At 38.1% G+C, this 128,432-nt stretch overlaps 8 protein-coding genes across 11 annotated transcripts; 4 read left to right on the forward strand and 4 right to left on the reverse strand.

Annotated features, from left to right (window-relative positions):
- Window positions 1-2,272: 2,272 nt before the first annotated feature.
- Window positions 2,273-4,821, reverse strand: LOC148850801 (peroxidase 72-like). The gene is made up of 4 exons (XM_088942955.1): window positions 4,367-4,821; window positions 3,930-4,121; window positions 3,643-3,808; window positions 2,273-3,032 (listed from the first exon to the last, which is right to left on the reverse strand). The coding sequence occupies exons 1-4, from the start codon at window positions 4,583-4,585 to the stop codon at window positions 2,623-2,625; spliced, it is 987 nt and encodes a 328-aa protein (XP_088799081.1). The 5' UTR covers window positions 4,586-4,821; the 3' UTR covers window positions 2,273-2,622.
- Window positions 4,822-24,036: 19,215 nt separating this feature from the next.
- On the forward strand, window positions 24,037-47,082 carry LOC148850802 (uncharacterized). The gene is made up of 7 exons (XM_088942956.1): window positions 24,037-24,908; window positions 28,208-28,350; window positions 32,938-33,209; window positions 38,746-38,900; window positions 39,286-39,548; window positions 41,171-41,233; window positions 46,585-47,082. Exons 1-7 carry the CDS (start codon window positions 24,662-24,664, stop codon window positions 46,834-46,836), a joined length of 1,395 nt encoding a protein of 464 aa, XP_088799082.1. The 5' UTR covers window positions 24,037-24,661; the 3' UTR covers window positions 46,837-47,082.
- A 3,546-nt stretch (window positions 47,083-50,628) lies between these two features.
- Window positions 50,629-58,282, forward strand: LOC148850803 (26S proteasome regulatory subunit 10B homolog A-like). The gene is made up of 10 exons (XM_088945277.1): window positions 50,629-50,939; window positions 52,009-52,128; window positions 52,469-52,605; window positions 52,794-52,955; window positions 53,095-53,181; window positions 53,272-53,358; window positions 53,552-53,689; window positions 55,292-55,483; window positions 55,594-55,692; window positions 57,657-58,282. Exons 1-10 carry the CDS (start codon window positions 50,846-50,848, stop codon window positions 57,729-57,731), a joined length of 1,191 nt encoding a protein of 396 aa, XP_088801403.1. The 5' UTR covers window positions 50,629-50,845; the 3' UTR covers window positions 57,732-58,282.
- Window positions 58,283-61,498: 3,216 nt separating this feature from the next.
- Window positions 61,499-62,850, forward strand: LOC148850804 (peroxidase 5-like). Its single transcript, XM_088943547.1, has 4 exons — window positions 61,499-61,771; window positions 61,845-62,036; window positions 62,164-62,329; window positions 62,411-62,850. The coding sequence occupies exons 1-4, from the start codon at window positions 61,499-61,501 to the stop codon at window positions 62,815-62,817; spliced, it is 1,038 nt and encodes a 345-aa protein (XP_088799673.1). The 3' UTR covers window positions 62,818-62,850.
- A 1,459-nt stretch (window positions 62,851-64,309) lies between these two features.
- LOC148850805 (NAD(P)-binding Rossmann-fold superfamily protein) lies at window positions 64,310-78,979 on the forward strand. Its single transcript, XM_088947886.1, has 8 exons — window positions 64,310-64,828; window positions 68,878-68,970; window positions 69,872-69,950; window positions 70,060-70,141; window positions 72,522-72,561; window positions 74,405-74,539; window positions 76,315-76,452; window positions 78,124-78,979. The coding sequence occupies exons 1-8, from the start codon at window positions 64,593-64,595 to the stop codon at window positions 78,422-78,424; spliced, it is 1,104 nt and encodes a 367-aa protein (XP_088804012.1). The 5' UTR covers window positions 64,310-64,592; the 3' UTR covers window positions 78,425-78,979.
- A 6,292-nt stretch (window positions 78,980-85,271) lies between these two features.
- IMPL2 (inositol monophosphatase family protein) lies at window positions 85,272-98,466 on the reverse strand. The gene is made up of 9 exons (XM_088946201.1): window positions 98,003-98,466; window positions 97,809-97,887; window positions 97,635-97,729; window positions 97,477-97,526; window positions 86,663-86,787; window positions 86,462-86,528; window positions 86,215-86,304; window positions 85,681-85,792; window positions 85,272-85,539 (listed from the first exon to the last, which is right to left on the reverse strand). The coding sequence occupies exons 1-9, from the start codon at window positions 98,337-98,339 to the stop codon at window positions 85,469-85,471; spliced, it is 1,026 nt and encodes a 341-aa protein (XP_088802327.1). The 5' UTR covers window positions 98,340-98,466; the 3' UTR covers window positions 85,272-85,468.
- Window positions 98,467-100,833: 2,367 nt separating this feature from the next.
- On the reverse strand, window positions 100,834-101,809 carry LOC148850807 (dehydrin DHN4-like). Its single transcript, XM_088946203.1, has 2 exons — window positions 101,483-101,809; window positions 100,834-101,377 (listed from the first exon to the last, which is right to left on the reverse strand). The coding sequence occupies exons 1-2, from the start codon at window positions 101,669-101,671 to the stop codon at window positions 101,198-101,200; spliced, it is 369 nt and encodes a 122-aa protein (XP_088802329.1). The 5' UTR covers window positions 101,672-101,809; the 3' UTR covers window positions 100,834-101,197.
- Window positions 101,810-112,138: 10,329 nt separating this feature from the next.
- LOC148850808 (uncharacterized) lies at window positions 112,139-119,592 on the reverse strand. 4 transcript variants are annotated; one of them, XM_088946205.1, is made up of 5 exons: window positions 119,132-119,307; window positions 118,480-118,518; window positions 117,380-117,856; window positions 113,321-113,352; window positions 112,139-113,213 (listed from the first exon to the last, which is right to left on the reverse strand). In XM_088946205.1, exons 3-5 carry the CDS (start codon window positions 117,708-117,710, stop codon window positions 112,260-112,262), a joined length of 1,317 nt encoding a protein of 438 aa, XP_088802331.1. In that variant the 5' UTR covers window positions 117,711-117,856; window positions 118,480-118,518; window positions 119,132-119,307; the 3' UTR covers window positions 112,139-112,259. The 4 variants fall into 4 exon arrangements, with proteins under 4 accessions (XP_088802331.1, XP_088802332.1, XP_088802330.1 ...); XM_088946206.1 differs by lacking the exon at window positions 119,132-119,307 and adding an exon at window positions 118,719-119,047; XM_088946204.1 differs by lacking the exon at window positions 118,480-118,518 and having other exon boundaries at window positions 119,132-119,592.
- Between the last annotated feature and the right edge of the window lie 8,840 nt (window positions 119,593-128,432).

Raw genomic sequence — 128,432 nt, forward strand, 5'->3', positions numbered from 1 at the left:
AAAGAGTTTTGATTAATCAAAACTCACTCATAAATTTGATAAATACATCTGAATGATTACACGTTTATGATAGATTGATTAGTCACTAAGTTTTTTAGATATCATGTCTTTCCAATATTATAGTCGAACCCATTTTTTTCTAGGTTAAAAAAAAAAAAAAAAAAAACTACTCTACTCTCAAATATTTTAAATATATTTTCACCCCTTTATATCAAAACAAATGCAACGAGTGACACTCTCAACTGTCCAAATTTATGCAACAAAACACTGGTAACAGTAGCCATTTCAATTTGATATTTTCCCATTTAATACCCAACTTTGAGAGCACTCAACAATTTAAAAAAAAAGTCAACTCAACAAAGCATTACCGAGGATCGAGCTCATCTGGAGACTTGACTGAGCTTGATCGTTACCGCAGGGGCGTCCGCTGGACCGAGGATAAGGAATTGAAATAAGGAAATTTGGCCTCTGGTTCGTTGACAAGCCCATTGTCCCGTAATTGGCTTCCACTGAAACCTTGGTTTCCTTGGTAATAAATGACAGTGCCTTGATTTAGAAGGTAGGTACTAATGGGTTCAATGCAAATATCATGCAATTAAACATACCCAAACCCATGAAATGAGTTCAATCCGAAACGAGAAGCAATATTGCAACTAAAGGTGTCGATGGACTGGTTTTGGATTGAATCCTCTCCAGTCCAAAATCAATTTAGATGAATTTGATGGACTAATAAGATATATTGGATTGGATTAATTCAGTCCAAAATATTTATTAGATTGGATTGGACTTGGTATGTTCATAATAAATTTATATTGGGTTGGGTTGGATTAAGCTAATATCTGATTCATTGATATAAGATAAGAATACAGGTATTAATGGATCAGGTTTGGATTGAAACCAACTTAAATCAAAACGAATTTGAACAGATTGGATAGTAAAGACATTGAATTGGACCAGTCCAAAATGTCTAAAATATTCATTAACTGGATTGGACCTGGTCCATTTATAATGGATTCACATTGGACTGGATCAAATTAGACCAAATCCAGTCCAATTGACACCCCTAATTGCAACTTGAGAATTAGTGCATTAGTTTAGTTAGGCTGGCTGGGCATGTCAGATAAGACTAGGCCATGGCCCATGGTTAGGTGCCTCCCTTCCGAGATCCGAGTCCTACGACCATTTCAAAGCTTTAAATGACAGCAACTAAAATTGTCATTAGCCCCTTGATGCTCTTTATCATGCTTCAGTCTATTGAGATAATGACAGAACCACGGCTTCGTTTTTAATGGTCCATGAATGAAAAAAGGTGAAAGGCGCAATGTCACTTTTTTTTTTTGGGGGGGGGGGGGGGATAAGTTGCAATCCACCTAAGAAATTTGAAATTGCAGCCCCCTCTTAGTTTACTAGTAGCCCCCCTATAAATCGCATCCTATCCATGAATTTGCCATCAATTCACTGACAGGATTCAGTCCACCCCTAGAAATTTTAACTCCATCTTAGAGGTGGACTGAACTATTAAAACCCCTTTTTTACTGTAAGTTGTGTTTTGTTTGAAGTAAAAGGTAGGAAAAGCTATAATGCAAGGGTTGTATAAGGTTTCTCTACCCTTTCCTTCAAACCAAACACTATTAAGTGAAAGAGGTAAAACAGGTGATCGAATAAATCAAAATAGTAACTCCAAACAATGTTTTATTATGTTCAAATATATAATCGATCTGATCTAATCGAGGACCAGTATTTAACATAAAACCAATCATATACTTAGCAATATGAGATTTGTGGTTGGAAGTAGATGCGCTGACTTCCCTGTTTGATGCTAGAAGTTATGCAGTCTTTGAAGCTAATTCAAATCTTCTGACTGGCCTTAGAAAGCTCATGCAAGAGGGTTATATTAATATCTTTCTTTTGCATATTGACAAGATCTCTTTCATTTTATAATGTGATTTGCTTGCTTGCTTTGGATGGGCTTAAAGAGGGTTAAGGTGAGAACTTTTTTGTTTTGGGCTTGGGGCAAGTGGACATCTTTAATCTTTGAAGATGGCGGCCCCTCCATTTGTAAAAAAAAAAATCGAGTTTAAATAAAGTATTTAACGAAGGTTAAAAATTAGGATCACAATATTGACTTACTTACAATTGCAATGACAAGGGAAAAAGAATGTTATTAATAATTTAGTACTACCACCACCTATCACGCTCTCTCCAGTAGTCCAGTACTTTATAAGTGGTTAGTGGTTAGTGATCAGTGGTCAGTGGTCAGTAGAAGGAGATGGGCGAGAACCACATAATATTGAATGAAATTTACGAATTACAACGGCTGAAACGCACTACTTTTACTTCCATTGACGGAAGTAAAATCCGCAAACTTACAATGACAAAAAGGCCATCCTTTTTTCGATGGATTAACATTCAACAAATAACAACACAGCTAGCAGACCATCATCTACGAAATAGGAATCACAGACTTGAAATTTGAAGAGTGAAAACAAAATGGCGCACGTACATGGAGTACGTGAATATTATTATTGTCTAATGTCTATGAGCCACAATCAATCCCGAAGGCCAAAGTTGTTGACCTAAGTTGAGCCTAGCTAAGCTAAGCTAAGCTAATTAATCAGACTGTTAATTCACCTTCCTGCAGTTCTTCCTGATCTCCCCTTGGGATCCCGTAAAGGGGGAGATGTTACCCATCTTAACCATGGATTTAGCGAATTGCTCGAAGAAAATTTGGCTATTCTCTGCGTATTTCTTCACCAAATCCATGGAGGCTTCGTTCTTTGTTAAGAGAACCTGATCCGAATTTAGCAGCCCTTTCGAAGCTAAAATGTTCTTGTAGTAATTGTTGTCAAATTTGGTCGGGCTAACAAAGTCCAAGAAGAAGAGGTTCTGGTCACCACCGGATCTCGGGCAACGGGTCTTCAGTTGGGCCGCATATGACTGGTCCAGCGAGTAATCGGGCTGTCCATTGCCTGTCTGGTTGTACAGCCTTTGCCTAAAGCTGGTGCATCTAGCATTTCCAATGGTGTGACTCCCTGCAACCCATTAATGAATAATAATACAGTACGTCGTTAAAACCATGGCAGTGTAGAAGTGGAAAACCAAACGAAATTTTTACTTGTTTCAGGGTCATAAATAATAAGTCCATATTCTAGAGGCCCAACCCGATCCACTTGAATCCCATCCCACCCTTTCCGGGGTTTGGGTTGACTATCTCAACCCAGTTTAATTCCTGGTTCACGTTTGTCACTCTCCAATCAACCTGGCGAATTCTTAATTTCTCATCACGAGACCTGATGAATCCAAGACTGATCCACCATTAATTTATTCCCTGTTTCAACTTGACTTAAACTTTCACCACACCTGGGCCCCGGAGCCATAACCCAATTCTCCAATGGAGCTCAACGGAGTTCGGTGGCTTTTATTCAAAGTCCCCCCTCACCTCACCTGTCAAGTTACCCCAACCTGATCACTACTATTCCACGGATGCTTGTGTTTCACAGTTCACCCGGCATTCAGGCCCAGACGGTCAATCAACATTCTTAATTGAAGATTTCATTAAGACACTTCACTCTGCAGTGTAACTAAGGAAAACAGAGGACTGAAACGATAAGGCAAAGACGAAGAAAAGGTGAGTAAATTTACCAGAGAGGGCAACGAGATCGACGATGTCCAGCCCCTTCAACTTGAACTTAGTGAGAATGGTCTGGAATGTATTGTTTGGTGCGGGAATGTTGTTGTTAGAGCCACTTAAGCTAGCACTTCTGGCGTCTCTTCTTCCCAAGGGAACCTCCCAGCTAGGACCCCCAGCCTACTCGCACATTATAAGGATCAAACCTGTTAAGAATTGAGTCTCACCTAGAAGCTAGCTAGCATTCAACTCATTTTTTGAAGTTAATTAGCTCGACCGAACAAGGGTAGTTACCACTTACCAGAACGGTAGAGTCTCTAGCAGCAAGAGTCAGGATATCAGCGCAAGAAACGGTTTGTGGGCATTCCTTCTCCACTGCAGATTTTATCTCGTCAATGACTTCGAATCCTCGTGCTGAATTGCGGTTTGGGTTCGCTCGCTTCTCGCTGATTATGCCTCCGCTGCTGTCTAACAGTATTGATGCATCACAGCCCTGTAATGGGGCAAGTCTTTTGAGTACTGAAAAGTCTGAAATCCAGTGAATTAATTTTGTTTTAATTATAAAAAATAAAATAAAAGGGTACTTGAGTCAAGCTCAAAAGATGAAATCATGAAAAACCCATATTGCTGGGATGATTCTCAGGTTTTGTGGCACCATAACCATAGAAAAAGTTCTTATATGACCAAACTACCCCCTAGTATATATCTTACATAGGCCATAAGCGAGCATTAACGAACCTTGACAAAGCAATCATGGAAATGGAGCCTCAGCAATGAAGCAGCCATTCGAGCTTCTTTGGCGACTGCTTTTGCGACAACCGACTTGACGATCTCTTGAACTTTCGGGCAGGAGTGATCGTAGAATTGCGGGGAGAGGCCGCCATTGCTTTGCTGACAGAAGCACAGCGGAGACAGGGCAAGAAGTGAAAGAAGGAGAATGCTCTTGGAGAGAGCCATTATTTCTTTTTTCAAACCAAACGAGATATAGATAGCTAGGATTTCTCAAGGCTGTTTGTGATGAAGATTTCTTTTGGGTATTTATAGAGACTCATGTGTGAGCCAAGAGTTAAAACTTTGTGAAGAAAATGGGAAAAAAAAATAAATAATAAATGATGGAAAGAAGAAAAGCATAGAATATAAAAAGAAAACGTAAAAACTAATCATCAAATGAAGAAAGTATGGAAGGATTCGGTAGCTTTAGGGAGACTCGTACAGATTATCTAGACAGCTTGATTGATTTCAACAACGTGGACTATAGAAATTTGGGTTCCCTAGTAGGAAATGACTTCATGGTCCTTAATACTTATCCACCAAACTGACAAAGTAATTGCATGGGAGCAAAATTGGAATCAAAGCATTGTGCCGCGCGCTTGTAAAATCCCTTCAGATCCAAGGGTCCATTTGGTGGCAGCCCAAAATTGAAATTGAAATGAGAATTAAAATTCTATAATATGTTTGGTTCAGATGGAAATCAGAATCGAAATTGGAACCATCTAATATGAAATATCATTCCAAGGGGAAGGGGAGGGCATGACTGACTATTCACTCAAACCTCTAGGAATAGAGATAGAATTCTCTACCCAATCAAACAGTTGGAGAATGGAGACCCCTAGTCCCACGAACCAAACGGACTCTAAAATTAGGGTTAATACGAGCATTGCAAGTAATACCCACAATTAGGAATGGCAATGGGTAGGGTATCCATGCAAATTGCCCTATTCATTCTCAAATTCGCTTATGTATCGCTGATTCTAAATCCATCCTAAAATTTCTCAAATATATCATGTCCTATACCCATACCCCCGTCCCACTCGTTAAACCCCTGGACCAAATATTTTCTACTAAAAACCACTTCTTAATGCTTATAGTGTGACATTGAACCTAGATCAAATAATGATAGCGTCAAATCTCTTAACACTACTTTAAACCACTAAGCCATCTCACCTTTTGTGTTATTTAATGAAATAAAATAGATTTTATTAACTTTTGTGTTTATCAAACCAATCAACCCATATATATGATTAACAATTTTAACTAAAAATTAAAAGAAATAATATTTAAATTTATCATTTTATAACAAAATGAAATAAACAACCTATCAAATCCAAATTTATATCAAATGATGATTTTAATCCCAAAATATATATATATATATATATATATATATATATATATATTAATAATAGAATAATTATTTCAACATTTAAAATTTATAAATTTATACATGATATGTAATATAATAGATGCATATTTATGCATCCTAGGTATCAGATCCCTTAAAATCAAAACCCAAACCTTATAAGATTTTTAATTTAAAATACCAAACCATGTAAGGCTTTCACAAACGAATCTTATTAGGGTCAAAACGGGTCGAATACCCGAAAATTCCCGTGAAACTGCCATCTCTACTCACAATGATTTGATCTAATGCAAGGTCAAATTGTGCGGTTCAAGACCAAATGGGTAAATTGTACCCATCAAAAAGATCAAATGGGTAATTCAAATAAAAGGGTATTTTGATAAATTCCTGCCTAGACAAAGTGACAAACCTGGAGTCAGTCAACAGGATTTGCTTTTAATTGTTGCATCACGCAGTAAGTAAATAAATGCATGAAAGTAGTCGCGGAGTAGGAACGGAAAATGACAAATGTCCTTTCGACAAAAGTTGGGTCAGAGACACAAAGTTTTATTTTAAAGAAAAGAAAAGAAAAGAAAAAAAAAAAGAACTATCCTTCGTCTCCGTCTTCTCTTTCGATTTGATAGTACAGCATGCACAGAGGTTAGGGTTTCTGTGGGTGATAGCTCCTTATTTGTCGGTTGTCACCTCCAGAAGCCACAATAAACGACGCAGCGAACGGTGTCAAATGGGATGGTTTGTGTTTTGAATAGTGAAAAGTGAAAAGTAATCAAGACCTACCCGAATTTATATCGGGTCGAGACCCTATTATCATAAACCCGTGAGGACAAAGGCCGTGTTTGCCTTCTTTGCCGTTTTGAACTAAATTTGTCTTAAATTTTGAAAAGAAGCAAGTAAACGTTTGATAAGCTTAAAAAAAAAAACTGAGAAAATGTTTTGTCATTTCAACAATGCCATTTTGATAAATGCTTTTCATATAATCAAAGACAAATGCTTTTCTGATAAATAGCTAAAGCAAATAAAGTTGGTGTTTAGCGTCGGTGCTGGGAACATCACACATTTTTTTTCGTAAAAACAGTGTTAGGCATGTAGAGTTTTTAGCACAATTTTCTCTTCTTTTTTGTTTGGAACCGATGCTGCAGCATAAATTGTTTTTTGAAAAAAAAAATAGTATTGGTTTTGTTTGGTACGCAGCAATGTTTTCAACATTGTCTATATTATCCTACATCCAACCAAAATGATGCCACACCATTGTACCATTGGCAACAATGCATTGTTTTCTCAGAAAACATTGAATTTGGGAGACTGGGTCTGCTCTTCACACCTGGCGCCTCACACGCACATCCTGTCATGCATTGGGAACATCTCCCATACTTATTAGTTATAATTTGTGGGAAATGTTCCCAATGCACAGTGGATGTGCTTGTGAGGTGCCCATTTGCGAGGAGCATATCCCATCATTGAATTTGGCATTGCTCCAAATCACACTTTCCCAATTTTCTAGGCATGGTCTAGAGCAACATTTTTCTGAAAAAATGGTATCAAACAAGGGGTTACTATTTGAAGCACAACTTTCTTTGATGTGGCACCTACATGGCGTTGTTTTCTCGAAAAATGGCATCAATGCCAAACACCGCAAAAAAGTATGGTTATGTTTGGTTTCAAGGGTATTTTTTGCCACATCAACACCACATGGTTTTTAGTGTTTATTGTGCATGAAACCACTATTTAGTTTCAACACATTAAATAAACACTGAAAACATAAATGCTTGGATTTGTATGCATGAGGCATTGGGGGAACTTCAAATTCTCATTTCCCCAACCCCCCAACTTTTGTTGAAATGAAAAGCTTATGTGGCATATTTTATGAGATGTTAATATGAGGTGAAAAGTAACCTTATGGGGTGTTACATGAAACATTCATGAATTATCCAACCAAATAACAAAAGCAATATGCGTTTAAAGTAGCAATTTTCAAATAAACATTTAAAGCAATAAACACACCATCTATAAATGCCCACGAAATCAAACACATACTAAATCTCCACTGCAAAAAGGCCTATTTGATGCTGACTTGGCAGCAATTTTTTGATGAATGGCAATGGTTTGGTACGTAGTTGTTTCTCCAAGTCATTTCTTCCATGTCAGTGTCATATAGATATATTGTAACGAAAACAGCATTTTCTCCCTTTTCTTTTACCTATGTTTAATTATCACTAAGGCCCTGTTTGGTTCATGGGAATAAGAATTACTAGACTATGGGAATAGACCATTATGATTCGAATTCTGAAGGATTCTGATTCCAATTCCAACTGTAAATCAAATGGACTCTAAATACATAACAATATAAAATATATAAAAAAACATATAATTACTCCCCTGAATTTCAAAATATGATCGTTGTCCAAAAAAACAACAATAATGCCAAACACCATCAAAGTGGTTTCATGGTTTAGCCAAAAAAGCGGCTTTTATCGACTAGAAGAACACCCATACACAAACAATAACTCAATGAGACCGTGATCTCTCAGGTAAGTTGGTGGGTCGGGCCGGCAAATTATTTTGCTACATCAAGTTAGAGATGGGAGGAGGGGGAATTTTGATGGATGTATTGTGTATTGTGTACCATGGTTTTAAAAAATGACCTGAAAATGAAATCATTCTAGCCACTGATTTTCAGGTTGACAGTTCAATCATTCGATTCGAATGATTGGCATGTTCTAATAAAAATTAAAATAATAAAAAAATAAAAAATAAAATATCGACAGGTTGATGGTTCAACCACCTGGGTCAATAAATCATTAATTAATTCAACGGTTTTTAACCAAAAAATAGGTTTGAAATAAAATGGAACCAATTACTTGAACGATTCCCGAGCCAAATGATCTCACCATCCTGGTCAACAGAAATTTGAAAACCAAAAACTGTGCATGTGGGGTTCTTGATCGTTAGCATTGTTGAAATAAATGAGGCTAAATTTATTTAAATATTATAAAACATGGAACAAATATGATATTATGATATATTGATATGGTTGATAGATCTAATGGGTCCTACCTTAAAATTTCATGTGGTAAATTAACGTCAAGACTAGACAACAGACCACGCATAATCCTACACCTTTTATTGAAGGAGAAATCTTTTCCGGGAACCGTTGGAAGATCCTTTTCATCTGTGTCATGTGTTGTTGTTAAGCTTAATAGACAGTCATTCCCATCCATCTATCAGACCTTTAAGCCAGAGAACATCATTGAACCGGAAAGGCGGGGATGGAACCCGGTCCTGGTTCCACCAGCAGCAATCCAGCGTGCATCCAATATAATGTATGTAAGAGACACCGGTTAACCCGGGTTTCAAGCTAACCCCAACCTCACGTTGGGCCTATTATGAAGTGAGTATGTTGGGATTTATTTGGGACTAAGCTTGTCTAATTTGCGTGTCGGCGAGATGCCACTTCAATCTCTAATAATGTAGGAACATTATAAAGTGAATATTATATGATATCGTTTGGTGAAATGGTTTGTAAAGAAAATATAGGTAGGGTTGGAGAGCTAGTGAGCTACTCCCTTCGTTTTGTCAAACATTAAATTGCAAAAATAACTCAAAAAAGAGGCGTCATTCAATGAGGGAGCAAATTAGTCAAGTTGCTTTTTTGACTTTTATACATTCTTCTCGATTCTAAATTTGACACGAGGAGTCATCTGAGCCGAAAAAATCAATTTGATGAGATCTTCATTTTGAACGTACACGTGGCACGAAAAACCTACTGAAAATAGGACAAAATGAAGGCTAATTTTTTACTCACTTCATTCGTATGCTGATTTGGATACCTCTTATTCACATGCATCTCATGCTTGCTTGGGCAAGGTGGGCCTTGCACAGTTGCGCACCGAACTTTCTAAAAATCCAAGCTGAAATCCTGCAACAGACCATGTGACTAAGGTTGTGTTTGGTGGTGCAATTGTGTTCTTTGGTGGAACGTTTTGGGATTCATCAATACAAATTGGTATGAAATATAAATTGTCATGTACCCATGTCACATAGTAAGAAACATTTTGAATTGATCAGTACACGTGCATTTTGCCTGGAGCGACCTCTTTATGTGACATGACAACTCATATTTCTCACCAATGCCCCAAATATGTCATGAAGGAGCTACAATGATATCAAACACAACTTGAACAGAATAAATGAATAATTGCTTGAACTGTATTTGGTATTCAATGTTATCCAAAACTTTTTGGGTTGATCGATACAAAATGGTGATCAGAAATATGTGTTGTCACATTAGATATGAGAGTTTCTCTAACTAGAAAAAGAGTGTGTGACTCGCATTTGATGTATGTTTCAAGTTAAAATACCAATAATGTTAATGAAAAACATAATTGAGAGATTAAATTGTTTAGTTTAATTCAGCCCAACAGCTTAAACCACTTACTAGGGACCATGTCTAATTAACAAGGGACAACTTAATTGAGAGATTAAATTGTTTAGTTTTGTATCATAGGGCCGAAAACAAGTGTCCAAATTCAAATACAAATTTGATCCCATTTAGGGTCGGTTCATCTATTATTTGATCAAATATGGATCAAACCCTATACAATCTAATACAATCCAATTCAATTTAATTTAGATACATTAGTGTAGGGACATATGTTATGTATACCTAAAAATAAAGATAAAAGTGTAAATATATAAGTATTAACCTTATATAGTATGATACTTTCATTTAACTTTATGACGTGCACTGAAATCAAAGCAAGTGTGTTATTAGTATTGATAAGATATACTTAAAATTTACATTGAACCTAAGTTGGTTTATAAATTTTGTGTCTTTACTAAATCGTCATAGGTTTAGGTCTTATACAAGTAAATTTCAATTGATTTTGAACAAGGTGCCAATTAGCTCTTTAGTAAGGTCTTCTGCAGGTTGTAATAGAGATTTGGGAATGGATCCTGCTTGCATTTGGTTGAGGGGTTCACGGGTTTGGAGGATGGACTACCCTAACCCTATTGTGTTAACCCCTTGAAGGAGAGAGAAAAAAAGAGACGGTTTTGTTCTTAAATTATATTATAAGTTATTTTTTATTCATTGTATTAATAATATATAGCATTTTGATCATTTTTAATTTAACTTATCTTTAACATTCAATATCCAATTGTGATCTGAATTCGATTCCAATCCAATATATATATGATCTCATAAAAAATGAATATAAAAAATTCAAATTTGGATCCACCAATATCATTCCATTTGATCCGTTTGCACTTTGCTGCCCTACTGCTCATCCTGTTTGAATCGCTATAAATACGAACCCAACGACCTTTTTGAAATTAGGTGTTCCATGCTGATTAATTAAAAATGCATCTTGATTAATTCTAGCCGAAGGTTGGAAAACTTCAATCAACTCAACAAGGTCTAATAATGATTCCCATGTTGACCCTTAACAAATTTGGGGCTCATGAAAGCTACATTTTAACTATAACGATAGTTGGTGTTACTTAATCTAGTAACTTAATTAATCACCAACGTAGAAGATATCTAATCATCAATTAGTTTAACTTATATCATTACTGGGTATTGCAAAGGTGGACCAAGGTTTTAAACATGTCATTAATCTGGTCAGTCAAACTAGTTTGGATCAACCTTTGACTTGTTATATTTAGGGGTGGCAATTTTTAACATAATCCACTCATTTACTTGGCGGGTTGTGCGGCCAATCCATCACCTAATTCATCCATTTAAATGGGTTGGATTGAGCTAGATTGTGGATAATCATTGGATCAATTATTATAGATATAAGTACTATTTTTCTTAGCCTTTTTTTTTTTTAATTTTCTTCATTTGAATTAAATAATTTATAATTAATACATTATTTTTCTCTTAATTATTGGCTAAAATTAGTTTTGTTTTATCTTGAGTCAATACACTTCACCCAACATAAATCCAAATCAATTTGACCCGAGTCCGAACCAGTTCAATGCGGTTTAACCGATCCAGCATATACTGATTTGGGTGACCCAAATCCGACATAGACCCAATTTGGGCCATCCAGTCTGGAACGTTTTAGGCGGGATGATTTGGCATACGTTTGATTTGCACGATCTGGATTGTTCGTCCAACCAATATCCACACAATCTGACCCGAATTCGGACCTACCCGATTTACTTACGTTGACCTGGTTTGGTTCAGCAGGCCCGGTCCCAAACCCATGCACAAACCTAATATGGTCCGGTCCAAGTCAATCCACCATTGCCTGGACCGGTCTGATCGAATTGATCTAGATCTAAATGGTTAAACCACCTTTGAACCTAAGTGGTTTAAGTTGGTCTGACCGGTTTGAACCTAAGTGGTTCAATAAAACCCGAAATCCGAACATAGTCAAATGGCTTCACCGCTTGTGTAAAAATTACACACATATAATGTGATTTGAACCTTCACCACTTGTGTAAATAATAACTACAAGTCTACAATTACTACCAAGCTATGACCAACTTATTTGTTAAGAGAGAGTTAGTTTGATTTTAAGTCCATAAATATAAGATTAATGGGTTTGGGCGGGTATGATTGCGTTAAAGCGGGTTTGGGTTGAACCTAACCCATTTAATTTTATATAACTAGGTCATTAATGGGTTGATGGGTTAGATGGGTTGGGTTGAAGCTCAACCCAAACCAAACCCAACCCAACCCAACCCACCCAATTGCCACCCCTAGCTATATTACTAAAAAATGTTAGATTAGGTTTACTTGTTTGGCCGGTTGAATGGGTTTGCATTTTCACATTTTTCCTTGACACTATGTGGATCTATGTATATGTCAATGACTCAATGTGGACAAATGCACCACTAATATTTGAAAAAAAATACATAGTAATAAAAAATTTAATTTTTTTTCACAATTGCCCTCACTCAAATAAAATACTAGGGATCATATTTGTGAGCAAGGTTTGGCTAAATGTTTTTGATGTTCATTGGGCTGTGGAACCAATGATAAGGTTCTACGCCAGTATTAAATACATGGGGCCCAGCATCTTTTACAGTAGGGCCCATGAATTTATTACTAGAGTGGAACCTCATCATTGGTTCCACGGTCCGTTGAACAACTAAAGCATTCAGCTAATCCGAATTCCATATTCGTTGGTGAGAATTAAAAGGTCAAATAATGACATCCATGTTTGAAGGCCTATTTAAAATCTAAAACTGAAATATTAAGAAGTGAAGCGATTCGTACCCTTGTGTTTTTCAATATGACAACTGACAAGTAGAGTTGGAGGCTTGGAGCATATTGTTGGACTGTAAAGGAGGAAATAATAAGGGAGATGAACCAAGTAGAGTCCTTCCTTTTTATTTCTTTTCATTCTAACATTCTTGAAGGACGACAAAACACTGTGGTAGATATTTATTTTTAGTGTTTTACGAATTACAACCCTTAATCTTTTATCCAAAATAGTTCTAACTGTTTAGAAACAGTATTTTCTTTCCTCTCTTTTACTTTTAGATCCTTGTATGCTTGAAAATATTAGAAAAATCTATAAAAAAAAGGTGATTTCATTTGTGAGATATCTTAAAATGTTTAGAATAAAAATATTTTAATCATACTTTTTAATTTAATTACTCAAATGTAATAACTAAACTAATGTTATGATAATGCCTACCTCACTAATCAAAGGTCTTGTATTGGGTCTTAAAACATTAGGTGGAACAATATATAGCATCTTTTACATCAAGTGATTGCTTTCACATTTGATCCCATTTTCTCATAATTGTTAGCCTAAGATATTATTTATTGCACAAGTAATGATCCCTAATTGATTTAACTTAAAAACTTAGGTAGTACTAAATAAGTCAGCACCATGGGCCAATTTAGAATGTGGAGTGGTTAAAAGAGTACATATCGAGGCACGGGAGTGCAAAAGCACTGAGTGTAAATTCTGGTTCGCTTTTACTTTCAGATATGACTTTTATTATTTGTTTGTGTTAAGTAGCATAAGAAGTATATAGTGAAGTGACCTCCACTTTAAATGAAAAAGAAAGCGGAGGTAGGAGGAGATAAACCTATTCATCGGCCAGGTAATGGGCCGGTCCAGCCTGACCCATTTTAAGTTGGGTTTGGACATTATTTTAGACTCACGGGTTCAGTCACAGGTCTAAAACACCAAGCCCAACCTTTTCAGATTAGGCTCGGGCTTTCTCAAAAAAAGCCCGGTTCAAACCCAAGCCTGGCTTGATAATATATATTATATAATAAAAATATACTTTATTTAATAAATATGTATACAATATTTTTTCTTTGTCTCTCTTCTCTTTTTTCAAGTAACAATGAGACATTTTATTATTTTTGAGTTTTGAGGGTTTTTAATTTATAAAACACTTTTTATTGAATAAAAAAGAAAATAATTATTTTCAAATTTCTGATTGGGCTCAGGCTCGGGCCTAAATGTACTATATGTTGATACAGAGACAAAGCCTGGCCTGTGAACAGGTCTAAGAGAAGAATTATCTATCTGGTCTAGGAGTAATATAGGAAGCAAAGATGACATTTAGGCCCGGGCCTAAATGTACTATATGTTGATACAGAGACAAAGCCTGGCCTGTGAACAGGTCTAAGAGAAGAATTATCTATCTGGTCTAGGAGTAATATAGGAAGCAAAGATGACATGGTCCCCCACTTTTATGTAAAAAGGATTAAGGTAGAAGGAAGGTAGTGCAAATTTTGCATTTGTTTTTGTGATAAGAAATTTGTACCAATGTTTTCAAAAACCAGATAGAACATGAAACTGTTTTGGCCACTAATTCCCATGTCAAACGGTCCGACCATCTGATTCAAATGGATGGTACATTTTAATTTAAAAAATAAAATAAAAAATAATTAAAATAAAAACAGCCAAATGCCATTGTCCAGATCAATCGGTCTAACATCCAATCCGATCTAGTTTTCAAAACCATGATTTGCACTACTAATGAATGCAAATGAGATTAAAAAAAGAAAAAAAAACACAAATTTTGTATCATGTATGAATATAAATCATAATTTTCAAATAAATGAAAGAAAAATTGAATGATACCAATTTTGCACACAAACTGGAGTGTTGGTAAATAGACTGAAAGTCTGAAGTATTTTAGTTGCTTATGAAGCTGTTCATTTCTTGCAAAAGCAAGCACAAGGGTGGATGATATGATCATATGAGAATGAGATGGCTATTACGCTTGATCTGTTATCATATTACCATACCGAATGACATTTTATAGAATACTAGCGAGGACCCATGCGATGTATGAGATTTTTCAAAAAAAGTGAAACAATGGAAACTAAAAACTAAAACAATTAATCTTTATTTTGGTAATTTGTTACAAAAATAATTTCGTAATTTAGATTAATTATATTAATAAATTTTAATGAACATAATAAATTACTGCTAACTACTTAATAAAATAATTATGTGCCCATATTATCCATTAGTGTTCTATTTTATTTATTTTACTTTATTAATGATTAAATGTTATAATTTTTGTAAATGTTACTTAAATATTAATAAATATATAAAGTTAGGTTGTAGGCATAATTAAATTAATCTATGATAATTAATCTAAACCTGAACTTGAGGTTTAAGACTTCGATTTTGGCTTTGGTTGATCCTTAACTTGATCCAACCCCTAAGTTGTACCCTTAAGAGTAATTTGACATTCATAATTAGATTGAATGAAACTAAGTACAGCCCATTATTCTTAGGTTTTTAACTATTTTTAGATAAAAAGTATTAATATTGAACCCAAAAGAACATTGGGGTGATGGGCTAATGTGTAGCCTAATGAATCAAACACATTAAAGATCTTGGGCCAAATTTTGATAGTGTATTAATAATTTTATAAGTTGCCTAGCTTAGCTCGGCCCACACCCCAAGCATAATAATATTTGTCTTGGCTTGGGGCAATGACACTTTAAATACATATATAAATACAAGGTTTAGAAATACCATATACAAGATTTTGCATCCAATATAATATTTGTTTAGGCTTGGGACAACTAGAGGTGCAAGTCAAGCAGATTAAGTCAGGTTTATGATCAATCCAGGCCTAACCCTAAGATTTGGGCCAAAGGCATGAGACAACCTATATAGTAAATTTTATGTAGTTGGGGTAGGCTAGACCCCAATCGGGCTCAAATTAGTCAAAGAAGCCACTCTAAAATTACACATGTACCTGTACATTTATATAAATGTGTAGTATATATATGCATGAATATGTATTGGTTGGTAAGGTCTCCTTTTGGTCATAGTGGAGATTTGGGATCAAATCCCGCCTACATCCAGGTTGGGGGGTGGGCTACCCCCCCATTGTGTAGCCCTTCAAAAATAAATAAAAACATTACAGTGTTTTACAAAAAAAAAGTGTATAGTTAGGCTGAATTTGGATTAGCTAAGGGCTAGGCTTAGACCCAATTTGTCTAAAATTTCGGACTAAATTGGTCCAGGCTAGGATCAGCTTTGGTCAAGGCAAGCTTGTGCTCACACCGTCCCAACAGCCTCTTGCAACCTTGCATTAGGAATAGGGAAAATTTCTTTAACTACCCCTAAGGTTTACGAAATTGACTAACTATACCCCTACTATTTCAATATTGTCTTAAAGTACCCCTATTGTTTCTGACAGATGACTAGTTGTACCCTTACCATCAGTGTTCATTAACAGAAAGATTAAAAAGACTATTTTTCCCATCACTCAGAAAACTTACACTCCTGGTTCAATACAATATATCAGATATAGATATAGGGCATATCGTATCGATATCGGTTCTAACGATTTGAGATACGCTACGAATACAAGCGTATCCTGTCAATCGTTCGTATCAAACAAATACAGATGTGTATTGGCCTGTATCATATTACATTAGTCAATATGCATTGATATGGGCTGATACACATGATACAAAGTGAAATAAAATAAATTTTATTAACTTTTTGTGTTCACGTGCAATTTAAAGTGAGGTGATCACTTTATTATTAATACATATGTGTTTTTTTTTTATATAAAGTGAACACACTAGTCAATTTATATGCGAATGAGGTGATCGCTTAAAACTCTCCAAACCACACTTCAATTCTTGATATAAAGTGAAATAAAATAAATTTTATTAACTTTTTGTGTTTACATGCAATTTAAATAAAAAACACATATTTATATTTAACAACTCTAAATAAAAATTAAAAAAGATATATATATATATATATATATATATAAATTAAAAATAGTATTTTATAAACTAATAGAATAAATAGTATCAAATCCACATTTATATAAAAAAGATGATTTGTAATATCAAAATTTTATACAAATAGAGTAATTATTTTAATACTTAAAATTTATAAATTTTCACATGATATCAATCTTAAAATTTTTATATACTTTCATTAGTTATTAACTAATATTTTAATTTACATTAATAAGTAATAACAACATATTTATTATTTACAAAAAATAAAAAATTATATACAAAAAATTGAAGAATATAATATTAAATTCAATATATCAAATCCACTAATCTACATTTATTTCAAAAAATGAATTTCATTTCATAAAATTTATACAAATAAAAATACTAATAATGGATTAATTATTTTAGTAATTAATAACTAAGAATTTGTATATGATATGTATCTTACAAATTTTAACAAATTTGATATACTTTAAGTTAAGATTATATTTTTTATAAATTATTAATTCATATTTTAATTTGCACGTGAAAATTTAATATTTACTTGACTTTTTCTTAATCTTAAAAAATTAAAATAGTAAAATAAAAAATAATTGATATAATAATTAAAATATAATTAGTGCATATTTTTAGTGTATTGGACTCTTGATCGATGCGTTCTAAATAAAATTATGCATCTCGTTTAATTAACCATAATATATTTCTTCATATATATCTTTAATATTTACATTTTCTATGTATTTATATATACTATTTTGTGATCGTTTTGATCTTAAATTTAGTGTTATTAATATATTTATGAAATTTGTATGCACTTCTCTAGTGTATCCATGCGTTCCCAAAGTGTATTTGTATCCGTATTCGTATTTGAGTTGTCCGATACGATACCCAATACCGATACTTTAATCTGTGCCTGGGATATTGTTGACTTGCTAGTTGGGAAGGAACTTGTTGGGTGCAAGTGAGTTCTTACTATCAAGTGTTGTGCAGATGAGTCAATTAAGAGGTATAAGGCTCAACTTGTTGCCAAGGGATATAGCTAGGTATATGGGATAGATTACACTAAAACATTTTCTCTAGTTGCTAAGATGACTGGTGAGAGTTTTTTTATCCTTAGAAGTGAGCTATGATTTGCCTCTGTATCAATTTGATGTTAAGAATGCATTGTTGAATGGTGATCTTAATGAAGATGTATATATGTCCCTTCCTCCTAGTATATATGGCAAGGAAATGCAGGGTAAGGTGTGTAGATTGAAGAAATTAATTTATGGTCTGAAATAATCTCCACATGGTTGGTTTGGCAGGTTTGGGGCTGCTTTTGTTCAATTCGGCTATATTCAGACTCAATCAGAACATACCCTCTTTGTTGAGAGAAAAGGCACTTTAGTGACATTTCTTATAGTTTATGTAGATGATATTGTGATTACTAGAAATGATACAGAAGAAGTTAGTGCTCTCAAGAAGCTTATGAGTTCTAAATTTGAAATTAAAGATTTAGGGGAGTTTCGGTATTTTCTGGGCATTAAGGTTGCTAGGTCCAAGGAAGGTATCTTTATTTCTCAATGGAAGTATGTGCTAGACCTTCTTATTGAGACTGTAAAATTTGGTGCTAAACCTGCCTCTACCCCTATTGATTTGAATCATAAACTATCAACTAATGATGGAGAATTTTTAGCTGACAGGGGAGTGTTTCAAAAATTTCTAAGGAAACTTTTTTATCTATGTATGATTCGTACAAAAATTTCATATGTTGTGAGTGTCATCAGCCAGTTCATGCATGCTCCTAAAGACATACATATGGCTGCTATATAAAGGGTGCTATGCTACCTTAAGGGAACCCTCAAGAAGAATATATTATTTGCTAAACATTGACACATGAAGGTAGAAACATATATAAATGCTGGTTGGGTGGGAAATATGGATGACAAGAGATCCATATCAGGATATTGTGCTATGGTAGTCAGAAACATTGTTTCCTAGAGAAGCAAAAAGCAATTAATGGTTGCTAGATCTTCAGCTGAGACAGAGTATAGAGCTATGGCCCATGGTGTTTTTGAACTGTTATGGCTTAGGTCACTCCTTAATGAGATGGGTGTTTCATGTGGCGAGCCACTGATGTTGTATTGTAATGACCAATTTGCTATTAACATTGCTCATAACCCAGTTCAACATGATAAAACTAAGCACACTAAGGAAGACAAACACTTTATATGGGAGAGAGTGGCTTCAAGAGAGGTGTGCCTACCTTTCATTGCATCAGAAGAGCAACTAACATATTTTCTATCTAAGGGAGTCACAAAGGCAAAGCTTCAACATTATGTAGGCAAGCTGGGCATGATTGACATCCATGCTCAGCTTGAAGGGGGAGTGTAGTGAGAATGGGCCGAATGGGCCTTAGTGTTCTTTATTTATTTTAAGTAGTATTTAAAAGTAATGTTTCTTTGTTATGGGCCTTCTTTTATTTTCTTTAATTATTTCTTTAGTGCTGGCCGCCCCATTAAGGGCATTCAAGTAATTGTACTCAAACATAGAATTATTAATAAAAGTGATGAAAGGAGCAAGAGAGAAAATTTCTCTCTTCCCTTCTTTTCTTCTTCCACAACCTATTTCTGAAACTTCTTTCTTCTCCTTCTTTCTCTTTCTCTCTTTTCTTCTTTTCTTGCATTATCTGAATTACCGTATGTGTAATTTTCAACTTTCCCGATGTACGACCGGGACGTGTTGTGAAGTTGGTGTAAGGAATGCTCTATTAAGAGTAGATCTGGACTGTCAGACTAAGACACACGATGGAGGGGGAGGGTTTTTTTTTTCTTGACCCCCTTTTCCCCCAAAGTTGGTTGAGGGGGAAGGAGTTTTACTGTTTGTAATCGAATACAATGCCTGTGAAAAAATTATAACTAGAAATCACAGTGTAATTACAATTCTTAAAGCTATTCCACCTCAACAGACCAAGTAAGTCTTCTTGTGGTCTTTGTATTTGTAGAATATGATTAATTGTGTTTTCTGAGAATAAAGAAGATAGTAACTGGATATTCTAGCTTCCATCAGGATTCAATAGCTCCTTAACAGGACTATTTCCTTGAGTTTGTTGGTGTCCGTTCCTTAACTCAGGAACCCCCTCTTTTAAGGTTGGGATCCAAGGGTCTACGGTGGGACAAGAATTGTTATTCTGAAATTTCCAAAACAAAATTCTTTTCATCTTGTCCAACGTGGAAACCACCTTCTTCCACCAACCAGAATCATTTGGTGACGATTTCATATTGATAATTGAATTCTTTTTTGACATTTTTCTTTTAGTAACTTTATCTATAAGCCCTTTTCAGAGGAGAATAATCTCCAAACTTGTTTTGCAAATAGAGATTTGTTAAAATCCCCGATTCTTCTAAAGCCCAAGCCACCCTAATGTTTAGTTCTACATATTTTCTCCTAGGAGATTGAATGGATTACTGCTTTGTTAGAGGATCCCTCCCACCAAAAATTTCTTTGGACTTTCTCAATTTTTTTATAGTATCTTTTCCAAGGATTGTTGTGCCCATTACATGGTTGGGGATGGCATGTAGGACATATTTGACTAAAGTAGTGCGCCCCACCTGTGATAATAGTTTGGCTTTCCACTAAGCTAATCTAGATGATTTTTTTTCCATGATTTCATGATGTGCGTCAGTAGATATACCTTGAAAACACACTCTTGCTCCCATATATTTTTCCTGTGTTTTCATGTGTTTCATCTGCAGGATTTGGAGCATAAATTTCTTTTCTTTTTTTTTTTTTTCCTATGAACACAACTACTGAATCGGGTTCCAGATTTTAACAGGTTTGTTTTTTTTCCCAGATAACTCTTCAATTTTTGCTAATATTTCCTTAACTTTTCTAGCTTGACTTGGTTCTACTTTACACATGATTAGACAGTCATCTGTAAATAGGAGGTGAGATATAGGGGTTCCCCTTCTACATAGCTTGAAATCCTTCAGCTCCTTTTTTCCCTAAGCTAGATAAAAAAGACCAGATAGAGCTTGCATCCTATAATGAACAAATATGGGAATAGAGGGTCCCCCTGTCTTAGTTCATTTGTCAGCTCAATAAATTCTTTTTGGGTTCCATTAATTTTGATTGACAGTTTTTGGGAAGAAATGCAAAACTCCACTAGCTTACACCATTGTTCTGAGAAGCCCATGCCTTCTAACATTTTCAAGATAAAATCTCTTCTCATGCGATCAAAAGCACTTGACATATCAATTTTTAGGAGCATCCATTCTATCCCCTTCCTCTGATTCCTTATATTATGAGCTATCTCTTTTGCCATAATAATATTATTAGTTCATTGCCTCGCTTTGACAAAAGCAGCTTGGTTAGGGTCAATTAATTCGTCCATCACCGGCTGCACTCTTGCCACTAAACACTTCAATATTATTTTGTAGAGGACATTAGATTGGCCTAAATTGTTGAACATTTTATTTTTTATTTTTGAGATGTACACTAAATTTATAGAGTTCAAACCTAAGGGGAATTCTGCAGTGACAACAAACTATCTAACTAGAGAGCAGACATCATGTTTTATAGAACTATCTTAAAGATTTATGTATCTCCACTTGTTTTGATGGCATGAGATTTAAAAGCACCAACCACCTCCTCTAATTCCACGATTACTCCCCTATCATTTTTAATGGAATCCATGGAGCTTCTTTTAAAATTTGCTAGCTGATGAAAATATTTTGTATTTTTGTCGCCCTCATTAAGCCACAATTCCTTGGATTTTAATTTCTACATTTGTTCATCCCTTTGAAGTCTCATTCTTTCAGAGATGGAACTAGAGGTTTCCTCCTCAAAATCTAAAATTTTCTCCTCCAGCTGCTTCAATCTATCTTCGATTTTGCCGAACCTTTTCCTTATTCCATTTTTTTTTTTTAATTTATTTTACATTTCCTTAACTTAGGAACAATGTCAAGTGGGGGATTCCCATGCTAGTTTGTTTCTATAATGTCCCGACATTCAGGTTCCTTAGTCCACATGGGTAATAAATGGAATTGTTTAGGTCTATAGAGGATAGAGGGGTTTGTTTCTAAGACCAAGTTTCTCTAATACTTTGTGATAGCCTTTTTTGCCATTTGTCTAGGTGAAAGAAGAGCCCCCCGCTTCTGTCTTCATTAAACCATGGTTTTGTATAAGCTGGTTTAAAGGTTTAGAAGTTCTGACCCTTGTGTTTTTCCATCCTTTATAATCTGAACTCTTAACAAGGTCATTTAGGTTTTGTTGGTTCCCCAACAGATGATTTAACTCGCTCAAGAACTGCTCTCTTTTACTCTTCATTGGATGTCCATATACAAGACATAACCACCAATTCATACTAGCTAGTCCATATTTGACGTTAAGATCACGTTTCCAACCACGGTAGAAACCTCCGGATAAACCTTTTGTTGGCACCCCACACCAGAAATCATATCCTATCCTTTTACTCGGTTTTCCTAATTTCTCTAGATTAGTCTTTGTTTCATAAAGGAATACGACATCTGGGTTATGAATTTTTATTTGTTTTGTGTAAAAAATGGGTTGTATTGGGATCACAACAACCCTTTCATGTTCCAAGAAAATACTTTCATTTCTGAACCCAGGGATTTACTTGCTAAATGGTGAATGATAAGGAAAACATAACGTAGATAATAACAAACGGGAGTAGACATTACTTGCATTGGTTCAAGGTAGTTGAGTATAAATGAGTGGTTTTTAGGAATGGTTGGGGTTAGATCTCCAAGACCACCGTTGTAGATACCTTCTCCTAGCTTTTTGATGTCTCTCAAGAGGCTGCCCTGGCCATTGAGAAGATTCTCCACAAACAGAAGCCACTCCTCCCACCATGAAGTTTCCATTTGCTGCATTTTATCTCGCGCTACTAGGCTTAGGGAGCCCCAACCGCTATAAGGCTCCAGAACGAAATCTTTTCCCTGTGGGACGGGAACCCTATTCTCCATACCGTCAGGTGTGAGGATGACCATATCAACGTTTGCTATGCAAACAACGGATTTGTATTTCAGGTTGAAAATATATTTCCTTGGTTGGCCCAACTTCGTGAGTCCCAGATCCGGATCCAAACACCCGAATCCTCTTGTTTTAGCGATATAAACTGCCCATTCCCTCTTATGCTAATTGTTCCAAGTCTTCATGTGGAAGGCTTGGTGGCACGATGTGAATACAAAAGATAAACTGAGGTTTCTTGAGATCCAAGACAGATATTGCACAATCTGTAGTTCTGGAGAGGAAACTTGGCAACACTTATTCTTTGAATGCCAATATGCCAGAGCAGTTTGGTTCGCAACACAAATCGGTGTCAACCCATCGGATGTTCGTGGTGTTCAGTTGTCTTCGTTTGTTTATACTTTATAGATGGATTGGCACAACACTTAACTCTCTGCCTAAGGAAGTTCAAATGGGTTATGTTGCAATGTTCTTTACAATCTTTCGCCTTATATGAGATACGAGGAATAGCAAAGCTCATAATAAACAAATATTGGATTCAATCCAATTAGTGGATCTGGCTGACTCTTATTGCATTCAAGTCTTAATAATGCAATGAATACATAGATCCCATCTTGTCATCGTCATTAGCAGATACCTCATATCATGTTTGTTGATGCAGGTATTGGTTTTATAGTGTTATCTAAAGATTTGAATGTCATATATGCTGAAGGAAGCAGAGTTCAGGGCTCTTCCGTAGCCCAAGCAGAATGGTGGGCCCTTCTCATGGGCCTGGAGAAGGCTATTAACCTGGGAATTAAGAACATCTTAACCTTTTGTGATGCAACTAGTGTACTAAATAGTTTGAAGGAAGATGGTACGGTTGATTAGAGTGTGATGCATATCCAAGAAAAAGTCAGATCAAAATTAATTTTTTTTGATAATATATATAATATATGTAACTCATATTAGTAGAAATGCAAACGCTGCTGCCCATACTCTAGCCTATCAAGCTTGTAAAGATGGACTGATTTCAAAACTCTATGTGATCTGATGGCTCTAGAATGGTATTATAGGGGTTATTAATAGACTAGGAGGTGACTGTAATTTCAGATTTTTGAGTAGAGTACAGTTTATTGATCCCAAAAAATAAACGGACAAGCGCTCAATACAAAATTTTGAATTCCACTTCAGACCTAAAAATGTTCAAAATGTTACATCAATGACCCCGTAAATTAATATCAATTCCGAGCTGTCACCTACCCATCTGTACAGCAATAGCGTCCAGCAGCATAGTCATATATCCGGACCGGCAGACTTGAAGTTACAACACCAAGCAAGTTCATTACGCGTGTTAATATTACTTCAATTTTCATCTCTACCAGAAACAGATTCAGCGATGTGCTTGGCTGTATGACCCGACAACGAACTTGTATTTTCCGTTATTAGCTTGCTTGAGCATCATTATTTCTGTGTGGGTTGCTATTGCCATCGCAGGGTTATCACAGATTGAATTGCCTAACTTAAAAATCACCGCAATTAAGCTTCTCCATCAACTTTCCTGTCTATGAATCTTTCGACTCCTTCAAAATTAGTTAGCTTGCCAATAGAACAGAATAATTGGCAGCTGTAAACCAAATTGCTCAACATTTCCATGGAGGAGTGCAGCGTCTGGAAGCAAAAAATGGAACCCTAAAATGCCCGAATCTGTATTGAGATAGGGGAGAAGTCTCTAAACATGGCTAAGCAGTCGGTGGGATGGATCACGTTTCAGAAAAGATGGCTTTTGATGCTTCTCGTTGTATTTTCGATCTCGACAGCAATCGTGTTCGTAATCAGAGCCGCACTCGACTCGTGCGATCGGCATTTCGAAGATGCAGACGGCCGGATTCACTTAACCACGCAGATCGGTGGCATTTCAAATCCGCTCGGTTTCATGAAGTCGAAGCTCGTTCTTCTGGTTTCACACGAACTTTCTCTTTCTGGTACCCCTCCAACCTCATTATTTGTCCATTCTCTATTCCAAGCAAATTTCTCCCCCTCGTTTCGGGCAAACATTTACATTTTCTTGCTCTGAGCGGTGCTTTAATAGTGGATAGCTGTCACAGTATATTTAAATGAAATAGATAGTTGGCTATGTTCGATGTTCATTAGTGTCAATTTCGTTGCTTCTATACTCAACTATTCATTTAAGTGATGTACCTGGCCGGAAAAGACAGATTGGTCTAGAATCTAAATTTTTCCGCTTTCTGTTTGAAGCTCACCAGAGCATTACCAGATACCCGGTTCATTGAGGTGGCCCGCTATTGGTTCAAGTATAATGTGAATGGTTACTTGTTGCATTCGTGACAATTATGAGGATGGGCGGTGAAAGTACATCCATCAGATTTGGAAGTTATGTAAATTTTGCTTCTCTGCCATAGAAATTTGAACCATGAAGGTCCAATTCAAAACCATTTATGAAAAAAAAAGTCCAATTCAAAACTTGTTCTCATCAAAAGAACAGTAGTTTGTATTATACTTGGAACATCTTTTATTGCACTTTCTGAATGATGCTTTTGAGAGTGGGTACCTTTGGTTACCATTCGTTGGAAACTAGATTAATTGTGTCAATCAGGCAGTTTATGTTTCCCTGTTACAGGCATGGCTTTTTGGGTGTGCTGGGACTGGGAATTCTCAATGATCTCACTCCTCATTTCCCATGTTACAACCTTAGAAAATGTGCTAAATTAATGCACATGATGTAACACAGATATATTGAAACCTTTTTAACCACTGACCCACTTTTGATAGGAAGACTGCTTAATTTAATTTATCTCCTAAACTGTAAACAGGATTAGTCAAATTGGTCCTTTAAATCTTTAGCTTTATGCTATGATGTTTGGATACTTGCATATGCCCAATTTACCAATGTCATATACGATACTTGTTGGATATGACACACTAAATATTTGCATGGATACTTCTAGATGTATAATGTATGCTATTGCATTAATACTTTTGAAATATTTAAAATGGACTTCCCCACCTTTTGGATTCTTAAAACTGAATTTTGATGGCTGTAGCGTGGGGAATCCAGGGCCTTCTAGAATTGGGGGTGTGTTCAGGAATGAGGAGGGGTTTATTGTAGCTTTGTTTTCAGGCCCTATTGGAGAAGGAGACTCATTCAAGGCTGAGGTCTTTGTGGCTTTGGAAGGAATCCAAAAAGCTAGGGAGCTGAACATCAGAAGTTTGGTCCTTGAAGGTGATTCAGAGGTGGTGATTAGATGGCTAAAGGAAGATAACAATAGCATGTGGATGTTTAGCAATGAAAGGAAGAAATCAAAATGGCTTACTAGGGATATTGAGGTGAAGTACAGCTGGTTGAAAAGAAATGCCAACTCACTTGCCGATGGACTAGCCAAACAAAGGGTGAATAGGGATTCTTTATTTTGGGCTAATTCCTAAGTATTGTATTGTTTTCTAATGGTGTGGAGATAAGACATTTTATCTCTCCCTTTCTTGTATTTAAAATTTGACATCTTTAATAAAAGTTTTCAGTTATTGATAAAAAAAAAAATTAAAATGGCATCATCATCACCCAATCTTTATCCCAACTATATGGGGCCAGCTACAAGGATCCTGTTTCTCCATTCCTTTTTGCTTAATGCCATTATCCATTGCTAAATTATTAGTGCTTAAATCATTTCTCACTACTTCAACCCATATCCATTTTGGTCTACCCATACCCCTTCTAGCCCCTTCAACTTGCAATAGATCACTTCTTCTTATGGGTGCTGCCAAAATTCTTCTATGCACGTGACCAAACCATCTTAGGTGATGTTTGGCATTGATGGTGATTTCCCAGAAATTGGTGCCATGTAGGATCCACATCAGAATTTGAAGAATCATTGATTTTTTTTTCTGTTTGGTTGGCCGATTATGCTGATTTCTGGGAAATTAGCCAAAAATTGATTATTGAAATCAGCCCTTTTCAAGGGATCACCTTTTCTGGTGATTTCCTGATTTTCAACTGATTCCGAATTTTTTTTGAGGATGACATGGCATCTAACATGGCATTGAATAATAACTCTAAGACAAAAATAATCGGTCCTTGAAAATCAGTACCAAACAGACTCAAAGCTGATTTCTCAAAAATCAGCTTACATGGCATAAATGATACCAAACAACAATTTTTGATGATTATACAAAAATCACTGATTCCAGAAATCACCGATTTTTGGATAATCGGCAGGGAGAAATCATCATCGATGCCAAACATCACCTTAGTCTACTGTTTTATTTTATTGCCTATTGAAGATACTCCTAGGTTCCTTGACACGACTTCATTCTTGTTCCTATCCTTTGTGGTTTTTTCTACACATTTCTGCTACACTTATTTTTGACCTGCTGTTTCTTGACTGCCCAACACTCTACTCCATACAACATAGTTAGCCTTACAACTATTTTATAAAATTTTCCTTTTAATGTAAGTGGTATTCTCTTATCCTCCAATTTTCCTGTCTTACTCTAATTTCTATGGTTGATGTCCTCCTCAATCTCTCCCTTGTTATGAATTATTGAACTAAGGTACCAAAAAAGGTCACATTGAGTTATCTCATGGTCTCCAATCTCAAGTGTACCCTGATTTGCATTCCTAAAATGGTATGCTTAAACAAATTATATTGTAAAAAAAAATCTGCACATCTTAAAAATTTAATTAAATTTGGCAAGGAATAAGTCTTGAGAAATGAAGTCTAGCTTCAAAAACTAGATATAAATGTATTTAAGCATATTACATGGGATACCTGTATCCATATCTGTGTTCAGGGTTTTAGGAAATGGAGAATCACATCCCCGTTTTTCATATCCATGTTTATGTCCATATCCTTATATGGGTACACAGGCCTTATGTATTCACTGAATTATCATTAAGATAATAACCTCTTTTTAGGTGTCAATTTGGAAATGTTTCCCCCCTCATGTTAATTGTGAGAGTTGTTCCTAAGAATTCCCTTCTTTTCATGGAAAACTAATTCTAGGACACTACTAGAGGTACTGGATTTTACCATTTCTTGATGCATACACACAGTTTCCAATGCCTTTTGTTTATACTTATTTAGTCAGGCTGTTTTTAGCAAATAACATTCTATTGCCCTTCATTTTAAACGTCTTTGCTCTTTCTTCTCTCTCTCTCTCTCTATTTATTCATTTATTTATTTTTGTGTTTATTGAATGTTAAAGGTTGACATCTTGGGTTATTTTCTAATTTGTAAGGCATTTAAAAGACAACATATTTATGCAGGTGGACCATTATTGCTGATGGAGTTGGCATTCCTATTAAGAGGTGTTGGTGCTCAAGTTGTTTGGATTACTAACCAAAAACCAATGGAAACAGATGAAGTAATATATAGTTTAGAGCATAAGATGCTGGACAGAGGAGTACAGGTAATGCATTACTCAAATATGTACTGTTTTTGACATTATTAGCATGTGAAGCTTTTCTATTTTTAATTTTGGTCTGTAAGCTGGTGGATACGGCGCTTGTGGTGTAACTCTGAAAGTCTAAGGACAATGGCCATCCCAACCGGGAGAAGGAAAAGGGGAAAAGAGGAGCCTGCTGGATCCCTGGAGGGGCTGCTTAGATACCCTCTGGTGAGGGATTAGGCCACTGCAATTCGTCGGTTTTGGAATTCTGGTGGGAGGGAGATGGCACTGTAAAAGGGAGGTTAGGGAGGCTGAGAGAGGTTATAGAAGGGGTTTCAGATCCCAGATATGAGATTTGAGAGAGAGACTCTCTCTCAGGCAGGAAAGGAAGCTCTGAAGCGAGAAAGGAAACTCACGTGGTCTAGGGTTATGAATGCCTTGTGGATCCTCTCAAGGGACCCCTATGTAAAGATTTTTCTTAGGAAGTTTTCTATTCTAGAAAGTTCCTTTTTGAGTTTGTTATAGAATTGCCCAATTTGCGACACTTGGACTAGTTAGGGCCTTGCCATGTGTCCATGTGTTTACCTTGGTACTTGGGTTTATGTCCTTTCTAAGTCCTTAAGGAGAATGCAATGAGAAGTTGGGTGCGATGGGGTTAAGCGTCAATTTATGTATATGTGATAGGTGCAATGGGAGAGTGCTCTGTCTAAAGGCTACCTCGTTAATGCAATGATGCAGCAAGTGGTTGTCTTCGCATCCTGAACTGTGATGGATTGTGTTCATGTTACTGCATTGTTGTCCCATCGCACTGCTGTCGATGTGATGGCTAATCACAAATGGTACTAATCATTTGCGATTTTGATTGCTGGTTGACCTAGGGTACTTGCATCGTGAATGTTTGATGATGATGAATTTGTCTAAGTCTCCTTGAGTGTAAGGTTATGATGGATGGGTTGTGATTAGTTAGGCTTTTACCTGTGCTCGGGTGTTATTGTGCCCATGATATCGCAAGATTTGTGATGGTTAATTTTATGTACTTACATGGTATTTTACTAGCATTGTGTACAAAAATTGATTTTGTATATTTTCCTTTTTGATTGTTAATGAAAAAGAGAGAGAAATATTAAGAAAAGGGGAAGTGAGAAAAGAATACAAGAGCCTCCTAATTCAAAGAAGGAGCCACAAAAAATCCTGAAGGGTTCAACCTTCTCAAGGATAATTAATCTTAACATTTTCCATGTGAAAACTGTTTGAATTAGCAATGATGCCACAGTTACTGGGAAACCCATTTCATACATGAGTAGAAGTTTGTCCAATACATGCTTGGTGTGTGTAACATTTCTGCAAGGGGTATTTTTCCCTTGATTGGACTAAGTTGTCTTATTTAGGGATGTTTTTTGCTTTCATTTCTTATGTTGTTTTCAACACCTTTTCTCTTTCTGGAAACTACAGGTGATACTATTACAAAGAACATCTTGTTGAAGATGAAATAATGTAAAAAACTCTAGATTTTTTTTTCCTGTCAGATTAATGATCCAATTCCATAGTGTAATGAATCTAATGAGCATTATCTTTTAAAATTTCATTCTGCTACTCTTAGGCATGAAGTTTCTACATTAGTCATTACCATTATTTTAGCATGTTTGTAAACTTTGTTTGTGCATGTTTTTATTTTTTTTCCTTTTTATTGACTGTGCGTCTGTGCCCAAAAGCTGCTATGAAAAGTACAGATTTCTTTATGATATGTTTTTTGATCAGTAACTGAAAATTTTATTAAATAAGAGAAATATAAGTACAAGAAGAGGGAGATAAAATGTCTTAGCTCCCCACCAATAGGTTACAGAAAAAAACTTAGAAATTAGCCCAAAATAAAGAATCCCTATTCGCCCCTTGTTTGGCTAGACCATCAGCAAGTGAGTTGGCACTCCTTTTCACCCAGCCGTACTTCACCTCAATACCCCTAGTAAGCCATTTGAGTTTCTTCCTTTCATTGCTAAACCTCCACATGCTGCGGTTATCTTCCTATATCCATCTAATCACCACCTCTGAATCACCTTCAAGGATCAACCTCCTGATGTTCAGGTCCCTAGCTTTTTGGATTCCTTCCAGAGCCGTAAAGATCTCAGCCTTAAGTGAGTCTCCTTCTCCAATAGGGCCTGAAAAACAAAACTAAAATAATCCCCTCCTCATTCCTGAACACACCCCCAATTCCAGAAGGCCCTGGATTCCTCACACTACAGCCATCAATATTCAGTTTTATGAATCCATAAGGTGGGGACGATTTCTTTATGATATGTTCCTAAGTGTGGTTTGTTGATTTTTGTAGATCAGATTTATCCTCTTCAAATTTTGATGAATATGATGCAGCTACTTGTGAGCATTCTTCAAAATGCTGGATATCAGAATGTTGCTGATGTTTTGAACCTACCTGAAATTCTTTCTAGTATTGAAGAATCATGGTGCAACTGCTGATTAAAAAAAAGTGATTATGATGCAGGATTAATACTTGGTTTGTCATGTTTTGTTTACTTATTTTGAATGGTTTTTTGATATTGGAAAAAGGAAAGGAAAACCCAATTTGGATGGTAATGAATAGTAGTATGACAACACTTATCCAAGTATTCGGATATTTTTTATATATAATTTCTTATAATTTCAGTGACTTTGGTGCATAACTTTGCTTATTTCATTGTATTCTTTGAAATTTTGTTGAAAACTTCAACTTTTTCAATCTTGCTTCAATTTCGCCATATTTTTTGATAATTCAATATTTCAAGCTATTTTTGATGTCCTTAAAAGTATTTGCTTCTCCTTGTGCAGATATTTTCAGCATTACTGGAATTTTTGTACTTGCCTTTGAGTAATATAATGTGTTGGTTACTTTCTTTTGCCTCATCTTTTGGATTGCTTAGTTGCTATTTTTGGTGTTATCATATGGTATATAAATCGGAAACAGCCTCAATGTGCATTTGCAGGGGTAAGGCTGTGCTCATCTGTCCTTCCCTAGATCCCGCATTGGCAGGAGCCTCAGGCACTGGGCTGCCCTATATGGTGCTTGAAAGTTCTATTACTTGCCTATGAGTAGCATAAAGTGTGGTCACTTTCTTTTGCTTGTGTTTTTGGATTGTTTAGTTTCTAATTTTGATGCTTCCATTACAGTGCTTAAAAATTCTATGTTGTTTCAGCTCTGAACTAGGATTTGTTTCTTGATTCTATGATCCTAAACAGGATAAGAAACTATTGATGGAAAAGTGTAGATCCTTACTCTTTGTCCCTACCTCAAGAACATCTTATATCACTGCAAAAAGTAACATTATATCACTAGATCCCGCATTGGTAGGAGCCTCGGGCACTGGGCTGCCCTATATGGTGCTTGAAAGTTCTATTACTTGCCTATGAGTAGCATAAAGTGTGGTTACTTTCTTTTTGCTTGTGTTTTTGGATTGTTTAGTTTCTAATTTTGATGTTTCCAGTACAGTGCTTAAAAATTCTATGTTGTTCCAGCTCTGAACTAGGATTTGTTTCTTGATCCTATGATCTCAAACAGGATAAGAAACTATTTGATGGAAAAGGGAAGATCCTTACTCTTTGTCCCTACTTCAAGAACGTCTTATATCACTGCAAAAAGTAACATTATATCACTGTAATGAGGTTTTGTGGAGACAAGATGAAGGGTTATAATTTGGCATTTTGGTTCAGAGTGATGGGCTATTTGGCGGCGATGAGGAGTGGGTATGATCGTTAGGAACCATGGATCTCGTGATCTGATTTTTGGATTTGGTATTAGTGGGGTGCAAGTAGTTTGGATGTTTTAGAGGGCATATGAATTTTTTTGCAGGGCATATTTTTTGGAATCCGATTACCTTTGGGCTGTTTTAGGGATGATTAGGAGGTTAATAGGTGGTTTCAGTTTAAGATAGGATTTTTTTATTTGCTTGATTTTCAGGGGCTATTAATGAGAAGGGACGGTTGGTTTTATTGTATTTCCTTTTCTTTGTTTGTGAGGTCTTCATCTTGTCACCTGTCTCTGTGTCTTCTTTTTCTTTAATAAAATTTCTTGCTTTATTATAAAAATACCATAGGAATTTTACTGCGCTACTCTAACTGCCTGTACTGTTCTGAATTTATTCTTTTCTAGAGTGAACCACTGCAAATTTAGAAAATCATGTTGATAGGACATTATTCCCATTTTATCATAACTGTGGTTGATAACAGTAGTTCTAATGATCATTGTCATTGAGTCCTTCATAGTATCAATTGTTGCATTTTAATTTTGGGCAGCTCAGTGAACGAGGCTCCCCCACCAATGCGGGGTCTAGGGAGGGACAGATGTTGCATTTTAATTATGCTTCTATCATTTCTTTTGCGGTTTAATGTGTGAAATCTTGTTACAAGAAACTTTTACATGTATGAAATAAGGATACTGTGATGCATGGAACCTGAAGCTTGTGTGAGAATGTTTCTGTTGAACAAAGACCTTTATTATTTAACTCTGATCTGTTGTATACATTTTATGCTAAACTTGGCTCTGATCTGGTTCAAATTTGTCTAGATTGTTTTTGTGTGTGAAATGCTCCATGTGTATTCTGATTATGGTGATTTTGTTAGGTCCTTTCTGCAAAGAGTCAGGAAGCCATTGAAACCGCTCTTAAAGCTGATTTGGTTGTTTTAAACACTGCTGTTGCTGGGAAGTGGCTTGATGCTGTTCTCAAAGATGATGTTCCTCGTGTTCTTCCAAAGGTTTTGTGGTGGATTCATGAAATGCGAGGGCATTACTTCAAATTGGAGTACGTTAAGCACCTCCCTTTTGTTGCAGGTGCTATGATTGATTCACATACAACAGCAGAATATTGGAAGAATAGGACAGAAGAGCGTTTACGGTATGTCAACAAGAACCTATTGTCTTACTTTCTAATTGGATTGTTCCTAACAATGTTTTCAACCAGCTGTTGACCCGGCTGGTCGAACTGTTCGAATTGTCACCCGGCCAGGATTCCGGGTCCGATTAAGTCAAAACCCGTCAGACGGTAAAAACCATTGACTTAGTCAAGAACCGTTCAACCCATCTGGTTCGAGATCTATGTGTTCCAAGGAGCCATAGGTTCCTTGCCCCGCTTTTTTTTTGTGAAAAACCCCGTTTTGGCTTCAAATTGTAATTTTTAATATTTTTATAAATAAACAAATTAAAAAACATAAATTAAATATAAAATAATACATATAACATATCTAAAACATATTTGTACGTTATTTATTGCTAAAATATATTTATACACATATATACATATATATACAAATATATGTATATATATACTTAGTGCATATATATATGCTGATGTGGCATGGTCCGAACCGGTCGACCTGTTCGATCGAACCAGTGACCCACGACCCGGAGGCAAAAATGGTTCGGCATCCGGGTTGGTTTTTAAAACATTGGTTCCTAACACCTCTGTGTGCTGTTCTCTATTGCAAGTTAACCAGATTTTGGGGCTTTTCTGTTACTGTCTTTATATATCATCATCATCTAAGCCTTGTTCCAACTATATGAGGCCAGATACATGAATCCTGTTCTGTCATTCCATTTCTGTTCAGTGCCATACCCATTGTTAAACTGTGGGCCCTTAAATCATGTCTCATTACTTCAACCATTGTCCTTTCTGCCCCTTCAGCTTGTGACAGATCACTTGATCACTTCTTGTTACTTATGTTGTAGATAGTCTTCTCTACATATGCCCAAGGCCATCTTATTCTACTTTCCCTCATTTTATCACATATTGAAGCTACTTCTAGGTTCCTGTGAATAAGTTCATTTCTGATCATATCCTTTCTAGTTTTCCTACTCATTCATCTTAACATTCACATTTTTGCTATACTCGATTTTTGGACATGTTTCTTGTCTGCCCAGCATTTGCTGGCCTTGTAACCATTTTATGAAAATTTCCTTTTAGCATAAGTGGTATTCTCTTATCACATAAGACTTTGGATGCACCACTTCACTTTGCCCATTCTACTCTAATTCTATGGGAAACATCTCTCTTAATCTCTCCCTTGTTATGGACAATAATTGAACCTAGGCAATGGAAGAGGTCACACTGAGTTAACTCTTATTCTCAAATTTTAAGTATACCTTAATTGCACTTCTATTATTATTAAGTTTTCATTGCATATATTCTATTTTAGCCTATTTATTTTAAAACCTCTTGTTCTAAGATGTTTGTCCATAAACCTAATTTTGCATTTAATCTTTCGTTAGTTTTATCAATTAGTACTATGTCATCTGCAAACAACAAGCATCGCATACCCTCTTCTTGAATATGTTATAAGGAAGTGTTGTGTATTGGTGAAGACCCATTGTAACTATAAAATCCTATGTTTCTCACGTAGGTGTTCTAACATCAATTGTTGCACCCACATATATATCCTTAATCACATCCATATGCCTATTTAGCATTCCTTTCTTTTTCAAAACTCACCATGTTATCTCTCCAGAGACTTTATTATATGCTTTCTTTAGATCAATGAATACCAATATGAAAATCTCTCTTCTGTCTAAACTTTCCTATAAATTGTTTCAATAGAAAGATGACTTCAATGGTTGATCTCCCTGGCATAACCCAAGTTGGTTTTCTAATATCCTAATCCTTGTTTCATGTTGTAACCTAGTCATAGGCTTTCTCTAGTGGCTAATGAGTGTGCAGTAGGAAAAAAAATGAAAAGTGGAGAGAAGAGTTTGGTATATAAAGTGGATTTAGAGAAAGCCTATGGCCTAGTGGATTGGAAAGTTCTATAAATTCTAGAGAGGCTTGGTTTTGGAGCAAAGTGGAGATTGTAGATTAAAGATTGTGTTAGCTCAACTCATTATTCAATCCTCATCAATGGTGTGGCAAAGGATTTCTTCCTGGCCAAGCGAGGAATTAGGCAAAGAGACCCCTTATCCCCTTTCTTTTTCACTTTATTGGTAGAGGTTTTAAGCAAAATGATGGTGAAAGCAGATTTATAGGGTTTGATTAGGGGGTGGGGAATTGGTAGAAATCAAGTGGCTGTTTCCCATCTCCAATTTGTCAATGCTAACAATACAATTCTGTTCTATGAGGTTGTTAATGTGGAAATGGTGAGAAGCTTGAAGATTTGATTAACAACTTCGTGGGCTTGATTGGGTTGAGGATTAATTGGATTTAGAATAGAATTGTAGGGATCAATTTGGAATAAGGGGAACTGCTGAGGTTTGTTGAGTTACTAGGTGTGAAGTTGTAAATTAGCCTGTAACCTTTGGGAGGGAACCCTAGTTCTGATGGATTTTGGAAGTCAATAGTAGAGGTTCCTCTTTGAGAGTGATAGGTTGTGGCAGGTAATAGTAAGCATTCATGGGTTAGAAGGTAATGGTTGGAATGATAAAGTTGCCACCCCCCCCCCCGCCCCAGCTTCCCCTTGGAAAGCAGTTCATGAAGTTTTGATGTGGGAAGGGGTGATAAAGTAGATTCTGGGGAGGTTTGTGGCTACAGGGAAATCCACTCAAAGGCCAATTTCCTGAACACTTTGCTCTCCCACTCTTTACTTAAGGGTGATACTGTCTAGAATGGGAAGACCTTTTCTCACTGGTTTAAATTGGAACTTGGGCTTTAGAAGAGGTTTAAGGAAATGTTCTTCCTTGGCCCACCTACTCAAACATTTTAAGGCAAGTCTCACTGGACCCTTCCCTTGAAGACTCTAGAATTTGGTTAGTTTTACTAGATGGCCTTTTCACTTGCTCCACTTTTTTCAAACTCCTTGCCTTGCTTAACCCTCAAGGGGTGGACTTCCCAGTGAAAGAAATTTGGAGTAAGCTTATCCCACCTAAGATTCAAGATTTCCGTTGGGAAATCTTTCTTGGTAAAGGTAAATACTTGTGATATGCTGCAGAGAAGAAAGGCTTATGTTTGCCTTTCTCCTCACATGTGCTTCTTGTGTAGGAACAGTGATGAGACCCTATCTCATTTATTAACCTTCTGTTCAGTTGTTAATAGAATTTGGGAGTTTTTTTGTTCTCTTTCTTGGTGCAGGTGGGACCCCCTCAAGATGTGGTGGGCATTTTCATTCCTAACTTCTTGAGCCAATCAAAGAAAAGAGGAAAAGCACTGTGGAGAGCCACTAATGCAACACTTTGCTAGGTGGTATGGGAAGAAAGAAATAGTAGGGTCTTCTTTGAAAGAAGCTGGACTTTGGAGGAACTGATGGTCAACATAAAAGTAAAGGTAGATCTATGGGTTAAGACGTTGGATGGCTTCCAAATCTTTTCAGTCACTGACATTTTAAGAGCTTAGACCAAAGTGGCACAGTCTTTGAGAGCAAAAGACAGAATAAGAATGGATTGAAAACCCCTAGAAGGTAACAAAGCCAAGCTGAACTTTGAAGGGAGCTCCCTTGGAGGTATGGTAGGAATAGGAGGGGTAACCAGAAATTCTGAGAGGAGAATCTTGGCTCTGCTTTCAGGGTCAATTGGTTTGGGAAATTCTTTGAAGGTTGAACTGTTGGCTCTGCTGCAAGGTTTCCGGTTAGCGAAACAGTTGGGTTTTAGAATGATTGAGGTGGAAGGGGATTCAAATGTAGTCATATCATGGGCAATTTGCAGTAGCATACTCCTTGGACTTTTAAACAGGTGACAAGGAAGTGAAAGTGATTGCAAAGGATATAGAGGCTGAATTTAAGTGGGTCAGATGGAGTGCAAATTGGTTCGATGATTCCCTTGCTAAACAAGGGGTTATGAGGAAGCAATTATTCTACACTGCTATGTAATTTGGGTTTGAAAGTAGGGAACAACATTTCTATCATCAAGTTGTACTACCCACTTATTTAATCAAATCTAATAAAATGAAATCTGTTTTCTGCTGATAAAAAACCATTTCTCAGTTATTTTTTCCCATAGTTTCATAGTGTGGCTTATGAGTTTAATCCCATGATAATTTTTACAACTTTGGGTATCACCTTCCTTTTTAAATTTAGGCACCATAATGCTCTTTCTGCATTCATCAGGCATCTTTGTCATTTTCATTATCTTATTAAATATTTTAGCTGGCTATAATAGGTTTACCTCTCCCATACCTTTTCCAAACCCCTACTGGGATACCATCAAGTCTTGACATTTTCCCCTTCTTCATCTTATTTAATGCCTCCACTTTAGAAATTCTAATTTTACAAAGAAATTTATTATTTTTAGTAATATTAGACTTATAATCCCTCCTCTACTAGCACCCTTTATATGTCTATGGTTTACCTTTTGAGCCAAAGGTAATTATTTTATTCTGTATCTATATAATTAATGTATAAAAAGGATTGTGTTAGTCACTTACGACGTATGCCCAATACACAAAAACATTAGACTCACTACTTTTCTTCTCAGGCAAGTATTGTCTCAAAAAAAGTTTGATGAATTTCTTTGAAGATCTCCAGCACTGACAACCACTACTAAGTTGCATCCTTTACTCTTCTGATCAGCTCATCCATGGAGCTGCTTTTGTTCTCAAATATTCTACAGTTTATTTCTCTCCAAATACACCAAGATACTGTTACTGGAATTGTAACCCACAGCCTTCTGCCCCTCCTGCTTAATCCCTTTAACTTCCACCCCAGCAAGTGTTCCTTCAATGATTTCGAGTGACATCAGAAAAGATTCAAAGCTTTGCACAAATGATTGTACACCTCTCTTGTCCTGAGATAGTTAAGAAATGAATGGGTTGCTGCTTCCTTCTCCTCAGTAGACTAATTCCCCTTCTTTCTAGACTGCCCCTTGTTAAACATGTATCTAATACTACTATCCAAAATAAGAAAACTACTTTGGGGGGAATTTGAGGAAGCCAAATTCTATATGTTTTCATTTAGTAATTTTTCAAAATATCAACTTACTTTTAGTAATATTGTCTTGATATGTAAAACACCAATAAATTTTTTGGCTTTATTTACAGGTTTATCCTTAACAGTTATTTGCTATTTTCTGTCAAAAAGAAAGCTAGCTGTATGCTTTTCTAGTTGCTTAGGTATATTTTTTAACTCTCTTCTTTTTTATTTTTATTTTCATCCAAACCTTGTCTTCTTTTTTTTAAATGGATTTAAACATTATAAGCCAGGAGTTGCAGCTGCTTCCTAGAAGAGATTTTTTTTTTTTTATTGGAAAGGAGTGATAGTCTCTTAATAGGATGTTTTCCCCCTCCCTTAAGCTTTTGACTTGGGGATGTATGTATTATTGGCGTTCATCTATGGGTGTATAACTGGTCTCATCTGTACATATAAAAAATGTAAAAGCTTCTTTAAACAAGTTTTGCTTTTTAAAAGAGATTCTTTATGCTACCACTTGTCTGGTGTATTCTATAGTGTAAAATTTCACTTGTTCTCTTAATATTTCTTTTATACAGATCTCTCTCATTATTTTCATTTTTGGCTTTGCAGGATTAAGATGCCTGAGACCTATGTTGTTCATCTTGGAAATAGCAAAGAATTGATGGAAGTAGCAGAAGATAACGTGGCCAAAAGGGTTCTCCGGGAGCATGTCCGAGAATCCCTTGGAGTTCGAAATGAAGATCTACTTTTTGCCATCATTAATAGTAAGCCTTCTATACTTTGACTATTTTTCTTCTCTCTCTGTTTTCTTTTACTAATAAGTGATGATTGGTTGGCATTTTGTCACTTTTCCATAGATTTGATAGTAATATACTAGTATTGTGGGCCCAGTTATTTGTTAGTGCAGGAAACTCCTTTGCTTAAAATGATGTCATTTTTTTTCACCTTGTTCAAAACTAATTGAGGTTGGACACACATATCAGTTGGTTAATTTTGTTTTTCCCTTTTCCCAATTCTTGGTTATCTTGGATATTACAAAATTATATGAAAGGATAGTCTTCCTTTTTCCCATTGTACTTGTGCTTTTTTCCACTGAAAGCTGCTTGGGACATCTATTTCTTTTGAGCACTGAGCACAGGATAACTGCAGGTGTTTCACGTGGGAAAGGACAAGATTTATTTCTCCGCTCCTTCCATGAAAGCTTGCAGCTGATCCAACAGCAGAAGCTAAAGGTGCCATCCATGCATGCTGTTGTAGTGGGAAGTGACATGAATGCTCAGACCAAATTTGAAACAGAACTTCGCAACTTTGTAATAGAGAAGAAAATTCAGGATCGTGTTCATTTCGTTAAAAAAACACTTACTGTAGCTCCATATCTTGCTGCAATCGATGTGCTTGTACAGAACTCTCAGGTACTTAATGCATGCCTCTAAATTTCAATTCCTGTTTAAAACAAAAAATCTATTTATTTCCAGGATTTTGTAGCCTTCCATAAGGTATGTCTTTTATATTCCTACTAATGTTTCTTTTTATCTTCAAATAAAAAAACAAGTACTCTTGTGGTTCAGAAGAGTTATTGTATGCGTTCATTATACTGATAAAAGTGTACACAGTCTGGATGACTGCAGTTCCATTAACCCCATAATTTTTATGAAGTCTCACTGGCTTGTGCAGTGGGATTCACAGCAATTATGAAAAGAAGAAGACATTATTGTTTTTCATGAAGAACAAAACCAGGGTGTATATAGATAAAACAGAAGACATATAACATCTCCATATCCTTTTTGCTTCAGGTGTAAAGGATTTAAAATTGTGGCTCACTGGCTCTGTTTCCAGCATCGAGTACTACTAATTCTAATTAAGTTCAGGTTCAATTCTAAGAACTTCTAGAACAAGTAACAAATTGGAATTATCTGAAAAGCTGTCAAACTTCCAACTAAGCTGATTTCATGCTGGCTCCCCTGGGGCATGTGATTGAGCCTAACCATTCTTCAGGTGGATTAAATTTCTACTACATGTCGTTCAGTTGGAGGTTCATTGACTGGTCCAATTCATGGGCAATGATAGGCCTACTAATGCCATTAGTGACTGGTCCGAAAACCTATTTCTGTGGTTATTTTCTTTTACTCCTAATCATGGTTTCAAGCTTCATCATAGAATCTGTACAAACATAATCACTGCTCTATATCTAGCAAAGCATGGTGTAAATCAGAGTCTTTGTTTTGGGCTGTTTTGTAACTTGATTTATGATGAGGGGTCACCTTATGTCCCTGTAGGTGATTGTTGTATTTCTGTTTTTAAGCTAATGAAAGTTACTGTTTCCTATCAAAAAAATCACTGCTCTATACGATTTATAGTATCTGTGGACTCTGATACCTTTGAACGCAATTAACAAAATGGGTTAGTGGTAATAAAGTAACTTAGCTAATTGACAGGTCACAAGTTCAAATCTTATGATTGACATTTGAAGTTTCTGAGCATTTACTGACCTGGGTGGGTCATTAAAACCGGTTAAATCATCAAAACCCATCCGGTTTTCAACAGTTCTGCCAGGTTTTGACTGGTTCTAAAGGTTTTCCAGAAATTTGAAGCCTGGACTTCTAAAAAACCAGAATGGTCTCTGGTTGACTGGTTCCCGGGTCCAACGGTCTGACTGTCAGGTCTGGTCCAGGTCTTAAAACAATGTTATAAGCATTAAAAGAAGCAAGCTCTCTGATGCTTCCATAGTTTGTATTTAGTTTCAATAATTAAATCAAACATTTTATTAAAAGGAAAAGTATAACCAGAGTATGACCAGTGCTTCGGCTTCCTTAGGTTTTATTATAGGATGTACTTGAGCCTTGAGTATTACTTCTTTGTCCCCTTCACTTGTTGAATTCTGTAATCACTCAATACAGCATCTTTCTCTCTTCTCCTGTTGTTCTATGAAGAGATGCTGCTTATATTTCAAGCCATGGATACATAAACCATGGAAGACTTAGAAAGTTGCATCTTTGTTTGTGAAGCTTAACCTTTTTTACTTTTTTCTGTGTAGGCTAGGGGAGAATGCTTTGGTAGGATTACCATTGAAGCTATGGCATTCCAGATACCTGTATTAGTAAGTTCCATTTTAGCTACGAAATTAAATTAATTCATATCAGTATATGCATGTTTGTTAATGTTAGCTTTGTATAAATAGTAGAATGTGCATACTTTTCTTGTTTCCAATAATTTCTTTATCTGTTTTACAATTTTTATATGTAAATTGATTATTCTGATTTCTGATTCAGTTCTTTATCTGCTTTATGTGAAACTGCCTGATGCATGTCCTTTGTGCAGAGTGATTCTTTCTAGCTTAGGAACTCTGTGGATTTGCATTCTAGGACCTGTTAACATTTTTCAGAGGAACCGTACACATTGCAAGTTGGTTTAGGGGTTAATACTTAATGGACACCAATTATTTTGGGCTGAAATATGGTACTTATACTAAGAGAAGGGATAGGTGGAGTAAGTCTAGCCTATAGAATGGGTGCATACTTTTGTACATATGATTCTTTATTTAAGGCAGTAAAGTGGATCAGTTGCCCATAAAAAAAAAAGGTTGAATTAAGACAGTGGACTTGGATTTTTGGAAAGATAAAGTAAAAATAGAGAACATTGAAGCCTATTACCAAACAGATTTTCCCAAAGTGGTTAAAAAGGCCGTCATAACATTCAAAGAGGAATGTTAGAATTAAGTATTTAAGTGCAAAACTTGAGATCTGCTGAAGAGAAAAAGTGATACATTAGGAATTTCTGTATTTCATTTGACAAATTTTGGCAATCATCTCATTCCATGCCAATAGAACTTGGACATAATTATATTGGATGACTATTAGGGTGACCATAGTCTACAATTATAAATGCTGAGCAATCAAGAAATGGAACATAGGATAAATGTTTTGAGATAGATGGATGAGAAGTGATATTTAGTGGATGAAACTAAATATCAGTATACACAAAGGGCTCTTAGAGATTAGGGTTTGCTTCAGTTGACAACAAGGTTAAGGACACCGGCTAAAGATGGTTTTCCATGTGAAACAAAGACTAGTTAATACACTAGTGAGAGAGTTGCATGTTCGAGTTGAAGGCTCTACAAGGTGCTTCATTTGGCCTTGGATAGAGGTGTATGGAGAATCAATATTCGTGCTGCCAATCGCATATGTGGGTAAGATGGATGACAATGATTATATGTGATTATGTGTAAACCATGCTTTATGGAAGAGTATTAGGCAACCAAGAGACAATGAATCCATAGAATAAACTTGCCTATACTTTTCTATGAAGGTGGAAATCTGAGCTGGATCAGAAACTTGAAAATGGTAATACAACTCTTTGAACAGATGTCCAACCTTAAAGTGAATTTTGAGAAGAGTTCTGTAGTAGGAGTGAGCATGGAGGAAGGGGAGATCATGGAATGTGTAGAGCTTTTGGGATGTGCAGTCTCAATCTGGCCCTTGAATTACGTAGGCTTACCTTTGGGAGACAACCCTAAGAAAGGTAGTTTTTTGGAATCCGGTGGTGGAAAGATTTGAGAGGAGACTTGCTTCCTGGAAAAAGAACTATCTTTCTCTTGGTGGGAGGATCACACTAATTAGGGCTACCTTAGCCAACTTACCCATTTACTTCTTGTCAGTGTTCAAGATTCCAACAGAGATGTCTAATAGTTTGGAAAAGATGATGTTTCTGTGGGTGCTAGGAGAGGAGAAGAGGCACCATAGAGTGGGTTGGGAGGTGGTGGTTAGAAGCAAGAGGTTAAGAGGGTTAAGGCTTGGGAACATTAGAAAAAGGAGTGTGGCTTTATTAGGGAAATGGTAATAGAGGTTCTCTTTAGAAAAGGAGAAATTGTGGGCTAAAATTGGTGAGCATTTATTGATAAAAAAAAAATGGTGAGAAATCATGGGCTGGAGGACAATGGATGGAATGCTGGAATTCTGGCAAGGACTACAAGTGCTTCACCCTGGAAAGCCATCCATGACTTATTACCAGTCTTCTCCCCTTTGATCAGGTATGATTTGAACTCAAGCAACCTCATAAAATTCTGGGAACAGACTTGGGTGGGGAATTCCCCATTGAAGGATCAGTTTCCATCATTGTGTGCTCTCTTTGGCCTGAAATGAGCCCATATCATCCTTCATTATCCCTTCATCTTCAAACTCTAGGATTGGGTGAAATTTGGGTTTGAGAAGGGCTGTTAGAGACACAGACCTGAACTGCACCTTGACTCTCCTAGGTGTTCTTGAAAATGTTTTCTTGGATCCCGCAAAGAAGACACCAGAATTTGGACCCCCACCCCCTCGGAATCTTTCTCTTGTGCCTCTTTCTTTAAAGTCTTGACTCAGCCAGACAGACCCGTAGACTTATCTTTCCTTGTTAAAGAGATTTGGTACAAGCCAATTCCTCCTAGGGTTGGGAGTTTTTGTTGGGAATCATTTCAATGTAGAATCAACACTAGTGATGTGCTTCAAAGAAAAAAAAAGACCCAAGATTTGTTTATCTCCTCATAGGTGTATTCTCTGTAAAGCTGAAGGGGAGACTGGTTATCACCTATTCACCTTTGGCTGTGTTTGGTTGCAGTGCAAATTTATTTGCACTAATACAAATGCATGGGAGTGCAAATGTAAAAAATGCAAATTCTTATTTAATTTTGTTTTGGGCTTTACTTTGTTTTGCTTTCATGTCTTAATTTACTTCATTTGTACTGCAATCAAACAAACTAAGCTAAAATTTGAAGCAAAAACAGGTCAGAATTTACACTCAAATCATTTGCACTGACATGGTTTTGCATCAGTACAAATTTATTTGCATCGCAACCAAACACAATCTTCTGATTTCTTGCTAGTTTGCCAAAACTATTTGGGAATGGGCATTTTCCCTTTTTGGGATTGGGTGGATCCCCTGTGAATGTGCAGTCTTTTTTCTTCTTCATTCTTCAGGTGGCATTTGAAGAGAGGTAGGACTATGGAGATGCCTAAGGGTTGCTGTGGGAAGAAAGGAACTCAAAACTTTTCTCTGAAAGAGAGAGAAGCGTTGAAAATTTGATAGAGCTGATTCACATAAGGGTGGTACAGTGGTTGAAATCCTCGGATTTATTCACAGATTTTACAGTGGATGATTTGTTGACAAAATGGAGAGGGATTGCTAGCTGTGCCCAAGTCAAAACGGGTCTAAGTCTGTCTTGGGGAACGGGATCTGGTCCTCACAAATGGGTGCCTCACAGTCACATTCACCGCGCATTGGGAACATCTCCCGTGAATAATAACTTATAAGTACGGGAGATGTTCCCAATGAATGGTAGGATGTGCATTTGAGGTCAGTGTGAGGTGCCCTGTGTGAGGAGCAGATCCGATCTCCTGTCTTGGACCCCTCCCCCCACTGGTTTTATAAAGCTGAACTTTGATGGTAGTAGTAGAGGGAACCTTGGGCATTCAGGCATTGAGGGTGTATTTAGGGACGAGAATGGAACTGTTTCAGCTTTGTTCTTAGGCCCAATTGGGGTAGGTAACTCTCTCAGGGCTGAGATTTCTGTGGTCTTGGAAGGTGCCCAAAGGGCAAAGGAAATGAACATTAGAAGGCTTGTAATTGAAGGGGGATTCAGAGGTGGTGGTCGGGTGGCTAAAAGAAAAAATTCAGATGGTTGGTTAAGGACATGGAAATAAAGTTCAGTTGGGTGAAGAGATTTGCTAACTCGTTTGCTGATGGGTTAGCCAAGCTAGGGGTGATCAGGGAATCTATATTTTGGGCTCAGTTGTAATTCTGGTCTTTCTCACTTTGGGGGCACTAGCCTCTGTTGGGGGGGAGTTAAGAGAGTTTATCTCCCCCTCTTTGTAATTAATTATTCTGCTTGATTAATGAAAGTTTTGTTATTGATCAAAAAAAGAATAAACCTACCTATATTTCCCATAGTGTGAGCTTAGTTTCTTGCATTCTTCTTTAACCTAATAAAGTTCTCACTAGCAATAGCATTAGGGTACATCCCATTTTTAAATAAAGGGGAACACTCCAGTGAATAGGCCAAAAGTGATATTTGAAAAGACAGGCACCCCCATGTGCCTTTATACTTTATAGGGTACCTTTTGTCTTTTTCACAAGGGGTGTGTTCCTCGTTTATCAAATTTGGGTGTGCCCTATTCATCCCTCATATATATATATATATATATATATATATATATATATATATATATATATATATATTTTGTGGTAAAAGCCTGGGAAGATCACCTTAGGAATTTGGAATGGCCTGAGTAATTTAAGGATTAGATTGAAAATAACATTTCTTGCAGGTCCACTAGCTAGGGTAATGCTTGTCTTTGTTCAGGTATGGCCCTCTATTTCTTTTGGTGAATTAGCAATTCTAGTTTGGTTAGAAAACTGCATAGATGATTAGGAGAGAATGAGAGGCAAAGAAAAACAAGATAAAAAGGAATATTTTCTTATAATGACAGTATTATTAGCCAGTTAAACACTCTGGTCCACCTTGTTATCTTCAGGAGGTTTCTTCACCTTCCTAATCTTCCATTTGTGGAATTTTGGGGCCGTAGCATACTGGTTATATTTTAGAAAACAAATGCTGCCTTCTGTCTGTGGGGTTGGAAAAATAAAGAGGCAAATGTGGTCGTCAGTCCTTAGTGAGTTCAGCAATTGCAATTTCAATAGTTTTAAAGGGTAGTGGGGCTCTATTATCTTAAATCCTCCCTCTGATAGTTTGCGTGCATGTCTCATCACCTTTTGTGCGTGTGTAGAGAACGAGGATGCATGTATGGCATTTCCAAGTATATAACCCAACTTCCGGTCATTGGCTACTGCAGTGGTTTATTGGTGCTGAATTTTTTTTTTTTTTTAACATGATCCCTGCCTTTGTTTCCTTTTTTTCTCAGATCCTTCTATTTACATGTTGCTTACTAGTTTCAGCTTTTGTCATATGTTTTTTTTTTTTTTAAGCTTTTATTATATGTTAAAGCATATGCACATCTGCGGATGTAGCAAAAATGTCGTCTGTCAAGATAAACCTTAGATATTGTCCTATTGTTGATTCTAGTCAACATGGGTTATATGGTCGTCATCTGGACTTCGAAATAATAAACCACATCCTGGATAAGTCACACAATGTCAAAACACTGGATTCTTTATCCAATTGGCATCAGATGGATCTACCTCTAGTTTCTGTATAGATCAAAGCTCTTGATTGGATGGATGTGACGACTACATCTGGGGCTGAAAGGCAATTGATGCCTGACATTCAGATACACTGATATGATTAATCATTGTCTCCACATCCTGATCGATCACCAAAGTTTGTGTGTTTGTGTGTGCATGCGCATCTCATTAACCATTATTCAATTATCACGGGGTCATATTCCTTTATCTTTGTTGGCTTATCTGATATATGTCTAACATTATTATATATATTGCTGGCAAAAAAATGGTCAGGGAACGGCTGCTGGAGGCACCACAGAGATTGTAGTTAATGGATCAACAGGTTTGTTGCATCCTGCTGGAAAAGAGGGTGTCACACCTCTTGCAAAAAACATGGTTAATTTTGCCACACATGTTGAAAGGAGGCTGACAATGGGAAGAAAAGGATATGAAAGAGTAAAAGACAGGTTTTTGGAACACCACATGGCACAGAGAATAGCGTTGGTTTTAAAGGAAGTGTTGCACAAGGCTAAGGGCCACTTTTAGGTTGCAATGCCTGAGCCCCTCTACTATCAAATGGAAAATTTAACATTCTTGATTTTAGTTCGGAAAGTTGGGAGTAAATCACTTTTAAGTGCTAGTATCTGATACTTCCCAAATTAGGTTGTATGACTTGTATCATTTTTCCCTTCATCATTTCCTTTATTTTCCTCTCTTATGGTTTGAAATTATGTCTGTACATAAAGAAATGTTTCAGCAGTCAATTTGTTCCAAGTCTCAACTTCCACATCATCTCCTACTGTTCAGACCTTGAAAAAACAATCTATTAAGCTCGATACTTTAACGGAAAACCGTGGATTGGATTTGGCAGAAATCAGGTTCCACCAATGGATGGAGGGATCTCGGTGGAACAATCAGTACAGTAGAAACTTTCAACATTCTGTATGTAATCTGGGAGATTTGGAAATGTAGAAACTTCAATTTCCAAAGATTCAACCACCTTAGCTAGTCATGCCATGCTTCATACAATTTTTACCCTATTAACCAGAGCTCGATGGCCTTTCATAGTTTCATGGGTGATTAGACCTGGCAATTGGGTTGGGTGGGTCGGGTTCGGGTTGGGTCAAGGTACTTTGGGTTTATTTCGGGTCGGGTGGTCAAATGCTAGACCCTAACCCTAAATATTCGGTTGGGGTTGACCTATGAGTCATATCGGGTCATCCCAAAAAATATTTGAAATTTAAAAAAATAAAGAAAAATTACATGAAAAATGTCAAAATTAAAAGAATTAACTTTAAAATTTCAAATAAAAAATAAAAAATTTGAACATTTAACAATTTAAAGAGTAAATAATAAAAAATAGAAACTAAATAGAAAAAATTAAAGAATGGAAACTTCTAACAATGCATAAATAATCCCAATTAGATTTGACAATCGGGTCAGCGGGTTGACCCATGAATTAACCCATTTTTCGGAATGGATCGGGTCATATTCACATTCGGGTAGCAAAATATGTGACTCTTGCCTTGTTTTTTCGGGTTGGGTTGGGTCGGATCGGATCGGGTCCTAAGTTGGGTCAATTTTTTGCCAGGTCTATGGGTGGTCTTGTTTTAACGATTTTGACATCTTTAATTTCTGATGAGAACGGGAAAAGAGAGATGGAGAGGGGGTCAGGGGAGGGAGCGGGTTGAAGAGGGAGCGGCTTGAAGGGGTCAGGGGAGGCCTCATACATCGTTAAAATTTCAAACCTGGTAAAAGAGTGGCGTAGTCCTTTAGGATTGGAGGTCGCTGGTTTATGCAGCAACTGCGGGTGCCGCAGATGTAAGCTCCATTAAGGCATTAGCCAAGGAGATTTTTAAATAAAAAGACAAATGCAATAGGCCCTCTAATAACTAATAATCCTGATACAACATGATTTATTACATATAACATACTTTATACAATTTTTGTTATACATAATGTTTTTCATACATTACGTTTTCTTTTACAACCTATTCACTTTCGCAATCAAAATACTTTATACAAAAAGTAGCGTAATCCTAATTCCTAATTTCTCAATGTCAGTTTTGCCCATCGAATTGAATGTTATTATTTTCTTATTTTTCTGAACATTTTTGTCCTTTAAATAAATAGTCTATATTTAGGGGGTGTTTTTCAATATGTATGATTTTGTTTTTTCAAGACATAAATCAATTACCACATCAGGCGAATGCCCCTTAGTTGGTTTTGTATTTACTTCTTGGCTCAGTTTGAGAAGAATACATATACAAATATGTGAGAAATTGCAAATACAGGTTTTGAAATACAAAATATAAGGATTTGTACTGTGCATATTTGTATTTGCATTTTTTTTTTCAAAATCGCTTCAGGGGCCAATTTAGGGCTTCTCCACCCCCTGAACCGGCCAGACTCCCGATACACCCACTATAAGGGTGTATCAAAAGGGTTCCGGAATGATACATACCAGTCGATACTGACCAATATATATCGATACTTTGAACCTTGAATAGAATATTATATGCTACTAATTCTGACCCACTTCTTTTGTCTTCAAATTATGAAGTTTTTCTCTTTTATTTATCGTTTCATTGTGGAGATAACTAAGAGGTTCTCTGTGTGTCTTGCGCGTTTAAAGCTTAATTAGTTCACATATGCAGGACCGTGAACAATTTATGGAGATAGCAACTTAGATCAGAGTAAGGGATGAAGAAATGACCATAAAAAAGTAAATGACTATTCATCCAAATAAATAAATAAATAAAGGCCTGTTAACAGCTGACTTAGTTGAATTAAAAACTGAAAAACTTAATGCTTTTTATTGCTTTGTCTTTTAGTGAAGAGGTCCTGGGCTCCTCAATGGCTTTGGTCGTAGAACAGTGACTCAAACTGAACTTGGATACATTGTTCCATGGGACAAGCTGGTTCAGCAGTCAATTTGTAGGGGTGTTCATAAAAGAACTGAAAACGAACTGAATTAAAAAAAAAATTAATCGAAAATACAGTTAATTAAACCGAATGGTTCAATATTTTTCAAAAATGAAGGATCGGTTTGGTAGTTAACCAAACCAACCTGTATATATTATATGTATATATGCATTATGTTTTTAATATATATCACATATTATTTATATATATATATATATATTTATAATATATATTTTAAATATAAAAAACTGAAACTGAAACCGATCAACTGATTAATTGATAGTACCAATTCGGTTTTGATTCAGAAAATTTAAAAAAAACCCCATAATTCCGGTTCAGTTTCAAAAAATAACCCACAGTTGGATTAACCTAAGGATGAGCACCCTTATACTTGGGATCAAATCCCACTGTCATTAACTCGTTACAAAGCAGCCAAAGTTAGGCACATCCAAAATATGAACCATTATAGTGGTTATGTGCATCCTGCTCTTCATAGGAATACGGCATGTGATAAAATAAAACATCCATATACCACGCCATCTCTCATTTCAGTTTTTTCAGTTGGTGTTGCTGGCCATTTTTAGTCAGAAGTTTGGATTTGCTCCTCACAGAACGATCTCACACTGATCTTACAACACGTTTCAGTTGTGTATAGAAAACATCTTTCCATAAATAAATATTTTCAAGCACGAAAATGTTCATGTTGCATGACTAACGTTTTATAAGGAGCATATCCTAACTCATTCAGTCAGATATCATCTCAGGAGAGTGGAGAGAGTTTCCACTGTTGAAGCTCTTCCTTGTAGTGATGTATCACTACCGCCAATCCTCTACTAATTTCATCTAACACCACACATCTTACCATGAGACTGAGACCCACTATAAAAGTGGGACCTGCCATGTATGAGATATGCAGCTGTGAGATGTTACTAGGGCATTGGAACATATGAACTCTAGTCCAGCATTCTCTTTCTAATTGTCCTCCTCTTTTGAAATGACCTTACTCTTTCTCCAGTCTGAATCTAGTCCTCACAAAGCACTCCTCACACTGATCTCAACATGTCCTGGCCACACATTGGTGATGAATTCGGCTTCTATCAGGGCATAGCCCATTCGAGCACTACGAATATCTCCTTGCCTATTTGCTTTATTTCATTTCATGGGGAGATATTCCCAATACAGATTGTAGAAGGCGATTGAAATCGTTGTGGATACGGGCTTGCCCTGATGGAGGCCGATCTCATCGGTGACTTCTCCAATCATGGGAAGATATTCCCAATACATGATTGGATGTGGCTGGTCGGGGTGAGGAGCACATCCCAATTCCTCTTTTTCAACACCCTGTCATACAAGGGTAATTTTGGCATTTACTAATGTTGATAGAATAACATCGGCATTTTTCTGTTATCTTACGGTGTCACAATGACAAACCTTCAAAGTTCGTAATTTTCAGGGTGTGGTTCAGCGACTCAAAAACTTCAGTGGAGATTCCAGCAATTTACCCATTGTTATAATTCTTTGCCTCCGCTGCAAGGCAACTCGCTAGCTAGCAACTGAAAACTCAAAAGAGCAGAAGGTCAGAAACTCGCTTTGATAATTGGACTTTGGATACTCTCTGAATCTAAAAATTATGGACGAAGACGCTGCCCGTCGCCGGACCGTCATTGCTGAGTATCGGAAAAAGCTTCTACAGCACAAGGAGCTCGATGCCAGAGTAAGAGCAGGTTCGTACAAATCAGGATCAGAAAACCTATTCTTTTTCCTATTTATCACATCCAAGGGCAATCCTTTCTATAGACCCATATAGATGGGGCAAGACTTAGATGATGATGAGATCCTCTCCGAAGCTTAGATTTAGTAGGAAAAAGTTCATTGACAAAATTACTAGTTAAGCATTTTAAATTAAATAGGTAACGTGTCCAAACTGCATTTAGTTCTTCTGTGCGTTTTTCTTTGGGTTTGTATTGAATACTTGGTGGTTAATTACCGTGATATTTTATATGACTGGGGAATTTACAAATTGGGGAAGGGAACAAAAAGAAAGCCCTCCGCCTAGACTCTAAAGAAGAAAACGGAACAAAGAAAGTTGTTCTGTAACTAGCTATAGGAAAAGAAAAGAGGGTTCTTGCAAATGTACCTGTGGAAGATGTATCCATACAGAAGTCAGCACAAATTGTGCCGTATATAGATATTTGCTCACCTTGTTTCTGTGCATCAGTTATAATGTCATTTTGGAAAAGCACACACAGGTGATGCTCAATAAGTGGGGATGACATGTCTTCTGTTAGTAACTGCAACATTGCATGCTTATGCTATGTCGTGGATATGGTCACATGGTAGCAAAATTTTAATTTAGAGTCTTTCTTGGAATAAATAGCACCATACTTAAGGAACTACATTTCCTTTATTGGTGAACAACAACAACGACAATAAAGAAAATGAAACTTATCTGATCAACTGAGATCATATGATGTGATGATAATATCTATTCATTGAACTGACGTGGTATCTGTATATTTAATTATTTTCACTTTGAACTTTTGATTTGTGTTCACAGTAATTACTACACAATAAACCATGTATTGATTTATGTATATGAATGCTAAATGGATGACTCTTACTTTACCTTGTTCTTAATGTTATAATTTCATCAACTTGAGCATGACATTATTTTGTGAAACAATAATCCATACAAACCTTACTTCTTCTTCTTCCAAAAAAAAAAGAATCTCTTTACCCCACCGATTATGCCAATAGACATAACATAATTGCACTGAAACTGAAAATGTGCAGTGAGGGAGAATTTACGTTCTGCAAAGAAGGAATTTGCTAAGACTGAAGATGATTTGAAGTCACTCCAGAGTGTTGGACAGATCATTGGTGAAGTTCTGAGGCCCCTTGATAATGAGCGATGTAGGTTTTCATTCTCCTTGGAATCCACTAATAATTGTTTGAAAGTTGTTCGCAAAACTTCATGTCAAAAAAATTCCCTTTTGTTTCAATTTATGTTTTTATTATGCTAGAGGATATTGATGTATTTTGAAGAACTACCAATATAAGATATACTTTTTTTATTAAAAAATAACAGATTTTTAAAGATGACAAAAGACAAAGGTTTTTGAGGAAGTTTGATGATTGTCCCTGATGGCATTTTACGAGCTGTTGCTTTTCTGTCCATTTTTTGACATTCTCTGACTACCAGCCAACTCATTAAAGTGCATTTTGATTGATTGGATTTCTGATTTATTCTCAGTGATAGTTAAAGCAAGTAGTGGTCCAAGGTACGTTGTTGGATGTCGCAATAAAGTAGATAAGGAAAAGCTGGCAGCAGGAACTAGAGTGGTTCTCGATATGACAACCCTCACAATAATGCGAGCCCTTCCACGTGAAGTATGTTATGATGTTAACTTGTTTGAAAAGCACCAGAAATTGGAAATGAAAGGCACTAGAATTCTAGAAATTGGAATACTGCTAGTTAAAGTCTTATTTCATAGTTTCATATATATGAAATGGGAATGGAAAATGAAGTCCTAAGTCATGAAGATCCTGGTAATGAGGCAGTTATTATTTGGTTCCAGGTTGATCCAGTTGTTTACAACATGCTTCATGAAGATCCTGGTAATGTTAGCTACTCTGCTGTAGGTGGATTGTCTGATCAAATTCGGGAACTCAGGGAATCTATTGAGTTGCCTCTTATGAATCCTGAACTCTTTCTTAGAGTAGGGATCAAACCCCCAAAGGTAATATTTTTATTATGTGTAAGTTTAAATAACTTAGAATTCTTTGTTTGTTGGGCTATCAAGAATCTTTTTTTTTTTAGTTGTGTATGTGTATTAGAAATATTTTAACTATTAACGATCATGATTTCAATGGTCTCAGGGTGTTCTTCTGTATGGACCTCCTGGAACAGGCAAAACGCTGTTAGCCAGAGCGATTGCAAGTAACATAGATGCAAATTTCTTGAAGGCGGGTCAATTTACAAGAATTTTTTGATTTCATCTATAATCTATTCATTTTGTGTTATGATATTGCCTGAACCGTTTGAAATGACTTCAGGTTGTATCAAGTGCTATAATTGATAAATATATTGGAGAAAGTGCAAGATTGATAAGAGAGATGTTTGGGTATGCACGTGATCACCAGGTAACTTTTCCAGCTCTCCCAAATTACTCTTTTAATTGATGAGTGTTATTTTTTTTTTTTGGTTTTTTAACGTGTAGTATTTCATTGCTGTTAATCGATGTGTTATTTGAAAAAGGTTTCATTTTTAATTACTTTTTTCATGGGATTTTTTAACTGAAAGTTTGATTATGTTGTTCTTCTTTTGCTTGTCAAGCCTTGCATAATATTTATGGATGAAATTGATGCCATTGGTGGGCGGCGATTTAGTGAGGGAACAAGTGCAGATCGTGAGATACAGAGAACATTGATGGAGCTACTGAATCAGCTTGATGGTTTTGATCAGCTTGGGAAAGTATGCATCCTCATAACCTGGTTTAACATGCTTGTTTTAAGAATTTTGGGCGAAGTAGGAGAGAGTGTGTTATCAATGTTGGCTGGTGTTCTCTTTCTTTCTTTCCTTATTGTGGAGGGTGGGGAGTTCATATCCAATTTTGAAAGTAAGGATATCCATCAATCTTTTGAACCATGTCATAATTAAAACTATTTAAAATACCAAAATGACATATAAAGAGAAAACATTTCCAACAATATTCCACATATTCATATTGTACAGTAAAAAGATTACAAGGAAAAACGGAGAATTCAATATTCACCCAGTCAATCTATGTGGAAACTAGATTAGCTTGATGCTTTGATTGTTTTACCATCCTGGTTCAAAAGTCTTTCCTGAAGAGTCTGGTTTATAGCAATTTGTAGGTTGGTCTTTATTCAAGCTACACATTTTTTGGAGGTCTTGTTTCTTGATTGCCCAATACTGCTCCATACAACATTGTTGACAATTTTATAAAATTTTCCTTTTATCACATAGGGCTCTAGATGCACCCTTCCATTTTGCCCATCTGACTCTAATTATATGGGCAATATCCTTCTCAGTCTAGCTCATGAAATAGGTCACATTGAGATATCTCTTGGTCTCCAGTACTAATTGTCCATGATTACCTTGTTATCATCAGATTTTAAATTGCATAAATTCTGCTTTGGCCCTACTGAAAATTTTAAACATCATATTTCTAAGGTATCATCTATAAATCTCAACTTTTCTATCAATACTCTTAATAAGAAGATGGCTTCCATGGTTGATCTCCTTGGCATAAAACCAAATGCTGGTCTTATAAGTGTCTTATTTAACCAAGGTAGTGGAAGTGGGTGGTTTGGTATCTTCTGATCATCAATTTTGATCTCACCACCATTGCTACTACTGTTTTTTATACTAAAATTTGTAATACATGTATTTTGTCCTAGGCCAAGTCATCTTGAAATGCTTTGATTCTAAAGCATCTGTCCATTAGCTGTGTTCAGCGGCTTCAGCCCTTGTTTAGTCTTATCAATCAATGCTATATCATTAGTGAACAACATCCACCACCACAAGACTTCTTCTTGACTCCTATACTCCAATTCATCAACAACAAATGGACAGATATGAACTAAGTACTGATCTGCGGTGTAAATTCATTGTGATTGGAAAGTCTCTTGTCCACCCTTCCTCTTCGTCTCAATTCAAAACCTACTAGATGCCTTCTCTAGGAAGCCTATCATATGTTTCTTAATCATCAAATACCTGGTGGAGATTCTCCTCTACTCCCTAAACTTCTCTATTAATCTCCTAAATAAAAAGATAGCTTACATCTTCCCCCTCACAAAAAAGGGGAAAGTAAAGAAGAGAAAATAGATTCAATTGGAGGGAAGAAAACCAAATTATTGTAGAAAGATATTTATGCATTGAAACTGTAAGGATGCGATTGTATTTGCGATCTCCAAAACTGCTGTTTCAGTGTTAGGGGTTTCTATTAGCATTAGATGGTTGATCACTTGATTTGAATTAGTATTGCCAATACTTTTATTGATTTTACAAGTGACCCATTGAATGCGAGATCTGGTTATTGCAATGGAATAGGTCAAAATGATTATGGCAACAAATCGACCTGATGTCCTGGATCCTGCACTTCTTCGTCCAGGTCGCCTAGACAGAAAAATTGAGATCCCATTGCCTAATGAGCAATCAAGAATGGAGATCCTAAAAATTCATGCTGCTGGAATTGCAAAGCATGGAGAAATTGACTATGAGGCAGTGGTAAAACTTGCAGAGGTGAATGCTCTTTGTCTTTGAGAAGCACATAGATTCAGTTTTTTTTTTTTTTTTTTTTTAATTTAAATGTTACACATTGTCAGGTATCTTATGACTTTCATCCATTGCAGGGATTTAATGGAGCCGATCTTCGAAATGTTTGCACTGAAGCAGGGATGTCTGCAATCCGTGCTGAACGTGATTATGTCATCCATGAAGATTTTATGAAGGTAAATCTTTTTCTCCTTTTTGCCAAGAATGAGGGCATGTGCATGTGAAACATGAACCATGTCAATATTCTTTAGAAGATTGATGCTTGAATTTGTTGTAGTCCCTTTGATGCATCTCTCATTCCAACTGAGTGTAACCTTTCCGATGGGGAAATTTACTAGTTATCATGGTTGTATGGTTGTTACTACTGTATTTGGCATTTTCAGTTTTACTTAGATAGTCATTTAATAAGAATGTATGATGTCACTATTCAATCTGATGAAAATGGACAGATATCGTGAAAATAAACTTAAAGCATTATTAACAACCTAAGTGTCAGGATAGAGCCATTCTAACATGAATTACAGTTGATAATGGCATTGCATTGATTACTTGGTATAATGCAACTTTGCTATGATTATAACTAAATATTATGAAAGAGTTAACTCTCAACAAGGTTAAAATACTCTCTTAACAAGCTTTTGTTCTAAAAGGTTTGACCACCAAGGATGATCCTTGGTTGGGCCAGGCTCCATCAAAGACGCAATATATTGAACACTTAAAGGAGATGAGTGTATCTAAGTGCACTTTGACTACAGCATGTCATAGCCTATGTTATAGTTGACTAATCAAAATTGGCCATGTTGCTCATGTCTAAATGCTCTAATAATGTGAAATCTTCTTTCAAAGATGGGTGACATGGCCTTTTGTAGCCAAAGTGAACTAGATCCATCTTTTCTCTGGTTATGCATGTGAGACATCTTGGCGTCATCTGTAGTAATTGTCCATGGTTAAGAGTCTGTTGATTTTTCATGTAAAGTTACTACTATTATGACTAGTTTCAGTGTTTTTCCTTTGATTTAGCTTCTAAGGTTCATTTCTTTCAGCACTCAACCACAACTGGTTTTTCTATATACTAGTTAAAATCATCCTTTTTTTCTAGTTCTTCTTTATAGTTATTATGTTGTTCCTCATTTCCTTTTGGTTCCACCAGTTTCTAACATAGAAAGAGCTGAAAGATTGCATCTTTTTTATCTGAAATATTCTGGTTACTTCCTAACTCCTTTTTCAGTGTAAAGATAGTATTCTGGTGAAACAAAATACACTCTTTTTTTTTTTTTTTTTTTTATAATTGAAACAAAATGCACTCTTAATAACAAATAGAATACATTTGCTAATTCACCAAGTAAAGTTGGTTGCAACTTGAAGGATATTTTTATGCATGTTGAACAGAAAGGTGTTTACTATGAATTTTAGGAAAAGCATTTGTGCCAATTCTTTTTTTTTTTGTTTTTCTATGGGGTAAATCTATGATGCTGTAAAGGTATGGTATGGACCAATCAAACACCCCCGTGAAGTGTGATGAATACCAAATAATTTCTTACCAGTTGATTGGCTATAAGTTTTTTCAGATATCGTGCTTTTCCGGTATCATAGTTAGACTCTTGTATGGGATCTCGGTCATTTTATTTTCTTTGAACAATTTCTACGGTACTTAAAAGAGTTTAACCAATCAGAATCACAAGTGAATTTGAATAGAATACCGGTTAATTGGTTACTACTTTGTTATGTGTACCATACTTTTTTCGGTGCAATAGCAGTACTCTTTTATTTAATATTAACAATGCTCGCATCAGAATCGCAAGTGAATTTGAATGGAATGCCAGTTAATCGGTTACTACTTTGTTATGTACCATACTTTTTTGGGTACAATAGCAGTAGTCTTTTATTTAACATTAACAGTACTCTTTCTGTCACTTTTATATTGTCAATTGAGAAACCAATGTATTTACCCAAAAAAAGAGAGAGAGAGAAACCAATGCTCACATCCTATGGGCTATGGCTGATTTGTTTGTGTGGAAGTTGATGCTTTTCTTGTTTCTTTTGGTCAGTTTCATAGAACCATTGGTTTGTTACACTTTGTATCACTTTTTTAAACATTGGTTATGCCCCACTAAAGTGCTCTGCCGTTTACTGCTGTCAGGCTGTCCGCAAACTGAACGATGCCAAGAAACTTGAATCAAGTGCTCATTACAATGCTGATTTTGGAAAGGATTGATGATGAATCGGAAGATACACTCTGCGTCAAGCCATGGATGTTGGGGCAGTGCATTCATAGTTTGTTATGTATTTCTTTCTTCCGACAAGAATTTCAAAATCTATTGTATTGATCTTGTAACCATGCTCTTTGGCGGCAGCTCTCCAACAAAGAGTTATCTTTTGCCAAAGATGAAGCAGGGCGAAGTGCTCCATTCTCTATAATCTGTACCAATTAATATCCGATGTGGATAATGGAGTTGGGACAAGTACCAGTCTACTACCCCTCACGAGTCACGACACATTGCCTGGTTGTGGCCGGAGAAGAGGTTTGTTTTCCAGGAAGTGGGGGAGGGTAAGTTGGTAGGTCTTACGAAAAAGAAATAAATTTGCATTCATTTTTTGGTATTAATAGATTCCATGAAAAAGAACAATTCCCGAGCGGTTCATTTATTTGGTGAACCGTGAAGTAATATTCTCTTAAAAGTTGGGTAAATTATTTGTGTGCCGAAAATCACTAATATGTAATGGAATAATATTATCCCTTCAATAATGTCATTTTTTTTTGATAAATCGATCATTTGTCCGGATAAATGTATTTACTCAGATAAGTTATTTATCGAAATGCAAAGGAGACCTATATATGGATCTTATCGGTCATGACTCATAACTATTGCCCTATTGGTAGGTTTTTTGAAGTTGGAAATGTGACGCAATAAGGTGTTTGATTTTATTTGGTTAATTGGTTTCTCAGGGTGTTGTGTCCTATTTGATTTTATTTGCTCCAAGGTCTTGTTTTACTTCTTAAGCATTGCAAAATAAACAGAACAAAAGCAAACCAAAATTTTGCACTGGACTCATTTGCACTCCTATCAATTAAAAAAAAATAAACTTGCGATTATTTTTACACCAGTGCAAATAAACTGAACTGCAAACAAACTTGGCCTTAAACTCAATAAATGTCATCTATCAAAGAAAAAAACATAAATATTCAATAAATGTCGTGTCCCCATACAAGGGTTTTGGTGACGCCAATAGCTAAGATAACTAGAGAAACATCTGGGCCCTTTTGGGTCTCCAATACCATGAAAAAGAGTCCTCGACCAGTTAGTCTCCACCAAATGGCCTAACTAGTAAAGCTATTTGACATCTCCATGCAAATTATACTTATGTGTTCCAATCGATATTATGGCTCAGTTTGAAAGGAATACAAATGCAATATCTAGAGTGTAAAACATTGCATTTTATATTATTTTGTATGAATTTGTACTCTATTCAAACAAATACAAAATTTTGCACTCTACATATTTGTATTTGTATTCCTTCCAAACTGAGCCTAAGGTTGTGTTTGGTTGTAGTGCAAATTTATTTGCATTAGTATAAATGGATGGGAGTGCAAATGTAAAAAATGTAAATTCTTGTTTAATTTGTTTTGGATATTACTTTATTCTGTTTCATGTCTTAATTTTCTTTTTTTGTACTGCAATCAAACAAAATAAGTTAAAATTTGAAACAAAAATATGTCAGAATTTACATTCAAATCATTTGCACTGCCATGGTTTTGCATCAGTGCAAATTTATTTGCATTGCAACCAACCACAGCCTAAGGGGCATATTTTGTGGACACGTTGCCATTGCCATGGTTTCCTAGCTGAAGTTCATCCGTGAATCCAATGTTGGGCACTTTTGGGATCAGACAACTTCACAACTTTGCCCAAGTATCTCTGGGTCTTTTATGGCTTTTCTCTAAACAATTTGACTGGCTCCTAGTCCTAGAGTCCTAGATCTGGCAATTGGGTTGGGTGGGTTAGGTTCGGGTTGGGTCAAGATAATGCAGGTTGAATTTTGGGTTGGGTCAGCAAGTGCTAGACCCTAACCCTAAAAGTTCATGTTAGGGTTGACCCACGGGTCAATTTGGGTCATTCCTAAAAATAATATAAAATAAAAAAATACATGAAAAAATGTCAAAATTAAAGGAATTAACCTTTATTCCAAACATAAAATAAAAAACACTTGAACATTCAACAATTCAAAGAGTAAATGACAAAAAGTAAAGACTAAATAGTAAAGATGAAAGAAAGAAAGCTTTTAAGAATACATAAATAGTCTCCATTAAACCTAACAATTGGGTCAGCGGATTGATCCCATGACCCAACTGAATTCAGATAGCTAATTATGAGACCCTAACCCTATTTTTCGGATTGGATTGGATTGGGTCAACTTTTTGCTTGGTATACCGGCTCCACTATTTGGTAACTCTAAATATTCTGCCGCCCCAATTTTATATTTTCTCTAATTTCTTCGGTAAGTATACTTGCCCAAATTAATAAAGTCAAAAACTCCTTGTAGTTGTATAAGATTCAGACATTATAACAAGAAAGTGAACAATTTTTAGATTGTATAATTGGTTAGTGGTTGGCGTCGGTTGTCTATTCAAATCTATGTACCCACCTCTCTCTAGGGTGTAGATAATATATATAGACGTTTCGTATCGGATATCATGCAAGATTAGAAAGCGAGACCAATGTAATTAAACAGCTCAAGCATCAATCCAAGTGTTTATTAAAGTTTACAAAGATTAGTTCTCACCACTGTTTTGAAAACAGGACTGGATTGGACAGAGTTGGGCGGTTCGACCCGGGAATGGTCAAACCACTAAACCATCGTGGGTCATATTTTATGGTGTATGGGGCATCAAACTGATTTTCAAAATCCATATCTGATCTGATATGCCTCATTACTTTGTATTTATTTAATTTCGATGATATTTTTCATTATTTATATATTTTTGGTTTATTTTTAGAATTCATAAATATTTTTTATTTTATTTTATTCATGATGTCATGGATATGGAATTGCTTGACCCGGATGGTTGAACTGATGATCTAAAAAATGGTGGTCAAAACGGTTTCATTTTCAGAACAGATTGGCATCCCCCACACGTCCCACGTGCACATCTCAACATACATTAGAAACAATGTCCCATAATTGTCCTGGGGAGATGTTCCTCGTACACGGTTGGGATATTCTGTGAGGCGCTGATGCGAATTCCTTTCCTGCTTATTTGACATGTTGTATTCTAGCAGGTTTGACCAGAAATTTCATAAACATTTATGATTGGTTAATTAGCTCCTCATTATGATTTGTTGGGCTATCAAATTAAAATGATCCCTCGCCTCTTGTACTTAATTAGGAAATATTGATGGTATTGCAAACAGTTTCAAACCACCTTCTTAGTCTATTACTATTAATGCAAGAAAAAGATGACGGAACTGTCCATGTCTCTATAATCTATAACTTGTCAACCCTAATCAGATCAGTTACAACTTCAAAATAATCTGGGGAAGTGGTATTTCAGATAGATGATGTATCACCTAATTCTTTGTAGGTCAAAGGTCAACATTCTGTAATCAGGACAGGATTTGTGTTAGGACTGGCTTAATTAACTAGAACTCCAATCCCAAATGCTTTAATTTGATCATGGGACACTGCCTACTGGTTCAACGGGATTGAATCAATCTGCTCCACTGGCTTAGCCCTGGGTTTTAAAACTGTTCTCATCCTTATCAGCTTCCCCAGAATGCTGACTGCACCATATATGGTATTGTGATTAGTTCATATGTCTCATTTATAAAACATTTTTGAATGTGACGCTAACAATTCCTCTGTAAAGTCAATGAGATCATGCAGTATATAAGGAGAAGAAATCCTCCCCTTTTGTTCCATAGAGACAGATCAATCCGTTGATTGAGTAGTAAACCAATCTTGATAATTGACCCAAGTCTCAAAATGAAGGCTTTGGCATTTCTGTATCTTCTGGCCTTGGGGTTTTGGACCTTAGGTGCCACGGCTGATCATATGGATGGTGAAGAGGCCGAGTCTCCTCATGGAGATCAGGGTGATTATCATCAGCAGTACCAGGGTCTAAGCTTCGATTACTACAGCAGTACGTGTCCCCAAGCTGAGACTCTTATTGCTGAAACGCTGAAGGATATAGTAAGCAAGGACATAAGAGTTCCTGCTAGGATGATAAGGATGCATTTCCATGACTGCTTTGTGAGGGTAAGTACTAAACTAATGGTAGTACACCATGATTTACTACACCGTGATTTACTTACTGTGTTAAATTCTGTAGGGCTGTGATGGATCAATTCTGCTAGACTCTACTCCAGGAAATAAAGCTGAGAAAGATGCACCCCCAAACAATCCTAGTCTCCAAGGCTTTGAAGTGATTGATAAACTTAAAGCAGTTCTGGAAGATAACTGCCCTGGAGTTGTGTCATGCGCAGATATCCTGGCATATGCAGCAAGAGAAAGTGTTTATCTGGTAAGGAGGCTTGCTTTATATATTTCCATCTTCCATGAATGATTAATTAAACACTCATGATCAGGATTCAGGAACTTATTTGCACTATTCTCATCTCATGTGGTTGTTCTGATCTGGTGATGGTTAGGCCGGTGTCGATCGTTACAGGATTCGGGGAGGTCGAAAAGATGGCAGAGTCTCAAAGGACACGGATGCTCTTGCCAACCTCTTACCTCCTTTTGCACAAGTTAGCACGCTTATACAGGGTTATGCTGCAAAAGGCCTCTCGGTTCAGGATATGGTCACCCTCTCAGGTTAAATCTCACACAATTTAACTATAAGCTTGAAATTAATTATAACAGACTCGTTCATGTCTGAACTGTTTTTGGTTGCAGGAGCTCATACTGTAGGAGTTTCACATTGTTCTTCGATCGTTGGGAGACAAGCTAACTTCAGCAATACTGGAAAGCCTGATCCCACCCTTGACCCCCATCTGGCCTCCGTACTAAGGGTTGAATGCCAGAGTAACAATGGGTCTGATAATATAGTTGTGATGGACAGATTCACACCACTGGTTCTAGACAATAAATATTACGTTGGTTTACTGCAAAACAAAGGGTTGTTTACATCCGACCAAACGTTGCTCACCATTGAAGTTACAAGGAATGAAGTAATAGAGAATGCATATAAGCCAGGTGTTTGGGAGCAGAAGTTTATTGCTTCAATGATTAAGATGGGAGAGATTGAGGTTCTAACAGGGAATCAAGGAGAGGTTAGAAAGGTGTGCAGCCGTGTCAACTAGCTTAGTTGTTTCCTGCGGATTGAAGAAGAGCTCCAAAATAATGGGAAATAAATAAATAAATTCTTTTTTTTTTTTGTGAGGAGTCATCAAGATATCAAGAATATGTTTGTTTTGTTGATAATAAGTTTGTTAATTGGGCTGTCTGTTTCTCAAAGTGAATAAGCGATTATTGGTTTGTATTTCACAGTTTTGAAAAAAAAAAAACTTCATTGATTTCAAATTTATTGGTTTTGTGGCACAAAAGCATGGCGAATTGCAAAATGGTTGGACGAGTGTTGAAGTTTGTTGACAATGGTTTTGCTCTCTCGCCTGAAGCCCGAAGGAGTTAAAAGGCGCTGTTTGGATAGTCCTTTACTTTTGTATTTTTAAAAATACCGAAGTACTAAAGTATATAAAATATTTTTATTTTGGTATTTTTGCTTTGAAAATCTATTGGATAAAATTTTTTGAAAAATATGCTTTTTAAAATAGAAGTACTGTTTGGTAAAAACACGTCCATTTATACTTTCAATGATGGTTTCCGGTGATTTTGTAGTCTAAGACCAGAGACGAACGGTTCAACTCTACCAATGGTGAATAGAGGTAGGGCCAAGAATTTTATCAAAAGGTGGTCAAGTTTACATGAAAATAAAAGCACTATTTTACCAAAAAGCCAATTTCGAACTTTTGAGGTTTTTCATACTTCAAAAAATATGAAAACAAAAAATATAAAGTATATAATATAAATGTTATATCGTGTTTTTCATACTTTTAAAAGACTATCCAAACAGGGTTAGTTTGGCTTTCATACGGTGATGATTTTCCTTTCTCAAGAACGGACTAGCTGAACCATGGGGTAGATGGTCAGAGCGGCCAGGTCCCTGATTGTCCCGAAATTTCTAATACAACTTTATGATTATGGATTCCCGATTTTACGGTCTGACCGTTTGGTCCGATCCGAGCAGAGCCTTGCAATAATGGTTTTAACTTTTAACGTTTAAGAGTAGTGCTGACATCTGTAGTGACTTGGGATATGCTGGTAAGTGATAACCGACAAGTGGTTTTCTATGGATGCTCATAAATACTGAAAAATAAAAAAATCCTATTAACCAAATTAATTAATTTGGTATTTTTGAAAAATTAAGAACCAGTTTGATTTTCAATGAACCTAAAAAAACGGAAGTTAATCAAACCAACTGGTATATGTCTATATACATATTATATAATTTTAATATATGTCATATATTATTTATGTATTATATATTTATATATGCATTATATGTAAATGTATTATATTTGTAATAATTTATTTATATTTATATACTGATTATAAAATATAAATTATAAATATAAAAATTTGCGAAATAAAAAAATCGAATCAACCAAAAACCGAAATTGGTTAATTGATCAACCGGTTGATTGGTTCGAAATTTTCAAAAACCGATAATACCGGTTCGGTAAATAAAACCGTGAGCGAATTAAGACGGTTTGATGCGGGAAAGATATCAGTTGATTGGCTACCACATTTATGATATCAGTTGATTGCTCAAAATTTGTTTAGATATCATATATTTTCCATATCAGAGTTGAACCTTTTCGAAATTGAGTTTAGTTTTTCCCGCAATCCCCAATCACAGGATTCGTGTCCATGTGCCTTCTTTCTTGACTGCAAACCCTGGTCTTGATTCTGAGGTTGAAGAGACTATCTCATCACTTCCATGAGGTCGGACTCGGGCGGTTCAGCTCTCTGAATTGAATCCCCATACAATCCCAGCTGCAGATTTAACATTAACACAATGGAAACCTATTTCATGTCGGGCCGCTCTTCTTCACCTATCCTTCGGTTTCGGCTTCTTCCTCCAAAGCTCTTTCTTCGGAGTCCTCAAGTATTGCCTCTAGTTTTGCAAGATTTTTCCTGCAATTTTCAAGCTAGGACCCAGGAAGAGAGATCCGAAGCCAGGAATCGGATGTTTATACTCGGTATGGGTTTCGTCGGGCAGTTCTTCGCCGATCAGTTGAAAAAGGACGGCTGGTAGTTTTGTCCCTAATCTCTGTGGCACCTCTTATTTGCCCTGTTTTTTTTTTTGTTATGATTTGATTAAAATATTCATTCTCTCTCCCCGACGAAATTTCAGACTACATATCTAGTTCGATTTATTTGTCGAGCTCCCGAAACATTTTTGAATTGTGATTTAATCGGTTCTTAGTCACAACTAGGGTTTGGTTCAAGTTAATTTTTTATTTTAGTGAGCTTAGGAGTTATTGTCAGCTATCAAATGGAAAGCAAAACAAGCAATGCTCCAACTTTGGAAGAGTGCTCTCTCTCTCTCTCTCTCTCGCTCGCTCTCTCTCTCTCTCTGGCATTGCATATGCCATTTGGGCGGGAGAGGTGATCTGCCCCAGTGGGCTTTAAGATCCATATCCCAGGGTCTATCCCCGGGGGCTGGGGCTTGGGAATGGGCATTGGGCTAGCCAACCAGGCCTAGGTTCTGCATTACTTTTGGGTTCGTATTTACTGGGCCGGGCCCGTAAATTACAGATAGTACCCTGTACTTTGGGGGTAGTGACATGTAAGGGGCTAAGGGCCAATATTTAGAATACTTGAACTTTCTGAAATATACACTCAAGTCCTGCACCATCCAACACCGTTAATAAGCTTTAATGTGAGTGGTAAAACGAGTAAATGGCCAAAATGCCCACTATCCACCAATTTATTTAAGATCTACCACAGCTTTGGAAAAAATAAATTAAATTAGAGAGACAATTTAGGAAGGCCTAATGGTTGTACTGTGACTGAAAGGGCAGTTATAAAATTTAATAATCTCTAAATACTATGAACTTTAGAGTGGAAGTTTCATTCATTATTTGTTTGCTTCTTTCTAATTTAAGTTAGTTTCAAACAAGTCTCCCATTTATCACTGCTACCATTTATAGAAGTAGAGACACATAGAAAGAGAGAGACTAAGACTTCATTGTTTGTTGCTAGAAAAAGGGGGCATAACCGCACAACCATTATTCCCAGTTCATTCAGCACTGAGAAAGAAAATGAAGGTTGATGCACTGACGGCTGTTGCTTAAATGCATAGTTTATTTAGATCTAAATGAAAATGGCGAAGGAAGGGCATTTTTGGGATTTTAAAATGTTTAGTGCAAGATAACTGACAGAATGCTAACAGTTAGACTTAATTGTATATTTTGAAAGTTTGGGGGTACTGAAGTGTCACATTTGAAGTTCAAGTCCTTAAGTGTCACTACCCCAAAGTACAGGGCACCTATTTAACCTAAATTAAAACCAAATAAAAAAAACTACACAGACTAACAAGAAAACAGCAAAGAAAACAGCAAGCGCCAAAGCTAAGAACTAAGAATTAGCAGCGAAATCTAGATCCCCCAAATAGTGGATCCAATCAGGACAATTAAAGCAAAAGACATCAGATTCTGAAGATTCTTTTTGCGCGAGGAAATGAGCCTAGCCATTGCAACTCCCACTAACAATCCTTTTCGATTGGACTTCTAGTGTTATTTGGTGTGTCAACTTGACAACCAATGGTTTTGAGATGTAATTCCTTTTTTTTTTCAATTTAATGAAAATTTTTCTTGATCCTTCAAAAAAAAAAAATTCCTTCAAGGAAACAAAATATCCTTTATAGACTCTTAGCCAAGAAAATACATGTGGTAACAAAAGTTAAAAAAAAATAAAGGAAAAATTGTGTGCTTTGCAAGTTTGCATTTGTCCTAATTCTTTTGTAGGAACATTGAAGAAGGATTAGCTTTCTAGAACAGATTAGTCCACAAATTTATTAATGGATAGGCCTTAGACCTAATCACCCGAGTCCACCTTGGCCGACCTTGGTTGCAAATTGGTGCCAACTTGTGGTTAGCACTTAGTAGTACTCCATGTTTGAGTATGATTTCCTTGAACAATGTGACAGTGGCCCTCCATGAAGTACAAGATCCATAGTGCTCAAGCCATGATTTGGCAATCCTCTTTGGTTTGTTAATTGATTTTCTTATCATAGATGTACCTTTAGTCATATTGATTATGTAATCTGACGTGCACTTCTACAGGATGTTTGGCATGACCGTGTTTTGTGACTGTTGTGCTGCATGAACTTGTCATGTCAGTAAAGACCCTAAAATAATCATCAAACAAATTTTTTTAATGCCCATATGTGCAAAAAAGATAACACAATGCTCCACCTTTAATATGTTTATGCATCATAATTGTTTATAACTGTATACACAACTATAATATCACATGTGTCTATACGTTGTTTCAGGTTGTCCTCTGTTGTGGCCACAATCCAAGCCCAAGCCCAGCAGAAGTAAAGGGTTAGTTGTGTTTGGGTTGATCCTGGCCCAGGACCAGACTATTCTACTTTATTGGTGTGGAAATTGTTACAGAATATGTCAGGTTGGGTCAGTCATGTCTTCTCTGCCCAGTTGAACGTCCCTAGGCCTGTCTATGTTACAAGGAATAATTGGTTCACTATCTATATTGAATTATGTACAACAACATGGTAGTAATGTTACCTTTTTATGTGGCACAGATGTCAAGATTCAGGTGTTCAGAGGTACAGGGACATGGCAATAACTAATATATGAAAAGTATAGTAAAAATTAGAAACTCAAATTGTGGAGTGGCTATTGGAGTGTACATTATGATAACTGATACCTGTTTGTGAGTGCTGAATGCCAAGGTTCTATGCTAACTTTAGCTAGGAGCTTCTTAGAGATGTTATGGAAATGTCATGCCAAGTGCTAAGTTTTGGCATAGCTAGATCCTTTAGTTTCAAGGTGTTCTAGTAACAATGCATAATAAGGTGAGTCACCATATTACTTGGCAATGGTAGTAGTGTGTAATTAAGATTGCTTTGATTGTTTTGAATTGTTGTAGATCTATGTTAGGCTTTTTGAGTGAACTTTGACTAAAATTTGTTGAGAGATTCTAGAAGTTTAGGGTAAAGACAAGGTTGAAAGAGTGTTAAATTACCGAAACTTAGTGGTGGAGGGGGATTCAAAGATGGTAATAAGTTGGCTAAAGTGCAGTGGACAAGGACAGTTATAATGAAAATGAAAATTACCGTTGGGTTGGGTTTATATAGATACACACACAATTATTCTGGGGACAGTTGTAATGAAATGAAAACGTTAGGGTTAGAAAATGCCAAGACGATATAAAGTTGGGTTGGGTTTATGCTTTGGGCAGCTCAACCAAACCCAAACCCTATGTACTACACTTGTAAGTTGTAATTTTATATACATTATATGTATTGATTCCTATATATATAAGTATTTTATACCTTATGTGAGATGGGGAGGAGAGAAGATGATCATGAAAGGTATTTTATTGTAAAATATTTTACTAAAATATGTTGTCTATGTAACAGTTGCATGTGTATGCTTGCATAAGTATGATAATGTGTCTTTGTGTATGGATTTCTAAACTTGGTAGATAAGATTCCAAAACAAACCAACCAAGTGACCAACCTGATCTCTTATGGCAGGTTTGGGTCAGGGTTGAGAACCTCTGGTTGAACACAGGGTTGGGTTAGGATTAGGGTTGAGGTTTTAAAACATTGTGTTGGACTAAAGTTGACCTGAACTTGTCTGTTCTATCCATTTGGTACTTTCATGTTTTTACTTAGGTTTTGTGGTTGTGGTTAATCTGGTATACTCACTGCAAGTGGCGTGTTCTTGTGGTATTAGTGAATCAGGATGCTACTCAGAGTGCACAAAGCAGATATGCGGACTTTATGCATGTTCTGCATTCAAGTTTCTGAGCCTAAGTCATGAGTGGCAAGTCTAACATTTTTGGTTTGTGCTTTGTAGAATTAATAGAAATCCCTATTGACCGTAATATGCATTTATTGCTATTGACTGTTGCATCTTGATGGTTCAAATTATTAGTCCTCTCTAGTCAATTAATCTTCAGTTGTTCTTTATTCAATTGGTTGTCTTCTAATTAAATTGTATAGGTTGTTGCTTTCAGTGACATGTGCTGCATTAGGGGTGGTTTCCTAGAAATATTGCTGAACAGATATAATGCAAGAAATTGACATCTTGGACCTTGAGCTGTAGGGAGGTCATAGGGACATGCACAAGTGATGCTAAGATGAAGAAACTTGAGGGAATGGGATTTGATGTCCATCTTTTTGACTCAAATGACCCAGAGTAAGTGAATTTGATGATGCAACTGCTTGCAATGGTTTTTTTCCCATATGTGATTGGGTGGTGTAATGAGTTGGGTCAGACTGGGATTGAAAATGGTAAGTCATTTTCTCATACTTATTGATGAGTTAGAACTTCTGTGATACCATACATGATTACTAGGGGTGCAACTTGGGCAGGCCTGGTTTGAGCAATTGTGAGAATTTGAAGGGACCCAGCCCAAAGGCTCAAGTCCAGTACTCCAGAAATTCTTCAAACCAGGTACCCACTCTGCACTCTTGTATTTACATGTGAAGTGACTATTTATTTCTAAGCTTGCAACTGTTCAGGATGCATATTCTATCATAATAAGAAATGCAAAAACTATAATTCTTTATATACGTGTATATGTGTGTGTATATCTATATATGTATGTACATTATGCTATATGACAGTATAATTATACAGTTTTTATTTTTGTTAAATCCTGGATTTTATACAACTCCTGAACTATCAGGGAACAGTAGTGCTTGTGTAGGAGCTTCTTGGGATAAAGGACTTTTTTTGGCTTCTTAGCTACGGTTAGTATAAGCCAATATGGCTTGTATTGTCCCATGGTAGGTCCTTCTGTTGTGCTGGGGGAGTTTGCCAATACACACATTCATATACATATATATGTAAATACAGGCACACATATTTCAGAGTCTCACAAGTTTCAAGTAATTCATGTGATTTGCAGATCCCACATCATTTGACAAAGATGATGCCATAATATGTTGTGAGATGGTTGATTTGAGCTTAGTTGTTGAGATTTTAAATTTTGTTTATTTCACTACTTTTAAATGGTTCTTCTTTCTCTGTTTTGGATGACACTTATCATGTTTTTTGTTTTTCTTTTCTTTTTTATTTTCCTGCCATTCTCTAGACTGAGAAGCCTGCATACTCTGGAATCTGCTAGTCATCTCCTTATCTCCATTCCTTCTGTTGCTGGTTTAGGTGATCCGGTAAGTTAACCAAAGGTACACTAGCTTTTGAAACAATTTTTAGATTTTATTATATGTCCTTAGTTCTGTCTAGGCACATCTATCTCTTACATTTTGATATGTTACTTAGGTGCTTCATCAGCATAAGGACCTTTTACAAAGTAGATTAAGCCATGGAAATCTTCAATGGTCGTGCTACTTGTCATCAACAAGTATGGTCTTTTAACTCTACTTTCTGATTAATTATTTGTCTGGATTTTATTTTGATTCTTAGGTTCAGTAGAATTGTGCTTCTTTAGGATCTATGAAGGCTTGTGGTTATGGTTCTAACCATAAATGCATGGTCTACATTCTAAAAAGTTTCTGTTACCATTTATATTGTGTAGCTTTTGACCTAACTCTTAATTGGTTTATTGACCATTGTGGTTGACTACACTTGATGCACCATTCGCAACCTCTTTGGTGGGTCCTGTTGGAAATTTGAAGTGATTTGGGATCAATAACTGCAACTTTCATTAATACTAAAGAGTGAATAAGAGTACAAATAAAAGAATGTAAAGAGAGATAAACCCTCTTATCTCTCCTTGAAAACCATTAATTCTTACAACTATGCTCAAAATAGTTGATTTCTCCCCACACCTTGTTTTCTAGAGCATCTGCCATGGAATTTGTGCTCCTTTTGACCCATTGTATTCATACTTCCATGTCCTTTGTAATTGTAGTGCCTCAAGAAGAGTCACAAACCATGAGGAGTTTCCAAAACCTGGGGAGCTTTCGTACATGTATGTGCACATGGGACGTACACACAAGAGATGGATACCACTTATGGCCCAAAAGCCTAAGCTATTGGGTTATGTGCCACTCTTGTATATAAGTCCCTTGCACTTCTTGTGGTTTTCCAATGTGGGACTCTTTTGTTCCTCATAACTCACATGCGCATCCCAATGCTATCCATTTGAATTTCTTCTTCTCATTGGTGTATTTCTACAAGCTTGCCTATTCAATTAGTAGCCATGCCACTACCAATTTGGACTCACCTTCAACAATTAGCTTCCTAATGTTCATTTTTTTTTCCCTTTGCACCCCTTCCATCAGTGCCATAATTTCAGCTTTTAGAGAGTCTCCCTCACTTGCTGGGTCTGAATATAATGTGATTACTTTACCCTCCTCATCCTTGAAAACTCCTACTCAAGATATTCCCAGGTTCCCCAAGCTACTTCCATTGAAGTTTAGTTTAATGCATCCTCTTTCTGGTGGAGACCTTACAACAGTGATTATAGTTCTACTGAGAGCTGAACCTGCCACTTCCACTTTCTAAGCATATCACCCAAAGAAACATGTGAAAAGGGTTCTAGAGATTTTGAGCCAATGAGCCACTCTAATTAAAATAATATCAATTATGGCTTCCTTGAGACTTTCTTTTTCCAAAAAGATCCTTGAATTTCTTTCTTCCATATTGTCCAGCTTATTGCTGCCCTTTACATCTCCACATAACTTTCCCCCTTTTTTTGGCTATGCAAATGTTGTTGGAGCAAAAGGAATTGGGACATCATTTGGAGGAATCCACCTGCACCCAAATGAGAACAACCACTCCCATATACCAACAACAAAGGGATAGGAAATCAGTAAGTGATAGAAAGCCTCACTGTTGGCTTTACACAAGATGCACCAATGAGGGGATAACTGGATAAACACCATTTCTGCTTCTTTCTTTGGAGCCAGTTATATGTATTTATTCAAATTCTAGGAGGGATCATGTTTTCAACCCGTCATTGACCATTCAAACCATCACCCAGCCATGATTCCGGGTCCTGTTTCCCTAAAACCCAAAATTTGGTCAAAATTGTTGACCTGGTCATAAACTGTCTGACCCTGGTGGTAAACCATTGATCAGTTCAACTTGGTGACCGGGTAACGAGTTGCACACTAAATGCATATGCAAACTTCTGGAAGCCATAACTTTGCGCTTAGATGCTTGATTGGGGTGATCAATTTTTTTCCGATTTTGGGTTACTTTTTGAGACCTATGCATCATAAGGCGCCAGAGGTGCCTTGCCCTGTTATTTTTGCCAAAAACTCCTTGTTTAGCCTCAAGTCCCAATTTCTTACATGTTTTTACAAATAATAAATTAAAACTGAAATAAAAATATTTTTTAAACATAAGTTAATACATATATACACATATTATATGTAGAATATAATTATACATTATTTTATTATATAATGCTGGTGTGTCACAATCTGGCCTGTTCAGCCCAGGTGGTTGACTGGTGAACCGTGAGCCGGAGGCAAAGACAATTCAGCCTCTGGGTCGGTTTTTAAAAACATTGGGAGGGATAGACTTGCACCATACCTCCGTGGCAAGAAAAGATTGCAAAGAGTTCAAGGAGGGCAGGGTTAGGTCTTTGAAGAAAGAAGCACAGGAAAAGGACCCATAAGGAGAGGGAGTTATTAATGCTACATATTCCTAATGCTCATTACCTTCATACTACACCTCTATGTGTGTGTACATTTAGAAAAAAAATAGATTAAAAGGATAGTTAGCATTAAGCTTATGAGTAAGCTGTTTAGCATGTATATATTCTTTTGCAGGTGTATATGGAGATTCTGGTGGCGCATGGGTTGATGAAGAGTAAGCTTTTTTATTTTAGGGTAAAATACAAAAACCTCCCCTGAAGTTTCTGACAATCATAAAAACCTCTCCTATAGTTTTATTTTAGCAAAAAGCTCCCCTTTATTTTTGACAAAATTAACAAATACCTCCCTTCTGTCAATGACCAAGACGGTAAACGTTAAAGAGATATCATTTTTTTTCAAAATACCTATTTTACCCTTTCTAGAACACTGTTCATCTTCTTCCTCACGACGCAAAATGGCAGAATGGCGGTGCACTCCCCCTCCAACCTTCCCTCTTCTTTAATTTCCCTCTAATTCTCTCTCTCTCTCTCCCCACCAACACGGAATAGCACTATTCATCATTCCCCTCTCTCTCATTCTTCAATCTTCATCAATGGCATCTCTGCGTCTCCTCTTTCTCTCCCTTTCTTCTTCTTTTCTCTGTCTGAGGTTTCCACACCAGATACTTTGCTCCTCCCCATTCTTCAATCTTCATCAGTGGCACTATTGATCACATACGTCTGAATTCCACTGATATCACGAACATTCTGAATTTCGGCCACCCTCACCACATCATGATAAGATGATCGCCTTATCTGTCAACCAAATCCCAATTCAGTCCCTCCCCTCCCTAATTAATCATCTCCTCAAGACTCCACCCTTAAAGAAATGAGCTCGGTAATCTGAAACAAAAGGAAAACAGACAAGGAAAAGAGTTTACTACCCACCTGAATTACTCGATGATCCTTGTGCCCTGACCCCCGGCAATAGAAGCAGAATGCATCACAGCTGCAATCGAGGCAATACATGTTGCATTTTCTCCGAGGTGCATTGCCGTGTGTTTGGAAAATGGAGAAGAATGTTGTCGACAGCAACGGTTCCAGCCATGGTGGCACCAACCTTGATCCTCGACTGGGATTTTGGCCTGAAACTTAACTCTGCAATAGGGAGCTTGAGCTAACTTCCATCTCGGATAGCAATGGTTCTTAGAGGATACAAAAGGGAGATTGGCAAGAGAAGGAGACCTTTCCAATGTGAATGTCACTTGAAGCTGAGAGAGAGAGCAACGACTTCGAATGAAACTTGCAGTGACCGGCTTTGTTTGAACGACGTTCGAAGTAGAGTTTGCGTTATAGATCTGGGGAGCCAAGATGATAAAAGACGAGGTATGTATGATGGGGGATGAGAAGGGCAATCGAAAATGGTGAGAGATAGCCGGAAATCTAAACGGAAATGCAATGGATGTGGCTATGGTGATTATCAGAGAACAATTATGGAAAGCGATTCGAAAATGGACGCCGACAGGGAAAGGAAAAGAAAGGAGGGGAAGGAGGAACAAGAAGAAAGAAAAGAGATGGAGAAGAAAGAGAGGGAGCGCAGACGAGGGGAGAAAGATGGTAGGAGAAGGCGGATTGACGTTGAGTTTGAATCCGTTGATGCAATTGTAGCGGTGGAAATGGGACTGAGAAAGGGAAAAAGGGGAAGAACAAGAAGCCGAAGAAGAAGAGAGAAGAGGAAGAGATCGGAGTTAAAGGGGGTGCCGCCGCCGCCTCTGCTTCTGGGTTCGAACGAGGAAGAAGAGGAATAGTGTTCGAGAAAGGGTAAAATAGGTATTTTGAAAAAATGATCATCTCTTTAATGTTTTCCATCTTGGTCATTGACGGAACGGAGGTATTTGTTAATTTTGTCAAAAAAAGAGGGGAGTTTTTTGTTAAAATGAAACTATAGGGGAGGTTTTTATGATTGTCAGAAATTTCAAGGGAGGTTTTTGTATTTTACCCTTTATTTTAACAAGTTTTTGCATGCTAATTGTAACAGGAGCTGCATAGATCTCATGTATAGTGTATGGTTTTATGTAGTCATCCCACAAACCCTACTAGTGAGTCCGCCAAAGCAAGAGTGGCTGCTGAGAGGGGGTGGTTGAAGTTGGGCCATGATCTTGGTATTTCTGCACAAGTATTTCGGCTTGGGGGTATATATGGCCCTGGAAGAAGGTCTACATTATAAATTTATTTTAAAAGCGTTTGTTATTTTATTATTGCCTAGAAATTGTTGTCTGTACCTTAATTTTGCTCATTTGCAAGGAAATTCAGTGGATATTGGGTTCTTATAGAAACCATTCACTATGTATTAATTTTAGTTCTATCTGCTGAAATTAATTATGGCTTTTATCTTTACATTTACCTTCTCTTTCTTTTGTGTGTGTGTATGTGTGTGTGTGTGTGTGGGTGGGGGGGGGGGAGGGAGAGGAGAGGGTAGGGCCGGTAAGCATTTAGGAGTTAATAGATCACGGGATATTGGATATTTGGGAGGGAATTTGGGTTTGGCTAATTTAAGGATTTAAGGTTCAAAAAGGATGATTAGAAGATACAAAAAAACTGGATTAAATTTGGGAGTACAGGTTCAGGTTTAAGAAGCGAATGAAAATTTGATCATGCCAAGAGAATGGGCTAAATCTTCTTAAACAGGGCAAAAGGACTTGAGATAAGATAACAAAGGGAGCTGCTGATAGGGGTTGGATTTCTCTAGAAGTTTTAAGCAACTTCTGATGGGGATTGTTACTAGCATATCAATATATGGGTTCCTGTGGGTGGAACAGTTCTATGGATATGTGTTCATGAAACCACAGGCTACTTGTTTCCTGAAATTTCAGTCCAAAATCCAGAGCTTTAATCAATAAACAGCTTAAGATAAACAATTAAATCAATCACAGCAGCCAAGAATGCTAAAGGAAAGAAAATAGTAAGAGGAAATCAAATAGATAAAATCACCCTAAAGGTTCAAGGAATCATTTCTCTGAGTTGGCAATCCATGCAACCAGCTATGGCCAGTAATAGGAAGTTCCAAAGTTAATTTACAAACTAAAATAAAGAGGTAAAACAGTGGGATATATAGAGAAAAGCAAGACTTGTTTCAGGACACTTAAATAAATTAGCCAGTGGCCACAGTGCACATGCATTGCACATGTAAATTGAAGGATAACCGAGTAATACAGTAAAAGTTGGAATATATAGTAGTTTATTAATTTATTTTGTAAAAGGGAGTAGAAAATTTTCAACTAAAGAGGCAACTCCTCTTCCATATGTAAGCCATAGAAAAATTTCATTTGGACAGGCTGGGGTTTAGTCTTCCACATCTTTGTGAGGTTTTAGAAACCTTGGTGTTGAGAATTTGGTGGTTGGATCATTCAAAAAAAAGAAAAAAAGTATTCGATGGTTGGACTTTGGTAGTGATTTCAAGTGTTCCTTTTTTTTTTTTTTTAATTCTTGGGCTGTAAGGCAGACCTTGGAGATTTCTCCCCATGCTTAAATTGGTTTGGTACTTAGCATCTAGGTTGAACTGAACATTTCATTCTCTATGAAATCAAGGTTGAAAACAAGCTGAAGAGAAACTTGGCAAAAGCTGGGATTGAGGAAGATGTGGATTTGCCTACATACTTTTTTCATTCTGTGCTGCCTTTGTATATCTGGACTTACAATTCAACTTCATACACAAGTCTTTCCCTTTTCTCCAATCTTCTTTTCTTTAATAAAAAAGAGAAGTCAATTTATCACTGGCCTCAATAAAGTAAAATAAAACAAAAATAAACTGGATAAATTTGGTCAGTGTCTTCTAGTTCACTTGTATTGAGCATTCCACCTCATAGATCATGGGTTGCTTCAATAGACTGTCACACCAATTGTTTTTCGGCTGATTAGTGGCCATACTAACTAATTATGATCTACTGAAAATTTGGCACACCTATTCATTAATTATGGTTTCCCTGTAGTGCTTTGGACACCATACTCAGGCAAGAATCTTTGTCAAAAGGTCAGAAGATGAGGGAGGCTAGAAGATATACGTCCAGAGTCCACATTGCTGATATTTGTCAAGCACTGAAGGCTAGTATTAACATGCCAACATCTGGGTATGTTTCACTTTCCCCATGAAACTAAGATTGGTTTCTGCAGAATTGCATCCTATGCCTGCTAAGAAATTCATCTCAAGAATTCACAACACTTGTCACCACTGAAACTAGCATGATATGGTAAATGTGGACATTCTTGTCAATGACAACCAAACAATTGAGCATGCTTAGTGTACTCAGGCCAACATGATATGGTATCAATACTAACATGAAAACTACATGATTGCTTTTATAGTAGATCTTTAAATGTTTTCTCCCTACTCTTAACAATTAGGTATTTAAGTTTAACAAAATTTACCTTAAGAAATGACGTATAGAAGTTGTGTTGAAATTGATTTTGTAGCCAATATAAGCCAACAAGTAAAAGAATATGTCAACATCTTTGATAGGATACTGTATAGTCTGTATTTGTGGCTGTCTGTTGGGTTTTGGAAACGAGCTATACCAGTGTTTGAATTGGCATCTGTATCTGGGAATCTTAGATTCATATTAAAAGCTGAGTAGAACTGAAAATACCGCATTATTTAGAAGGTTTTAAGTTTTGAAGGACAAATGCTGTCATCATGAGAGCTTTGTCCGGATTTCCAGCTAATTTGGGCCAATGATAGAATTATGTTCTACAGTTTGTCAAACAACTATCAGGATCCTTGGGAAGATTCTACAGCTGTACACCAAATGAGAACCTAAATTACTGCTTCTATCTGCCAGGGGACTGGTGACGTTGTCACGTAAACCTTAGAAACATAATTGGCAAAAGCTTGGGATGGGACAACAGGACGTATAAAACAGTCTTTTTTAGGCTTCACGGGGCTACACTACAGTTGGTGGCCCGTCCCCCCAGTGGCAATGGGATTTGATCCCAAAACTTCCCAATAGAGCCACTATTAATTGAATTCGCATCGGCGCCACACAGCTAACCCCACCTGTCAACTGTGTATTGGGAAATGGGAACATCTCCCAATGACAAGTAGGGAAGATGTTCCTATTGCATGCTGAGATATGCCTGCGGGGCACCAATTAGAACTCTCATCAGTCTACCGCGGCATGATTGTTTGCAGTGCCCAAGGATTTGGACTCACCATTGAATGACTCTGGAGATTAGTTGGACCAAATGTGTGTCTTAAACATGCCTGCATCCTTTTGCTTTTACGTACACATTTGATAGCATAGAAAAGTCACATGGAGAGTGGTCAGTGGTGGTATTCATTTCTTGTCTGGGCAGTTTTTTCTTGGACCCATCTATTAGTACTTTGATCGTCTAATCATGTTGTAGAAGTATAGAGTTATGATGACCCCACGCCCAAGACGTCATTGATTCTTGGGCAGCTGGGCCTTCGAGATGAAGTTATGTATTTCTTTTGTTGTATCAATGCCTTTCCGGTATCATACTATCATATATTGCCACTTTTCTATGTCAACGTAGTCTTTGTTAAGTTGAAAGTTGAAACATATTTCACTTTTTAACCTTTTGTAAGTTTATGACCGCTGAATTTTCGTTCCTTTATAAAATAAGAAACTGGAAATGACATGGTTAGTAGGCCAGGCACCTTGTACATGCCCTCGGTTCACGGTATTTTGAACTAGTAGCTGTTTGCAATCCTTCGTTGATTTGCATGTGAGCTGTTGGTAGTTTGCTCGCATTTTCAAATATCATTTTGTAACCATTTTCAGGAGAATATATAATATTGTTGATGACGATCCAGCCCCACGCTTGGAAGTATTTGCATTTGCACAGGCCTTGATTGAAAAAAGATGTCCGACATGGATGAAACAAGGCCCAGCTCATGAGGTGAAGAACGTACCCGCTAAGAAGAAAGTTACAACTGAGAAGAAAACCATCGGGGGAGAAAAAAGAGTATCCAACGCTCGTTTGAAGGATGAATTAGGAGTAAGGCTTCTCTATCCAAGCTACAGGTCTGGGCTGCAGAGTATTATGGACTACATGGAGAACTCATTTCCAAATTTTACATAGTCTTGTCCATCAACCACGCATTCTATCAATTCACATCTCCGCCCCACAGCACATCCCCGCCATGTATTGGGAGCATCTCCCAATGATAACACACGAACCGATGATGATGTTCTCAATACACGTGGGGATGTGCTGTGGGGGCGTTGTGGGGTGGACATGTTAACTCGTGCTTATGTTTTATATTGGATGCCAGAGTGGCTTGACTCAGACCAGTTGCAGCTTAAGTTATCTCCAAACCGTTTATGTTTGTTTATTTTCATATAAGATATATATTTTTTGTTTATAATGTATAATATTTTGATCATTTTAGTTTATTAACAACTTGGGTTGTATTTGGTGCCATTGATGTTTTACCTGAAAGGCTGAAACGATTACAAATTGATAATGAATCGCTTCAGCTATTTTAAGTAAAAACAGCAATGGTACACAAGTGTTATTTTAATATTTGATGCCTAAATGTTTCAGGCAAAAACAAGAACGGTGCCGCCGAACACAACCTTAGTGTTATTCAATATTTGATTACAATATGAATTTGATTTGAATTCAATTTAAGTATGATGGATAGGATTCAATTCAGGTCCAAATATAAACAAATCGAATTTCAATCCACATATTTCCGATCCTTTGCAACACTATCGGACATCATCTGACTATTGTTATTTAAGCCATTTGAGTTGGCTGACCATGGACCAACAGGTTTTCCATTTTTGCTCAGTTTGGGCCAAAACTAGCCACATACATTAAGGGCGTGGCAATATTCAAAACCATTAAGTTTAAGCCTACAAATACTACAAATTATTAAGTTTTCTATAATGGTGACGCAGATTGAATGACACCTGAGTGCGCCACAGCACCAAAAGGTCCGAAACACCAAATGATGATGCCATGATGCCACACAAGGGCTGCGAACCGATTGCTCGGTACCTTTCACATGGAATTCATTATTGATTTTGGGCATTACATGCTTGAACCATCTCTTAAATATATAAACATTCACACAAATGCATCATCATGCAAAGAGTGTTTTTAGTTTTTTTTTTTTTGTTTTACTACTGATACGAAAAAGGTATCATGCCGATTGCTGAAGTTGGGATTCAAAGTATGTATGATAGAAATAGCCCACCACAAAAATTAAAAATTTAAAAGATGTGAACAGGGTTTAAAATATCGGAAATGCTGTGTATCGGAAAGGCAAATTTAAGAGACGTATTGGGATATGCATGGATATGGACGAAAAATTAAGATACACATAGAAACACATGGAAATACTATAAATACTTTAATAAATCATAAATAAACATCAATATCACTAAATATAAAACTTAACTGAGCTATTTATACATAAAAATCACGTGTTTTAATGGATTTTATGAAAAGACCTTATAATCAACAAATGGGAACAAAAACATACTATTTAATAAAGTATTTAATTCAGTTCCAATCTTTCAAGTTCCAACTTCAAATTTTAAATCTATTATAATTTACAAATTCAACATTTGAATCCCAATATGATTTTTACAACCTTACATGAATCACATAAAAATTCAATTATTATATAAATTATCCAATTTTAAGTGTTAATGTGTTAGTAAAAGAATTTTCAATTGTTATCTAATACAAGTATCCAATAAAACAAATAATAATTGTTTTCATATTTTTTAGGCCACAATTATATTTACATTCAAATTATGGATTATCATGTGAAATATATCAATGCATTTTATTCTGTTTTTTTTAAATATTACAAAAAATTCTTTTTAATTGTTTTAAACATTTTACCAAGTGTTATCTAATCCAATTAAACAATTAAAAATTGTTGAATCGAATAATTATGTAAAATTTGTAATTATTGAATCAAACAATTTCAGTATTTTTTAAATAATTATTTTACATGTTTTATTCTAAAAATTAAACAAATATTTTTTTGAATGGCTTCATGGACATCTATTATTTTTATCTTAAAATTAATAATTATTATGCATGTTTCATTCTAAAAACTAAATAATTATTTATTTTTATTCAAATAATTATTGCATGTTTTATTCTAAAAATTAAAAAAAGTAAATATGTAACAGAAAAATGGAATGGATTTATGGACATAATAGATGAAATACTTATTTTGACATGTTTCATTCCAAAAACTAAACAATTATTTATTTTTATCCAAATAATTATTTTGCATGTTTTATTCTAAAAATTAAACTAAATTTAAAAAGTAAATATGTAACAAAAAAATTGAATGGGTTTATGGACATAATAGACCATCCATATATTTATTATTATAATTTAAATCATAACAAAAAATTAGAGAAACAAATAAATATTTATAATATAAAAAAAAACAAGTTAAAATTTTCACATGATATTTTAATATATTGATGTCAATCTTAGATCTACAACATACTCAACCTATAGGGTTAGATCACATAAAATTAAAGAAATTATCTATATATTATATATTATTCCAAAAAATAAAAAAAACTAAAAAAATCATTTATTTAGAAGAAATTTCAATTGATCTTTGGACATAGTAGATCATCTATAAATCTGCAACATAATCAATTTTTAGAGGTAGATCACAACAAAAATCTAAAATTTTCATTTCTTTCAGATTTTTTACTATTCTGGAATTTCTTCAAATAAATATTCACAAAAATCTACATATAGGAGCAAAATAAGTGAGATATTTGCACAAGAATAGCATATCAACATACAAAGATGTTTCTAAGCATCCAAACTAAAAAAACACAAAAACATTGGCTGAGATTGTAAAAAAAAATTGAAAAAAAAACGTATTTCCACTAATTTTTTAACAATTTTGAAAAACTTATTAGATCTTATAAATTTGTGGATGTTTTGGTGAACTTTGGCTAGATTTCAATCTCTAAGAATGGTATGAAGGTTTCTAGAGGATTTGGGGAAAAAAGAGGGCTTTCGAATGAAGTTTTTTTTTTTCACAATAAAAGCACATTGTATTGGCCGATACAACAGCGAAACAATCTGATACTCACTGAAACATTACCGATACGGCCATGATACACTTCCGGCATGATGAAAAGGAACAGTACTAAGGAATTGGTACCATTCCCCATGCCGGAACCTCAAAGATACGAAACGTATCAGCCGATATGGGCCGATACATAACGAAATTTTGAACCTTGGATGGGAGAGTCAAGGTTTTTACATGCTCACAAGCATATTGATACTTTAAACCTTTGATTATACCCGAGGATCAAAATATCAATGCGCATGGTATGGGTGCGTATAGGGGGTATCATGTCCATATCCAGGGTCATGAAGATGCATAAATATACCGATCAAGATGAGTTTGGGGGTTTTCAAAGTTTGGGAAGATGCCTCTGATCCCTCTCACTCTCAGTTGTTAAAATGCCGAGAGTAGAAAAAAGGGTAGGACTATCGGTTTGTATCAATACAACTGTTACAAATCAATAGTCAACTGCTACGAACTATTACAAACAAATACTTAACTGTTAAAAAACATTACTCAACGTCTCAACCATTACAAGCCAATACTCAATTGATACAAACCATACTAATCTATATTCAACTATTACAACCAAAACAAAATTGATATAAATGGTTACAAACCAATATACTAAACCATCACAAACAATACTCAATTGTCACAATTCCCTTCTCATCCATTACAAACTGATACTTACCGAGTACCGACCCTTACTCAACAATTACAAACCATACTCGACCATCACAAACAATACTTACGTAGTACCGACCCTTAATTGTTACTGAAGAGGGCAGATTTGCCCCTCCAATGACATTATGACACCTGGCACTTACAGGCAACTCGCCTGTGAGCTTACCACTTACAAGCAGCTCGCCACAGGCAGTTCGTCACTTCACAGACAGCTTGCTTCCCAGTCAGATCGACTACCGCGTGATAATTCCAAGGATCACACCACCGTACCCCGCATTTTACAGGATTATGACTTGTAACGGCTATATTAGCTCACCCACTCCCCGATTTAGGCGAAAATGGGCAACCCTACTAGTTGGTGGCTTTATCCCCACCTAACACGAAAACAGATCCCATCACAGCAAGAATCCAGGAACTGCTCCACCAAACCCACGAGGACTCCAATATATAAAGGCCTCACCCCCCAGGGGCGAGAAGAGGTGAAGGTAATATCAGCCCTCTAGCTCTCCCATTCTCTAATATCATCTTCAACTCACAACTAAGTGCTGACTTAGCCATTGGAGTGACCTCGCCAGGTAAACCTCCCCCCCGGGTTCTCTGATTCATCTCTTGTAGGTTCCTCAGTTCCCGTCATTGCTGGTAGCCAGATCACCTCCAATTGGGAACAGTTGGATTGTGTTACATCATTTGGCGTCGTCTGTGGGAATTACGCTACAAAAAGCTAAGTTCTCATCCTACAAAAAGCTAAGTCCTCTTCTCCCAAAAAGCTAAGTCCTCACTTTTTAGAAACTGAAGCTCTCGTTTTATAGTTCCCATTTTTTTATGAACTCAAAGACTATGCAGGGAGCTAACAGACTAAGCAGCTCTACCAATTTTACTTTTAATTCAGATAAAACCACATCAATCCTCTTTGCGATGTCCCCTCTACAAAGATGAGCTCTTCATGGCTTCTGCGGGAGTTGGCGGCCAACAGACTACATGGGCGCCCTTGCTGGTCGAGCCTTCCAAGGCTCCTGTATGAGCTGACGACCTAAAGTTAGTAGTGTTGCCCCCGAAGGTCGAGCTCCTAGTAGCTTCTTGTAGGAGTGGGTGACCGGCATTACAAGGCTGATGCAGTGCAATCATAGCTCTAAGGCGCCCACCGGGTGGCCTGGCACATGCGCCGACCCGGCAGCCTGGCCTAGGCGCAAACTAACAAACTGATAAAAGACTTCCTCATCACATAAGACCTAGTCACCTCTTCGACATGGGTGAACTAGTCCTAGTCTCCTCCTTGGCAAAGGCACTTAAGACCCAGTCGCCTCCTCGGCATGGGCACTTAAGACCCAATCGCCTCTTCGGCATGGGCGAGCTAATCCCAATCGCCTCCTCGGCATGGGCGAGCTAATCCCAGTTGCCTCCTTAGCATGGGCACTTAAGACCCAGTCACCTCTTCAACATGGGTGAGCTAGTCCCAGTCGCCTCCTTGGCATGGACACTTAAGACCCAGTGGCCTCTTCGGCATTGGTGACCTAGTCCTAGTCGCCTCTTCAACATGGGCGAATTAGTCCAAGTCGCCTCCTCGGCATGGGCACTTAAGACCCAATCGCCTCTTCGGCATGGGCGAGCTAATCCCAGTTGCCTCCTTAGCATGGGCACTTAAGACCCGGTCACCTCTTCAACATGGGTGAGCTAGTCCCAGTCGCCTCCTTGGCATGGACACTTAAGACCCAGTGGCCTCTTCGGCATTGGTGACCTAGTCCTAGTCGCCTCTTCGACATGGGTGAATTAGTCAAAGTTGCCTCTTTGGCATGAGCACTTAAGACACAATCGCCTCTTCGACATGGACAAAATCAACAAGAGTGGACTATAAATCGCTCCTAGAGCCCAAGGGATAAAGTACCGAACTGGCAGAAACATCGGCACCTTACAGGCAACTCACTTCCAAGCAACTCCCAGATCCTAAGGAATTGAATCAACACTTATGAGCTCATCGAATTCCGAGCCAAAAGGAGAAATCTACTCCATTCGCTGAGTTACTTTCAGCTTGGGAGTGGGGGACAAATGATGAGGGCGAATTTGGCCCTCCAATGACATTATGACACCTGGCACTTACAGGCAACTCGTCATAGGCAACTTGCCACAAGTAGTTCGCCACTTCACAGGCAACTCGCTTCCCAGTCAGACCGACCGCCGCGTGATAATTCTAAGGATCTCACCACTGTACCCCGCATTTTACAGGATTATGACTTGTAACAACTATATTAGCTCACACACTCCCCGATTTTGGCGAAAATGGGCAATCTTACCGGTTGATGGCTTTATCCCCACTTAACACGAAAACAAATCCCATCACAATGGAAATCCAGGAACTACTCCACCAAACCCACGAGGACTCCAGTATATAAAGGCCTCACCCCCCAGGGGTGAGAAGAGGTGAAGGTAATATCAGCCCTCTAGCTCTCCCATTCTCTAATATCATCTTTAACTCACAACTAGGTGCTAACTTAACCATCGGAGTGACATCGTCGGGTAAACCCCTATGGGTTCTCTGATTTATCTCTTGTAGGTTCCTCAGTTCCCGTCGTTGCTGGTAGCCAGATCACCTCCAGCTGGGAGGAGCTAGATTGCATTACATCAGTTACAAATCCATACTAAACCATTACAAATTAATATCAATTGTTACAAACCAATATATACATGCCTATTTCAAATTTGAACTACCTTATTAGCTAAAAGTCTCTGAACTATTTCTATCAACCTTTTCTTATTAATATAACATTAACAAAAAATAAAAAAATAAAATAGTTAATGATTGTAGAAATTAATAGTTCTTCTTGATTTAGGCATTTTTTTAATTCTTCTACTATTTCCCAACGTTTCCTTGATGCATTCTAGTAGTCCACACTTCACATAATCTATTGAAACATATGTTTCTTGTCTATAGTTATCCAAAACGAGGGCATTTATCAAAAAAAAAAATCAGGTTCAATTTTATTAATATAATTTTTAGGTTCGAGTTTCCCTAGGGTATGTCCAAAACATAGCTCAACATGTTTCTTAAACCCATCCTACTGATACTCTTTGCATTTCAGCTACTTTTGAACCTTGCCTAAGACAAATTTCCTAATATTATCTGACATTTTAAGAATAAAACAAGCAGTGCCAAATCAAATATACAAATACTTAAACTTCACAGAATGGAAAATTATTAATTCCTTCCAATCAGCTATATAGTTTCTACATCTTAAACTTCCAATCAGCTTGTAGAGGATTTCCATTGCCTTTGGCTTCAGATTCATGTTACTTATCACGATAATATTAATACCCAATGAAGTCAATCCCTAGTTTCCACTTACATACCATTTCGTCTTGAATAATGCCCAACTTTACTTCCATTGCAATGAATCTAAAGCCTGTTGGTGAATCTTTTCATCTCCTGCTGCCACCACGTTAAAACCTAAGAGAAAAACAAGAGCAGAAGGCCAAAGCAAACTTACATATTAGAGCCTGTATAAGGCATGTCTGTCATCGGTTCCCACTGCAATACATATGCAAATGAAGTGATTCGGAAATTAGAAAAGGACTTAGATAGCAATACTTGTTGCACGTGAATGAGTAGAGGCCTCCCAATAAAGATGATGTCCTTTCCAATCAGTTATTACTCCACCAGCGCCTTCGATGACGGGAACCAGTGAAAGGAAATCATATGGCTGAAAAAGCAAAATATTTACCATCTCAATAGATCTATTAGACTCAGAAGTATATCTTCCAGATGAACGGAAAATGAACAATCAAAACTAATACACATTGTGTACTGGAGGATCATCCAATTACAAGGTAGTATGAAGGCCAACCAGTGTCCAATTACAAGGGTCTTTTCCATAAAACTGGATTGCAGCACCATTTTCCACTCCTTTCTGGTAAGCGCCAGGGCCCATGGCCACAAAATGTGGCTCCAAAGTTTTGACCATTTATGTGACCATCCATGCCTAACTCCTCAACCAGACAGACTCATAGAATCACAGTAAAACCATATAACTAACAGAAACAGCTAGCTAGCTCTGCAAGCACGCACACCCAGGAGAGTACTTGTTTAATACGAGTAACAGAGATAATATGGCAAACATCTTACCTTGAGACCAGACTCAACAACAAGATCCACATAACCAGATGCCAAGAGAGCGTAGGCATAACAGTCACAGCCATACAGTGGCACTTTCACCTTTACACCATTACAAATGACACACAGAAACATCATCAGTATAAGTAGGCACTTTTAATGTTGTAAGAATTCAGATAATTATAACATTCAGGATAGCAACCACATTACCACGATAATCACTGTGGACGGATTATCTATTTCAAACTACGAAACTAACCTTGCTTCTAACACGAGCAAATGCCTCTTCAGCATCTCCAATGAACAGATGAGGACTTGTTGTGTACCTGAAAAGCAAAGCGAGGAGAGAGATGAACATCCTGTGGTCCTGGGACTTTGTATTTAACTGAAAAAATAGAGTACTTGCAGAAAAGCAGGTCACTTTTTCTATGATACAGGAAGCACAGAGAAGAAAACATACAAATAGGCTTGAGAAAGGTTTGCACAGGCACGTGTCGATATTTCTTGTCCATTCAGTGTAGTTCTCCTCCCGCTTATCCCAATCCACCTTTCTCTTAAAACAGGCTGATCAATAATGCCAACAATCTGAAAATAAATGAGTTGGAATTAGACCATGTCCAAATACTCGGGCCGAAACCAACAATGGAATTTGTGTATCACTTAATACAGCTACAAATTTTAGTTGACATACAACTACTCAAAAGGCTGCATAAAGAATATACCTTGGTCCAATATAGATTTCTCATAACATATACATGGCATCAAAAGAAGAAAGACCACAAAAATGAACCTTTCTCTAAGATCCCCAGAACAGAAGGAGACGGAATGATAGAAAAGAGTTGGGCTTCCCCACCTACGCTAAATTATCATTACTTAATTAATAATGTTATAAATTTCTGCTTCCGTACTTAAATTTAATTATCTACAAGTCGGATGCTTGGTGCCTCAGAAGTGCAGCCATTATTAGTACAGTAATTTTGCTCCTACTACCTCACTAACACTTGGTTCCCGCGTCTCAACCTTCTTGACGGGACATTACTTGATACTACTAAGAGATTTTTTTTCCCTGCCTATCTTCTCCAAGAACATAATCGATGAAGGAAGATTTGGCCCGACCTCGTAATCATTTAACACGTGGCAAAAGCAACAGCTCGGCACAACAGCGTGCCCAAGGCGCGAGCGCCGAAGGGAGGAAACCAGCAGTTCAAACTCCCTACCAACAGTCCGAACTCCCTACTAGAAGCCCGAACTTCCTACTAGAAGCCCGAACTCCCTACAAGGAGACTGAACTCTCCCTTAGGCGCCGAGCCTCACACAAGGCAACGACCCGAACTAGCCCGTCCCATGATAGTTCGGGACACTCCCCTCCGAACTCAAGACTTCACCTCGCTCACCACTCCAGCACTTCACCTCCAAGACGCCAAACTGAACAACCGTACCTCGCCTGACACCGAGGAAGTCCGTACCCAGGGGCGGCGTACCCGACTGACTTGGGATCTAACACTTGATAGCCGCACTCCAACATCCACCTGCCACCACCACCTGCTACCGCCATCTCCAGTTGCAGAGACGACTCCGACAAAGAGAGCAGTGGCGGTTCTGTCCCAGCAGAGGTGATGACACCAGAACTGGCCGAAGCGCAGAGATAATCATACCCAACTTGACAGAAGCTTAGGAGTGAGTGTGCGAGGTGGTTATAAAAGGCTCCCTGCCCCCTAAGAACAAGGTATGTGAACTTTGCGCCATCTGGTTTTATCTTGCCTTTGAGAGAATTCTAACTTGAGCTTCGGAGCAATCTCACCGGGTTCCCCCCGGAGTTTCCTCATCTTCTCCGTTTCAGGTTCCCTGTAGCTCCGTTCAGAGGCAAGGTTGTTGACAGGTAGGACCGGCCGGATTGCGCACCATCAATTGGCACCGTCTGTGGGAACGCTTCTAAAAGCCTCCCTCTAAAACTCTCATAACCTCCTCTTCTTCCAAAAACCCCAACACTCATGGCTTCTTCCAGCAATGCCAGACGTGGCACAAAGACAAACACCACCAGGGAACAACTCCAAGTCCCCGTGGTGTGCATCGAACAGTTCACCATCCCCCTTCCGGTGGATGGGATCCCCAGCTTGAATGCGCCACGAACAGTGGCGCCCGTAAACCTTCCTGCCATGAACGTCCCTCTTCCACTCCCTATCGAAACAACTTAAGCTGAACCAATTGTTGTCCCCCTGGCGACCCGCCAGAACTAGTTTGACGACCTGATGCAATGCATGCGGGCAATGCAAGCCCAAATGCAATAATTCCAGCAGCATCAACTCCAACAGCACCAAGTACTACACCACCTCTCTCAACATCACTATCAACAGCAGTTCCCCTAACTACCCCTGAACCAGTCACTGCTTCCACCTCGGCACCCTGCTCCAAAGACGGTTAAGGCCTCCCTTTAGGGTGGACGCCCTCACCGAGGAGAAGCTTCCCAACTCCAGAACCCCTCTAACAACCAGGCCTCATCCCCAGGCCGAAGGGAAAGGAAAATCACCCCCGCCTCGCAGCTCGCAGGCGGGTCGGGAACCTCGCCCACAAAGTCAGCACCTCGACGCTCCAAGCCTGAGTTCCCGCTCAGAGAGAACCGATTCAGCACCCTAGCAGCAGACTACCAACATTCCGGGCCCATCGAGCTCGGCAACACAGAGGCCAGCAGCACCAGTACCAGGCCCACTCAACGAAGACGCCAGCGAAGTCGTCGAACTGCCACCCGTGTCCTGCCCGAGGTCAGAGGTAAGGAAGAGACGAGCTTGGACGAGGTAAAAGCTGCCCCAATTCTCTCAATTCCTTCCCCCCTCGCATCAGAACTCCTGACAGTCCCCATGCCCAAAGACTTCAAGCTCCCACCTTTGGACAAGTATAATGGGTCCTTTGACCCCAACGACCACGTCAATGCTTTCCAGTCCCAAATGCACCTCACTAGGGCCAGTGAATCATGCATGTGCGTGGCTTTCACCACCACCTTCAGGGGGTGGTCTGCACCTAGTACAGGAACCTAGCCCCAGGGTCAATAAGAAGATGGACCCAGTTCGTGCAGGTCTTCACCGCACACTTCGTTACCAGCAAGCGGTGCCCCATAATCGAGGAAAGCATCTTCGGAGTAATCTAGAGAGAAGGAGAATCCATCCGGGGCTACATCAAGCAGTTCAATGAAGCGTGCTTGCAGATACCGCGATTATATCCCGCAGTACAGCTTGCGGCAGCCAAGAGCGGAGTAACACACAAGGAGTTTAAATGGCACATGGTAGCAAGACAGCCCGCAACCGTGGAGGCGAAGCCGAGCTAGCCATCCCGAGCTCCCTTAGCAGTTCGGACTGACTACACGCCGTTAAACACGAGGCGGACCGAAATCTTGATGACGATCAAAGACGCCCCATACGTAAAGTGGCCACCTCGCCTAAAGGGGAATCCAAACGAGAGAAATAAAAATGTATTGTAGTTTTCATAGAGATCACGGTCATAGTACCGAACAGTGTAATAATCTCCGGGACGAGATAGAGGGACTCATTCGTCGCGAATACTTGAGAAATTTTGTACAGCATAATAATAATAACAATAAGGCAGGTCGGCAAGGGGAGCACGGAAAGGATGCCCCCGAATCCAGTAAAAGACCAGCCGAAGCGTTGCAACAACAGCCTCCGGAAGAGAGGCCAGTTTGGGGAACCATCCATGTGATAGTGGGAGGTTCGATGGTAGCAGGGTGTACTTCGGCAGCAACCCGGACGTTAGTTCGCGAGGCAGCCTGAGAAGAACAGAACCCTCCAAAGAGGCTGAAGACAGAAGAACCGATCTTATTCATGGAAGACGATGCGCGAGGTGTCCACTATCCTCACGATGACGCACTTGTCATAAAACTAAGGATTAGCAACTTCAAAGTCAGACGCGTACTTGTGGATTCAGGTAGTTGGCAGACATCCTCTTCAAGTCGGCATTTGACCAGCTACAATTGCAGAGAAGCAAGTTGAAACCCACAAACACTCCTCTGGTGGGCTTCAGCGGAGAGGAAGTCAGGCCCCTCGAAAAGATAACAGTACCTGTGGAAGTCGGCACATGACCTTGTGCGGTCAGACTCAACCACGATTTCCTGGTGGTCGCGACCCCCTCCCCATACAATGCCATAATAGGGCGGCCAATTACGCATATTCTGCGAGCAGTGGTCTCCACCTATTATCTGGCAATGAAGTTCCCCACAGACTTCGGTGTGGGGGTAGCGCGGGGCGACTAGCTTGAGTCCCGCAAGTGTTATGTTGCCGCCCTAAAGGGAAAAACCAAGGTAGCCAACGACCTCGAGCTGGAGCAGCCTACGAAGCAGGGTGAGGAACGAGCTTCACCCACAGAGGAAACGGCCGCAATCCCAACCTCGGCTACGGATCCGGCTCAAAAGCTACAGATCGGTGCTTCCGTCAAGGAGCCTCTACGAACCGAACTAGTGAGTTTCTTACTTCAAAATTTAGATATTTTTGCATGGTCCACGGCCGACATGCCCGGTATTGACCCTAGCCTTATAACTCACAAACTTAACACTGCCCCTGTAGTCAGACCCATTAGACAGAAGAAACGCAACTTAACGCTAGAGGGCGGTCGACGAGGAGGTCGAAAAGCTCCTCACAGCGGACTTCATAAGGGAAATTTATTACCCAAGCTGGGTAGCCAACCCAATACTGGTGAAAAAGGCAAACGGCAAATGGCATGTGCGTCGACTACACCGACCTGAATCGAGCTTGTCCAAAAGACTGTTTCCCCCTCCCCAGAATTGACCGCCTAGTGGGCGCGACCTCGGGACATGAGTTGCTAAGCTTCTTGGACACCTACTCAGGCTACAACCAAATCAGGATGGACCAGTCCGATGAGGAAAAAACCAGCTTCATAATCAAATTCGGCCTGTACTGCTACAAGGTCATAACCTTCGAGCTGAAAATTGCTATGACGACCTTCCAAAGACTTGTAAATAAGCTGTTTCGACCCTTAATTGGCACGAAAATAGAATGTTATGAAGACGACATGGTCTTCAAGACGCAGTTCTCACAGGAATTAATACAAGACTTAGATTCTGTCTTCCAAATTCTACGTCAATTTAGCATGAAACTGAACTCCAACAAATGTGTCTTCGGTGTCACCTCGGGTAAGTTCCTAGGGTACATTGTCAACTAGCGTGGTATTGAGGCCAACCCGAACAAGATAAAGGCCATCCTAGATATGAGACCACCCCAAAAAGTAAAAGTTCAAAGGCTAAATGGCCGCATAGCTGCTTTGAGCCGCTTCATGTCCAAATCGGCAGACCGCTGTCTGCCTTTCTTTAAGGCAATCAAAGGCAAAGGGTTCGAATGGACCCGAGACTGCCAATTCGCGTTCGACGAGCTAAAGAGCTACCTCGCTACTGTGCCAACCTTAGCCAGCCCGAGGAGGGCGAGGTCTTAGAACTGTACCTCTCGGCAAGTGACGAGGTGGTCAGTTCGGTACTAATAAAATAAGTAGATCGGGTCCAACAGCCTGTTTATTATGTTAGTAAAATTTTGTAGGGAGTAGAGACGAGATACCAGCAGATAGAAAAGCTAGCACACGCACTAGTAGTTGCAGCTCGGAAACTCCGCCCAAATTTTCGGGCTCACACCGTCATCATCTTAACTGAAAAACCTCTGAGGCAAGTCTTACTCAAGCCCGAGGTTTCCGGTCGGCTGACGAAGTGGGCCATCGAGCTCGGCGAATACGACCTCCAGTATAAGCCACGAACTGCTATTAAGGCCCAAGCCTTAGCAGATTTTATCGCCGAGTGCACGTTCAACCTCAAAGCCCCTGGGTCGATTGAGCCCGAGATCCCCAGTTTGAGTGAGTCCAGAGCCCCCAAGCCAATAGAGTCTGAACCCCGTGAAGTAGCAGCCAGTGTGGCATCTCTCCTGATTAGGCCAAACGCGAACTGGGATGAGGAGCCCTGGATCCTTCACGTAGATGACTCCTCGAACCAGCAAGGCAACGGGACTGGAATAGTCCTACGCGGCCCGGGTGGCACGAAATTAGAATACGCACTATGCTTTGAGTTCGCGGCATCCAGCAACAAGGCGGAGTACGAGGCATTGATAGCCGGGCTGAACCTAGCGCAAAAGGTAAGAGCAAAGCACATAGTTATCTGCACTGATTCCCAGCTCGTGGTCAACCAGGTTACGGGCGAATACGAAGCACGCGAGCTCTCTATGATCGCATACTTGGCAAAAGTAAAGGAGGCTCTGCTCAACTTCCAGTCACACTTCATCAGGCAAATCCCGAGGTCAGAGAGAACACTGAAGCAGACGCCCTGTCCCGGTTAGCCAACACGAGTCACAACACCATGAGAACCGTGTACATAGAGGACTTACCTCGGCCTAGCATTCTCGGTGGGGTAGAGGTCGCTCCCGTCCTTGAAGCAAAGCTGAGCTGGATCGACTCACTCGCGAGCTTCTTGCTAGATGGAACCCTCCCTGCGGACTGCAATGCAACCAAGAGGGTGCAGCGCTAGGCAGCCAAATACGTCATAATAGACGAACGGTTGTACCGACGGTCCTACACGCTCCCCTACCTGCGTTGCTTGCGACCTACCGAAGCCGAGCTCGTACTCCACGACACTCGTGAAGGTCTGTGCGGCGGACACCTGGGGGCAGAGCCCTCGCCCAAAAGGCACTTCGACAAGGATACTACTGGTCAACGACGAAGGCAAAAGCTGTCGAGCTCGTTAGAAAATGCGACAAGTGTCAAAAGCATGCCAATATCCACCATCATCCTGCTGCCGACCTCAAGTACATCACCAGTCCATGGCCCTTTGGACAATGGGGGATCGACCTCCTAGGGCCATTCCCGCCTGCAACAGGTGAGAGAAAGTTCCTAGTGGTGGCAGTAAATTACTTTATAAAGTGGATAGAATTTGAACCTCTAACAACAGTTACAACCCGAAACATACAGAACTTCTTTTGGAAGAACATAGTATGTTGCTTCGGGCTACCTTAGGTACTGATCTTCGACAACGGCAAACAGTTCGAGGATATCAAGTTCCAAGAATGGTGCCAAAATATGGGAATTCGTCAGAACTTCACATCGGTCGCACACCCGCAGGCAAACGGTCAGACAAAAGTAATGAACAGAGCCATCCTCCGCGGACGAGCTACCAAGTGTTCTATGGGCTCACCAAACTGCGGAAAAAACCGCCACAGGAGAGACCCCCTTTAACCTCACCTACAACACTGAAGAGGTAATCCCAGCGAAAATCGAAATACCTACACTACGACTAGAAGCATATGACGATCAGACAAACGGAGACGAGTTACGTACCAACCTCGACCTACTGGACGAGGTAAGAAACCTCACGCACATCCGTAAGATCATGGTACCCGAACCCGGCGTGGGCAAACTTGGACCAAGGAAGGGCCCTACAGAGTAAAGAGAGCGCTCGAGGGGGCATACGAGCTCGAAACCTTAGAGGGCAAACAAGTACCCCGAGCATGAAACATCGTCAACTTAAGGCGATACTACCTATAAACCACCAAGTGAAGTGGACAAAATCGCTACCAGAGACTAAGTATTAACAGGGACACCGGCATCTCAGAGACTAAGTATTAACACCAAAACAGGCCGTGCAAGTGCAGTAACCCGGGCAAGAAACAGATCGGGTACATGGTCAGTTAAGCAAATACGATCAGTTCGGGAAAAAGAACAACCAACACTTAACCAAAAGAAAAGTCATTCCATTTTGAAATAAGGGAGTGTACATTTCGAAAAAAAAATTACATTTCACAGGCCCGGAGCTACTTCTTCATTATCAGAAGGCTCTTCAACGATACCCAAAGGTCCTGCCTCGCCCTCGGAATCTGGCTCACCATCAGCAGCGTTGGCCATCTCCTGAGTTATGCGCGAAGTGGATATGGCACTGATATCGAGCTCAGGTCATCAAAGCGCGGCAAGGTGATGTACTCATCAACGACCTTCTTCTTGGCATCTTCGATGCCTTGAGAAAAGATCTGCGTCCTCACCCTAATATCCTCCTAAAGGTATTCAACCTGATGCTGCAGATCCAGCCTCATGTCCGCCATGTGCTTCACCACTACTCCCATGGCCTCGGCATCTCTCTAAGACCTCGCATGTCTGGTATGTGCAACGTGAGCAACTGCCTCAGCAGCTTGGGATGTCGTCTCGGCAGCACGGAGAGCCTCTTCGGCAACTCGCGCCTGCCTCAAGCTCCTTTCCACCTAGGCCGCCAAGGCATGGATCGAAGAGTTCACCTACCAAAAGGAAAGAACAAGTGATCAGAAGAACGACAGCAAGAGGGATAAAAGCAAAAGAGCCAGACAAAAAATCTGACTTACCATAATGGCATGAGTGACAGCACGATAGGCCACCTGGTTCAAAGGAAGATCGGTACACGCGCGACCTCCTCAGAGAAGGTGGCCTCCCTACTCTTCTGAAGAGCGTAGTTCAGCGACAACACGCTCCTAAATTCCCCTTGGGCTTCTGAGCCTGAGGGCCCAGCTCGCGTATAAGAGGACCCAGAGTAAGCGAGAGCACTAGAGTAGGCAGGAGCCCCCGTGTGAGTAGTCTCGGCATAAGGGGCCCCTGCCGCTTCTTGCATTGGAGGAGCCACCTCGGGCTCCCTGGGCAGATCCTCTGACGGGTAGTCTGGTACCTCAGGCTCCGCATCTTGGGGCAGCTCAGCACGAGTTCGCTTGGAGACTCGCTTCCTCCTCTTCATACCTTGAAACAAGTGCCCATCACAAGTCCTTTCTAAGCCCATCACACCTGCAAAAAAGGGTTCGGCATCAAAAAAAACAAAAAAACAAAGCAAAACAAGAAACCTTTGAGCAAGGAACCTACCCGAACTTAGGCCGGCCGCAATGAGCTTGGCCTGCGTCAGATACGGATGGCATTTTAGCCCTACTCGTGCCCATTGTCGGAGGCCCTTCACTGTCTCTTTATCAAGCGTAACACCGGAGTCAAGGGCGGCCATCCCCCACCCGGTTTGAAACGGCCACCCCAGTACACTTTACACCCCGAAGTAGTCCCGCTTCCACGTCGGGACCTTGTTGGGAAGATCATGTAAGAGCTTAAAACCCGGGCGAGGAGACAGGTAATACGCCCGCCTACGCCTGGGAAGGGGACCCGCTTGCTTCTTAAGCATTAAAATAGAAGAGAATATCTCCAAGTCTAAAGGAAAGCCCAATTCGCAAAATAGGGAGATTGTCCCCACCAAGTTATGAATGGAGTTCGAGTGAAGCTAGCCGACAGTAAAGCCGAAGTGATTCATGACCTCGACAAGAAGGGGGTGGAAAGGCAGTCGCAGCCCCAAAGCGAGCTGCTCCCGGAATATCACAATCTCTTCAGGACCGTGTTCCCAAGGAAAACTACCCAGAGGTATGAAGTAGGCGTACTCCCCAAGCAAGTTGTAATAGGTAATAAGGGATTGGAGCCCCTCGGGCGTCATGGTCGAGGGACCAAACTTGTCTAACGTCCGACCTCGACGAGAGGTGGACGCCAAACTACCCGAGGTGACTCGGCCTACGGGCTCGAACTCTTCCTCAAGTTCTACCTCAGGTTCGCTAAGACCGTCGGGGGATGCAACTCGGTTCGTAGAACCTGCATCAGACCCCCTTGAAGAACTGTCTGAGCTATCCGAGCTAGACATCGGGAGGAGAAGGATTCCAGGAAAGTACTCACCCGGAAAAAGGCTTGAATAGACTACGGAAATTTGAAACACGAGCTAAAATCTTGAGTGCAAACTAAAAGCCTGGACGCGAGCTCAAGAAGCAAAGCGCAAAAGTGACAAAACGATGGGGGTCCCCCACTATTTATACCCACAGTGACCGAGAACCAACAAAGCAGATCAAAGCCAATCCGACGGCCCGCAGTCGCGTTGACCACACGTCCCCCGAGACCGAGATATGATCGGCGCACGTCTTTCTGAAACTGACAGAACGCCAACGCACGTCTTTATAAAACTGATAGAACGCCAGCACAAGTCTTTTTGAAACTAACAGAACACCAGCGCACGTCTCATCGCATTAAAAACGGCATCGGCGCATTTTTTCAAATTTGAAAAGACTCGCTGTCACGTCTCCCAGCGGCGCGCTTTTTTGAAATTTGAAATAAGCGTGCGCCGCCACGTCTGTCAGCCTTTGTAGGCAGGTCGGCACGTTTCCCGTCTTTTGGGCGCTCAAAATACCCCAAAGAACCCTCACAACGCACCTCACGCTATCAATCAACCGAAATTCAAAGTACGGGACAAATCCACCTACCACTTCGCGAACTCCCCGCGCCAGGGCAAGACCCTTAGCACGAGGAGTGGGGGGCAATTGATGAAGGAAGATTTGGCCCGACCTCGTAATCACTCAACACGTGGCAAAGGCAACAGCTCGGCACAACAGTGCGCCCAAGGCGCGAGCGCCGAAAGGAGGAACTAGCAGTTCAAACTCCCTACCAACAGTCCGAACTCCCTACTAGGAGCCCGAACTCCCTACAAGGAGCCCGAACTCTCCCTTAGGCCCCGAGCCTCATACAAGGCAACGACCCGAACTGGCCCGACCCATGAGAGTTCGGGACACTCCCCTATCCGAACTCAAGACTTCACCTCGCTCACCACTCCAGCACTTCACCTCCAAGACGCCAAACTGAACAACCGTACCTCGCCTGATACCGAGGAAGTCCGCACCCAGGGGCGGCGTACCCGACTGACTTGGGATTTGACGCTTGACAGTCGCACTCCAACGGCCACCTGCTACCGCCATCTCTAGTTGCAGAGACGGCTCCGACAAAGAGAGAAGTGGCAGTTCTGTCCCAGCAGAGGTGATGACATCCGAACTGGCCAGAGCGCAGAGATAATCATACCCGACCTGACAGAAGCTTAGGAGTGAGTGCACGAGATGATTATAAAAGGCTCCCTGCCCCCCAAGAACAAAGTATGTGAACTTTGCGCCATCTAGTTTTATCTTGCCTTTGAGAGAATTGTAACTTGAGCTTCGGAACAATCTCACCGGATTCCCCCGGAATTTCCTCATCTTCACCGTTTCAGGTTCCATGTAGCTCCGTTCATAAGCAAGGTCGTTGACAGCTAGGACCGGCCGGATTACGCACCATCAATAATCACAGTAAACAAGGAATCTAAATTTGCAAGCATGTTAAATGATCAATGTTCTATGCTTTCAATCGAACATCGATATCTTAAATGAAACAAATGCGGCCCTTCAATTTTAGTTTACGGAGGCAAAAGCTTGTGATGGTGAAGCATACCGGTTTTCCCTTATGCACAAGAGCAATGAGAGTCCCAAACAAAGGTTTTCCTGGAAATAGTAGAACGATGAGAGTAACCTTATCTGATAATCTCCAAAATTCCATAAGACTATAACCCAGTTAAGCTAATTCAAAACAGAGTGGGAAGAAAAAAGAACCTGTAATGAAACTCTTTGTCCCATCTATCGGATCTAAGACCCAAAGATAATCTGCAGCTTTCTCTTGACACCTCCAACCATTCTCCTCTCCGTAACTGCAATTCTATTCTTTACAAAGTTCAACATATGGATTTAATGCAAGATTCTACGTCTTCGTTAGGACGACCTACTTACATTGCATGAGATGGAAAGTTCTCTAAGATGATGGAAACCATGGATTCCTCGGCAGCTCGATCAGCAATCGTTACAGGACCTATTACAATTTCATTTCGGAGAAATACCAAACCATAACTTTTAGAAACGGGGGAAAACTTCAGAAGCGGAGAAAAACAAATCCTAGTTATGATGATTCAATCTCTATAACTTACTCAAGTCTTCCTTGTCGAGAACCTCGAAGCTCTTACGGAAATATCTCCGGATCACTTCTCCAGCGGCGTCAGCAACCTTATTGCCGACCTTGAGGAAGCGATCCATATCCTCCTCTTTAAACCCTAAGGGAACACTTTCTACCTGACTCGAGAGCTTCGAATTCAAGCTCATTTCGGTAGAAAATCTGTTCTGCCTAGATACGATAATATCTAGGGCAGAGTTCGATAGATTCTTCGAGAATGGAAGGCCTCGACTGTTGGGGAAAAGTTTCGATGAACTCGAACAGAAAGGGAGAACCGTCGGGTTTTGAGTGAGAAAATGAGAATGCGTATACATCTGCAGTGGCGGCCGGCGAAGAAAGGGCCGAAAGGCTTTTAAATAGGCGGGAAAAAGAAAAGCAGAGAGAGATAGAGGAGATGGCTTCAGGAGTACGGTGGATGTTGATTCATTGCGCACTGTCACAGGCTCACGGTGATATATGCACCGGATTATGACTTTAGGCGTCACCATGTACGTACACGTGGCACAACTGCTTTGTCTAATTGGACCTCCAAGTTGTACTGCTGTAGGTCTCGTCTCGTGATACGATGTTGCAAAAAGAATCTCGTGTGAATCTGCCAGCTGGCGGTTGCAGGAGGAAGGAATTGGTTATGATGGACTTATGGGTTGGGCTCCCCACGCTTATATAGCCCATGGACCCAGAAAAGAAAACACTGCTCTCGACTCTCGAGCTAGTTTTAAAGCATCTTATTTCAAAATTAGGACCCAGTTTTGATGTATCTAATCAAGGTTTAAAATATTAGAAATGTTAAATGGATTATAGAGTAATTTTAAAAGATATATTGAAATATGTCTTAAATATGTATGTGTATCGAAAAAAATTAAGATACATATAAAAATATTATAAATATTTCAATAAATCATAAAATACAACAATAACACTTAAGTTTTATAGGATGGCGAAAATTTTCTATGATAGATCATCGATACGCTTATAATATATTCAATCAAATGATAAAATATAATTAATTATTAATTATTTTTAATTTTAAAAAATATAAAAATAAAATAATTATTAAAAAAAATATTTCAATTATTATGTGGATATGATATCCATTGGATTATAATATTATTCAATTATTATAATATATAATTAATTATTATTTATTTTTACATTCTAAAATCAAAACATCAAAAAATCAAAAAACTTAAAAAAGAAATTTCAATGATAAATAAATCATAAGTCTTTGTAAACGAGATTTTTTTTTTAATTTTTTATTCATAATATAAAAAAAATGTGATTTTAAATATAAAATTTTTTTTGCCATATTAGGTTTGAAGTTTTAAAATTATTGCATTTAAGGGTGAAAAAAAAGTTTATTTCAAAAAAAAATATAATATATATATATATATATATATATATATATATATTTTCCCCCTTTATTTTTTTTCCAATTTTTAACATCAATTGATATACCCAATATACCCCCTAGTACACCCTTCATACGCCCTCATGAAAAATACCTGACTTTAAAGATACGATACATATCCAATCCAACTTATTTTGTTCTGTATAATTAAGATGTTCTTTTAATCATAATAACTATTTTGTTTTGTATAATTAAGGTGTTCTTTTAGTCATAATAATTTGTATACTGTAAGCAATCATAACTAGTAACTGACTAGAGCCAAGAACAAGAACAAATGGTATGATATATAAAAGAGAGACGGAAAAGACATGGTATAATATGAAAAACACTGAACGCGAAATTTTAGATAAGAGAGAGAGAATGCGAATATTGGGGGAAAATGATGGTATTGGAGAATGAAGCAAATAAACATTCAGAAGCGTCATTGTCGTGTAAAGGAAAACAATGGAGTTGATTCTCGGTTGAGAGTCTCGTTTGCTGATCGGTATCTTAAACGGGTTAATCTTTATTGTCAAAAATAAGTGTGTAAAAAAATGATTTTGAAAAATGAAGCAGAGATGTCATGGTGATTGAAATTTGTGCTGATTTACAAGTGGTATTGTTTCTTCCCTTTTACTCTTGATTCATTTTAGAATTTAAATAAGGGAAGATAGTGAAACCATGATAAATAGTGATTTGTATATTTTCCATTTGAAGAATTGATCTTGGGAAGCAAGAATAAGATGAATGTCCCAAATGCATCCAGTGATTTTCTGGATGAGAATTCTTAGAATTCCTTCTAAAAATAAGAATTCTCAGAATTGATGCCAAACGGGACTAAGAACCCTATATTTCTCATTTTCATTCTAATAAGCATTTTTAGACAGTGTAAAATTCGACCCAAAGGCCGGTGGTCAATGCCTATCAGCATAAGCTTTTAACCACCGACTTAACCGATGGATGGAATCCACCAATAAACATGTATAGTGGTAAATGGTAATTTTAAAGACCTCACCTAAGACAGCAACCGGCACTTCCATGCATATGACAAACCAAACTGGCCTAACTGCCCCGGTCTGGAGAGTTTAACCATGTAACCTGTTGAGAAAATGCCGAATTGAATGTTCTTGTAGCTGTGTTTCCTTTCCCCCATTTTTTATGAGTTGAAAGATGGATGTCTCCAATCCATGATGTTGTTGATTTCTACAAGTATGAAGTATTCACTTGGGCTGATCCCCATCAATATTGTCCTCAATCCTCATGGCTAATTAGTTGGTTATAGCATGATAACGGGCCGGTATTACCCAAAGCCAGTCGCGAGGACCCAACCCGGTGAGGATTGTCAGCCCGGCCGGTCCTCCAAACCAGTCCGGTTTATTAAAACTTTTAGTGACTACTGACTTGTCCACAACTCAGGTATGTACGTAGTAGGAGCAGCAGCAGAGTGCTAGAAAATTTAAAAAAGAGAAAAAAGTACAGTATTCCTTCATCCATCTTTTTCTATATATATATATATATATATATATATATATAATTTGTACTGATGAGAACAATAACAAGCAAGAAGTCAACGACAGTCCGGTTTATTACTTACATATACAGTCACATTCACACAGACATCATATGTAGTATAGGCTTTAAAAGTCTTTTGGTGATAATAAGACTAAACAGCAAACGACGAGCTTCAGCTACGAGCCTACCACTACTACTAAGAAAGTAGAAAGTAGGAAAAGGCAGCCTAAGCCCACACCGGCCCACTCGTCTCCCACTCGTCTCCATCGCAATCTAGCGGTTGCCGCCGGGTAGTTTCTCCTTGATCTTGTCCATCATTCCCTTCTTCTCCTGGGTTTGCTGCTCCGTTCCTGCGTCGTGCCGCTGCTCTTCCTTGCGCCCTCCCGGCAACTTCTCCTTTATTTTATCCTTCAATCCTTTCTTCCTCCTTCCACCTTGTCCGTCATCCTCCGACTGCATCCATCCATCCATCGTAATAATTAAGATTCATATATAACAAATTACAGTTATCCACAAAATCAGCAGTAATTAATAAACTAAGAAACTGTATTCACTTACCGAACTAGAGCTCGAGCTGCCGGAGCGATGAATCTGCTTCTGCCTACCACCGATGCCGGCTTGGGCACCCATCCCGTGGCCCGTGCCATAGAAACCCCCAGTGCCCATCCCAGAGCCAGTGTCATGATGAGCGCCCCCTGTGCCCGGTTGGTGAACGGGATTGCCGTACTGGTCTCGCAAATCCGCCATTTTTCCTTTTACAGAGAAGGACGTAAACTAGAACACTGAATACCACCGTGAACGAGGTAGCTGGAAAAACTGTGAATGTGAATAAAAAGCAACAGAAACAGATTGACTGATCAATGTATAGTTTCCCTGACAGCCGGGTTGCCGTTTAAATAGACAAAGAGGTCGTGTAGGAATGTGTAGAGAACGCCATGCGGATTGATACACGTGCCTTGTTAACAAAATATGGGCTAAAAGATGATGCCACGCAAGGATTAATTGCAGGGTACGTGGCGACGAACAAAAAGTAAAACGTGTCCTCTGTTGTCGGTTTAAGATAAGAAGAAAACTTCAGTATTCAGCTCCATGTACGTACAGACATGCCACGCAAGGGTTAATTCCAGGGTACGTGGCGACGAACAAAAGTAAAACGTGTCTCCTGTTGTCGGTTTAAGATAAAAAGAAAACTTCAGTATTCAGCTCCATGTACGTACAGACATGCCACCTACGGAAAGTGGAGCTAATAGCCACGTTTCAAAGATACATTCAATTGAGGAAGCTGAATTAAACGAATGAAGTGATTTTAAGAAGTATAGTCGGTCGGATTTATGTCTCTGGTTGTCTGCATGGCCGTGTGGGTCGGTGTGGCACTGGCACACCTCAACCGCTCAACGTAATGATCTCATTCTCGATTAGTATTGTAATTTGAGTCAATTGCCATTTTGGTCTTGAAACTTTAAAATATTATAATATTATTTTTTATTTAAGAAAGTTTAGGTTATCAAAATGTCTATTCAAACGTGATTTCAATTTTCTTAGGTAAAGATTTTTGTCTGTTAATTTTTGGTTAACGTCTAGATGGTTGATAAAAAAAAATTAAATGACACTTGAAGGATATTTGTATTTTTTTCAATTGTCACTTAACAACAAGTTAATATATGATTAATAGTAGGCATTAGATTGTCAATATTTTAAAATTTGAGGATTAAAGTGTCATTAGGCCCAAAGTATAGGATACATATTGGGAATTTTCCCTAAAATAAAAGTACCTTTAGATATCAGATTTGATTCCCACAAAATTTGTCCTAACACCCATTTGGCACTTTTTGAAGTTGTGTATTAAAAATATCTTCATAAATAAAAGGAGTAAAATATAAAAACCTTAAGTTTCAGACCATCATAAAAATCTCTCTTATATTTTTATTTTAATAAATACATTTTCTGAATTTTTGAAAAATTTGACAAAAATCTCTCTTTTGTCATCTTTCTATACCAAAAATGTTAAATTGATGACCAGTTTTTTAAATACCCATTCCACCCCTTTATAAATTACTTTACATGCAAAATAACTGAAATAACCCTATTTTAACTTGACAAAAACTTTTGAAGATAACTGTTAAAGGAGGTTTTTGTTAAAATAAAACATGGTTATTTTAGTAATTTTGTATATAAAATAATTTATAAAATGGTAGAATGGGCATTTAGAAAAAATTGGTGTATCAGTCTAACATTTCCCATTTGGAAAGGTGACAGAAGGAAGGTTTTTGTCAAGTTTCTCAAAAGTTCAGGGAGGTATTTATTAAAATGAAATTATAGAGGAGGTTTTTATAATTGTTAGAAATTCTAGGAGAGGTTTTTGTATTTTACCCTTAGGCCCGTTCGCTTTTTGATGGGTAAATACACTTACCTTACTCATGTTCTTTATTTTCCATGTAAATAAGGTAAAGACTATTTTAGTCATAAAAATCCATTATTACAAGAGGCATTTTTGTTTCATTCAAGTGTTGGCAATTTCCCCCAATGTGAGAAAATTATTTACCCACCTAGGAGATGGGGTAAGTGATACCAAGGAAAATAAATTTTTCCTAGTCCCCACATTAACCTAAAAAAAGAACATGGGGTTCTTGGCCAATGTGAATTAAAATCTCATTGACCAACTTACCCCTCTCAAAATCCAAAAAAAAACACCCCCAATAAAAACATGAATAAAGATGTTGTTGATGTACAGTTACAAAAGTTGTAAGATTGATTTGAGTACCCACTTTTTGAAAAATAAATCCAAATTCAGACATTTGATGTTTGAACTAGTTCCACCAATGCCAAGTGAGTAGCTGAAAATTATAACAGAAAAGAAAGAGAAAGAACAAGAAAGCCAAAAAGTTCTAAACCATAATAGATAGGGAATGAGTTAGAGTATTGATGGATATGAAATAATACAAAGATTGCAGATATAGAAGACCAAGTCCATAATATCGTCAAGTGTAGAAAGACTATCGACGGTTTACATCACCATTGAATTAACTGTGAATCAACCTTGACTTTCTACTAAGACTCTGTCTCGTTTGAAAGAAAAAGTAGAGAAAAGATTGAAGGGAAAGGTTTTCCCACCTTTTCCTTCCTTTCTTATATATTTTTCTTCAAACCAAACATAATATAAAAGAAATGAAAATTTAAATATTCTCTAAATAATCCGTAAATCACCTTGAGTTCTCTAGAATCTACATGACCACCATGTTTCACCTGTTGCATGGACAAGGGCAGCATTCAAATAGTAACATGGTGAATTATGCCTGCATCACATCTGCGTCCTACAGAGGGCGCCCGACATATACATCTCAGCCTGTATTGGAAATATCTTCTAAAATTTGTCAGTGAGATATGTTTTCAATACACAATTAGGAAATGCTGTGGGGCACTCTTTATGAGGCGCAGATGTGATAACAGATTAGAGCAATATTTGGCTGGAAGATTTCTAAATCGTCTAGATGTCTTTCCCCAATCTCCCTAACATGAGAAAGAGAAGTGCCTTTCGTTCTCTTCTTGTCTGCGTTAAACATTGTTTTCCATCATAAAATTTCCACAAAATAGACTAGTACTGTGTCATTCATGGATAAGGGTTGTTTGTACTACCTGTAGATATCAATCTGAACCGCCCAAACAACTAATTAATCAATCTGGAAATCCTCTTTGAATACGATTTCAACCATCGAATCGGCATATCTGTTTAAAAGCAACTTTCATCTTCATCTTATCTGTGTTGACCGAAAAAAAAGAAAAAGAGAAATCCAATTTGATCGTGGTTAAGGTTTATCCACTTGGATAATTTGGATTTACATCTAATATAAGCAAAACCCAGGAAACTGCCATTGCCATATTTATAGCGGTGTCAATTTGTGATGCGGTCCAACAACACGAGTCCAGTACAGATGAACCAGGTAATCTAATCCTATGAATATTTTGGAGAATTTTGGACCACTCAAATCTAATGTTTGAACCATCCAATCTATTTCAAATTAGCTTTAGTGTAGATCAGTTTCAATTCAAACCTGGTCCATTGACATCTATATTTTTATCTTCTATCAATGGATTAGATATTGATTCAATTCGATCCAATCCAATGTAAATCCATGTCTAATCCAATCTATTAAATACTTTGGATCTTTAAGTCTGGACTAATCCAACTCAATATGTCTGATTTTTCTGTCCAGATTAATTTTGATTTAAAATGGGGTCCAACCCAAAATGGTTCTCTTGACACTCCTGATTGCTACTACTTAGGTTGTGTTTATTATCATTGTCAATTCTATTTGCAATGTTTTGTTTAGGCCAATACAATTTTTTAAAAAATTGTCTTGTCATATTACATCAAACAACTAATTGTACTAAAAAAATATAAGCATTGGATTAGATGTTGACATTTATATTAGCAACACCAAATTTAACGTTTCTTGAAAAAGCAACAATGGTACCCAATGTTGTGTTTGATAACTCAAAGCATTTGTGGTAGAAACAAATCTAAGTAGGTGTTTGGCATCGGTGCTGGAAAACACAACAACATTGGGTACCATTGTTGTGTTTGATAACTCAAAGCATTTGTGGTAGAAAAAAAACTAAGTAGGTGCTGAAAACATCGCACCGTTTTCTTATAAAAATGGTGTTGGGCATGTGGAGTTGTAAGCACCATTTTTTGAGAAAACAATGCTTATTTTTTTTGGGAACTGGTGCTGCCACATAGGCTGTCTTCTAAGAAAACACCAATGGTTTTGTTTGGTATCAGTGGTGACAACAACATTTTCAATATCCAACGTCCAAGATGATGTCACATTGATGCAACATCATTGCACTACTGACAATAATGCATCGTTTTATCAGAAAACATTGAATCTGGCATTGCTCTAGACCATATTTTCCCGATTTTCAAAGCATGGCCTAGAACAATATTTTTCTTGAAAAAATGGTATCAAGCGAGAGGGTGTCGTTTGAAGCATCGCTTTCTCTGATGTGGTGCCTATGTAACCCCTTTTTCTCATAAAATGATATTGATGCCAAATATCACCTAAGTCAACAATGGAAATAACAAAATTTGCCTATGAAAACATTAACATGTTAGATACTGTGGACTGCTTAGTTTTAACTTTTGAAACACACAGTACTCATAGACATCATCTATCGATGGTTTTAAAACATAAAATATCACAATTTCTTCTTTACATCAAAATCTTAGGAATTGATCCACGTACGGTAAATTAAATGATTATCGTAATAAATAATTGAAATATTAAATTTTATTAACAATACATCCACACAATAGTGCAGAATACTTTATGGAATGTGGTGTGGTTGAATCCATTTTACGTTCAATAACACCAATAGGAGTGTAATTTGGGTAGACTTGACCCTAAACACTCGGGACCGCCTCTCTACACCACACCTTCTAGATTTCACACTACCAAACATCCCCCTAAGAGTATTCATTGGTTTCACATCTCTGCCTCACATGGGGCCGCCCCACAACACCTCCACAGCACATCCCCATCATATATTTGCAACATCTCCCGATAATAACATTATAAGTTTTGGTACTATCATGGGGAAATATTTCCAATACAAGGTGGGGAATGTGTTGTGGGGCAGAGATGTGAACTATTTATTTGCTGATAAGTTGGAGACATTGTTTTGCTGGAAAGTTTAGGCCCATAGAAAGTAAATTTTTCTTTTCAGTGAAATTTTGGATCACTTTCTTGGGCAAGTTTTATTTTCTCCTAGGTGGAAATTTACTTACCCATAAAGGGAGAAAATGGCTAAACCATGTGATAATATTTTCAAAATCAGATTGGACCAGAAACTGGGAGCCTACCACCTGATCGGTTCCATTTTATCCCAGAACCGTCTTTTGGCCAAAAACCATTGATTTGGCCAACAAACTGCTGACCCAGGTGGTTGAACCGTTCAAACAGTTTTTAGTCAATTTTTTAATTTTTTAGTTTTTTTCAGAAAAAATTGGACCATTCATTTAATTCAAACAGCCGGACCATTCGACCAAGAATTAGACCCCTGAACCGTTCGTTCTTAAAAACCTTGCCATGCGGAGTAAAATGCCTCTACCAACACACAAATCTTTTGAAAATTTGTCTCACTTATATAACTAACGTTTCTTAATAAAATTAACATTTCTTAATAAAAATAACACAGGTAATATATTTATTGAGGTAATACTTCTCAAATAAATACAAAAGAAGCAATGGCTAAGTGAAATTGACTTATCAATTATCATTAGTGCATTTATGGCTTGGTACTTGACAAAGTGAAGAAAAATGTATGATTTTATTGGTAGCTAGTGGCTAAGATAATCCATTATATTAACTAATAAAAGAGATAAAGAATTAAAGTTTAAGGTAAATTACATACTCCATGTCAACATGTATTTAGGACTTAGGAGGTGGTGAAGCGTACCGGATCTCTTATCCTAACTTACCCACAAGACATTACAGCTGTTCCGAACATCTCCCATGCATGCTAATATGTAAATATGTGTAAATGCTAAGATATTTTCAATATACAGCTGTAATGTCTTGTGGATAGGATTGTGCAAAGGAGACACGAGCTCAAGCGTAGCAATCTAAGCATTGATTTGCAACGAAGACCCTTGAACTTCTAGAAATTAAAATTTATGGTTAATTACAAAATGCCACCTTATACTTAGGAAATGGGAACACCTAGCAGGGTATCACCATAACTTTGTTTTGTGACAAAGACTCATAGAACTTCTGGATTTCAGCACTTTGCCCTTTATGTTACTAGTAGGATTGATAATAAAAATAAAATTATTAAATTGCCCATTTAAGATTCAATGAGCTAAGAGAAAAAATATCAAAATGACAAAAACGGGCATGCTAAAGCACAACAGGTCTTTTGGACTGGGCTAGCTACTGTTTCCAAGCCCATGCTAGAAAAGAAATAGAGGCCATGCTTCCAAGATAAAATTCCAATAAGATGAGAAAGGTGGCAGAAATAGGTAAGAGATAGGATTTTTAGAAAACAAAGTTAAAAAAAGGCAAAATAGTACCATAAAATAATACATGCAGTTTAGAGTTTTAGAAATGTATAAAAACAGGCATGACAGTCACATAGGAATGTTAAGGGTGCAACTTGAGGCAGGTTAGCTTAAACCCAATCCTAACCCAATCCGAAGTAAAGTCAGGTTGGGTTGAGTCGTGTTGATGCTCGGATTAGGTTAGAGTTGACCCCTTGGGCAACCCAACCTAACCCAATTGAAAATACTAAAACCTTGATAACATGAACTATTCTTTATCTCCTCTCTGTTGTTTGCCACCATAGCTTGCTATCCATAAAAAATCTATTATAGATCATCATAATAAGTTATAGTCATTTCAAACATTTTTTTTTCTGAATTTTTTACTTAAAGAACCAATAAAAACATCAACAAGCAAATACTAATAAAACTAGGATTAATATATGTAACGAAAGTTGAGTTAAGATCTAAGATTAAGAAGTTCTACGAGATTTTAAGGGATGGGAAGAAAGTTGGGTTGGGCCCAACCCAAAGTTGACTTTAGGTTGGGTTAGGGTTGAATGAATTTATTTAGGGTTAGACTAGGGTTAGCCTCAACTCTGACCTAACCGGGGCCCGACTTGCAGCCCTAGGGAATCTTCTATGAAATTTTACTAGTAGGGGCAAAGTGCTAGAATCAAGGTGTAAGGGGTCTCTGTCAAAAAAAGAAGTTTAGGGGGCAACCCCCCAAGTTCAGGGCGCCTGCCTGTAAACCCTGAAAGTTTAATGGACTTATTGAACCTGTTTGGAAAGGCTAAAACTTGGGTTGATCTGCTTTTATTCAAGGCCCGTTTGGGGCAGCTGAATCTTTAGATGGATTGCTTTAACTGAGCTGTTTTGGAGAGTCCACTAGAAGAAGATTTAATGGAAAGCTATATTTTAGGCTTTAACTTTAAGATGGTTATTTTAGGCTTTCCATGATTTTCACTAGTTCAAATCAGCCCCCCACAGACTGCCCCCCACAATGTCCCACACCACATCCCCGCCATATATCGGGAACATCTTCTGATGATGATACAAAGAATGATGATGCCATCATCCGGAGATATTCCCAATACACGGAAGGGATGTGGTGTGGGATGTTGTGGGGGGCTGATTCGGTCTCCATTTTCACCAAACATGACTTATAGATTGTCTAGATGGGGCTCACTAACCTTGCAAAGCTAATGCCGCTGCATAAAATCCCTCCCAAGTCCCAAATGGGCACTCAGTTGCTTTGGAGAAACTATGAAAAGGAGCTTCATGAGAAAGGCTTTTTCTTTTTCTGTTCATTTTTTTTTTGGGGGGGGGGGGTGTTAAAAGATATCCATTTTGGAATTTATGGCATTTTCACGAAACATTGATTGCAGGCTGTCTCGAACGGGTATTTAATGGTAATAAAAAATGGAGTTTCACTTCCAAATGCCAGGGGGATTGCAAAATCTGGGGACCATGCATAATGATGGGTGGGAAGTAGGGATGGATTTTTCTCATCACCATTGGGTATCCAGCCTCCCTGATCCAATCAGGTGAGGTCGGATATAGAGACTGCTCTGGTGGGGATGGGAACGGGGAGAGCCGTTTCTAACGAGGAGTATGGTCCCGACCCATTGCCATTACTAATGAGGAGAGCCGGAGAGCTAAAAAAAAATGAAAATAAGACAGTAATAAAAGTGAAACACCAGACACCTTAACCACGAAAAAGCTCACCAAGTGTCATTTGCTATTGCCATAGAAGACCACAAGCTGACAAGCTGATTAAAAAGAAAAGACCACAAGCTCAAGAAGATTGCTTATCTCAGAGCTCTGGGTCAAATGACATTATGCTAATGGTAGATATGGAGATCATATCTCCGCCCCACATCACATCCTCGCCATGTATTAGGGGACATTGTGGGGCGGAGATGTGAACTCTTTCGATATGTCCTTGCTTGATGGATACTAAAATCGGAAAAGATTTGATTTTATATATTATTTGGAGTATACAAAACAAACAACAATCATTTTAGAAATCATACTTGATATGGCAAATCTTATCCACACCAACCCATGTCTGACACGTGGTTACATTGGAGGGTAATCTCATCAGAGGATATTTCCAATAGCCTTAATGACAGGGCCTGTGCTAAGGCACAAACACTCGAGCTCAAACCCACATGCTTGGTCATGTGGTCTGACTGGTCTCAATGTTAATGAAGTCTGCCATCACCGTGACCCAACGTGCGAAGTTGTTACAAGTTGACCATAAGAGACCACTAATACCTCTTATGCGCTTTTGCTCTTTTTTCTCTCACCTATTCACCTCGGCACCTTGGCTTTCTCATCACCTCGCTAACCTAATCCTCAGAGTCACCATCGCCGGGCCTCTGACATCCTTCTGTACTTGCAGGAGGGAGCATTGGCCAGGACATCTCGGAAATTCATTAAGTCATCCTTGCTACCATCAATGGTAACATCAGTACTGTATCTCACATTTCTACAATTGATCGTTTTAACAGTCTGTTGCAAGAGTTAGCAGAGATTGAAGCCTTAGCCATCAATCACCAACGATCACCTGATCCTCAAAGAAAAGATATATTTTTGTGCGCCCCAACATAGGTTTTGCAAGAGATAGAATTTAGAACATAAGGTAAAGTTATCAAAGATTTGAAAACAGGATATGAGGTGCTTCTAGTTGATTCACATGTCTCTTTTTTGGCTGCCATTCCTAAATCTGATGTTCCCAGGTGGGTTTGAAGCCTTGGGGGTTTTGTTTAGCTTGAGACTTGCAAAATCCTTAAACCTGGATTTCATTTGTGTTTGATTGTGACCACCTTTTTGTTTCCTTTTCTTTCTTTTTAATTTGTTTTGAGAATCGCCATGGTACACCTCAGAGCAATGTTTAGTTCTTATTTGAATACATACACACTGAGCTCTCTGGTTTTGCCAGCATGCTACGACATCAGTGAATGTTATCACCACCTTGGTAGTCCTGCTTACTGTAATGGGAATGGCATTTCCATTTAGAAATTTTACATGGTAACTGCACTTGTACTAGTCTGAAAGGACTCCACTGTTCTGTTTTTATTTGAGAAATGATTTTACATTGTTTACCAAAACACAAATTCCAGGTGGGTCAGGACATTTTTACCAAACAAACGCTCAAGTCTCACCAAGAAATTACAACATTTTTTATCTCTGTAAATCCTTTCAAGCAGCAACTTTGCAGTATGTAAATAGAACTCACAATGTAAGGACTCATCTTCTAGCACACAGGGCCTGTATCCAAGGAATAGAATGTAAAATACCATACTGAATATATCCAGCATAGGAACTATTGATGTATTTATCTTTCAGTTGATAAATCTTATTTACCTACCCCATAAAATAAGGTCTCACCAAGAAACTCGTCAGAACCTCTTGGTCGGTCGGGCTGCCACCCCACTTTCTTGGGACCTCCAATAAAACAAGGACACGCAGTGTTGGCCTTAAATTCCAAATATTCAAAATAGTGGACTACTTATGTGATAGGTAGCGTGGTCGTGTCCTATTGAGAGTTGAAACACAAATTCAGACCCCCCCCCCTCCTATTGTTGCTTCATTGATTTCTCGGTAAACATCCATATCTTATGTCTTGAATCCCGTTTACCCAAGTCCGCCCGCCAGAGTTGACTCGAGGTGCTCCTAACCCTTTGTTCGGTCTGAGCGCTTAAAACAGTCCAAATGAGTATTCCACTGCAGCTTCAAGTCAATCCCCATGGATGGATGATTAGATTTTTTTATCAGTCGCATTTTTTTTGTCCAAATGCGTGGAGATAAACCATAGTCTCTTCTCTTGTCGGTCCATAGGAGCATAGCAAAAGAGAAATGCACTCTTAAGGTTTTCATTTCCATTGACCTCCACATTTCACAATCCAATCCACTCCTGTCTGATATTTCACGAGTGTGAATTAATGCGGCCCTACTTGAATGTCCAACGAGAGGGTAGAGAAACCACATGATTGTCGAAATATGCAGAGATTCTCTGGTGAGTCCAAAGGAGTGAAATGAACTACGAGACGTGGGATATGGTGCATACCCAATAGGTGTGGTAGTAAGCAACGGTTTTACTTTGTCTTGCAGCTGTGAGGAGTAACTCCAGATCCAAACCATTCACAGGAGAAGATAATTGCAACAAGGGATGAAAAATACTGAATTTATTTGGCAATGGAAAAGAAGGAAGAATTTTCCAATAACACTAGTATCAACAAAAAAGCAACATATATAGAAAATGAAGCTGCTAACTTTACCGGTGGGGAGAGCTTACTCCTTGCGGTATCTTGCCCAGAACCCCTTCTTTCTTGCAGAATCGCTTTCTGATAAGGATCTACTTGTTTTTGATCCAAGTGTAAAGTGTCGCCTGAGGAAAGGCCTGCCGAAGGAGCTCTTCATGCTGGAACTGGTTCCCATTTTGGGACCTTTTCCCTCCCGCCTGCCACTTTTCCTTTGGTCAGACACAATGGAATCATCATCTAAATCACTATCCACCACTTGGTTCCTAGATATCTTGTAGCTTTTTGATTTCAAATCCGCCTCCCTCCTCAATGCTTTTCTAGCCATCTTCAAGATCTGCTTCTCCCCAACAGTACAACATTCAGGGCAAGAAGGGTCATACTTATCAGTTTCAGGTGTAATGCTCTCCAAACACTCTGCGTGGTACACATGTCCACAGACAAGAACAGCAACCACAGAGATCTCATTTGTGGCTATGATTTTCTGGGTGCTCAATGAAGATCTCTCCGTCAAAAGCTTCGAGCATACCCCACATGTTTGCAGATCAATGGAAGGAGAAGCAGATAGCTGGCTGTTGGATCTAGTTATCCTACCACGGCCAGACATCAAGGTCTCACTGTCGAAAGACCATCTTTCTCTTTGGGAAGAGGCCACGAGTTCTGAAAAGGTGCGCATAGACCAACCATCTGAAGACCCACCATAGGAACCCATAGTTAGGTCATTGCTGCACATTGAGAACACAAATGATTGTCTTCCTTCAGAAACTGAGTTGTTTGGTGACTTCAATCCTAGGATTCTGCTATCAGAAACCTGCCTAAAAAGCTGATGCCCTGGTGATCGGCAGGCTCGCCTTAACCGCATTGACTCAGCATGGCTCTGAGATACCAGATCCCCTTTAGTTGAAGAGGAAGTTGAAGGTACAGAAAATGAAAGCTTAGGCGGTGAAGGATCATCAGCTGCTGACAATTCTCTAGAATGTTTTACCTATTAACAAGCACAAAAATGCAAGATGTCAGAAAACTCGAAAAACAGATGAGATGGATGACATACCAGAAATACCCTTCCATTATTCCCAACTTTTTATCACTAACCTCAGTAGACAAATTGCTTCCCACGGATAAATCTGTTCCAAACATAAATGAAGGCATCAGATGCAACAGAAAAACATGGCATTTTACAAAACATTGCAAGTTGCAATGCAAAATGTTACCAACAGAGTACAAGGTAGATTATGCAGGAAGGGCGTTGACTAACATAACTAGAGTAGATCACATTCATAGTATAACCACTATTTTGAGTTTCAGAAGAAAATGCAAGCCAAAACATTGACCATTCTCAGAAAAGTTAGAGCAAAATGTTCCTGACAGAGAACAAAGTAGATTATGCAAGAAAGGCGGGATGTTACGTAACATGACTAGTGCTCATTTATGGTATAATCAATATTTTGGGTTTCAGATGATGATGCAAACCAACTAATGTAAACCCACCAAAAGAACTGATAATGCAGCAAAGGCAGTCTATCTATATTTGTGAATGAACACCTGTGTGCACATGTGTACAAAGAAATGTGGCCATTAGACCTTTTCTTCAGTTGAAAATGATATTATTTCCTCTTCTGATAGGCACCTAAATGTTGCCTGTCAGACATTGAAATATGCATGCATAAGAGATGTTTGCATGCATCTTGATGGAGCGCGATCCGGCCGGTCTTAGCTGTCCGCTGCCTTGCTTCCGAACGGGGTAGCAGGGAACCTGAAACGGAGGAGATGGAGAAACTCCGGGGGGAACCCGGTGTAGAGGCTCTGAAGCTCAAATTAGAATCCTTCAAAAGCAAGGTAATACCAGATAGCGCAAAGTTTGCATACCTCCGTTGTCGGGGGGCAGGTGGCTCTTATAGTCACTTCGTGCACTCGTCCCGGGGCCCTTGTCAGGTCAAGTATGATTACCCTTGTGCTTGTCAATTCGGCCGTCGTCCTTTCTGCTGAGACAAAACCGTCACTGCTTAACCGTCATCTAACTGGAGATGGCGGTGTCAGTGGCGGTGGCAGGTGGCCGTTTAGGGTGCTACCGACAAACGTCAGATCCCAAGTCAGTCAGGTGTGGCGCCCTTGGGCACGAACTTCCTTAGTGTCAGGCGTGGTACGACTTGTTTGGTTTTGGTGCCAAGTGATGCGAAGTGCTGAGCGAGGCGGTCTTGAGCTCGGAGGTATCTATAGGGCAGGTCAGTTCGGCGAAGTGTATCCCGAGCTGTTACAAGGTGGGTCAGTTCGGTGAAGTGTATCCCGAGCTGTTACAAGGTGGGTCAGTTCGGCGAAGTGTATCCCGAGCTGTTACAAGGTGGGTCAGTTCGGCGAAGTGTATCCCGAGCTGTTACAAGGTGTTTGGCAAGTATAACCCGAGTTGTTACAAGGTGTTTGGCAAGTATAACCCGAGCTGTTACAAGGTGGGTCAGTTCGGCGAAGTGTATCCCGAGCTGTTACAAGGTGGGTCAGTTCGGCGAAGTGTATCCCGAGCTGTTACAAGGTGGGTCAGTTCGACGAAGTGTATCCCGAGCTGTTACAAGGGTCAGTTCGGCGAAGTGTATCCCGAGCTGTTACAAGGTGGGTCGGTTCAGGCCCCCGGTAGGGAGTTCAGTCCGCTCGTGTCCCCTTGTTCCCGCCTAGGCTTGGCCCCTTTTGCCGAGCTGTTGTTTCTGCCACGTGTCACGTAATAGAGAGGTCGGGCCAAATCTTCCTTCATCACATCTATTGTTTTTTCACTAAAATCTGCCAATGGTTTTGGAATGCTAAGATTTTTATAGCAACCACCACAGGAATATTTTTAAGGTTTCATCAGTTAGCTCCTTTGCTTGAAGGAGCTAACTATATTGGTGAATGAATACCTGTGTGCACACGTGTACAAAGATATGTGGCCATTAAACCTTTTCTTCAGTTGAAAATGAGGTTATTTCCTCTACCAATAGGCACCTAAATGTGGCCTGCCAAATCATGAGGATACCAAAACAAGAAATATGCATGCATAAAAGTTGTTTGCATGCATCTATTGCTTTTTCACTAAAATCTGTGTATGGTTTAGGAATGCTAATATTTTTATAGCAACCTCCACAGGAATATTTTTCAGCTTTCATCAGTTAGCTCCTTCGCTTGAAGGATACTAAATAACTTAGGGGAGTAATCTATGAACATCCAACTTTTTATGAAGGGGAGACATCCCTAATCATTACTCAAAGGGTACATATCTTAAAAGACAAAAATGACCCCATGTTTTGACTTAAGTAGCCTTTTCATCAGGGATGTGCTCTAATCACTCCCAAATAACTTATCCAGAGTGAATATGCATGTGATCTCAAGGAAAGTGCCATATTCTCTTCCACTGCAATCACATAATGATGTAAGGAGAAGAGGCACATTTACCAGATATTTCTGTTATTTTGATCAGGATGCCTGAGGATTCAAGGTGAAGCCATCAGCAAGTTGGGGTAAATCTTTCCATAGATGCACTCGTAGAAAATAGGATACCTAGTGACTCCCACATCAAAATCTATCTTTAAAACATGATAAATGCTTAGTCAAAAAATGTTAGAGAATTGAAGATAAGGAGTTTATTGAATTGAGGGAAAACCCAAATAAGATTAAAAGGAGTTAAGATTTCTTTTCTGCTTTACTGGTTGTCTTCCTAGTGCCATTGGTTGGTGTAGTGGTAAAATTTTGGGCTGCCAAGCATGAGAATGCAGGTTCAAGTCTGAGAACTGCTACTTTGTGCAAAAAAAAAGCCAAAGGTAAGGCCTATATCCAGTGCAGCCCTCCCAGGACCCTAGATAGCAGGGACCAGGGTAGTGGCATTTTTTCGGTCTTGTTTTATTTGAGAAGTCCTAATTAATGAACAAAATTTATAAAATTTGACAAAAGGAGATGCTGTCAAATTATGGAAAGAAGTTTTTAATTATTCTTGTGTATAGGAAGTGCTAACCTTTTCTTATCCCTATTGACAAAATGAGATAGTTTTGATTTTTTTTTTTTATTCTTAAGTATACTTGAGAATTAACACACTAGATAAGCACCTAGTGAGAAGTCCTATGGGAGATAAACACTTGAATTAATTGATCATGGAGCTATTTACCATCACAAGACATACAAAGAAAGAAATCATATACCAAATTGTCAAAATAAGCAGAAAAAGTGGAAAGAAAAAGACTAGCCTAATGGAGGGGAACTGATATTAATATCTACCCAAAAGACAGCTGCTTAACATTTCAATTATAGTAACAAATTAACAAAATAATCTGAAATACATGGAACAGACTAACATCTTGTGGACATCTACAATAATAGAGATGACAAAGTTAACCAGTAGGAAACTACAACATATTAAAAAGTTCCACCATTAAACCAAACAGGACAGGAGAAATATACAAAGAACTACACATTTCATCCTCATAAAAGATGAGAGAATATGGCTTAGTGGAAAGAGAGAATGAAAGGCTAAAAGATAAATCTTTGCAAACACACATTTTGCCAGATATATTATTTTAGATTTTAGAGTAACATTATTACTCAACCCCTTTTAAACACATCCTCACCAATGTTTAATGATCAGCATTAATTTATATACTCTTGATAACATAAGACCATCCAATGAGAGAAATATGAGAAATTAATTGAGTGCAGCACACCTTAGCATTGTACAACTCACATGGCAACTACTTGCAAAATGAATATAATACTGTAACATTTATTTGTACTTTTGGAAACTAAGTTCTTGTGCCCAAGAGCTCACTTTGAAAAATAAGGAGAATCCAACTAAAGGGTTGAACAATGAGAATAAAAAGGTTGTCCTCTAATACTTTAGCATCTAAATAAAATGTACAAAGCATGGATAAATGAAATTACTTTCAAGAAACAGCTAAGCCCATCTTTTTACAATAAACCATTGATCTTATGTCCAAAATATAAAGAAAAAGAAAAGGATAATCAGTTGATCCTACAAAAAATCATTGATCTTATGTCCAAAAATAAAAGGGAAAAAAGGATAATCAATTGAACCTACAGCATAAACAATGAATGGATGTAATTAAGTTTTAGGAGAAGAAATTTTAAGTTAGAAGTAAACGAAGGAGAAATCAATATAGTGTAAGGAAACAAAATGTTCACCTGAAGTAGGAGTCCTCAAACTTCCAGCAGTTCCTTCATGGACTGGGGACTTTTGCCACATGGGTGTTTGAAAGTTCTCAGCTGGACTTCCACCACCAGAAACGTATTCTGTTTCCATATGTCTTTGCTCCTTAAACTCCAAGCCCAAATTCCCATGAACTCCATGGGAAAACTGATTTACAGGATTTTCCACTTCACCTGCTACACGCCCTCGACTATCCCATCGAAAGCTCCATGTTGGTGAATACCTAATATTATTATGCAAAGCTTCACTACCAGTTCTGTTTGATAGGGTTCTATCCCTTGCAGCAACACAGCAGGCCGATCCCATTCTCAGTCATATATGAAAATCTACACAGATGTTTTGAAATCCACAAGACAAGATTGCATGATTCTCTTAAAAGACCTCGCTTAAGAAGTTTAGGAAGGGATTAAAACCCCACTTGTTCTTTTTTGTGATAAGAATGCCAATTTTCCCTGTAAAAAGCGAAAGTAAACTATATTACCAGAGCAGTCAATCATTTAAGTGTAAAATACCGAAAAACAGTTCTATGCATGAATTACTTAATTGTTCACAGAAAAAAAAGAGAAATATAAAGGATGAAAATGGAACCCTAGTAATCGAAATCGAGGAAGAGACCTATTGAACTTATATTAAGTAAAAAGAACAAAGATTTAACCAAATAAACAATCAAACATCTCATGTAAAATTGGAAAAGCAATAAAATGCAGCAGAAGGACCAAAATCATGAGATGATAGAAAATAACAAATTTCGACTCGCTTCAAATACGAGGAAATTCGTCTACTTGGCAAAATATCTCTTAGAGTTTTGGGATCTAAACTTCAAAATCCTAAATAGAATAATCAGGGCAACTATGCCTCACCCAATAAGTGAGTCTGGGGATTCTAATGCGGTTCTGATTTATGAAAGAATACCTCCAAAGCATATAAAAAAAATATTCCAAAATTAGAGATAAAAGTAACGAAACCAATTGCTAATATTAGTAAAGAAACCAAAACACAACGAAATCAGTTCTTAAAAGGAAGCTTCTCGATGGATGAGAAACTATTATTAGCTTCCGAAAACAAAAAGGGAAACCTGTTTGTAGGTCGAATTTCATCCGCGCATGTTTGTCAGCTGCATAATTTCGTCGTAGCGAACCCAATTAGAAACGAAAAAGGCAAAATATTGACAATTAAAATAACGAGCCTAGGTCAAAAGCACTAAAAATAGTCAAATAAGCCATTACAGTTCACAAAGCCAGGTCGATGAATTGCACTGAAGATTCTGTGATACCAAAACTCATTAAGAGAAAGTTGAATAAAGAATAAGATTACCAATATCAGCAACTGAATCATTAAATCTCTTCCATCGTCAACGTACGTAGAACAGACCAACAAAAGAAATTAATAAACAAATGGAACACCGATCAACTGTTTACAAAATCGAAGAGCTTTATCTAAACTCCAATTTCGTCAGTTACTTCTCAAAGATCTTAAAGTGAGTTTCAATCAAAACCCCCAAAAATGATGAATTTTACTAGTCTTGGGTCAACACCAAACAAAATTCGTGGCAAAAAACACCGAAAATAACAGTCAAATCAGACAAAAAAACGAAGACTTTTAAATTCCATAGTCGAATTTCTGACTGGTTTGCATTTTGCAACACTCCGAAAGAAAATCGCGTAAAGTACATAACCAGACTCCTATACTACAAAGAAAACCCGATAATTGAAGTGAGCATGTCGTACATCTTAGTGTTTCCAAATTACGAACGAGCAAGCTACAGGCTGAGAGAGAGACTGATAGATGCCGTTCTTCTTCTTCGTCGTCGTCGTCGTGGTGCGGAGGGGAGGAGGGAAAGAGGAGAGAGAGAGAGGGAGTGAAGGAGTTTTAAACGGAGCAACAACTCCGTCAGAGACTGTTCATTTCCACTCAGTCCGGGTACTGTTAGTTTTGACGGAATTGAGGAGCCGTGCGTGGCACGCTTGGAGAATTTTCCACGTCGGATATTCTGCTCCCTAGTCCTTTCTACCATGCGTTTTTTTTACTTTTTTTTTTTTTGGATGGATGGAATAGGAGTAGGAAACAGTAAAAACTAAAAAGGGAAACCAAAAGTGCTGCCTTCTGCAACACGCGGAGTGCGTATTACGCATTCGCTCCTTTTGGCGCTGTTCTTTCCTGGGATCCCCTTCTTGCGAGCTGAGACTGAAGAGAAGCAGTGAAAAGTGAAAAAAAAACTGCAAAGTGACCGGCGGTGCCCACCAACTCACCAAGACTCTCTCTCTCTCCCTCCATCTTCCACGTCACCAGTTCGCCACTTGAGTGGGCCCTAACAAGAGAAATACGCCACGAAATTCGTGTAAGGAGAGCACGTTCTTCGGCAAATAAATATCAAGGTCCAGTTACGTTGTATACGCGACACGTGGTATGCAAAGTTAACAGCTGTGGGGGCCACCCTTGATGTCCTGTTCAGCCAATGAATTTCTAATCTCGTAGACTGTGCTATATTTAGGTCTTTACCAAACCTAACATGATGTCTGTGTTCACATTAAACCGATCTACATCCAAGACAAATGTACGGCTTCCCAAAGTCATACGGAGATTCATGTGACGCGATAAGGAGGATGAGGCCCATCATTCCCGCTCCAAGCCTCCAACCGTGGGCATCCGTTGCATGCACTGATCATTCACCGTCTCCATGATATTCGACTCAGACTCGCTGTTCGTTCCGAGACCGGATCTGCTCCTCACACTTGACGCCTCACAGGCGATTTACACGTACATCCTAGATGCATTGAAAACATCTCCCGTATTTATTAATTATTATTTATAGGAAACATTTTCAATGCACGGTGGATGTGCCTGTGAGACGCCCAGGAGGAGCAGATTTCGCTTCGTTCGTTCCTGGGTAAAGTTCTGATTCGGAAGATGTCCAAGGTGCGGGAGATTACAGGGTGCGTTGCACTTGTACGAGGACGTAGAAGAGCCATTTGCAACCTACCAGAGGGACAGACAATAGTCACGATTCAAGTCTTTTTCATTTCGTCTGATGCTTAGCCTGCTTACCAAAATATTAATATAAAATGACAGAAAGAAGAGATCTAAGGATTTCGCCATGTAAAACTAGTGAGGTAATATAATAACGTCAGTAGGTCGCGAGAAGGGCAAGAAGAGATAAAGAAACAAGGACGGTGGTAGTGCTGTTAGGCTGATATTGTTAGCATCCAAAGGGCTTTTAGACATTTTAACAAACAGATGGCGTCCAAAAGGGGAACCGCCAAAGGACAGGTGGGGAGACTCCGTAAGATAAACCCTTGTGTTATTGATTTACGCTGGGATTGCTCATAAGTAAATGATTGTAAGCAAATTATGGTTGAAATGAGTAGATGACTTGCAAACCACAAGACATTGATTGTATGTTTTTAAAAGAATGGTTGTAGCATCATTCATCCCAAGGAAAATGGTTGTTGAGATAATTTGCAGACTTGAAGACACCAGAGTGGACCTTGTATTACTAAGCAATCTTTATGAGCTCACAGTATTTGACCAATATAAAATCCACTTTTCTGGATCTCTCTCTCTGGTCTCTAGCTAACACAGCCTTTTGTTTTGTCCCGTGTAAGCCTAAGCTAGAGCATATATTATTTGGTAGCCAACCATCTTTCAGGCGTTTGAGGGTCATTTTTCCGTGTATTAAAACCTTAATTCAAATTTCAAAGTAGGTGAGTCTGCAGTTCTTCCATTTTGTGTTTTTTTTTTTTTTTTTTTTTCTCATTTAACAAGGTATCTTCAAAATGACTTCTCATGATTTGACTTAAATTTTCAAAGATTGCTTTTGATATTTCAAGTAGTAAACCACGAGTTTCTATACAACTCGATCTGAGGAATTTAACCTTAGATATGGAATGACCCGTTGTGAGACTCGCTAAAAAGTTGGATATTTCTTTTCAGGGATCCCACCTTACCCGCAAGGTTCAAAATATCGATATAGGGAGATATGCCGGTAGGGTGTATTAGATATGGCGTATTATCATGTATCGGCATTATTTTTTATTTTATTTTTCGAAACTGGTTCAGAGGGGCCGGTCTACCCTCTTAACCATTTATTGACCCGAAACATCTTTTGTAATGACATATCAGGAAGACTCTAATATGATACGTATCAGCCAATGTGATCTGTTTTTTTTTTTTTTTTTCCTGAAATGAAGAAAATGTATGAAGTTTCTACACCAAATCAAATGTGTATGGAATTTAAGATAGCTGTATTTTATACTATATTGATATTGGGGTCATTGCTAGTTACACGCCCTCACTCCTCACCAGTTTTCCACATTATCAGGGTAGAGGACAGATTTCTGTTTTTCTAGGATAAAATTTGAAGTATAAGCATCACAAAAAAGTTCATTTTTGTTATGAAAATCATGGCCTAAAATGTATGAAATGACCCACCAAAAAGTCATTTCATCTAATTCAACGTGGGATTATGACAATACATCAAAGATTTTGATTTAGTTGTTTTGGAGCAGCCCAACAACACCGTCATAGCAAATGTTAGTGTAATTTACATCACAAATCGTCAAAACCAAAGCCGACCCTCTTGGTGCTCTGGGTAATTTATGGGATTGAATACGCATGAAAATCGAATTAAAACAGCAAACGATTTATAGATATATACAGTATAATTATATACAAAATGATATAAAATACAAGATTTTACACTCTATTTTTACTCCTTCCAAAGAGAACCATATGTGAGTGAAATAACTAAGTTAATTCGGTTCAAATGTTTCAGACAAACAGAAATCATCTGGCCTTCACTCTTGTCATTTTTAACATCCTGTATTTGACATACAAATTCCAAAGTTGTAATCATTCAGGAATAAGTCGAGTTTTCTGGAAAGAAGAAAGTGCTATATGATGGAACCAGGAATGAGAAGATGCGTGACGGTTTTATCCTTCACAATTTGTTTATTAATTTTCCAAGTTTACTGCCCGCACCATAACATCATCTATGTGAATACAGATTACAAATCAAGGTTAGAAAAGTAAATTTAATTTTTACAAATCAAATCAATGCAATCGTTATCAATTCAAGAAACTAGTTTTAATTTGTTTCTCCTAACATGTCCAATGCTTTCTCTTTTGTGTATGTCATAATAAGAATTATTATCATTTTTGGACAGTCCTCAAATACGACATCTAGGCCGGTGACGGAACAGTTGAGATGGTCATTTGGCAGGCACCCCTATTGATAGAAGGCAATCATCATTCTTTAATTTTCTGATACAGTTGCATTAGACCCTCTCAGTTACAATATTTATTTTCCAAATTTTTTCTCCATATTTACTTTCCAACTTTTTTCTTCATATCAATCACTATGCCCGTCTCCAATCTCTTTTCCAATATTGATTTGTTTTTCAAAATTCAAATTTACCTTTCGTATCAATTGCTCAAAGATAAAATTATAACTCTAAACTCTATTTTTTTTATGTTTATAAAGTTTGTATTGTTTTTCTGTAAAAATCAGCCTTATTAGTAATTCTATGGATATTTTGGACATTTTCATTTTTCTTATTAAAGGATTTTAACAGGGGGTCTACTTGCAACAATGTCAGAAAGTTTAGGAGATGTGATTGCAATTACCAAACTTTAAGGGAAGTCTCAGCAACTGTCAAAAACTTTAGGGAAGGTTTCAGAAATTTATCCTAAAAATTGTATCACATTTTCATATGCATATCTTTCTATTTTTCCTATTCTTCAAAATAGTTAGCATATACCAATCTTTCATTAAAATAACACTCTGGCTATCGTTTCTTTTTTACCTTAAGGAGCAGTTTTGAAGGAGTACAAATGCAAATGTCTAGAGTGCAAAACTTTCTATTTTGTATTTAGGGTGTCAACAGCATTTGAAAATCTAATTTTGAATTCGAGACTCGACATAATCGAATCGAATTTGAATATGACCTTATTAGATTCAATAAATATTCAAATTTGATCGGTTATCTAATTCTTATTTATAATACATGAAACATTTACTTCTACATATAATAATTAAATTATGTAAATAACTTATATATTTATATACTTAGATAAATAAAATAATTATTTCATATATTTATTAATTACCTAAAATAATTAATTAGTCAAATTCAAATCAAATTGAATATTTGAACATTTAATCGAATTCAAACATTGATTTTCAATATCCAATATCGAATCGAATTTGGATATTGAATTTTCTAATCAGATTTGAATTCAGATATTGCCTAATTCAATTCGAATTCAATCCATTTATACCCCTATTTGCATTATCTTGTATACATTTGTACTTTACGTATTTATATTTGTATTCTTTTCAAACAGTCTTAGGCTCAGTTTGAAAGGAGTACAAATACAAATATTTAAAGTGCAAAGCCTTGTATTTGGTATTATTTTGTATATATTTACATTGTACATATTTATATTTTATATTATTTTGTATATATTTGTACTGTACATATTTGTATTTGTATTCTTTCCAAATAGAGCCTTTGGCTAAGTTTGGAAGTAGTAGAAATATAAATATGTAGATTGCAAAATCCTGTATTTTGTATTGTTTTACATGCATTTGCACTGTACATATTTGTATTTGTATTATTTCCAAACTGAGCCTTGATGTTTAATGATGTTGGGTGAAAATGGTTATATTTAAATGTATATAAGTATCTAATAGTACAAATCAAGGATTTAATAGATTTAAACAACACACACATCACTTTGTAAGGAAAACAAAATGCAACGAAAAGTTTGTATTTGTACCTTAAAAAGGACTAACTGTTAGTTATGACTTGGAATTTGCTACCTACAAGTTATACCTACATTCATATTCATAAAACACCACCACTATGTATTGAGAGCATCTCCCCATGAATGATACGATAGATATGTTCTTAATACGCAATTGTCATGTCTCGTTGATAAAAATGTGGAAACATCTCATGGATGGCATATCCAAGCTCATTGGGCATATAAAAAATGGTGCAATTTGTCTATGTACATAGGTTAAAGAAGTATGAAATGATTTGAGGGCCATATATGACACTAAATACAACAAAATAAAATAGAATTTATGTGGCGGATCCCATATAATTGAGTTGAGTATAAAGTTCAGATAAGACGAAATGATTTCATTGTCGTTTTCCTTTAATCAAACTCAACCATCTAAAATTTATCCAAATTGTATAACAAAATATTGGGATGAGGTTGCTTTGAACAACCAGAGAAGGCGATGTCATTCTTGCATTTAAATGCAGGGATTACTTTGGGGATAGTGGTTCTTTTTAGGGTATAGACTTTGGGAAAGTGTTTGGAATCCTTATATTTTCGACACAAGTTTATGATGGCGTGACGCGTGAGAGATTGGAGCCAAGTTGTAGCTATTATACCTTCAGTCACAAGGTTTTTAAAATCAAACCGGATAGGGTACTGTTTTGGGTTCCGTTTCTGGGTTGAATGGTCTGACCATTTGTTCTGAAAGGATAGTTTGCTTTGACAAAAAAATAAAAAATAAAAAATAAAAAAATAAAAAAAAAAACAAAAAATGGTCAAAAACCATTGTTCGGGTCAAAGTTCTAAATATCGATACACCCGATACGTTGGTAGGGGCTGATGAGGGGTGATTTGGCCCGACCAACTAACTAGCGGACACATGGATGCGACATGCTGATTGGACCGTGACTTAGCATCTTCTACCACATCAGCATTCCATGTCACTTCGGTGAGTCATGCCACCTCAAGTGTCCTGGGCACCTCGACAAGGACTGAGGTCTGAGTAGCTCGGGATGGTCCGACCGACTGAGGAGACACGTAGTAGATTTCCAGAAGCATGCCAACTATCTCCAAGCTCTACGAGATCATGCCACACGATTGTAGGCCTTATCCTCATCCTACCCAGATCGGACGGACCTAATAAGCCTTATCGGCTAGCACGTTATCCACCTCCCAAGGCGGAATGGACTCCTAACGGCGCGGGCCGAGAATCTCAAAGATGTTTTCGTGAGACCCACAACAATTCATCTATATGAGGGCACCAACCCCTAAGACGCAAGTACAAGCGATTCAGTGCATTCTAACTCTCCAATTGTCAAATTATTAGCTGGCAGCATCATAGTTACTAACTTAAGCATTGGAGTGACCACGCCGGGTTAGCCACCCCAGGCTTTCTGATCCTACTTCTCTTGCATTTCGACCAGCCACCTGAGCAACCGACGTCCAACCTGCCATCCAGCTAGGAGCTCTACCAAACCGCATACCATCAAGGGTGTATCGAGCAATATCGGTACTATTTTTTTTTTCTTTTACTTTTTTTTTTTCAAATCTGGTTCAGGGGGCTGGTTTAAGGTTCCTCCACCCCCTAAATCGGTCAAAACCCCAATACACCTTTTGTAAGGGCATATTGGGGTGCTCTTGATACTATACGTATCAGCCAATATAGGCCAATACATAATGATTTTTTGAACCTTGATCCGGATTGATGGTTCGACCACTCAAGTCAACAGTTCACTGAACAAATCAATAATTTTTTACCAAAAAGTGGTTTTAGGGTAAAATAGAACCAGTCAAGTGACTGGTTCTCAGTTTTTTCAGTCTGTTATGAAAACCATGATCAGTCATGCTTTGGGAAATCTGGGTGCAGAGATGTTGAAGAACTTTTGAGAGAGGGCCATTACCGCTAGCCAAGTTATTCTCAAAATTGAACTATGGATTCATGATTTTAATGGGTTGGTGCCGTCTTCTCGTTTTGAAGATTAGAACAGAAGATGGGCTATTAAGTTTCAAAAAATTCCTAAATCTATTGCTTCAAGGTGAGTCAATGGTTGCCACTAAAACAAGGGGCGCAAAGCCGCTTAATTCGAATTGACTCGAGTTAACATGTTACATTATTTCGGGCTCGAACTTTTGGGCCAGGTCTATTCAAATGTTCAAAATCCCAACCTAACCCGCTCAACTTGCATCCCCTACTGACCATGGAGTTTGTAAAATTAAACATGGAGGGCAACCCAAGTCTGATGGGTGGAGGTGCATGGTTTTAGTAGAGACTCCAATGGTGTTTTTGTAGCTAGCTTTTCAAATTATGGAACCACCACGTCCATTAATGAAGCTGAATTTTCTAAGATTATGTTTGGTTTGAAGGAAAAAATAGGGAAAAGAAGGTAAAGATATGGAATAACCTTTGTATAAGTTTTTTTACCCTTTCCTTCCTTTCTCTGCTTTTTCTTTTAAACCAAACACAGCATAAAAGTTCATGATGGTATTGAAGTCGAACCATGTATGAACGATATATATCATAGTTAAGAGTGACAACCAAGTGTTTGTTGAAGTCATGAATGGCAACTTCCCCTCGTCCTAGATTGTCCATTATTATTTTTTATTTGAGACTAGAGATTAACGACCTTTGTAGCTCCCTAAATATCACATTTACTCATACGTTCAGGGAAGTTAATAGAACAGCTGATTCCTTGCAAAAGTTGGCGTAGAGGAAGGAATTATGCATATCCATAATAATCAGTCTGAGCTGATGGATTACACTAAACAATATTGGTTAGGCTTGCTTGGTATTAGAATAAGATGGTAATAAGAAAGGTTGAAAGTATGGATACATTTGATATACAAAATGTGTGTGTAAGACATATCAGTTATCCTGAAATCTAATATCATACACCTTTTATTTAATGTATGGTATCAATATTTTGAACATTGGTTATGAGTTTTTTTTTCTTTGTTTATTTTCTGGTCTATAATGGATTGGGCTGAGTTTGAAAGGGTGATATTTCATATTTGTATTTCATCGGTTTAGGATAAAGATGGCTATGTCCTCTTCCCTTATCTTCTTTCACCCTTTTCATAATGATTAATATAATTTCTAAGTGCCACTTACGCCTAGGGAAAAGTTTGATATTAAAAGAAAAACAAAATAAAAGGTTACCACACCTTAGATTTGTATTTTATGCAGAATAAACTCCATATATTCCTAGTTCTTTCCACTCCACATCTCCTACCACAATCTGTTCCCACATCTATCCCCAGTAAACACTACTGTGGTGCATTGAGAACACCTCCTTATGAAATGACAAGGAAGCTTTTGCCACTGGAACCCTTTAGTGTTATGTGGGTATGGATGTGAGAATAATTTGTGGGTAAGATATTCAAACTTAATTTTTTTTAGCATCTGAATGGCACATAAATACATACAAATAGATAACTGATTATCCATAAATTTGGACCTTCCCCATCCTTCCATGCTAGTAAGGATTTCTCTTATCATCATCATCTAGGCCTTGTCCCAACTATATGGAATCGGTTGTATGAATTCTATTTTGCTATTTCAATCTTTTTTGCATCACAAAAAATCTGTTTGGTACAAAAACTAATAAACCGTAGGTCGTAGGTGTACTTCTTTGCTACTGAATTAACAAGATTAATTTTCAAGTTTAAGTTGTTTAACAATGTGCAGTATTGGTAAATATGGAAATTGATGGTGCGCAATCCGGTCGGTCTTAGCTGTCAATAAACTCGTCTCTGAGCTGGAGCGTCGGGGAGCCTGAAACGGGAAAAATGAGAGAACTCCGAGGGGAACCCGGTGTGATAACTCCGAAGCTCAAGTCAATAATCTCTCAAAGGCAAAGTGTAGATCAGATGGCGCAAAATTCACATACATTGTTCATTGGGGGCAAGGGGCTCTTATAATCACTTCGCGCACTCGCTCCGAGGCCCTTGTCAGGTCGGGTATGATTACCCTTACGTCTGTCAATTCAGCCGTCGTCCTTTCTACTGGGACAGAACCGTCACTGCCTAACCGTCTCTCTAACTGGAGATGGCGGTGGCAGGTGGCCGTTTAGAGTGCGGCTATCAAGCGTCAGATCCCAAGCCAATCAGGTGCGGCGCCCTTGGGAATGGACTTCCTCAGTATCAGGCATAGTACGGTTTGTTTGGTTTTGGTGCCCTGAAGGTGTGGAGTGGTGAGCGAGGCGAAGTCTTGAGTTCGGAGGTATGTTCGGCGAGGTGTATCCC

Source organism: Nelumbo lutea, chromosome 5 (genome assembly GCF_056320005.1).
Source record: "Nelumbo lutea isolate HS-2025 chromosome 5, American lotus-T2T, whole genome shotgun sequence".
NCBI classification, from domain to species: Eukaryota; Viridiplantae; Streptophyta; class Magnoliopsida; order Proteales; family Nelumbonaceae; genus Nelumbo; species Nelumbo lutea.

Coding starts and splice junctions, on each gene's coding strand:
- LOC148850803 (XM_088945277.1), top strand. CDS start 50,846: ATGGACGAAGACGCTGCCCGTCGCCGGACCGTCATTGCTGAGTATCGG. Junction 53,359..53,551: donor GGTATGCACGTGATCACCAG/GTAACTTTTCCA, acceptor TTGCTTGTCAAG/CCTTGCATAATATTTATGGA. Junction 53,690..55,291: donor GTTTTGATCAGCTTGGGAAA/GTATGCATCCTC, acceptor GCAATGGAATAG/GTCAAAATGATTATGGCAAC.
- LOC148850802 (XM_088942956.1), top strand. CDS start 24,662: ATGGCTAAGCAGTCGGTGGGATGGATCACGTTTCAGAAAAGATGGCTT. Junction 33,210..38,745: donor AGGACAGAAGAGCGTTTACG/GTATGTCAACAA, acceptor TTGGCTTTGCAG/GATTAAGATGCCTGAGACCT. Junction 41,234..46,584: donor CATTCCAGATACCTGTATTA/GTAAGTTCCATT, acceptor AAAAATGGTCAG/GGAACGGCTGCTGGAGGCAC.
- LOC148850804 (XM_088943547.1), top strand. CDS start 61,499: ATGAAGGCTTTGGCATTTCTGTATCTTCTGGCCTTGGGGTTTTGGACC. Junction 62,037..62,163: donor CAAGAGAAAGTGTTTATCTG/GTAAGGAGGCTT, acceptor GGTGATGGTTAG/GCCGGTGTCGATCGTTACAG. Junction 62,330..62,410: donor GGATATGGTCACCCTCTCAG/GTTAAATCTCAC, acceptor TTTTGGTTGCAG/GAGCTCATACTGTAGGAGTT.
- LOC148850807 (XM_088946203.1), bottom strand. CDS start 101,671: ATGGCGGATTTGCGAGACCAGTACGGCAATCCCGTTCACCAACCGGGC. Junction 101,378..101,482: donor GCAGCTCGAGCTCTAGTTCG/GTAAGTGAATAC, acceptor GGATGGATGCAG/TCGGAGGATGACGGACAAGG.
- IMPL2 (XM_088946201.1), bottom strand. CDS start 98,339: ATGTATACGCATTCTCATTTTCTCACTCAAAACCCGACGGTTCTCCCT. Junction 97,730..97,808: donor AACTTTCCATCTCATGCAAT/GTAAGTAGGTCG, acceptor ATAGAATTGCAG/TTACGGAGAGGAGAATGGTT. Junction 97,527..97,634: donor GACAAAGAGTTTCATTACAG/GTTCTTTTTTCT, acceptor TACTATTTCCAG/GAAAACCTTTGTTTGGGACT.
- LOC148850808 (XM_088946204.1), bottom strand. CDS start 117,710: ATGGGATCGGCCTGCTGTGTTGCTGCAAGGGATAGAACCCTATCAAAC. Junction 113,353..117,379: donor TTTGAGGACTCCTACTTCAG/GTGAACATTTTG, acceptor TGTTTGGAACAG/ATTTATCCGTGGGAAGCAAT. Junction 113,214..113,320: donor GAAGCAATTTGTCTACTGAG/GTTAGTGATAAA, acceptor GCTTGTTAATAG/GTAAAACATTCTAGAGAATT.
- LOC148850805 (XM_088947886.1), top strand. CDS start 64,593: ATGGAAACCTATTTCATGTCGGGCCGCTCTTCTTCACCTATCCTTCGG. Junction 64,829..68,877: donor CAGTTGAAAAAGGACGGCTG/GTAGTTTTGTCC, acceptor CTTGAGCTGTAG/GGAGGTCATAGGGACATGCA. Junction 74,540..76,314: donor ATATATGGCCCTGGAAGAAG/GTCTACATTATA, acceptor GTTTCCCTGTAG/TGCTTTGGACACCATACTCA.
- LOC148850801 (XM_088942955.1), bottom strand. CDS start 4,585: ATGGCTCTCTCCAAGAGCATTCTCCTTCTTTCACTTCTTGCCCTGTCT. Junction 4,122..4,366: donor TCCATGATTGCTTTGTCAAG/GTTCGTTAATGC, acceptor GCCCCATTACAG/GGCTGTGATGCATCAATACT. Junction 3,809..3,929: donor CTAGAGACTCTACCGTTCTG/GTAAGTGGTAAC, acceptor ATGTGCGAGTAG/GCTGGGGGTCCTAGCTGGGA.